General features: G+C 45.4%; 3 protein-coding genes across 3 annotated transcripts; all 3 read left to right on the top strand.

Annotated features, from left to right (window-relative positions):
• The first annotated feature begins 16,679 nt into the window (after positions 1 to 16,679).
• Positions 16,680 to 21,003, top strand: cav2 (caveolin 2). The gene is made up of 3 exons (XM_079223635.1): positions 16,680 to 16,842; positions 16,982 to 17,169; positions 20,797 to 21,003. Exons 1-3 carry the CDS (start codon positions 16,681 to 16,683, stop codon positions 20,945 to 20,947), a joined length of 501 nt encoding a protein of 166 aa, XP_079079761.1. The 5' UTR covers position 16,680; the 3' UTR covers positions 20,948 to 21,003.
• Positions 21,004 to 26,339: 5,336 nt separating this feature from the next.
• On the top strand, positions 26,340 to 36,665 carry cav1 (caveolin 1). Its single transcript, XM_079223634.1, has 3 exons — positions 26,340 to 26,565; positions 27,476 to 27,643; positions 34,375 to 36,665. Exons 1-3 carry the CDS (start codon positions 26,530 to 26,532, stop codon positions 34,714 to 34,716), a joined length of 546 nt encoding a protein of 181 aa, XP_079079760.1. The 5' UTR covers positions 26,340 to 26,529; the 3' UTR covers positions 34,717 to 36,665.
• A 17,883-nt stretch (positions 36,666 to 54,548) lies between these two features.
• met (MET proto-oncogene, receptor tyrosine kinase) lies at positions 54,549 to 121,157 on the top strand (the record flags this gene model as incomplete). The annotated part of the gene is made up of 20 exons (XM_079223432.1): positions 54,549 to 55,766; positions 76,363 to 76,566; positions 81,956 to 82,084; positions 82,313 to 82,489; positions 84,087 to 84,244; positions 84,714 to 84,828; positions 84,934 to 85,070; positions 85,959 to 86,123; positions 87,435 to 87,534; positions 96,827 to 97,036; positions 101,410 to 101,562; positions 105,105 to 105,258; positions 106,274 to 106,408; positions 107,946 to 108,206; positions 111,418 to 111,498; positions 114,667 to 114,848; positions 114,988 to 115,097; positions 115,899 to 116,064; positions 116,184 to 116,320; positions 120,857 to 121,157. 20 exons carry the CDS (start codon positions 54,549 to 54,551, stop codon positions 121,155 to 121,157), a joined length of 4,293 nt encoding a protein of 1,430 aa, XP_079079558.1.
• Positions 121,158 to 124,447: the final 3,290 nt, after the last annotated feature.

Consider the following 124,447-nt stretch of genomic DNA (forward strand, 5'->3'; position numbering starts at 1 on the left):
ATGACTCACCGGCCACGGAGTTGATGATTCAGGAGATGAAGGTTGTTCTACTGTCATGATCTGATAGTACCAGAACAATGCAATGCAGTATTCATAAACATTATGATAGTTGAGGTAAAGATTGGAAACTTACTAAAAATGGAGCAGATTGAGGTGTTCACTGTGTGAAGAGTCTGAAATGAGTCGGGAAAAATGCAAAGCGTCATCATTAAACCGGGACTTCTCATCTATGGACTTAAAAAAGAGCCAGAAATAATTTTTACTTTGTACTTTATTATGGAAAAAGATTGAAAAATATATGTGAAGTCAATTAGAAAAGTTAGATTATTTACTTCATGACATAATAATGAGTTAAATGTCTTAGAAAACTCAAAATGTTCGTCATTTTTTCCGAACATTTTAATTTGTTTTGTTCTTTTCCAGCCGTCAGCGGACCTCCATACTTTGGAGCAGCCTCCTCGTCTTTTGTCTTTGGTCTCTTATCTCCAGCTTCTGTCTCCAGACCCCTCTCCTCCTCCTCCTCTTCCTCCTCCTCCTCCTCATTTTCCTCGGGCGAAGGAGTTCCCGTCGGGTTGGGCCTTCGACCTCTGAGCCCGGCCCGTCCTCCCACTCGCAGCCTGCAGGTTCCCAAACAGAGGAAGCTTGTGGTCCGATATCTGCTCCCACTCACACTCCCATTAGTCCAAGAATGTTCCTCGTCCAATAACGTAACAATGAGAGCCGGGAGGCCAGAGCCACGCCTCCAACACAAAGGTGGGATGGTTTAACTGGTTTAGCCCTTGACCTTTCACCGGGGTTAACACACTACACACTGATCATCCGACTGACATGTAAAAGATGGCCATGAACCCATGGCAGAAGAACACAGTAGAGAAGAATACCTCAGGCCACAGTTTCATATTACACTCTTCATTTTGCTGATAATATTCATGCATATTTGCTTGAGTCAGGTTTGGAATGCAGGACTTTTTATGTAGAATCAAATATTTTTACATTATGGTATTGTTTCCTCAAATTGAATTCAGGATCTGAATACTTCTTCAGTCTTTGGGTCAAAGCCTTCAATCATTCAATGGGCTTCAATGGAGAAATGTCTCTTCCATCATGTCGTTGACTCTATGAACAGATATCTGCACATGAATGCACATATCTGCGGGGAACCGGACATGTTTTGGGGTTCCGGATGCGTTCTGGTTTCTATTGGTCGTCTGAGTTGTATCGACCAATCGTGTCTGAGCGGCCGTTAGTTGCATGCGAGGAAATGGTCCCTTCAGAGAACAGAATTTAGCTTTTTATGAATCTCTATGAACAGATATCTGCATATGAATGCAGATATACCATTTGGTGACCCGGAAATATTGGCTATTGCCCCCGAGGCTTAGCCAGGTTCCTAAATTGCTCCTCAGAAAGAGTACCACCCTAAAAGTAAAGCCCCTTTCATACAAAGCGGGGTGTGGCGGATTCTTTAGACGTAGTTCCACGATTCTCTGATCTGGACTTCCTGTTGCCAACGCTGGACGAAGAAGGCAAAACAAACAGCTGCACTTGGGTTGAGTCCTCCTCCTCCAGAAGGGGAGCGCTTGTTTGTGGAACAAGGTGGAAAGAAAATAACCCCCTAAAAATATCACCCAGGAGCCGCTTTGTCAAAGCCTGGAGGTGCGTGAGAGGAGGGAACAGGAAGAGGCAGAGAGAGGGCAACAGAGTGGGCAGTGTCTGGCCTCGGCTGAGAGAGAGAGAGAGAGGAAAGTAGAGGAGAGAGGAACTGAAAGTGAGCGAGTGAGAAATCAGACATAATTACAGACTAACGGCAAAGTCAGGGCGACTTCTTTTAGCGAGGGAACCCCTTGGACCGGTGGGAGGAGGGAGGTGGGGAGGCGGCCGTGACTCAGAAGGGGGATGTTTGTTTGACTGGCAACCGCCTGTTCGCAGCATAGCAACCACTCCTTCCACTTGTCGGACTGAGGGAGATTCCTCAGTTTCATTTTTGATTAAAAGGGAACCAGACTCTTGTCCTGTATCCTGATACCATAGGAACCGAATGTACAAGACGCTGCGCATGTACTGACAGACGACTGTAACCAAAGTACAAGCCGGACAGTCAAAGTTCAAACAACACAGTGTTTTTCCACTTGACGTAACGTGATGATGTCAGTATTAAAAACCCAGAGGAGAATCAATCCTGCTGCGTTTTAAGGCGCCTCATTCATTGTACGTTTTAAGAACTTACTAACTTATATTTTCCCCTCACATCCACCAACTGTAAGAACACGGACAGGTATGTAGAACTGTGTCCTGCACGTCTACATTCATACAGCAGCTTAGTTATCGGGTTACGCGTCAAACGCTATGTTGCAAAACAGAAGACGTAGCATAGCGATAAAGTCTATGTGGACTACGCTGATGCTACGTAGCATTGGCTACAGGGTAGACTACGTACACAACGTTGTTTTGTTAGTTCACCGCGTAAGAAACATACTTAGCGTAAAAGTCAGGTTACAAGCCGCTCCTACCTCCGGTGGGTGTCCCTGCTGTAGCAAGCTAGCAGCAGCGCTAGCTCCCCGCTGCTGCTAGCGCTGCTGCTAGCGCTGCTGCTAGCACTGCTGCTGCTAGCGCTGCTGCTAGCACTGCTGCTAGCACTGCTGCTAGCTCCCCGCTGCTGCTGCTACTGCCCGCGTCCCCTCTGTTGTTGGGGAGCTGGCGGAGAGGTAGCGTAGAGCTAGCGGAGAAATAGCGGAGAACTAGCGAAGCGCTAGCAGGAGCGCTAGCTGGCTACAGTGGGGAGTTAGCGCTCTGACCAGGGACACTGACCGAAGGTAGTAGCGGCTTGTAACCCGACTTTTACGGTAGTTTAGCCCACACAACGTTAACTGAAACAACGTTAACTAACGCCATGTCTGTAGGTTACGTAAAGCTATGACTTTCACCCAGGAGACCGCTGTTCGTGTCCTTTGTGAAACCAAAAGACTATGTTATTATTTACTTATTTTAATTGACGTAGTTAAGCAATTTCACCGTCATACTTTCAAGCGTGAGTGAGAACTTGTTTGCACATTACATTACTACGTACAACATATTTTACTTATAAAACCCCTGATGAATTTTTGTCGATTTATTTTTCAATTGATGCTGTATCAACTCAAACCTCCATCAGAGTGTTTATCTCAGGATGTGGAGTGTGTGTATTTGGTGAAGAGACATGAATCAAATGAAAGTAATCAAAAGTAATTAAACAGAGTCAAAAGGCCTTATCTTTTTACACTCTGATAATACCATCAATGCATTGAAGGTTCTGTGAAGACAAATTCTACACATGCTTTCCTGCACAAATCTCTCAGAATTGATGCAGCTGATGAAAAAGCAAAGCACAGAGTGAGCGCGTGGGACAATGCGGCGCTGTCTTTGTGGAAGTGGACCGGGCCGCATGCTCTGTCTCGAGGGGGGAAACCTGCCACTAAGTCGTTAAAACCGGAGAACTCCCAAACGGCGTTAAAAGAAGGCTCTGTGCCGTTTTGAAAGCCGTCCAGCGCGGTGGCCATTTTGTGTGAAAGCATCATTCACGTCCCAGGCTTGGCTTTCTGTGGAAAACTACAGAGGAGGCACTGAGCGTGTGTGTGTGTGTGTGTGTGTGTGTGTGTGTGTGTGCGTGTGTGTGTGTGTGTGTGTATGAGCAAGCCATCGTGTCTATTGGCTCGTGGCTCCTCAGTTCGCCACACCCTCCATGTGTGTGTCAGGTGTGGAGGTAGCTCAGGAATGAGAAGACCTCAGCACACTGAGAGCTGGTAACCTTTCACACACTCAATACAGAATGTGTGTTTAAAGGTTTATCAGCAGCATTATTGACCCGGTAACACGGTTTGATATCAGCATTGTGGGGTCACAGAAACGATCAATAAAATCCACATTTCCTTGATGTGTTCATATCTCCGTCAACACGATGGATGTTGCTCCCAGAGGTGACAGAGAGGACCGCACAGTCAGCGTTTGTAACGGTTTATCTTCAGGTTTATAAACCCAGTGCGGCGCTCTGTTCCCTTTATTATCACCATAGCAGCAATGTTTATCACAATGGCAACACAGGCAGTGAGTAACTCAACACATTTGTTATGCTTAAGGTGGTATTGCTCACAAAGGCTCTGCAGTCTTTAAAGTGTGTCTGCAGCTTTATCCTTTTAACTCGGGGATGTTGTGTTCTAGCTCACAAGAACTTTGTATGAACCCGCCTCTACGCGTTTACTATTCATTCTTAAATCTGGCCTTCAAGATTGAAATGTTACTTTGTAATGTTACTTTGTATCGTTACTACGTATCGTTACTTTGTAATGTTACTTTGTAATGTTACTTTGTATCGTTACTACGCATCGTTACTACGCATCGTTACTACGTATCGTTGCTACGCATCGTTACTACGTATCGTTACTACGTATCGTTACTACGTATCGTTAGTACATATCGTTACTACGTATCGTTACTACGTATCGTTACTACGTATCGTTACTTCGTATCGTTACTTCGTATCGTTACTACGCATCGTTGCTACGTATCGTTACTACGTATCGTTACTACGTATCGTTACTTCGTATCGTTACTTCGTATCGTTACTACGTATCGTTACTTCGCATCGTTACTTCGTATCGTTACTACGTATCGTTACTACGTATCGTTACTACGTATCGTTACTACGTATCGTTACTTTGTAATGTTGCTTTGTAATGTTCCTTTGTAATGTTACTACGTATCGTTACTACGCATCATTACTTCGTATCGTTACTTCGTATCGTTACTTCGTATCGTTACTTCGTATCGTTACTTCGTATCGTTACTTCGTATCGTTGCTACGTATCGTTGCTACGCATCGTTACTACGTATCGTTACTACGTATCGTTACTTCGTATCGTTACTTCGTATCGTTGCTTCGTATCGTTGCTTTGTACTGTTACTACGTATCGTTACTACGTATCGCTACTACGGATCGTTACTACGTATCGCTACTACGTATCGCTACTACGGATCGTTACTACGTATCGTTACTACGTATCGCTACTACGTATCGCTACTACGTATCGCTACTACGTATCGCTACTACGTATCGCTACTACGTATCGCTACTACGTATCGCTACTACGTACATAGTGTAGTTGGCATTCTCAGACATTGTAAAAGTCGTACAGGGGAGAATTTTAACAAAACGCTGGATTTGGTCGTGATGAAACAGAATTTAAGGTTTGGAAGAATTGTGTAATATGGATGCTGCCGTTATGGTTCGGCCGAGCTTCGCTTAACTATGCAACCTGTCAAAACAAACAATTTAGCTGTGATTTACACCGTGCAATTGGTGCAGAAGAAACCTGCATTACAGTACAGTAACCAGCAGAAACAAGGTCAATACAACCAAGACTACCTGCATGAAAAGATACCACGAGAAAGAAAGAAATATGGTGTGCAGCTTGACTGTTTTTTGTGTGCTAATTTATATCTGAAACATGCAGGATGTGGAAGATGAAAGGGAAACTCCAAATCGTGGATAGCTGTGGATCTGTGTTTGTGATCCAGGAGGTTACTTCAGGTCTCAGTCAGCATCCTCCAGCCTCCATGACCCTCAACAGTAGAACCAGTTCACCAACGGGGCGATGTTGTGTTCAGCTGTATTGAAAGCAGTTCTACTTTCTGCTCTCCTCGCCTGCCGCTCTCTTCTTTTCTGTCACGGCTATTTGCATTCTGAGTGAACCACCACGGGCCACGAGTAGATGAGCAGAATGACAACACATCTGTGAGGAGAACATTGCTATATCTGTTCAGTTGCATAGTTTCACAAATCTTGTTTTTGCCAAGTAAACGCCAAGCCCTCGCATTCCTGCTCCGCCTGATGGAGGGCGATGGAGCATTCAGGGCAACAACACAAAAAGTAGACATCTTTAAACAGCTATTCAGAGCTTCGAGTCAGAGAGAAGCTGTGGTTTGGGATGTGTGGGCTGGTGCAGTGTGTGTGTGTGTGTGTGTGTGTGTGTGTGTGTGTGTGTGTGTGTGTGTGTGTGTGTGTGTGTGTGTGTGTGTTGGTCTTGCAGAGGAGGTGCTGGGTGTGTCAAACCCAGCCCTTATTCGTGTCGGGGTTGGAAACATGAGTAAGGCCTCATGGTTAGAAGAAGCGGGAATCTCCTGAGCGACGGAGTTTATGTAATCCTTATTCCTGGAAAAAAAAAATCTACACTGTGACACATTTTCTATAAATGTTATGGATTAAAAGTTATGTGATCTACTTTTTCTTCTTTTCTTTTTATTTGTCTGTGCCCAGATGGTTCATGCAATTACATGGGATGGACACTTGTGTTTCCTAAAGTCACAACCTTCATCCTGAAGCCACGCTCACAAACTACTAGCATGACCCCTAGTTTAGCGCCCCTACTAGCATGACCCCTAGTTTAGCGCCCCTACTAGAATGACCCCTAGCTTAGCGCCCCTACTAGCATGACCCCTAGTTTAGCGCCCCTACTAGAATGACCCCTAGCTTAGCGCCCCTACTAGCATGACCCCTAGTTTAGCACCCCTACTAGCATGACCCCTAACTTTGCGCCCCTACTAGCATGACCCCTAGCTTAGCGCCCCTACTAGCATGACCCCTAGCTTAGCGCCCCTACTAGCATGACCCCTAGTTTAGCGCCCCTACTAGAATGACCCCTAGCTTAGCACCCCTACTAGCATGACCCCTAGCTTAGCGCCCCTACTAGCATGACCCCTAACTTAGCACCCCTACTAGCATGACCCCTAACTTAGCACCCCTACTAGCATGACCCCTAGCTTAGCGTCCCTACTAGCATGACCCCTAGCTTAGCGCCCCTACTAGCATGACCCCTAGCTTAGCGCCCCTACTAGCATGACCCCTAGCTTAACGCCCCTGATGAGCATCGTTTGCTTTAACGTGCGTTAGCGACCTTTAGTTTCAAGGCCACGCAGCAGATCACGTAGTTAAGTGGGTGATGAAAATATTTGACTTCATTACGGTATGAATTTATTGTGGCTTTGCTGTACCGCGTCCAACAACAACAGCTCTGCTGTACGTGGAGCTGCAGCGGAAATATCTTTATCTGGCATCATTAAACACCAAATAATTGAAGTGATGAAAGATATATGGACCGATTGTTGTTTTTAACTGTGATGTTTAAAAATGCTAAGTCTTAGAGCAGGGAGCAAAAAGTCCTTAGTGTTATTTTTGGGCCTCATACAACTTACTTATTTCCAGCCAAGAAGCTGTGTGCTGTCTTGAATAAGCATGCCAACTAAATAGTATAGCGTGTTATTATCCAGTGTCACACGGGACTAGTTTCACCTGCCGACCACTCGTAATTTGTATTATTTGCGAAGATCGTCTGCATCTTAATCCTGTGAGAATCCTGTGCGGATGTTATGCGCAGATTTGACATCATATCCGGGAGATAATGTCAGTAAATCTTTGTAAAATACCGACTTTGCTTATTGTAAATGCGTCACAGGAAACTCAGACTCTGGGGCTGATTTCTTGCTTGTCTTGTGTGATGGGGCTTAAGAAGGCATTTCATCCAACACAAGGACACACAGCAGTCAGGAGAGGTTGTGCATTGCATCTTTCAGCAACAGTGGAATAAATGAGTGATGTGGAACAAGTGTGAAGACACTTGGCACCATTTAAGTCCCCGGTATTGTGAAAATCTGCAGCTGTCCGTGAAGTGATTTCAGAAACACGTTCCCCTTTGGCCGTGTTTCCACGGAGGCTTGACTGCTGCTGTCTGGACACGAAGTTTGACATCAGCGAGCTTTGGCTTTTTGTATTAGAAAACAAGTTTGATCAGGTTTGGAGGCAAAATGAGATTATCTGATTGGACTCAATCTGATAAAGATGTGCAACACTTTGACATAACTTTAGCAGCAAAACACCTGAGTGGAAAGAGAAGAGAATAGAGTGCGTTTCACTGCTTATGAATTCAACGTTTCATTGGTCAACAGGATCATTGTGTTATTTAGTCTTTCAAAATGTACATAGTTGTGCTTTACATTTTGCTGGCAATACTTCTTTACCTTTTCCTATCAATGTTGAGTACAGTACATATATTTTAACTTTAAACAGAGTACTTTTAAATCGTTGGAGTTTAACTTTAAAGGAGCTTTCGTTTTGTGGTGACTTTGGCGGTCCCTGTGGTCGGAAGCGGTAGTGTTTTGCTGATCACGAATAACTGTAAGGAAATAGCCGATCTTCTCTCTGATGGTCTTGTTTACTTCAGTCAGGTCATATAGATTTCTAGAGTTCTGAATTTGAGAGTTAATATGGGGTTAGTTCAGTCTCATTCATGACAAAAGCACACAGAAGGGTTTACAAATACATTCCAATGATTTATATAAATATAAAAAATATATACTTCTGCATTTGTTTGTATGCAGCGTTACAGTTACGGACTTTGCGGAGGTGAAGTCAGAAGTCAAACATTTGTCATTAATGAGACTGAACTAACCCCATAGTTCCATAACCACACAAAGAGGCTGTTTTCATCACTATCTGACAACAACAAGCGGTCGACATCTCAGGTTTACTTGAATGAAAGTAGACTCTGTGACGTTTTTGTTTCCATGCCGAAATGCTTTTCTCCAAAACAATGTTTTGCCGGTTGCTCGTTGGGTCTGTCAGACCTGAGCTGACTCAACGTAGGAACACTGCACCAGTGTGGTACTGTCCATGACCCAACAGCTGCTCTGCATACCTTCCAGCGCTGACATCCTTTCCCGTGATCCCAAATCACTTTAGACGTGGAAGCAGAAGAAACACATCAGTGTCTCACACCTGGTTGGAGCCAACACTCCTCACTTAGAGCGATGCTTTGTCTGCCATCCGTGAGAGGGTTGGACATCCACTTGGCACAAGGCGTGAAGTCTCTATGAGTCCCGGGATGACAGGGTGTTGCCAAGAAGATTAGAGGGGCTGCAGCGCAAACTACGCTCCGATGATGTCATTGAGATGCGCGCTTGCATTAGCGACTTTGTATTTTCGGTAAATACGAGCAAAATAAACCGTACAACAAAGACACGGGTGAAGGAAAAGCAGTGGCAGGTGCACAGAGGCCTCCTGCTCAGCGTGAGGTCACATTTTCCTCTTTTTTTAATGTTATGAACACCGGCATGAGGACACGAGAGGCTTTATAAGAGGTGATCAAAACTGTTTTCCTGGCATCAACAGTGTGATCAAAGCTTTACAGAGAAGAACATCCTTAATCTACAACTGCAGAGGCAGATTGTCAAGAAACAACAACAACTTGTAAAAAGTAAAATGTCATGATGTTATACAGTCTGATTCTTTCTTCTCCACATTTCAAATTTTTCCAAATTCTGTGCCTGCCGCTTGATATTTGACGTATATCTCGGAGCGACACTGTTAACGACAGTTAGTCATATCAAGGAATGCTTTTAGCATGGTTTTAATGTTTTTACGTTCATACACGCTTCAGGCTATTAGTAATGTACACATTGGCGGATGGCAGAAATAAGACAAGTTCAACCAGTTGACTCCAGGAGACCAAACCTCACTGGAAGTAAAACCTCAAACTGGTGTTTTGTGTTGGACCTGAAGCTTTTTCTGGGCCGCATCCAAGTTCACCGACAGCTTCAACAAACACACCGAACTCTCAGAGACAATCTGTCCAGTCAGCCGACGAGGGAAAACGTCCAAAACCTCTCCGTCCCTGTCTGAGAAGAAAAGTTTCTTTCTCTGTAAACCACGACAACGGAAAGGCATCGAGGCCCGAGGGGCCGACTTGATTTGCTCTGGTGGAGTTGGGCTACACTACAACTGTTAACAAGCCCACGTGCCCTGAGGACGAGGGGATTTCTACCTGCTTCATGCTCACTTACTGTGGGACAGGCATGCAGGTTTGATGAAATGCAATGCAGCAGAAAACTGCTCCCGTCTGCCTTCATGTTTGTTTTTGGCTCCCTGCACCAAGCTGCCGATAGGAGGATGACTGAGACTCGACTGTTACAAGAATACCGTGTTAATATTTACTTGCACTTTGTCGAGAAAAGTCCAATCATTGTTTGTGAAAGAATTAAAGTCGTACTTTAAACTGGTTTTGAAACCGTCTCAATTTAAAACCCTAGGGGGAAGACTGAGTGATTGTTATATGAAACTGTAAATCATAGCTTGTTTTATGAAAAGAAAATGCCCAAAACTGCTGTATTTGGATGTATTGAACATTATAAGTAATATACAAGTGAAATATATGGTTTGGTACATGAACAAATTCAAATAGTGTTCAAATAACTCCAATGAGACCTCATAGACCTCAACCCGCTATGATTTGGGTTAGAGAATGTTCACATATTGTGTTATGATTTGGGTTAGAGAATGTTCACATATTGAGCTATGATTTGGGTTAGTGAATGTTCACATATTGTGCTATGATTTGGGTTAGAGAATGTTCACATATTGAGCTATGATTTGGGTTAGAGAATGTTCACATATTGTGCTATGATTTGGGTTAGAGAATGTTCACATATTGAGCTATGATTTGGGTTAGAGAATGTTCACATATTGTGTTATGATTTGGGTTAGTGAATGTTCACATATTGAGCTATGATTTGGGTTAGAGAATGTTCACATATTGTGCTATGATTTGGGTTAGAGAATGTTCACATATTGAGCTATGATTTGGGTTAGAGAATGTTCACATATTGAGCTATGATTTGGGTTAGAGTTTGACCTTACAGCTGCATCATTTCAAAGAAATAATCATCCTGAAAGTGATTTTTTTTATAGGCGGACCTGAAATCTTTTCATTGTTTTCTGTGTATCATCTTCATTTACTCTTAACCAGTAACATATAGACTGATATTTACACATCTGAACAAAATCTCACATGTGTACCTTTTATTATAACAGCAACATTATTCAAATAGCCCTAGTGGTTGCAGAGATACACCCTTTTTAGTTTGGGGATGACATTTTAGAGGAAAGGGCCTAAAAATAGGTGTTCTTTTAAAGTGTTATATTGATGCTTCTATGATCTAAACATCAGAGAGTATATTTCCACATCTTTATTTTAGGTTTTCTGCATTTTTCCGCATGTGACCACCCAGAGCCACCGTACACACAATCATCTGACGAACTGATTCACTTCATTCATTCGTCTTCTGGCACAAAACGCTTCATGACAAACACAGTGAAGTACACAGATAGATTTAAAAATAGATTGTATGCTAGGCAGCTACATGATAGCTTCTTGCTAACGTCAATCATTCATTAGCCCAGTGTGGGGCTATTCATTGCAACATACAGTGTACCACAGAAACATAGCATGAAGCGAGTGGCCTAACATGTGTTAACTCAAATATTTGGACGCCTCAGAAGCTAAACATGGCTTCATGGTGTGGCGATCTCTTCAGTATCAGGACTCGTCATCAGCGTCAAGTCACAATACATTTGTATTAGGTGTGTTTTGCATTTCAAATGTGGCAGCACACTTGAAGCCCACCTATCTTTGACGGAGCAGATCACCAGGTGACGCTTGCAACACGTTGCGAGACACATCTGGGCTCTTTTGGAAAATGGTTAGAGGGGCTTTTCGATCTCGTTGCTGCATTTTTTTTCCACTGCCTCGAACAAATGTGACAGTCAGTGCCTCAGTGTGTCGGGGCCTGTCAGGACATTCCTCCCTCCCAGAACCGACATCCTCCTTCTCCCCCTCTCATCCCTCCATCCATCCACCACCTGAAGGCTGAGCAGGAAGAGGGGAGCAGAGACAACGGTGTGAATACGACATGCACCTCTATGTATTCAGTCTGGGGAGCTCTGTGTATACTTTCACTGCTGAAGCATGTCACTTAACTTCTATTTAAGTGTGCTTCGACTAAGATATTACTTGAAGCATCAATTACGGGGCTCATTCTTAGTGTGTCAAGCAGGTAGACATTAATGTTGTGCATGATAGAGAGATTTAACACCAAGTGGCAACCTCCGGTTCTGACAAGTGAAGCTAATGCTGTAGTGCCGTGAAGCTGCATTCTCTCTCCTGACCACCAGGGGGCGACTCCTCTGGTTGTATAGAAGTCTATGCTTCATGTGTTAAAGCTGCATTCTCTCTCCTGACCACCAGGGGGCGACTCCTCTGGTTGTATAGAAGTATATGCTTCATGTGTTAAAGCTGCATTCTCTCTCCTGTCCACCAGGGGGTGACTCCTCTGGTTGTATAGAAGTATATGCTTCATGTGTTAAAGCTGCATTCTCTATCCTGACCACCAGGGGGCGACTCCTCTGGTTGTATAGAAGTCTATGCTTCATGTGTTAAAGCTGCATCCTCTCTCCTGACCACCAGGGGGCAACTCCTCTGGTTGTATAGAAGTCTATGCTTCATGTGTTGAAGCTGCATTCTCTCTCCTGACCACCAGGGGTCGACTCCTCTGGTTGTATAGAAGTATATGCTTCATGTGTTGAAGCTGCATTCTCTCTCCTGACCACCAGGGGGCGACTCCTCTGGTTGTATAGAAGTCTATGCTTCATGTGTTAAAGCTGCATCCTCTCTCCTGACCACCAGGGGGCAACTCCTCTGGTTGTATAGAAGTCTATGCTTCATGTGTTAAAGCTGCATTCTCTCTCCTGACCACCAGGGGGCGACTCATCTGGTTGTATAGAAGTCAACAACAAAAAACAGCACTTTGGCTACAATCAGCAGCTTCTTGCAGTAAACGTCATCTCCAGGTATGATTCTGTTGTGCTTTTATGAATTAAAAGTAAAACATGTTTAAAGGGCATGTTGGGATTATTTCACCCTCTCATAATTCTTCTCACCCTCAATGTTTCGGTGCTCGTCTGCTTCCTGACATACGAGCGTCCTCTTTCCTCGGGTTACCTGTCCCGGGGCGCTGAAGGGCGTCGCCCGCTAGAGACGCAACCTCAGGTTCCAGGTTTACGCATCGCTTGCCAGAAGCAAAGTGATACTGTGTGTTTGATTCCCTAACATGGAGAAAGTCATCACAGGCCTCTGCAAGTCCTCTGCATTCCTCTGCATCTTATCCACCACAACTCTATTGTTTCTTTTGTTTCTTTCTTTGCTGTTTAAATTAGATGCAAGTCACTTGATTCCATTCTGGAAGTTGCCCTCGCTCTGATTTAGCCATCGGGTCGTTTTCTTGGTTTAACAGAAACTAAATTCTTACCCCGGCGCCAGAAAGCAGTGTTCATTATTACTGGAAAGAATGTGAGTGAGTCACTCGCAGCACCGGAGAGAGAGAAAGAAAAATGTCCGCTGGGTATGCCAGACGCCAGGATGCTTCCCCGTCCTCTTCTGGTCCCAAAAACACCCAAAACACTCAGGTTTGCATCTTCAGGTGGGATCAGACCCGAGACCCTTCAGGGTTCAGGACCGACAGAAACAAACACACAGAACACACAATGTACATTCAACAGACGAGCTCGTAACACGGATAAAGATAAACATACCAGAACATATATATATATATATATATATATATATATATATACTGTGTGTGTGTGTGTGTGTGTGTGTGTGTGTGTGTGTGTGTGTGTGTGTGTGTGTGTGTATGACTCCCACACAAATACAGACATTCACACACATGTGTATTTATGTCACACAGGCTGTTTTTACATGTTTTTATCTGTATTTGCCACCTTCATCAAACCGCTTTGGACCGACACACGCGGCCGTCTGTCTGGCTTCAGTCTGCGTCGCATCAATCACGCGTGTAATCACACGTGTTTATGTTTCGGGTTCGAGCCAAATCCACGATTTATTGCCGACGGAGCGATCGCGGTGCGAAGGACTTATTGATTAAGTTGATTTTCTACAATAAACAGAAAGCTAGGCGTGATTCCTTCTTCATCGTCTGGGGAATAAACGCGTTAGATAGCATTACATGCTAATATGTTAGTAAATGATACATCTGATGAAGGTCACATTCCATTTAGTGTCACAATACCAAAGCCCTGGCCAACCTAAATGGAACAGGGCCTTAATGAAGGTTTCACTCACGCCTGCGTTGACCTGCAATAAATGCTGCTGTGAAAAGGACCTATACGTTTCCCTTTTTTTACCCCGAATTATGTGAGCTGAATATCATATTTCCCCTGATTGATGGGCGTGAGGAAAGGCTCCTCGTTAAGAACTAAGGCGCCGCTTGGTGAACTTCCTCATTCTGCATTAAAAAAACCTTCTTTATACTCATTTATATAATATCTAAGAGTAATGTGTTAGTTATCAAAGAAGAAAGAGGCATTCTTTCCTCTTTTAAGGAACTGCTTCATTGAGATTTGCTTCTCCAAGTAAATATTTTGACCCGATGTGGTTGGAAACTTGTTCTCAGGCTTTTCCTCCTGATAAGATCACATCAGTGGAATCAGTTGAACCACAATGGGATCTGTTGTTCCCCGTGAAGGATTTGCTTCTTTCACTGTTCCTTACCCTTCTTTTGTGTGTTTGTGTTCCTTGGAAACTGGAATTCTGAGATTCAGTTCACGCGTTTCACACATTGGAGAGTAAAACAAATGAGGTGGAGAGAGAAGGAAAGTCTGTTTTCCTTAAACTGGCTTCCACACATCTGATCCACACGCACACGCATGTGCAGTCTAACACGCTCACACACCCTGAAGGTGAAGTGCGCTCCGGGCCGAGGAGATCTCGGTCCTTTCGGGTGGAACAGGAAGTCGGCTGAGCTCATGTCATTGTTCCTGGATGGAAACTCCTGGACCACGTGTGCATCTGTTCCCCGTGAAGTCAGAGGAAACGTTTCCTCGGCCGGCCGGGACGTCCTGGAATGTGACCGCTTGGTGAATTCATTAAATGATTCACCTGCAGGACCGAGAGGTCAGAGGTGACGCCGCTAACAAATACAGATATCAAATAAAACAAATGATGTATATAATAATCAACAAGCAAAGCTAAATGATCAGGATATTTATTGTATCAATAATTTGTTTATGCTTTATACTTTTTGACATGTGAACCCTTGATGTTACAACATGAATGAAGCTGTGCGTGTACTTAATGTGGCACGAGAATACTGAGTTTTAAACATGATCTTTTCCGGTGAAAGTGGCTCCCAGTAGTCGCTCAAAAAGTCCCTAAATCATCCCGTCTGCTCAGGATTCCCTCCAAAGCCACGCCCCCAAAAACGATCCTGATGAAGGTAAACTATGAACATGGATGTTGTAAGAACTCAGAACTAGAGTTAAGTTTGGGTGGCAACATTTTTTCATTTGAAACACGTGAAATTCCCTTTGGAAAATGAAACAAAACATAAAATTGCTACAAACCTGCGGGTTTGGTTTAGTACAAAAAAAATCAAATAAATAAAGACCATAGTTTGGCTTAAAATGATTACAGAATGGAACAAAAGAAAGACGAAAAACAGTACCAGGGCCATCCAGCAGGTCTGGACGCTTGTCTGTCAGACTCTCTGTGTGTTAATCCAGGATGTTTTGTGTGTTTTGTGTGTTTTGTGTGTTTTGTGTTGTCGCCGCTCCCTGATCCCGGTGCTCTGAAAGCCCAGCATGCCTCTGTTCTCTGTCCTCTGTTCTCCGGTCTGTGTTTCTGCTCGCCTGTCGCTCAGCGTCCTGACCTACTTGTTTGTGTGTTGCATCCCGGCCCCGCTGGGTAAACAAGGCTGTTTACAGGATGCTGGAAGCTGCAACACATGAGATGCAGAGGTCAGAGGTCGCACGCCGCCTTTTATAGCGAAGACAAACTCTTTGCTCACAGAGCTCATGGAAGGAACATGAATACATACAAATGCAACCGCTCTTCATGTTGTGTTTTTGTGGTCGATCATGTGACCAGAACACCTGACAGGGAATCTCCTGCAATGTAGCACAAACACCCAGCATCATCTTACTGATGATGACAGTTAATATAAGTACGTAAAACGAGTCAAACATAAACATGAGGACAGAAAACACGTCACAAACCTCACAAATGTAACTTCAAGAGAACTCAACAACACGTTGGGACGTGAACTCTGGTTCCCTGAGTGAAAGTCCTGTGCTTGTTTGACCCATGCACCATAAACAGTCTTATTCTAGTCATATTCTAGCGTGTTCACTGGTGTGTGTTAACATCAACATCGCTGTGGTTGCACCCTAATTTAATCACAAGTTGTTGTGTCGTCTGTATTTGTTGCAGAGACCGAGCCGCATGAGGACAACGTCTTCCTGTTGTGGTTCCTGTTGTGTCTTCTGAGGCCGTGCAGTTATTCTAACAATGTGGGCTGAGTGTCCAGAGCCAGAGACCCAGAGCTGCACTCAGCAGGTCGCGTGTGCTCAGAGCCACCTGCACACGCTCAGGCTGTTGTGAACATGAACGTGTGGGGGTTTCTTTACAAAAACTAAATGCCTGAGGGTTGGGGTTGCATCATAATTCAAAAGTGCACATTGTTACATTGTTCTATGATAGAAACATAAATATTTTGTAAAGATTGGTGGTGAAACTGCAGGGTGTGGAGTGTAAGCTCGCTCCTGGGTGTCCGTGGCCCGTGACAGTGGAGCCAGTCACCCCGAGGCCCTTCACTAGTGACTTGGCGCTCTGTTGCGTGTCCTCGGCCCCACGCTGCGCTGCTTTCCACACGGGGGCGGGGTGGCGCGCAGCGCATGGAGCGCGCAGCCCCGCGCGCACTGCTCCGTCACCGCTGCTGCTGCTGTCCCGTCTGAGCGCACACAACATGGGGCTGGAGAGGGAGAAGTCGGACACCAGCATCATCATGGACGAGGACGAGTTCAACAGGTCGATAGAGCCGATGCTGAAGAAGAAGAGGAAGGAGGGGAGAAGCGCGTGCGCGGCGGAGCCGGACCGAGATCCTAACGACGTGAACGCGCACTTGAAGGTAAAGCGTGAGCTCCGGCTCTCCGTCTGAAAGTGAAACTACTCCCGGTAGTTGTTGTTGTCAAGTTGGAGCCGCAACGCGAGCGTAGAGTGTTTTTGAAGCGGTTGTTGATGATAAAACTCGCTGTGTCCCCAAACAGGTCGGCTTCGATGACGTCATCGCGGAGCCCGTGTCCGCGCGCAGCTTCGACACGGTGTGGGTCGCGAGCCACGCCGCGTTCGAGCTGGTCAAGTTCTTCCTGTACCGCGCGCTCACCGCGCTGCTGGCCGTGCCCGCGGCCTTCATCCTGGGGCTGCTGTTCGCGCTGCTCAGCTGCATCCACATCTGGTAGGGATGCGCACACATGCACGCGCACACACACACACGCACCGACCTGCAGGTTTCTGTTTCGGTGCCTGTGGCACAGTGCCAAATGTTGTCCATCACAATTAATAATGATGCAAACAGATTTCATATTAGAGGGATGCCATGACGTAAAATGCTCTTTTATGAGTAAAACTAAACACATTCAGTAGATTCAAAGCTCCAATAATCATCATATTGTTGTGATACAAAAGATGCGATGATCTCCAAACAATCACATTTTCCGATATAAAGACTATTTATGAATTATAGTGACTCAACAATCTATTTCAGGACGATAATGTCACTTAAACCCTGTTTTGTGCACGAAAAACACTTTTTTTAAAGTGTGGGAACAGTTTCCCCTCCTGTGCCAGCGCAGACTCGCTCTGGCCCTTTTAGGCAAACACTGAGAAGAAGTTATTTGTACAAGCATAAGTAGTATGACGTCAAAAAAATCTTGTTTTTAAACTTTGATTTGGCCAGCGATGTCATATATATATACATATATATATATCAAGTTAAGCCAGGTGCCTCGTTCCCACCACGACCCAGAGAGTCTGTGCATTAACACTTGATGAAACAACACTTTATGCCCAGAAGTCAGCGCTGTATGGAAAGTTGGGAGGAATGTTGAGCTCCGTGGTCCGGTTAGGGGCCGGGAGGAGCCGCCCTGTGCCGGGGCCGCCCTGCACCCTGTGCCGGGGCCGCCCTGCACCCTGTGCCGGGGCGCTGGCGCTAGCAGCAGCAGACCTGTTTGCAGAGCGGAGCAGGACATTCTTCAGATAGAGAAGTGACCTTTCACCTCTCGGTGAGGTCGCGAGCTCGGGACGGTTCCTTCAAGCCGCCGCAGGTATTCGTCAATAGAAGACGGAGCAGTGGTTAACACACACACACACACACACACACACACACACACACACACACACACACACACACACACACACACACAGCCCTCACACAGAGAGGGGCTGCTTCAAAGGAGGACACAGCTTTCACAACACACCCTTTTTTTATTTCATGTAATGCTTAGGAGGGAACGTCCCGAGCTGCAGGAATGTAACCACAGGATGCAGTTATGTATACGCAAGACATGCATTTAAAGATTAATGTGGAAATGCATACAAAACGTAAATAGCTCTGCTTATGGATCCAAACTGCATCCATCAGCGGCTTCCTTGAGATGAAGGCTGGGCCGGCAGGGCAACAGTTGCTAAGATATGAATCAGTAAATCCGTGAAACTGGATGGAAGTGAAGTCACGGGACGGCACCTCGAGTTCAAGAGGAAAGCTGCTGATGGAGAGGTTGTTGATTGAATTCTCAGGATAAGAGTTCCGCCAGTCTCCAGTCTTTTAGCATGGTATGTTACTGGAAACCCCGGATACGTTCAATGTGGCCCTTCTTAACCCCAACACGCTTAGCCAGTGACGTAGCATATCGAGCGACCGTTATGTTGAAGTCACGTGTTCTAATAACGAGTGTAACGAGCGGGAAAGTCCACTTAGTGTGAAGGTTGTTGGACGAGTCAAAAGACACAAGACTTTCACCCAGGAGACCGCTGTTTGTGTTGTTGTACGCCCAGTTGTTGTACGTTAAAGTTGTTGTACGTCACGTTGTTGTGCGTCACGTTGTTGTATGTCACGTTGTTGTATGTCACGTTGTTGTATGTCACGTTGTTGTGGTCACGTTGTTGTGGTCACGTTGTTGTACGTCACGTTGTTGTATGTCACGTTGTTGTATGTCACGTTGTTGTATGTCACGTTGTTGTATGTCACGTTGTTGTACGTCACGTTGTTGTACGTTAAAGTTGTTGTACGTCACGTTGTTGTGGTCACGTTGTTGTGGTCACGTTGTTGTACGTCACGTTGTTGTACGTCACGTTGTTGTACGTCACGTTGTTGTACGTCACGTTGTTGTACGTCACGTTGTTGTACGTCACGTTGTTGTACGTCACGTTGTTGTACGTTAAAGTTGTTGTACGTTAAAGTTGTTGTACGTCACGTTGTTGTACGTCACGTTGTTGTACGTTAAAGTTGTTGTACGTTAAAGTTGTTGTACGTCACGTTGTTGTGCGTCACGTTGTTGTATGTCACGTTGTTGTGCGTCACGTTGTTTTACGTCACGTTGTTGTGCGTCACGTTGTTGTGCGTCACGTTGTGTACGTCACGTTGTTGTGCGTCACGTTGTTGTGCGTCACGTTGTTGTACGTCACGTTGTTGTGCGTCACGTTGTTGTGCGTCACGTTGTTTTACGTCACGTTGTTGTGCGTCACGTTGTTGTGCGTCACGTTGTTGTGCGTCACGTTGTTGTACGTCACGTTGTTGTGCGTCACGTTGTTGTACATCACGTTGTTGTGCGTCACGTTGTTGTACGTCACGTTGTTGTACGTCACGTTGTTGTACGTCACGTTGTTGTGCGTCACTTTGTTGTGCGTCACGTTGTTTTACGTCACGTTGTTTTACGTCACGTTGTTTTACGTCACGTTGTTTTACGTCACGTTGTTGTACGTCACATTGTTGTACGTCACGTTGTTGTGCGTCACGTTTTATTGTACTTTAAAGTTGTTGTACGTCACGTTGTTGTACGTCACGTTGTTGTACGTCACGTTGTTGTACGTCACGTTGTTGTACGTCACGTTGTTGTACGTCACGTTGTTGTACGTCACGTTGTTGTACGTCCAGTTGTTGTATGCCACGTTGTTGTGTGTCACGTTGTTGTACGTCACGTTGTTGTACGTCACGTTGTTGTACGTCACGTTGTTGTACGTCACGTTGTTGTACGTCCAGTTGTTGTGTGCCACGTTGTTGTGCGTCACGTTGTTGTGGTCACGTTGTTGTACGTCACGTTGTTGTACGTCACGTTGTTGTACGTCACGTTGTTGTACGTCCAGTTGTTGTGCGTCACGTTGTTGTACTTTAAAGTTGTTTTACGTCACGTTGTTGTACGTCCAGTTGTTGTATGCCACGTTGTTGTGCGTCACGTTGTTGTGGTCACGTTGTTGTGGTCACGTTGTTGTACGTCACGTTGTTGTGGTCACGTTGTTGTACGTCACGTTGTCGTACGTCACGTTGTCGTACGTCACGTTGTCGTACGTCCAGTTGTCGTATGTCCAGTTGTCGTACGTCCAGTTGTTGTACGTCCAGTTGTTGTGCGTCACGTTGTTGTACTTTAAAGTTGTTGTATGTTAAAATTGCTGTACGTTAAAATTGTTGTACGTTTAATTTATTTTTCGTTAAAGTTGTTTTGTGTCACATTGTTTCACGTCACGTTTTTGTACATCTTGTTTTTGTACGTTAAAGTTGTTGTACGTTAAAGTTGTTTTACGTCAACTTGTTTTACGTCAAAGTTGCTTAAAAAAGTTCTGGCCACTAGATTATAAAATGTGGAACTTTCTTCACATCTCAATATCCAGAAAACTCAGTTGCATTTGAACCCCTGCAGATAAGAGCTCAGTAGATCAGGCAAAACAATACTGCTTGTATATAAACCTGCAAAGTCCATCTTCAAAAGGTGTAATTAGGAGTGAGGATTCAAAGAAGCAGAAAAGTCCAACTGAATGCATAATTTCTCGCCATCTGTTCTGAAGTGACCTTCCGACCTCGTCCCTCCAGGTTGGTGATGCCGTTGGTCCAGAGCTTCGTGATGCTCGTGCCGTCGGCCCGGGTGGTGTGGAGGAGCCTGACGGACATGTTGGTGACGCCGCTCTGCCTCAGCATGGGAAAGAGCCTGTCCTCCGTCCAGGTGGAGACCACCGAGGACTGAAGCCGACCTCTGCCAAGAAGAGCGGGACAAAGGGAGTGACTGACGCTGGAAGTGGGATACATGAGCTCTTCATAAAGTCAAACGGGAAACCCTGAAGGGTGCCGCACAAAAGTACTTAATAACAATAACTATACATTTATCAGCCCGTGTTGATTGTGGATGTGTTTGCGTTCGGTAAGTGACCTCATACAGCAGCAACCATTACTTAAGGTTACGTGGAATGACAGTTACAGTCCAATAAGGGTCAAACCAACACAAGACCTTCACCCAGGAGACCTGTGTGTCCCGCGTGAAACCAAAAGTAAACACAACTACGCAAGAAAATCCTGTAATCTTATTATTTCCTACAAAAACAAATGTTTTCTTCTCACCTTAACCAAGTAGTTTTGTGGCCAATCGCTTCACAGCGTTAGACACGATGTCATTGTGCATTTCTGCTGATATGAAACGTATTTAACAATGTTTTGGGTTCAGAAACGTATCCTGTTGTGTTGCAGAAACCCACAATATCAACATTTATTTCTGACGACTGGGTTCAAATTATTACAACGAGAAACATAAGAATTAGGCTCGATCAGCATTGAGTGTTAATTTGATCAAGACGTCTTCAAATATGTCAATGATTATGAGGACATTAAAACACAGCCATTAAACGCTGTTAAAACAACAGCTAGCAACCTAGAAATATTAAACGCTGACCTTCAGGGTTTACTAGTCACATCAATACAGGAAAGTAAATGTTCCTGAAACTATTTGTGACTTTATGAAAAGCTCATGCAAAATGGAGTCGTTGTTGTTTGTGACCAAAAGAAGAAAAAATAAATCTCGTGGCCGAGAGCCGTGGGATCAGAAAACATACCGCTGACGTGCTGAGAGATGTAATATTTCTGCTTTTTCATATATTGTATATATTGCAAGTGATTCGGCTCGAGTATTGAACCGAGTCTGAGAGTTCGTATGAATATTAAATGCTAATATGCAGCTTGCACATTTCCAGGCTTACTTTACTCTAATCTGCTGCGATGATGTCACAGATATTGGGCATTTAAACGCGATAAAGTTGTTTTAACGTGTTGGATATTTTTAGAGGGGGGTGGGGGGGGCTTTCTAATTTATTATTTATGCAACAAACAATTCTCACCATTTTCTGCTTTCTGAGGACTTCCACATTTCGTACTGTGCTTGCTTGAAGCTGAGACTCCGGTACATGCACGTTTTTAAATTAGAGGTTGTTGATCGCTACAGCGCCCTAGTCAGCACGCTAGGTTAGCATGCTAGGTTTGCACGCTAGGTTTAACATTTCTACAGCCACAGGGGATTTATTTGTTGTTGTTTTTGTGCAGTGGATTTGATAACAGTTGAGTTTGACATATATAGCCTGCACGGTTCACACTTGCCGTACAAGATGATTGATGATTATAAAGACAGGAAGTGTGATAACTTCGGAGCTGAGAGTTGCTAACGTACTTGTACTGATTTCTCTTTTATGAATGCAAACCCACCTCTGATGAACAAACACACACACAGGAGTGTTTCTGTCATCCTAAATTACTCCTGAGAAACATAAAATAAAGAAAAAGCTAATCGCTAACGTTGTGACACCAGTCGTCAAAAGTTATTTTTTTAAAGCTCCATAGAGCCATAAATGTCTGCTTCATCGCTGCAAAGACGCATTTTTCAGTACGGGGTGTGAACTCATGACTCGAGCCACCGTTGCATGAATGTTCATGACTCAACGCCTCGAGTCGGTTGATGTTATTCCAACGTAAGATTTCAGGAAGTACAAAGTGAAACTACAGACAGAATCTCAGATTGTCCCACAGTGGGCATGAAGCCTGGTACAGTTACAGGATGTAGTTATGCTTCTCATCCATACTTTACAGGCTAAAGGGAGCAAATCAAGCGGGACGATGGCTGTAAAGTAACGTCACACTCAGCCGACGCACGACGTGACGTTTTGGGTTTTTCCAGATGACAAAATGTCAAAAGGCAGCAGTTCGTGCTCGTGTTTGGTTGCGCAATAGTTGCTTTTCCTGCCCTCAGCAATACGACGGAGCTTTAATCAACCGCAGCGTATCCATTAAGGCCAACAAATCCCCATGTGACATGTATCTGTGTGTAAAATGCTTTTATTTGTCTGCATTTCATTTTTCAACTGTTTTGGCTTTGTGGAAGAAACACTTGTTTTGGAGCTTTCGCCTCAAATGTTTTTCCTCGTGACCAAAAATAAAGACGTTTCCCCTCGAGGTCCTTCCTCTGTGTGTGGTTTCTTGGTCCTCTGTCACATGCGGTCGGGATTCAGAATGAGGCCTCGGGAATCACGGTGCCCAGAGTGCAGAAGACACTTTCCTCCACAGAGATGAGCTGTGGGGTCGAGGCTCCAGCGTCTCCGCCTGTCACTCACCAGACTTTGTGTTTTACCACAGCTATCACCGCTGCAATGTCCTTCAGCACTAAATACCTGCTATTATCTGGTGTTCACTTCCGGAAAAGTCTTTTGTTCCCTGACTGGAGCTTCTCCAGCACACACCCTCTTTGTCCTTTTTTTGGCTTTTCTTATTTTAAGGCGAGAGACAACAGGCTAAAACATGCACTGGTACATCTTTATAAAGAAAGAAACACACATCTAAAATACACATTTAGGTGTTTATTTTGTTACGTCGGCTAGTTGCCACTGTAGATTTCTCCTAAATTCCCCAAATGTTACCGTTACATAGTGGAGAAGTTTCATGGTGATATCTATGAGGTCATGTTTTGACCCTATTCAGAATGTGTGTAATGTAACTAAACATCTCTTTAAAGAGGTTTGTTCACAACACATTCATAACCTAATTTATATAACTTCACTCTTTCATTCCTATATATATTCTGAGGGTTTATGCAGAGAGGTTTGTTCACACAACATTCATAAAGTATATACCGTAAAAGTCGGGTTACAAGCAGCTCCTACCTCCGGTCAGTGTCCCTGCTGTAGCAAGTTAGCGCTGCTGCTAGCGCTGCTGCTAGCGCTGCTGCTAGCGCTGCTGCTAGCTCCCCGCTGCTAGTGCTACTGGCCGCGTTCCTTCTGCCCAAGTCGTGTGTCGAGCCGGGGCTGGTCCTGCTTCCTTCGGTGGTGTCGGGGAACTAGCGGAGCGCTAGCAGAAGTTAGCGGGGAACTAGCAGAGCGCTAGCAGGAGCGCTATCTGGCTACAGCGGGGAGCTAACGGGGACACTGACTGAAGGTAGTAGCGGCGTGTAACCCGACTTTTACGGTGCATAGTTGAATCTTGTCTCCTCTACTATACTTGACTCGCTGTTGCCTTTGTTGTCACTATACTCTGATATTCAGGCGCTCCTCTGTCTCGTGTCCACTGAGCTAAACGTAGCACATGCGCTAGCGCCGTCATCTCCTGTGTGTTGGTCAATATGTGCATCTGACTAGAAATCACATGCTGCCTTATGAGCAACCGCCTGCTATCAGTTCCGACTTTGTTTCTGCTGAGTCAGTGAGTTAACTGTATTTACCTGCAGCTAACCACCGTCACAGTTCACCTGTAATGTAACGCATCCAGCCTGAAGCCTCCCACAGACTCTCTGTTATCCTGGACCCATCTGTATGTCAGTAACTCTCCACTTTTATTGCACGTCTCCAACGGTGAACGGAGAATCTGAATAAATGGAGGAAAGGTCTCGACGACGTAAACGGGGGCGGCGATTAAAAACTGCAGAAATGACGAACTCCCACACAGCGTGTGCAGTATGATTATAGAGTATAATACTACCCAGTCGTATGCTATTAATTCATTTGTTTAAGTAAAACACTTGAGTGTTTGACTTGGAGTTCGAGGCCTCGGGAGAAGTCACATGCTGGCGGACACGTCTGTGTCCTGGAGCCTGATATGACGACACGTGGTTCCTTCATCTTCTTGTTGAATCCTTCAGCTGCTTCATTTGGTGTTCCTCAAACAGAGCCTGTCCTCAAACTGCTGACGCGGCACAACATATTGGTTAGAAACAGGTTTTCCTTTTGGTTCTTTTGATCAGAGCCACACCTGAAGCAGAGAAGAGTAACGATGAATGAAGCACCAGGAGACGTCACAAACTGCTTCACTGTAGAGGAGTTATTCACTGCACCCTTTGCTATTTAAATGCTGCATTAAAACCAGCAGAAAGAGAGAGAGAGAGAGAGAGAGAGAGAGAGAGAGAGAGAGAGAGAGAGAGAGAGAGAGAGAGAGAGAGAGAGAGAGAGACTAATTAAGACAATTAGAGTCTTGAAGCCTTTCAGTTTCCTGTCTGGACTTGTAGGAGAAGACGAACACGCACACGTATGTTGGCCAGAGTCGTCCTGTGTGCATGTTCAGGTGACAGTTCAACCCTTGAACTGTCATGAGCAAAAGAGAGGGGAGGCATATTTCATTTTTAATTTATAATTTATTATATCATATTTATAATTTATCTAGAAGACATATCTTATTCTCGATTTATTTTTTATTTATTCATGTAAAAAACATTTTCTTTGACATTTTTTCATTTAATTAGCTTGATTTCTTATTTTTTTCTTATATATATAAATATGTATTATATATAAATATGTATTATATATATATTTATTATATATATATTATAAAATAATAATGTATATTATATATATATATATATATATATATATATAAATAATATAAACATGTATTGTATACGTATATAAATACATTTTATTATAATATATTGAACTGCATATTTGATGGTTTATTAAAGATTTTGAAATATGAGCAGTAATTAAATGACCTTACTGATACTGTGTATAAGGCATTAATAAAGTATTGATGGCCATGTGTCACGTGGTCCAGCTTCCACGTGACCACCAGAGTTGTCAACAAACCAAATAACCTCTGCACGTGCACGTTGCTCTCAAATAATACAAAGCACATTAAAACCCCCAAATCTGTTCCAGCTATGATTATGATGTTCTTCCTGTCCTGAAGAATCTCTCTCAACCAACCAGAACAGCTGAGTTCAAACAGCTGCTGTCATCAAGGTGAGTCCAGAGGAATGTAAACAAACCAGCGTGGTGTCAACAGCTGATCAGAGTCAATGCAGCGCATGGGTTCTCAGAGCTTTACATATTAATATAACTCTGTCAGAGAGTGGATGACAGGCTGGCTTTTATTGTCAGTTTCCTCCTCTGAGTTCCTCATGTGTTCATTCCTCTTCATGCTCCTTCCTCTATTGAATGCTGTCCCTCGGGCGGAGGCTCGGCTCACACACACCTTGTCGTTCCCAATCAACGCCCACATGAGGCTGAACAGAAAGGTGATTATGCTCCAAGCCTCGATCCCCAAATAAAGTCCCTCCACGCCAAGTGTACAGCTACAACTCCTCCAGTGTGCGCATTCCGGGTGTTCTCTCCCGGCTCGGCTCTCAGGTGACGCGCTGTGGGAGATCCGGACACTAAGAACCCGGAGGTTCCCCCTCCGTTAGCAGTCTGGTCACGTCCAGGGAGGCGGGCAGGAGTCTGATGAGCGCACAGGTCCCCCAGAAGAGCGCCGGTCCTCTCACTGCGCCTCCACGCCTCCTCTCGCGCTGATCCGCTCACACGTGAGAGCATGACCGGAGGACTGAAGGACGGAGACACCGAGGAGGTACAGTATGGCTCCCGGGCTCAGCCATGGCTTCAAAGGGAGGGTTCTTTTGGATCTCCATCGAGGAGCTCATGATTCTCCTTCATGAAGGACATTTGGATGTTTTCTGGGGGGTTTTTTCCAAACTCCAGCGGCTCTCCTGTCCTGTCGTGTCCTCTGGCACCTCCCCGTGAGCTCCTCTCCCGCTGCGGGGTGTGAAGGACCGTTGAGATGCTTTAGCACGCGGGTGTGAGATTTAACCTGCTAAAAACCTTCAATAACAACACGACCGAGAATGGCTTTTACGCACCAGCCATGGAGGCGCATGTGCTCGTGCGTAAAAGCGCCGTGGAGAGGAAACACACGACCTGTTTAGTAAGATTTTAGTGAAAAAAAATCATGACCATATTATTAACAGTAAATAATGACGCAATAGACTTAACATGAGAAAGTTAAAGCTGAAAGCTTCATGAGGACAGAGTAGTGTTGGGACAATCTTTTTACGTTTTAAAACAATGGACACGGAAACGTAACGTAGTGTCATGTATGCATAGCAAATATTATTGATATCCTAAACATATCTCCAAACATATTCATGAAATGCTTTTTTTAATGACGTATTTCATGTTTGCAGTATTGTTTTTTACGCATGTCTTATTAAACGTCGCCATGCCCTCAGGACGCGTTGAATGCCGGGACATGGGTTTCCTCTCCGGGTGGTGAGCTCCCCTTGCGGCGGGGTGGAGGGGTGTGGTGCTTCTCTCTTCATTTAAACCCATCCCTGTTTGTGGGACAGGCTGGTAACGCGCAGCTCCAGTCTCTCTCTCTCTCTCTCCCACTCTGAGCGCGCCGCACGCTAGCCTTCATCCTCCTCCTCCTCCTCCTCCTCACTCTCTCCCTTTTCTTTCTGTCTCCTCCGGATCCTTCACAGGAGTTTCTGCATTCGCCGTTCATCCGAAAACAAGGGAACATTTACAAACCCAACAACAAAGACATGGACAACGACAGTATGAACGAGAAGACGATGGAGGACGTCCACACCAAAGAGATCGACCTGGTGAACCGGGACCCGAAGCGCATCAACGACGACGTGGTCAAGGTGAGTGAACCGGAGCTGGGGACGCGTGGTGCGGGTTGACCTGCAGGCAGGGAACGACTCAGCTCCACCAGATTACCTGGTGCAGAGGTTGCGCCTGAAATAACTGAAATAAACTGAGATATATAGGGATCTGTCAGCCTGAAGTTATGTGCGGCTGCGCGCGGCAGATGCGCACGGCAGCGCCACTGCGCACTCCACTGGTTTCCAGCAACTTTCCCCTATTAGGACCAGACTTGGCTCGTGTGTTGTGTGTTAATGCCCGCCGAGGCTCTGGAACGTCCTCCACCAGCAGAGGGAACCTTATGTTTCCCCCACAGCCGCACGCGCCTTTCTGTTGGGGAAGTGGAGTTCTTTCCACAAGAGAGCAGCTTATGGCAGCGTCCAGTGTTTGTTTTGTTTAATGGAGTTTAGCAGAGAGAGAGAGGGAGGGAGAGAGAGGGAGAGAGAGAGAGAGAGAGAGAGAGAGAGAGAGAGAGAGAGAGAGAGAGAGGTGCGCTGGAAGCCACCTGACGCGCGGGGAGCAGCTGCTGCCTCTTTCTCTCTCTCTCTCTCTCTCTCTCTCTCTCTCTCTCTCTCTCTCTCTCTCTCTCTCTCTCTGCGTGGGACAGGACGGGTCATCTCTTTGAAACGCCTGAACTCGGCCTTGTTAAAACAGGGAAACACCCCAAGTAGTAGTCTGTCTGCGGGGGATATCCCTCACCGCTCCCCATCTCTCCTCCCTCCTTTCCTCCCCTCCTCCCTCCCTTCCTCCCTCCATGCCTCTGGCTGCCTCATACAGCAGACGCCATGTGTTGTGTTTTATTGGCTGCCCTCAGACTCCAGATCATCTCTGTCTGTCTGACATTATTCTATTGGTTGATTGGGAAAAGGCTGAGATTCTTATTGGATTAATGTTGGATTATTATAAAAAAAAAACTGTAATGACATTGATTTTCAAATCTCACACGTGAGCCTACAGGTGACGTCATCACGTGCGAAGCTGTTTCACATGAGATATGAAGTATCTCTTCTTATGATGTGAATGTGTCTCTTGTGAAATGTCCGAACACCCCGTGGGCCAACTTCAAAATTCTTTCCCAGGAGAGGAATATGTGGAAAATGTTATATGCATGTTTTTTTTTTAAAGGAAAAGAAGGTATTTAGTGGACTGGGAGTATGAAAAGCAGTGAAAATGCCCCAGAAATATCCTTCTTCCACTTCTGCCACATGAACAGTTTCACCAAAGAGACTCTGCTTCTTCCAGCCTCTCTCTCTCTCTCTCTCTCTCTCTCTCTCTCTCTCTCTCTCTCTCTCTCTCTCTCTCTCTCCCTGGTTCTCCTGCATTGTGACAGTGAGTCAGACTCTCCTTCAGTCTCAGAATAGAAGCAGCTTCAGATCGTCCCGCCTCTTTTAATCAACTCAAACCGCCGGTGAAATAATCCAAAATCACTGTGGAGAGTCTGAGGCTTCAGAGCTTTGACTTTCATGTAAGTTCATACATCTCCTGCAATACAAGGGTCCAGCTGCAGCTACAGAGTAAGAATGTTGATACCATGCATTCTTATAGTGTTGGTTAAGCCACCTGACGGGATGTTAAGCTCCATCTCTACTGTTCGCTCTGTGATCGACTTGTCGGTGTCGAGTATACCGAGCCCTTACAACACAATGCATCATGATGAGAACCCAATGTCATCAAAGGGTCCATCCTGTTCACTTAATGATCACTTTTCATGTTGACACTTTGAGAGCATCACAAAGGAGACTCATCTTAAAACATCACTTCCTGGATATCTGAGTCTCTCTGTGGCCTTTGTAAGGATTCACCACATTGTTCTCTCCAGACAAGTTTTAAATGTTGTATTCAAGCGTTAACAATCTTTTAGTGGAATCCCCAAATACAACCTGAACACGAGCGTCATATATAAAGGTCTACTGTGGCGGCATCTAGTGGTGGGGTTGCAGATTGCGACCACTTAAAAAAGCATGTCGAAATAAAAAACTAATTCTAAGTTTACAAAGACACAACAATTATTTTTCCCCAGGTGATTACACACTAAAGAAAACGTACTTAACCTCCCGTTGTCTTGGGGTCAAAATGACCCATCAACACACACGCATGTGCACTCGCACACGGGTCATTTTGACCCCAAGACAACGGGAGATGATATCACATTCCACTTCAACGAAGAGATGTTCCTTTAAGTAAAGGCTCTGGAAACTGCATCCTCAAGAAATAACCCAAAGGTCACTGAGTCCCTCTGGATCTCAGAGTTAACTGATGCTTGTACTGTGTGTTAGTGTGTGTTACTGTGTGTGTGTTACTGTGTGTTTCTGTGTGTGTGTTACTGTGCAGCCTCACTGAGGTGCTTTGAGGTCATTGAATCGTCTCTGCCAACTGGAAGCGTGTGTTCCGTGTGCCCAATGAAAAGCACACGCAGGGAATCCCTTCCAGCAAACACCCCCTACTCCACACATGCAAACATGCTGTATGTAGACACACACACACACACACACACACACACACACACACACACACACACACACACACACACTGCATTCCTGTAAGAAAAGGAACACAAGCTGCGCTCTTGTTGCCGCTGCAGCTGGCCTCAATCACCTGGCCACATCAAACCAGCTCCATTACTGACATGCATGTGGCACTTCTTCTTCTTCTTCTTCTTCTTCTTCTTCTTCTTCTTCTTCTTCTTCTTCTTCTTCTTCCGTGGAGTTGTGAGAAGTTTGATCAGAGGTCATTCAGGTCAAACGTGACAGGAATGAATCACTCCCCATGATAGTAGTGGTAGATTATGTTGTACTCGACCACCTCGTTCTAGATTGTTATGTACGTTTTGAAGAATTTACAAAAAATGCACTTCATTTGAATATGAATGATATAAAGGAACAGTCCGGTGTCTCCGCTGCCGATCCCCCTGATCTCTCCTGAACCAAACCAAACAGAAGAGTCCTTTAATGAGCTCCTCCTCCTCCTTTGTCTATTCAGGCTCAGGCGGCCTGAAGACAGAGATCTGGAAATAGCTCAGCGCCTTATTTGCTCCGTAATACGGCCGCCTCGCCGTCCGGTCACATGCTGACCCCGAGACTCCTCCGATGGAGGCGTTGACCCAGCGGTGAAAGTACACAGTGTTTGGTGTTTTTAAACTGCAGATGTCTAAATGATTGAATCTCTTGATTCAGAAACTGCACAATTTGGAGGAATAAAGCAGAAGTTGTGGACTTTTGTGGTGTTCTCCCTTTAAAAACACACCTGGGTCAAAGAGTATTGGACAGAAGTCTTCGTATAGCAATGAAAAAAGTCATTTCTGGGTGATACTCTTCACAAAATATAGCCTTTTGAGCGGGAAAAAAACTTAAGCTAACGGTACTTAGCACTTCTCCTTTAAATCCTTGCAAACAGAACCGTATTTAGAAAACTTTTTCTTTTTCAAAAGCATCAACAGCTTGACTTTGAAGGAGCAGAGCTGCGGTGCTGTTGCTGCCGCTCTGCAATCAAATGTCCTGGAAACTGCAGCAGAGTGGGTCCACTTTAAAATGTGTAGCTGTGGAAAAATGTAATGGCCGCCGCGTTGGTTTTGTGGCTGCAGTCAGGTTTATATTATGGGCTGCCGTGAGAGCTGCCAGTCGCTGTGAGAGAGGCTTTATGCTGCCGGGAGTCAAAGAGGTGGACGACTGGCTGAAGCATGTGTGAAGAGCTCCGTCACGAAATAGGAAATCCAGGGTTGAAAAAACAACATATTTACTCTTCCATAATAAACAACCGGATGAAAGAGACTTCATAGTCTGCACGCTTTGAATTCCAGACTTACATAAACCTTTTAGTGAACATTAATGCACTAGTTACCTCTTTTATTCTTCTTTCATTTCTTGAACATTCTTGAAACAATGCATTGTTTTTCCTGCCCTGTCAGATTTATTTGAGAAATGTGGTCAGAAGATCGATGTATAACCTTTAAAAACACACCTATTTTTAGGCCTCTGCTCGGAAATGTTCTACCCAAACTAAAAAGGGCGTATCTCTGTAACCACTAGGGCTATTTGAATAATGTTGGTGTTATAATAAAAGGTACACATGTGAGATGTTGTTCAGATGTGTAAATATCAGTCTATATGTTACTGGTTAAGAGTAAATGAAGATGACACACAGAAAACATGAAAAGGTTTCAGGTCCGCCTATAAAAAAAAATCACTTTCAGGATGATTATTTCTTTGAAATGATGCAGCTGTAAGGTCCAACTCTAACCCAAATCATAGCTCAATATGTGAACATTCTCTAACCCAAATCATACACAATATGTGAACATTCTCTAACCCAAATCATACACAATATGTGAACATTCTCTAACCCAAATCATAGCTTAATATGTGAACATTCTCTAACCCAAATCATAGCTCAATATGTGAACATTCTCTAACCCAAATCATAACTCAATATGTGAACATTCTCTAACCCAAATCATAGCTCAATATGTGAACATTCTCTAACCCAAATCATAACACAATATGTGAACATTCTCTAACCCAAATCATAGCTCAATATGTGAACATTCTCTAACCCAAATCATAACACAATATGTGAACATTCTCTAACCCAAATCATAACACAATATGTGAACATTCTCTAACCCAAATCATAGCTCAATATGTGAACATTCTCTAACCCAAATCATAACACAATATGTGAACATTCTCTAACCCAAATCATAGCTCAATATGTGAACATTCTCTAACCCAAATCATAACTCAATATGTGAACATTCACTAACCCAAACATTAATAGCGCCGATAGTTTTACAGCCTTTACCCATTTAAATGATGATAATTATCTCCATTAAAGCATGAATATATGTCAATAGAGATCTTAATGAACCGATATGGTTATTTTTCTTTGGGAAAAGAAAGTCCATCAGATGCGCTGGTCTGTGTAAGTGGAACGATGTCGTACAAACAGCGGCTCGCATCTCACTTCGGACTTTTTCATTTCACTGTCAAGGGCCCGCTGGATAATGTCGGCCCTCAGGGGCCCAACCAGCCTGTTAGACCAGACACAGGCTGCAAGAGGTCACGGACACTTGCAGGTGCTGTCACATTAACAGCCTGAGAGATGTTGTAAACGGAAAGAGAGGCTCGATGTTCCTGTTCGTCCTGATGGAGGAGAGAAGCTCCGTCATGTAGTTATCCTGCTGATGAACGCTGTTTACTTCACACATACACACACACACACACACACACACACACACACACACACACACACACACACACACACACACACAGACGTCCTGCACAGCGAGTGTTTCCAGCGGCTATAGCTTTGAGGAACTGGATCACGTGGAGCTTTACACCTGCAGACCTCGTGCACAGGTTCACTACTGACTGCCTGGTCCACGTGGCTGCAATTTACCTGGAGAACAACTGAGGGGCTGACCTTTAACCTCTACTTTAGTCTATCTATCTATCTATCTATCTATCTATCTATCTATCATATATATATATATATATATATATATATATATATATATATATATATATATATATCATATATCTATCCATCTATCTATTTGATGTTTTCAAGATGCTCTGTAGACAAAAATACTTTTGCAGAAAGAGAAGCAGATGCCAGAGATGTGTGTGTGTGTGTGTGTGTGTGTGTGTGTGTGTGTGTGTGTGTGTGTGTGTGTGTGTGTGTGTGTGTGTGCGTGTGTTGGTGGTTAGACTGTGTACCAGTCAGAGATGTGAATCCCACCCTCCATCTCAGAAGAGCTGACATGTTATGAGGGAGTGAAGCGGCTTGTTCTTGTGTAAATAACACAGACAGGACGGTAGCGTGTGTGTGTGTGTGTGTGTGTGTGTGTGTGTGTGTGTGTGTGTGTGTGTGTGTGTGTGTGTAACCTGCACCACATCAGGGAGAAAGTATTCAACGAGTCATAATGAAGAGTCTAATGTGAACGCAGTGGTGCTGACTGTCTCTGTATGCATACCTCCGGTTGCAAAAATAAAGATGGTTGTATAGAAGTCTATGCTTCATGTGTTAAAGCTGCATTCTCTCTCCTGACCACAGGGGGCGACTCCTCTGGTTGTATAGAAGTCTATGCTTCATGTGTTAAAGCTGCATTCTCTCTCCTGACCACCAGGGGGTGACTCCTCTGGTTGTATAGAAGTCTATGCTTCATGTGTTAAAGCTGCATTCTCTCTCCTGACCACCAGGGGGTGACTCCTCTGGTTGTATAGAAGTCTATGCTTCATGTGTTAAAGCTGCATTCTCTCTCCTGACCACCAGGGGGCGACTCCTCTGGTTGTATAGAAGTCTATATAAATGACTCTACTTCTCTTGATGTATTCCCTCAGTAAACATTGTAAACATGAGTTTATGTCTCAATCTCTAGTTTCAAGTCTTCTTCAATACAGCATGATGTTCATTTAGTAAATTATGGTCATTTAGAGTCAAACAGACCATAAAGCAGGGGACGCCTTAGGGGCGGGGCTACAAGGTGATTGACAGTTCGCTAAAACAGCATTGTAGCTTTAACCCATGTACAGTGGGTCACATTTTGGTCGCCTAAAAGTGTCTTATTCAGAATGTGGTTGTACTTATATCTCTTCTAGAAAAACAAGATGGCGACGGCCGAAATGCCAAACTCAAAGTTTCAAATTAGAAGTCAGACAGTCGACAGACTTGCTCCAGTTCTTTCTTTGCCAGCCTCTTCTTACTCTTCCTCCTCCTCTTCCTCCCTCCTCAGGTCGACTTCGAGGACGTGATCGCCGAGCCTGCAGGCACCTACAGCTTCGACGGCGTGTGGAAAGCCAGCTTCACCACCTTCACCGTCACCAAGTACTGGTGCTACCGGCTGCTGACGGCGCTGGTCGGCATCCCGCTGGCGCTCATCTGGGGCATCTTCTTCGCCATCCTGTCCTTCCTGCACATCTGGGCCGTGGTGCCGTGCGTGAAGAGCTACCTGATCGAGATCCACTGCGTGAGCCGCGTGTACTCCATCTGCGTGCACACCTTCTGCGACCCGCTGTTCGAGGCCATGGGCAAGTGCCTCAGCAGCATCCGCATCAGCACCTCCAAGGGGGTGTAGCGGCCGCCAAGAAGAAGAAGAGGATTAGCGGAACGAGGGGAGGGAAGAAGGGAGGGCCAGAGCAACACAGAACACGACAGAGAAGAAGAAGAAGAAGAAGAAGAAGAAGAAGAAGAAGAAGAAGAAGAAGAAGAAGAAGAAGAAGAAGAAGAAGAAGAAGAAGAAATAGAATACCGTCAAAGTCGGGTTACAAGCCGCTCCTACCTCCGGTCAGTGTCCCCTCTGTAGCAAGCTAGGAGCCGCGCTAGCTAGCGCTGCTAGCTGCTGCTACTGCCCGCGTCCCCTCTGCCCTAGTCGGGTGTCGAGCCTGGTCCCGCTACCTTAGGTGGTTTTCGGGGAGCTAGCGGAAGTTAACGGAGAGCTAGCGGAAGTTAGCGGGGAAGTGACGGAGCGCTAGCATGAGCCCCAGATGGCTACAGCGGGGAGCTAACGGGGACTCTGACCGAAGGTAGTAGCGGCTCGTAACCCGACTTTTGCGGTTGACCTCTGGGAAACGAGAGGTGAGACTTTTCCAGAGCCGGGCGTGGACACCTGACCCCGCCTTTTTCTCCACCAGGTGTTTTTTTCTTCCTCTCTCCGGTGTTTGCCGTTACCAAACGGGCGGCACAGGAAACCAAAGGGTCGTTCTCCTAGGGGGGTTGTTGTTGTTGTTGTTGTTTTGTTTGTGTTTTCTTTTTTCTCCCTGTTCATTTTTTCTCGAGCATCATTTCAGTTTTTGCCAAACGATGTTAAACTCCTTCCATTCTGTGTGTGGAGAGCTTCATGTGAAGAGGGGATGTCAGGGGGTATCACTGTCTTCTCTCGCGCTTATTCGTGTGTGTGTGTGTGTGTGTGTGTGTGTGTGTGTGTGTGTGTGTGTGTGTGTGTGTGTTTTTGGAGCTGTTTGGCGGGGCGAGGCTTAAGCGGGGGTCAATGAGAATGAGTGAGTGCTGCCAAATTCTATCTGACTCAGCGAAATCCAAACAAGCCAACAAGCCCAACCCCCCCGAGCCCGTGACCTCCAACCCCCCCCCCCCCTGCCCCCCCCGCCCCGCCCCGGCCTCCCAGCATTCGGACACACTGACCCCGCCCTCGTTCCTGCAGCACCTGCGTCGCCTCGCTCGCCGTCCGCCACCGCCTCACTCGCTCTGCTTCCTCCTCCTCCTCATCCTCCTCCTCCTCAAATCTCCCACCACCATCATCCTCGTGTGTGTGACTGAGAATGTTAGCGTTTTGCATTTTATTATTATTTTTTTACAAAAAAAAGTATTCTTTTTGAACTCCAGCGTGAGTTTTCTGACCAGCTTTTGCCTTTTACATTTTTCAGTGAAGCTCTTAAATGCACCATAGTCCCATAGTGAATGCTTTTTTTCATTTTTTATTGTTCCAACACTATGAATATGAAGAACTTTGTATGCCGTTGTTTTAATATCCCGTATGTGCTGTACGGGTGTCGACTCTACAGCCGTGGCCTCATTCCAGTGCACTAACCTCTGGGAAAGTATCGTGAGTCTAATGAAGATCTCCTGTCTGTGGCAGAGGAGACATACAGATAAATACTAGATAAAGATAAATACTACATACAGATATATACTTTGCTCTGCGGTGACGAGTCGTGTGGAGATGCTTCTGACGCGCTGTGGTACCTGCACAGGTTAATGCATTGGAATCAAGATTATGTGAGATGGAATGTGTGATTTTATTTGATTTTTCATGCATTTTATTTGTTGTTATCTGGTCATTATTTTGCATCCCATCCATCCTTTTTTTTTGTTGTTTTTTTTACCCAAAGTAAATTGTGCTGCCCGCTTCCTTGCCTGTGGACACGATGCTGAACGGCGTCACATTGAGTGCTTTTTAGCTCCAAAGGTGAATTTTTTTTATAAGAAAATGTGTTTTTTTGCCCCCTTCCTTGCTTTTACTGTACAATATCACGCTGTGCACATTAAAATTTAATATAATCCAGTGTGCATCTGTTTGTTTTTTTGATCAGCAGCCTCTCGTATGAACAGAGGGTCGTTTGTTCTTTTCTCTTTTTACTTGTGATATTGAGTCACATCTGATTGTGTAGTGACTCACTGCAGAGGCTGGTGACTGCGTTCATTCATCTGTTCTGCGGGGACCAGCCATGAAACTACTGGTGGAAAGAAAAAAAAGTGCTGGTATTTGAGTCTGAATGCCTTTAGTGCGGCTCACAGGCTCTTTTCCTTCCTCCCATGCTCCTGGTACAGCGTCTCCATGGTTACTCCATAAACACATAGACATGTTGGGCCGCCCTCGTGAGACTGGAGTCGAGTCTCTGGACTTCATTCAAGTTCTCTTCCTCATAAAAGCGAGCAGGCAGCCGGACTCTCTCCGTGGTTATAGAGAATCGCTCAACAGTAACATTTGTAACAGTGGACTCAACAGAGGTCCATTGTTTAAATCCCTCAAGGGCGATTTAAGGACACAGAGGCTACAATAGAAAAAAGCTGTTAACTCGTTGGCAACAGCCGAGTCCCGGTTGGCGAAATGGCCAAAAGTACGTGGACAGACAAACCGTCTCCACCAGATGGGATCGGTTTGAAAACGCATCGATCCGCTGCTACGACATCCTCCACGCCGCAGGGTTTCCTTCGCCAGGCTGCAGGGGTTTGCTCAGGTCCGGTCGGGTACCGGCGTCGGTCCGGATGAGTCCTGGATCGCAGTCGGCAGGCTGGAGGAACTTCTTCCTCCACAGACTGGCCTTCACACATTGTATTGTCTAGAATATCGTTGTTTAAGTATTGTGATTATCCTCACTGTTTCTGGAGGCTCCAAAGCATAAAAGTACACGAGTGTGTGTCCAAGACTCTTCTCTCAATATGGGTTTAAAAAAAAAAGAATAATAATCCATCTGCTGCACAATAAAAACAGATTTGTAGTCAACATACTGGGGAGCTGTGTGACGCATGAGAGGGTCAAACTGGTCCGTACTATATGTATATGCATATATATATATATATATATATATATATATATATATATATATATATATATATATATATATATATATATATATATATATATACATATATATATACACTACCGTTCAAAAGTTTGGGGCTCGCTAAAGGAAATGTCCTTATTTTTCAAAGAAAATCACTGTTTTGTTCAATGAAGATAACGTTAAATAATCAGAAATACATTGTTAATGTGGTAAATGACTATTCTAGGTGAAAACGTCTGGTTTTTAATGAAATATCTACATAGGTGCATAGAGGCCCATTTCCAGCAACTATCACTCAGTGTTCTAATGGTACATTGTGTTTGCTCATCGCATAGAAGACTAATGGAGGATTAGAAAACCTCACATTGTGGGTTCATTATACTCTCAAAATGACCAGAAAAAGAGAACTTTCATGTGAAACTCTCCAGTCTGTTCTTGTTCTTAGAGATGAAGGATATTCCATGAGAGAAATTGTGAAGAAACTGCGTCTGGGTGACCCCAAACGTTTGAACGGTAGTGTATATATACAGCAAACAATGTAGAGGTCAGCCGAGGTGAATTTAAATCACAATCAAGCCCTCTGGGCTGAAGGTAGATATGGTTGAAAATAATAGAACAAAAGGAAAAAGCGCTTGGCAAAACCAAAGGAGACATTTGACCTCGCCAGTCGGCGCAGTAACACGTCCCGAACAGAAAGAAAGCATCCTGCATGTTTCCAGCGCTCCACCAAAGCAGACAGGAGGAGGACGAGAGCGACGGCTCTGTTACCGCCTGCAGGACGTGAGCTCACGGTGACCCGGTACGACCGGGTGAGAAGTTACCGCCAGCAGGAGCCCAGAGGTGGTTTGGTTAGAGGAGCTTCATCTTTACTGCAAACCTACCTGTGAGGAGGAATGTTGGAGAATCAGAGGACGATTCAACCTGATGCTCATCTGCACAAAATGTTAAGCACAGTAAGATGCGTCTGTGTTAGTGAGGGACACTTCTTAAGCTTTAAAAACCAAGACTGAAAGATTGTTCTTTAAAGCTGTAAATCTTGAGCAAATATATTAAACCACATAACCAAAACTACTGTATTTGGATGTACTGAACACCATAAGTAATATACAAGTGAAATATATTGTTTGGTATATGAGAAAATGGTGCCACAATAATGTGCATAGATGCCCATTTTGGAGACCTCTCCTGAATGTTCTCTGTTCTAAACCCTCTCTAACTTTGTTCTGCTTCACTTTATCAAAGTCAACCTTTGCAGCGAGAATGTTCACATATTGAGTTATGATTTGGGTTAGAGAATGTTCACATATTGTGCTATGATTTGGGTTAGAGAATGTTCACATATTGAGTTATGATTTGGGTTAGAGAATGTTCACATATTGTGCTATGATTTGGGTTAGAGAATGTTCACATATTGAGTTATGATTTGGGTTAGAGAATGTTCACATATTGAGTTATGATTTGGGTTAGAGAATGTTCACATATTGAGTTATGATTTGGGTTAGAGAATGTTCACATATTGAGTTATGATTTGGGTTAGAGAATGTTCACATATTGTCTATGATTTGGGTTAGAGAATGTTCACATATTGTCTATGATTTGGGTTAGAGAATGTTCACATATTGAGTTATGATTTGGGTTAGAGTTGGACCTTACAGCTGCATCATTTCAAAGAAATAATCATAATGTTTTCTGTGTGTCATCTTCATTTACTCTTAACCAGTAACATATAGACTGATATTTACACATCTGAACAACATCTTACATGTGTATTATTATAACACCAACATTATTCAAATCGCCCTAGTGGTTGCAGAGATACACTCTTTTTAGTTCGGGGATGACATTTTAGAGCAGAGGCCTACAAATAGGTGTGTTACTCTTGTCCTACTTTTTCTATTTGAGTTTACTTATTTAACTAAACTTATCTCACTGTTATTGCTTTTCTATTTTTCACTGGCGTCAGCGTAACCTTTTGAACACCTCATATGTATTTCTCTATTGTTTATCCATGTTTATGTTCGTGCTCTCTCATGTTATTCTCATGCTGTAACGTCATCCTGTTCTCTGCAGCCAGTCCTCACAGCTCAGCTGGATCAGAGACCGTAAACTACCAATAAATAAGAATATCAGGGTCTGGATGTGTGTGCAGAGCCTGACAGGGCGGGGACATATCCTAGGTGTTGTTCTGCTGAGGTGCATGCTGGGAAAGGCTCCACCATCACGTGAATATGAATAGAACAAATAAAAGATCTTTTCTGAGGTCTCCTGACTCACTGATAGAGTCGCTCGCCTCAGCTTTGACACTGCAACAGCTCCCTCTGGTGGGCTGGACTGAGAAGAGCATGTAATATATGCTAAATAGACATATCGACCAATATTAAATGGTATATCATATTGTGCAGTGGCATTTAGATTCCCCTTCATTGAACATAATTGTCCAAACTATGGATAACCGCCGCTGAACCAAACGGCACCAAACTATAGTCTTTCCACTTTAATTAAATTCCTAATATTTTTTAAATGTATGTATGTTGAAATGTCACAGTCTTGTAAAACAATGTCCCACATCACTAAAAGTGCAAAGTCTTTTGAAAAAGTATTTCATATTAATACAACTATATTTTATATACATTTGAATTGAATCTTTTAGATATATTTATACAATTTTCTTTCATTTAAATTAAATGGTTTCAATCTATAATTATATATATTTTTTATATAAATATGTATTTATTTGTACTATTTGTATTGTTTAATACTTACAGGAGATGTGCCTTTTAAATATATTTTAATGTATATATATATATATATATATATATATATATATATATATATATATATATATATATATATATATATATATATATATATATATATATATTTATATATAAATAAAAAATACATATAAAAGGCACATGTCCTGTAAGGAGTAAACAATACAAATAGACCAGTATATATATATATATATATATATATATATATATATATATATATATATATATATATATATATATATATATATATATATATATATATATATTGTATTTATATATATATATATATATATATATATATATATATATATATTTTGTATTTATATATATATATATATATATATTATGTATATATATATATATATACAAAATATATATAAAAGGCACATGTAAGTAGTAAACAATACAAATAGTGCATCATGTATGTAGCGTGTTTGTGCTCGTGTCCTTGGAGATGACGGTGACTGTGATGTTGCATCACATGACTCTGACGGGTTTCTAGTATTCAACAGAGATAAATCACCTCCGACATGTTTGCAGCGTGCCCTCCCCTCCTCAGAGCGTTTACATGACATCTCTAAAGTGTGAACCGTTTGGTTGGAACCAGCGTCCCGAGACAAAAGAGTGAGAAGGTGAGGCAGACATCTGGGACGTCCGGCCTCGCCTGCCGGTGACTCAGCAGCCTGAACACCGTGGCTCTTAAACCAGCGGCAGATGTTTTTCCTCTGGCTGCAGACACGGCGATGAGAGGGAGACGTCTCCGTGTCAGGAGACGTCAGTCACCTTCCTCTTGAAGATGGCGGTCGGGGAGATGCCTTTGCATCTGCGTCACCTCGGCTCTGGGAGTGTTTAGCTGAAGCCTTTTAAGGCCTGACCTCCGACCCCACTGTTGCTGTTTAGCTCTGCAGTGAACAAATGGACGGCCGGGCGGCTCAACATGTTGCTCTCAGCTGAAATAATCTTGTTTGGGGGAAAATGAGGAGACAGAAAAGGTTTTGCAAAAGAAGCTTCCTCCTCTGGGTCACACAGAGGCCTCTATAGCACCGCTGCTCTATAAAACGCTCTCCAAGCGACTCCGGATCGTTTACAACAACTGTTCCCCGTCTGTTCCTTCTTCATCTTTTATATTCATGTGTTTTTGATGATGATGATTCTCGTACCTGCTCTCCTGTGAAGGGATCTCAATTGCCGATGTGTGTGAACGGTGGCGGCTCACTGACTCACTGACTCACTGACTCACTGACTCACTGACTCACTGACTGACTCACTGACTCACTGACTCACTGACTGACTCACTGACTGACTCACTGACTCACTGACTGACTGACTCACTCACTGACTCACTCACTGACTCACTGACTGACTGACTCACTCACTGACTCACTGACTGACTCACTGACTCACTGACTCACTGACTGACTCACTGACAGACTCACTCACTGACTCACTCACTGACTCACTCACTGACTCACTGACTGACTCACTCACTGACTGACTCACTCACTCACTGACTGACTCACTCACTCACTGACTCACTGACTGACTCACTCACTGACTGACTCACTCACTGACTCACTCACTCACTGACTCACTGAATCACTCACTGACTCACTGACTGACTCACTGACTCACTGACTCACTGACTGACTCACTGACTGACTCACTGACTCACTGACTGACTGACTCACTCACTGACTCACTCACTGACTCACTGACTGACTGACTCACTCACTGACTCACTGACTGACTCACTGACTCACTGACTCACTGACAGACTCACTCACTGACTCACTCACTGACTCACTGACTGACTCACTGACTGACTCACTCACTCACTGACTCACTGACTCACTGACTGACTCACTGACTCACTGACTGACTCACTGACTGACTCACTGACTCACTGACTCACTGACTGACTCACTGACTGACTCACTGACTCACTGACTGACTCACTGACTCACTGACTGACTCACTGACTCACTGACTGACTCACTGACTGACTGACTCACTGACTGACTGACTCACTCACTCACTCACTGACTCACTGACTGACTCACTCACTGACTCACTGACTCACTGACTCACTGACTCACTGACTGACTCACTGACTGACTCACTGACTGACCCACTGACTCACTGACTGACTCACTGACTGACTGACTCACTGACTGACTCACTGACTGACTCACTCACTGATTCACTGACTCACTGACTCACTCACTCACTGACTCACTGACTGACTCACTGACTGACCCACTGACTCACTGACTGACTCACTGACTGACTCACTGACTGACTCACTGACTCACTGACTGACTGACTCACTGACTGACTCACTGACTCACTGACTGACTCACTGATTGACTCACTCACTGATTCACTGACTCACTGACTGACTCACTCACTGACTCACTGACTCACTGACTGACTCACTGACTGACCCACTGACTCACTGACTGACTCACTGACTGACTCACTCACTGATTCACTGACTCACTGACTGACTCACTCACTGACTCACTGACTCACTGACTCACTGACTGACCCACTGACTCACTGACTGACTCACTGACTGACTGACTCACTGACTGACTCACTGACTCACTGACTGACTCACTGACTCACTGACTCACTGACTGACTCACTGACTGACTGACTCACTGACTGACTCACTCACTGATTCACTGACTCACTGACTCACTGACTGACTCACTGACTCACTGACTGACTCACTGACTGACCCACTGACTCACTGACTGACTCACTCACTGACTCACTCACTGACTCACTGACTGACTCACTGACTGACTCACTCACTGACTGACTCACTGACTGACTCACTGACTGACTCACTGACTCACTGACTGACTCACTGACTGACCCACTGACTCACTGACTGACTCACTGACTGACTCACTGACTCACTGACTGACCCACTGACTCTTTAACAGACCTTTAACAGACATTTGCAGCTGAAACAAATTTCTGACTTTTTTTTCTCGCAAACTCAATTTCTCTGGTCAAATCCCCCCCAACACACACACACACACACACACACACACACACACACACACACACACACACACACACACACACACACACACACAGACACACGGCCCTCTGTGTTCTCCAGCATGTCCTCTTTATTTGGTTTCAACAAACACACCCTCAGAGAAGCTGCTGCTGTCCTGGTTCGGCCCCACACACACACACACACACACACACACACACACACACACACACACACACACACACACACACACACACACACACACACACACACACACACACACACACACACAGGGCTGTTTGCCTGCAGGGCATCGTGTCTGACTTCACACAGAAATCAATAGAATGCATAATCCTTATCTTATCTTGTGTTTATTGTACCTGGTACCTGGTATTTGTGTTACTTAAAGGGCCAGTGCGCAGCATTCCGGGGATCTGTTATGAGTTTAGTGTTTATCACCTGAAACTAAGTGTTGTGTTTTCATGAGATTGAGAGGACCCCTTTAAATGTGATTCTTTCTTTATTATACGAAAGGCAACTACACCGGAATTTCTCAACATAATAGGAACACGCGTGAATACAGGAGACACCGCGAAAAAGAAAAACAGGACTCATATGACCCGACACATCTTTAATGATTCCTGAAGCCTCACATTGAGCAGAAAGAGGCAACAATTGCTTTTGTGTGCATGGAAATCCCACATGCAACGCTCTCAACAGTGTGTGTCCTCTTTGTCTCCCCGCTGCCAGCTGTGTGGTGACACGGTGAGAAGTTACGGCATCGAGCGCTCAGATCCGGCAGATGTTCCTCCTGCAACACCTGGTTCTCCGTCCGTCGGCCCGCTCCCTGACAGGATGGGTCACGCTCAGCACGTCTGCTGGAGACCACGAGCGATGCAGCACGCAGCACAGTGTGGGCACATCTTCCCTTGGTTGGTCCGGCCTCCAGGTTTGTTGCTGGGCGGTTTCTCAGAGACCACCCATGAATCAACCCACCCATCAATCAACCCACCCATCAATCAACCCACCCATGAATCAACCCACCCATGAATCAACCCACCCATGAATCAACCCACCCATTAATCAACCCACCCATGAATCAACCCACCCATGAATCAACCTACCCATGAATCAACCCACCCATCAATCAACCCACCCATCAATCAACCCACCCATGAATCAACCCACCCATGAATCAACCCACCCATCAATCAACCCACCCATTAATCAACCCACCCATCAATCAACCCACCCATTAATCAACCCACCCATCAATCAACCCACCCATCAATCAACCAACCAATCAACCAATCAACCAATCAATCAATCAATCAATCAATCAATCAATCAACCCACGACGTGCTTCCTCTGGATGCTGCTCTGCTTATTCAAAACAAACGGTCTTGTGTGCGTCCGTGAGTGTGCACCTCTGTGTCTGTCCACGACTTCTTCTGCAGCAGAGTCTTGGTGGGATGACTCACACTTCACACGTCACACTTCACACTTCACACGTCACACGTCACACTTCACACGTCACACGTCACACGTCACACGTCACACGTCACACGTCACACTTCACACGTCACACGTCACACTTCACACGTCACACGTCACACGTCACACGTCACACGTCACACTTCACACGTCACACGTCACACTTCACACGTCACACGTCACACTTCACATCAAGCAGTTTATTATGCAATTACAACAGGTTGACGGCAAAGTGCAACACCTCCTATCTGCAAAGGATCCAGGAAGAGTGGGGAAAACCCTCCTATCTGTTTATTATTTTCATTTTATTATTTTTTTTATTTCTTTATTGTTATTTACATTTTACTTTAAATTTTTAATTTCTTTAATTTTTTAATTTCTTTAATTTCTATATATTTTTTATTTTTATAATAATTAATTGTTGCATCATTATTTATAATGTATTCTTTTTGTTATTTTTTAGTGTATATATATTTATTTATTTTTATAATATTTGTTTTGTTTATTGTTCATTTGTTTTTAAATATATATATACATTTTTTAATAAAAAACAATTATTATATATATATTTTTTGTGTTATTTGTATTTTTTGTATTATGTATTGTGTATCCTTAAAAAATAGCATTCTGCAAAAAAACAACAATTTCTTTTCTTTATTCACAAAAAAGTGCATTGTTTGCTCTTCATACATCGATATCTTTTTAACTGTAGTTTAAGTGTTTTCTTTCTTCACCCATAATAATAAACGGGTTGTTCTGCTGCTGCCGGCTGACTCAGAGACAACTCGTCTCCTCCGTCTGTCATTCTGCTTCTAACTGATTAACTTCACATTAAGATATTAAGAATCTTTATTCTGGGAAACGAGTGACGGAGTATTTGCGCTGCCAGAACACGCTGCTCAGCACTTTCCTCCTCATGTTTCATCTTCAGAGTGAAGATATCGGCCTCATCTTCTGCTCAGTTCCTCCTGGTGCAACGTGTGTTATTACTAACAGCTGAGCTCTGTTGTGCATCCCTGTGTTGCATAATGACATCAGTTATACTTGAATCCTTGAATTAAGATTGGTGGGTTCATTTTTTTATTATATTTTTTTTGGCAAGCTTGTGAGATTCTTCTTCTTCTATGACTTTGAGCCGATTGCCTGGTTTGTGGTCGTGTTCATTCACTCACACAACACTGTGGTCACTGAATTCACCGTCTAGTTTCTATTTGTACTCTACTCTTATTTTATGTATTTTTAATTATTTCTTTCTTTCTTTTTTACCTTTCATGTATCTGGACTCATTTCTGCCCTCGTGCTCCTGCAACACATTCTTCTGCCCGTGGAGATCAATAAAGGCACATTTCACCTAATCTTATCCTGTTCTATCTTATCTTATCTGATCTGATCTGATCTTATCTGATCTGATCTGATCTTATCTGATCTGATCTGATCTGATCTGATCTTATCTGATCTGATCTGATCTGATCTGATCTTATCCGATCTGATCTGATCTTAAACACAAAGAGCTTCCAGGAACCAGAAGGGATTTATTGACTGTCGTGTCAGAGGAGAGAAAAACAACGTTTAACTTGTGAGAATGACACGTTGAGTTATCACTGGAAGACGTGAAAGTAGACTTTTAGAAAGGTGACGTCGTCTGTGTTGTTTCAACATCGACTGCTGATTGTTGTCTCTCCACACATCTGAAGTTGACTTTTATATATCTTTTATTTTCTTATGTGTCTTTTATTTTCTTATGTGTCTTTTATTTTCTTATGTGTCTTATATTTTCTTATGTATCTTTTATTTTCTTATGTATCTTTTATTTTGATTCACAGACTTCAGAACAAAGACAAGCAGGAAGTAAGATGACGCACAGCTGCAGATAAAATCAACAAGTTATGAAGATCTACATGAATATGGTTTAATTTCATGTAATTTTATCACAAAAGTGTGAATATTTAAATTCAAACCAAAGATAACTAGAACACTATTTGTTCACAACAACTATCGTTAAATTATTAAGGTTGCAATCTCAAAGATTTCTGTTTAACTATGTGCTCTGAGAAGATAATGTCTACCTGAGCACTGCTAGCTCTGTTAGCACTGTTAGCACTGTTGCTGTAGAACTGTTAGCGCTGTTAGAACGGTTGGCACTGTTAGCACTGTTAGAACTGTTAGTACTGTTAGAACTGTTAGCACTCTTAGCACTGTTAGCACTGTTAGAACTGTTAATGCTGTTAGCACTGTTAGCACTGTTAGAACTTTTAGCGCTGTTAGTACTGTTTGAACTGTTAGCGCTGTTCGAACTGTTTGCATTGTTAGAGCAGTTAGCGCTGTTAGAACTGTTAGCGCTGTTAGAACAGTTAGCGCTGTTAGAACTGTTAGCTCTGTTAGACCTGTTAGAGCTGTTAGAACTGCTAGCGCTGTTAGAACTGTTAGAACAGTTAGCGCTGTTATCACTGTAAGAAATTGTTAGCGCCGTTAGAACTCTTAGCGCTGTTAGCACTGTTAGAACTGTTAGAGCTGTTAGAACTGTTCGCGCTGTTAGCACTATTATGAAATGTTAGCGCTGTTAGTACTGTTAGCACCGTTAGCGCTGTTAGACTTGTTAGCGCTGTTAGCACTGTTATTACTGTTAGCGCTGTTAGCACTGTTAGAGCTGTTAGGTCCATTAGCTCCATTAGCTCTGTAAGCTAGCTGGCTGCTCAGCCATATTGAGAGCCATGTGGAGACAATCCCTCAATAATAGATGTGCTCATAATTTCAAATGTAGCCCCTTAAACAGATATTTATTTTAATGAAAATCTTTTTAATTAGTAGAAATTGATTATTAATCTAATACCATTACTTTTTGCATTGAAATAAGCAGAGTGAGATAGAAGTGGAGAATACGCACACAGTTTATAGAGTCTACACAAAAAGACACTTGACTGGTTTATTTGAGTGGAAGCTTCAGGGGTAAACCAGCAGAGTGAGAGTCCAAGAGCCCTGAAGGATTAATAAACAGATGAAGACGAGGACGACACAGCAAAGGAAACGAGGCGGAGCCAAGACTTCTTTATTTGAGCAAAGAATAACATGTGATTACATCATAGACACAGAGGCCAGAAGGCCAGAGACAAAGAGCGTAAACCTATCGGCGAGTTGTTCCACAGCGAGAGGAAGACGTCAGATGATATCTGCTTTGTATCAAATATGACACCATGTTTTTAAGTGTCAGAATTCCTCATTCCAATATTAATCACACGTCTAATAGACTGAAACTTAAGCACATTAAATCTTCTGCTGTATCTATAGCCATCACAGGGATATGAATGCACTGTGGGATCGTGTGTGTGTGTGTGTGTGTGTGTGTGTGTGTGTGTGTGTGTGTGTGTGTGTGTGCGTGTGTGTGTGTGTGTGTGTGTGTGTGTGTGTGTGTGTGGATAAGAGCTGCTGTGGACAGATTGACGGACAACACACACAGAAACTTATTGACTGACAGCTTTCTCGCCGTCTGCTGCGAGAAACCATTTCCTGTGAAGCATGAGATTTTAATCTTTTGATTTCCTCTTTCATTATGGAAAGACTTTATTTCATAATGGAAAGACTTTATCCGACACGCGGGCAAAAGGAAGATGGCAGCGCGGATCTGTCTGAGAGGCTGAGACCGCCGGAGACCCAACAGGTGACAAAAGGCAGAAACAATATGGGCAAAAAACATATTTTGATTCTAATAAAGAATCTACTCATTTCAAGAATGTCCGTAAAAATAAGTTTTTCACCGATTCAACAAACCTCCTGAGGCAACACACGCTGTGAGCTTCTCCTGGTGGAGTTAAAGGTGCAGGATGTGGAATGCAGAGCGTCAACCATTCCTTACGTAGAGAGAGAGGAGTAAAGTCTCCTCAGGAGTGTTTATTATAAGGCGTTTTACAGTATTTGACACTATAGTATGATGCACATGTTGGAGAAGAAACGTGGCATTGTAGAAGGGTTGCGTGACCTCGAGGATTTAAAGGTCAGATGTATCTACTCTTCAAGTTCAAAGAGCGAAGGGTCGAGCTTGATTAAAGGAGATGATGCACCTGGTGCTGTTCCTGCAGCACAGAGAGGAATGAAGCGCTTTGCTTTCATCTGACGGCTTCAGTTACTTTGCAGATTCAGATCAATAACACCAAAACACAATTAATTAATACATGACGATGCTTTTTCACAAATGTAGGAACCCAACAGAAGTTAAAATGAGCTCCATGGTTACCGGCTCCAACATTAGATGGATGAACGCATTAATTCATCACTAATTCTCCACCTGTTTTCAGTGATGAATGCCCTGACCAGTGAAAACAAACATGTAATACACAGCGCTGTGCCATCAGTGTCTGATTTAATATAGAAAATATGCAATTCAGTTTATGAACTTACACTTATATTTGATTTAATATTGATTAAATAAATATTTTTAAAGGATTTTTTAATGGATGCTCATTTTAAATATACATATATATTGTAATCTCACGTACCCCCATTTGAGAACCACTGCATTAATGCCTAATATTCTGAAATGGACCATTCTGCAAAATAAGCACTTTTACTTTTGGTTCTTTTTGATGCCAACAAGTAGGATTCTGAATGCAGGACTTCTACTTTTACTTAGATAGAAGATCAAAGTACGTTCTTCAACCCTGCAGTAGTTAAATGAGTCTGACCTGAAGCCGCCCTCCTGTCTGCAGACTGAAGGGGCCGGTTCCCCTCCTGCACCACTAGATGGCGCCACACGGGGTCAGGTTCCTGCTGTTGTCTGTCTCAGGTCACACAAAAGAAAAGAGCCTGGCTCACAGTCAGAGTTCACTTCATCCATTCAGAATGACTCAACTCAACATTCATATCCTATAACGGTCCCTGTTGTTTCATGCTTGAGGTCATCGGACCTTATATATATATATATATATATATATATATATATATATATATATATATATATATATATATATATATATATATATATATATATATATATATATATATACAACGTGCACAGAACATAAAGGTGGTTGTAGAGCTCCCGGTGTTGTGGCTACAGGATGCAGATCATTCCTGCAGCGCATGTCATACTCTGGGGTGAGGTTCACCACCCGACTTCTTCTTCTTCTACTACTCCTCCTCTTCCTCCTCCTCCTCCTCCTCCTCCTCCTCCTCCTCCTCCTCCTCCTCCTCCTCCCACCAGGACAAGAGGCCCAGAGCCAAAATGTAGTTTACCACCACAGGAGCCACACAGACACACCCTACGGGTTTACAGTCAGACACGCACAAACACACACACACACACACAAACACACACACACACACACACACACACAACCCCTTGGCATCTGCGTCATGAGTGCCCAGAGGTAAGGCAAAAAGTGAAGGAGTGAATGTGCAACACGTTGCTCACAGTGAGAAGTTTAAGTCTTTTATGAACGTTCCTTTAGTGATGCTCTCAGGCCGATGTGGGTCCATGAGTGAGCGGGTGAAGGAGAGGGGCAGCAGGACGGGTCGTTACGAGGCAACGGGCCACCACCTGTCCTGCAGGGGCACTCTTTGTGTACTTATTGTTGTGTGTCTCTTGGTGGTTGTTTTGTATCATTTTTAAGTTGTTTTGTTTCTATTAGAAGTTGCTTTGTGTCTCTTTGTAGTTACTTTGTTTCTTTTAGAAGTTGCTTTGTGTCTCTTTGTAGTTATTTTAGGTCACTTTGTAGTTATTTTAGGTCTCTTTGTAGTTATTTTAGGTCTCTTTGTAGTTATTTTAGGTCTCTTTGTAATGGTTTTCTGTTTCTTTGTGCTCACTTTGAGTCTCTTCCTGGTTGGAACGTGTCTCTTTGAGTGACATCTCGGAGCTGAAGGTCATGGTGGCCCCGACCCTTTGGGCCCCTGTAGACCCGTTCAGTCATCAGCTGGATAACAAGTAACAGTTTGATTTCTGAGCTTAAACTTGATCATGATTTTGCTTACACTTTGCGAACATGAACATTTGAGGAAAAGTGTTTATTGCTGAGTTTCACCAACAGACTCAGAGAAGGCACAGCATCCTGTAAATCCACTCATTTGAGTTTTGATGATGTCCGGCAGCTTGAAGGCTCTCTGCTGTGACGTCAGAGGTCACAGTGGAAACACACTGATGCATTTCAGGAGAACGTCCAGATACAGAGTGAGAGAGGACCGGTCTCACTGATGAATGAGTGAGGCGGACGTGTAAAACCAGCTGAGCCTTCCCATCGTTTAAGACAGGAAACATGTCTAGTTTTACACAGAAGATGTCACAGAGCCGTCCTCGTGCCGTCTGTCTCGTTAACCCTCACACAGAGAGGGAGCTCTAACCGCCGGTTAAAGCTGAGCCGTACGGCCACTTCCACTCTGCTATCAGCGGTTAGTCCTCACTCCTTCAGGAAGTGGGACAAAAGAAATGTTTTGGTGATGGCCACTGTGATTCATGGCTGAGGCACACACACACACACACACACACACACACACACACACACGCACGCACGCACACACGCACGCACGCACACACACACACACACACACACACACACACACACACACACACACACACAGTTGGTTTAGCCGTTAAAAGCTGATTACTTACGGCTGAGTGAGCGGTTTTAACCTGACCACAGCGGAGGAGTCAGGTGAGAGACAAACTTTCCTTTGAGACCTTTTCCTTTCATTTCTAACCTTTATGGAGTTGTGATGGTTAAAATATGCGTTATTAATGCTTTAGGCCGGTGGTGTAATGTTATTACGACGCCCTGCAGTTACTCACTGGCGCTTTAATTATTATTTATTTATATATAAATATTATATGTTATTATTTAAATATTTGTATTTATTATTTAATATTTATTATATTATTATTATTATATTATTATTTATATTTTTGTGCAGTACTGTTATATCTTTTATATTTTGTGCCTCATTTTTATGTATTTTTTACCTTCAGTTTATTCTCATTCTGTGTGTTAGGAGGACTTAGCAAAATAAGCTTTTCATTGTATATAATAACTCTGTTATCTGTGCATATATAACAGTCATACTCTCATACTCTATGTAGAATAAGCATATCAATTTATTATAGATTACTACTGACTATTTTGCCTAACATATTTACAATAGTTTATATAGGAAACCTCTGTCTCTCTCTCTCTCTTTATATATATATATATATATATATATATATATATATATATATATATATATATATATATATATATATATATATATATATATATATATATATATATTTATATATATTTATATATATATATATACCACCAACAATTCATATATATATATATATATATATATATATATTTATTTATATATATATCGCCAACATTGTATATATATATATATTTATTTATTTATATATATATACCGCCAACATTGTATATATATATATATATATATATATATATATATATATATATATATATATATATATATATATATATATATATATATATAAACATATTTCCTATAATCTATTGCCAACATGTTCTAGATTTAATGTGAGGTCTCTCTCATCTGTATCACCATTATCTTTCTACTCTTTGGCACATATTAGTAATATGATAATATGATCTGCTCTTAACTTCTCTAACATGTTTTCCTTTCAGCGCCTGTCTTCCTCCAAACCAAGGAGCTGTCAGGTGACTAGGAATGTGCAAGTAATATATTCATTTACATAAAAGGGGATATCATTGCGCAAAACAAGAAAAACAAACTAGTTATTTAAGTTCTATGAGCTCATTATGAATTGAAGCGTTACATGATGATGATACATAAAACAATAAAAGGTGGAACAGCGTGTGAGTTGTAATTGCAGCCTCTGAGCTTCATCATCACGGATCACCTGCAGCACCTGGACGCGTCACAGGGTCTGGGGAGGAGAAGGGGGCGGGGCTTATACGCGCCACGAGAGAGAGAGAGAGAGAGAGAGAGAGAGAGAGAGAGGGAGAGGGAGAGGGATGTCACAGAGCGTGTTTCTGCTGCATGAAGTCAGTCCGCCTTGAGCCTCTCAGAGAAACACACGAGCCGGAGTTTAACCGCTGATAGACAGATTGAGGGAAACTAAGCGGAATATCTTTTCTTTCTTTCTGGGACTTACTTTGAGTTTCTCTCTCTCTCTCGGAGAGGAAACCCAGAACCAGAGACCCGTCCGGACTTGATGAGAAAGTCCATCCGTCCCGCTCCCGGAGAGCAGCGGGACGTGATCTGACTGGAGGAGACGAACACAGAGAACAGGTGAGCTTTAATACTTCTGCTTTCACAACTCTTCTCTCTTCAACCAAACCCTGTTCCCGTGCGTAAAAACGCACAGACCTGAAGCGCAGACCCTCCTCTTCCTCTCCTCTTCCTCTTCCTCCTGCTGCAGTTTTGAAATGTGTGTTTTTCTTCTTTCTGGCCCCTGAACACAGTTTCACCATCGTTGTGTTTTCTGAGTCCTTTCTCCATGAGTCACTTTCCTCTCATACACTGTTCCCCACCCGCCTTTTGTCCCGGTGAGCCGCGGTGCATTGTGGTGTCTGCAGGTGCAATAATGTGTTATTACTCCAGAACAAGTCCACACACTCACGTTACCATCCTCCATAGAACAGAACGCTCTAATAATGTGTAACATTCACCTTTTACACAATCTTGGGTGTTTTAGGTTCCAAATTTAGACTTTTTAAAATCTCTACTTTCCACTGTATCACCATTATCTCCACAAAGTGTTGCTTTACTTTCTTATGTTATGTCTCTGGCACATATTCATAATGTATGTTTGCCTTTAAGCACCTGTCTTCCTTGAACATGGGTAAGATGAAACACAACTAGAACACACACAGTCAAGATGTGCCCACAGTGACTTCATGCATGTGGAAACAACCCCACTGGATGCTTTGTGCTTGTTTTGGTTTGAGGGCCGCGGTGAAGCCGCGTGCAGATAGGGAAACGTGCACATGCACATTTAGTCAATTCTCCGGTTGCTCTCCTCCCATCCCCCACCCCCTCTCCACTAAAAGCATCTCCCAGTGGATTACCATTTAGCTTGCTGGTGTTATTCATCATCAGGACGGTCCCGCCTCGCCTCCTCCCTCAAGCCTCGTTTGTTTTAATTGACTTTATCTGCTCCCTCGGGGCCCTTTTCGCTGTCTAAACTTAGGCCTGCGGCGGCGAGCTGCTCTCTGGGTGATTCACCGCTCCGCCCCCCGCTGTGGTGAGCCCGCAGAAGCGCTCACCAGGTCCGGCTGCGAGGCTCGTCTTGGGTCAGCGGAGTCAGAAGTTGCAGCGCTGATGATTAGGAGGCTGCTGTTAGAGCTTTGTGTGACCACACAGCCTGCAGTCACGTCAGTATGAATGGCTTTCACTGCGTGTGGTGGAGTGAGTAGAAAGCCGGGTTTCCAACCCTGACACAGATCCATTTATGAGTCTAAAAAGGGAATTCGCTGTCCCTCTACTTTCTCCTCAGCGGCTCCTATTCAGCAGCCTGCGCCTTTCCTCCCACACATTCCCACTCCAGACAATCGAGGCCACCTATTCAAAGATATTCTCTGTGTTCCCTCGTGAATGTTTCACCAACTAACTCCTCGCGTCTCTCGTTTCCCGGCACAGGATGACTCTCCGCTCGCTCCAAGCCGCCGTGCTGCTGTGGGCTCTGTGCCGCGGCGCGCAGGGCCAGTGCGACAGGTCGTCCGAGGCCGTCGGGCCCGACCTCTCGGTCTCCTACGAGCTCCCGACGTTCACCGCGGACTTCCCGATCCAGAACATGGTGGTGCTGGATGGGGTCATCTACGTCGGGGCTGTGAACCGAATCTACGCCCTCGCCCCGAACCTCACCAAGCTGTCGGAGTACCGCACGGGGCCGCTGCTTGCCAACGAGACCTGCGGCCAGAAGCTGCCCGGCGCGGTTGGCGGCATCGGTGGCGGCAGGGTGGACAACCACAACATCGCTTTGGCGGTGGAGAAAAAGTACGACAAGGGGCTGTTCAGCTGCGGCTCGGCAGACAACGGCGTTTGCCGCCGCCACGTCCTGGACGACGACATCAGCGCGAAGACCGTAGACGAACAAGTGTACTGCTTCGGCGACAGTGTGCGGCAGCGCAGGGCTCAGGCCGGCGACTCGGACGTCGTGGTCAGCCCCTCTGGCTCGCAGGTGCTCCCCGTGGAAAGCAACATCATCACGTTTTTCGTCGGGAACTCCGAGATCCCGGGCGAAGGAAACGCGTCCGCGTCGGGTGCCGCGGCGCATTCCCACACCTTCGCTGTGCATCGGATGAAGTCGAGCCAGAACGGCTTCACTTTCTTCTCCGCCCGCTCGTACATGGACCTGATCCCGTCTCTCCGTGGAAGCTACTACCTGCGCTACGTCCACTCCTTCCACAGCGGACCGTTCACCTACTTCCTCACCGTGCAGCAGGTGAGCAGCGGATCCCAGGCCTACCACACCCGCATCGTCCGCATGTGCTCCGCGGACCAGGTGATCCGCCGCTACGTGGAGATGCCCCTCGAGTGCATCAGCACCGATAAGAGGCGCCGGCGGCGCTCCGCCGAAGACGTGAACGTGTTCAACATCCTCCAGGCGGCCCACGTCACCAAGGTGGGCAACGACGTGGAGCTGCAGAAGCAGCTGAAGGTGGAGAAGGACGACGACGTGCTGGTCGCCGCCTTCGCCCGGGGAAAGCCCAACTCCCCGGAGCCGACCGCCAACTCGGCCGTCTGCATCATATCCCTGAATCACATCAACTACATGTTCAAGAGCTACATGAACAAGTGCAGCACCATCGACCCGTATCACTTCACCGGGTCGGACAAGAGGTCCTGCTACAATGTGGTAAGAGCCGGCGGGTTGGGGTCATTGTTCACAGGTGAGGCTCTCTGGATATTTAAACCAGAAGACTGTGTTCAAGAAAGATGGTCAATGCCAGTATGTTAAAGGTCTGCGTATGGACACGTTACGCACCGCGATACACGTGACCATACAATATATCGCCATGTATTGCGATACTTTAACCTTATGGCATCAAGGCCTATTTTTTTCAAAAATCCGAATGGTGAATATTCTCATACTAAATTCCGATTATCTCCTCAACCACAAGGCCTATTTGAATACTTTAAAAAGGTATAATATACAGAAAACCCTTGGGGACATAGAAAATACATTCATATATGTGTTACTGGTATATTGGTTTATGATAGTGCACAGAAAAGGCAAAAGACATATATGTATTTTCTTATCGTAACCATATTTGATATATTTGAATGTAATATATAACATAGCTCTATATGTTAAGAGTATATGTGTGAACTTTGGCTTTGATTGAGTGAAGTTAAGTATTTTTAATAATTAAGCATTGCAGTTTTTTCAAATTTTAGTAGCAATTCACATGCATTAATACTATAATGCATTTAACCTACAACATCATAGCACTACTGACACTGAGAGGATGCATAGCTTTGCGATTTAAATAAAGAATATCGACTGGGTTAATCTCAGCATGTAAACTATGACAGTAATACAAAACATAATATTCAACACTCCATATTTCTAATATGAGGGATGCTGACCGAGTCCCAGAGCGTCGTCACGATGTGGTTTCACGACGTCTTGCAGACACATAAAATGAGCCCCTGACAGTCAGCTGTTGTGTATGCATGGCTTGGTTCTTTATCATCATTAAAGTTACAGTCCTTGGATGTTTATTCAGCGCGGGCAGGCCGGCTCGTTGGCTGGAGAGTCTCCGGGTTCAGGCTTTCTACTGGACTCCTTTGTGTCCTTGAGCCATTGTGTTCAAGTGTCCTTGAGCGAGACACTGGAGCGTGACCTGCTCCTGACCTCTGACCCCTCAGAGCATTCATACAAGTCTGTATCACAGGAACCAAATTCCTGATTATAGTGGGATTAACATTTTTTTTCAGGTGCTTTTAAAAGATCCTTACATGCCTGTGTTGCCTTCTCGTGGTTGTGGAGTTAAGCGGCACCTTTACACAGCCTCGTCTCGGCACATCGGACATGAAATGGACCAGCGCCTTGGAGGTTGCAGAGCAGACTTTCAGCTTCAGTTTGAGGCCGTTTTACATCCATATTTGGATATCTGGACAAAGATCCTAAACCTACACACAAGACCAGTGGGAGGGTCCTGACTGGTTGAGTCGGTCACCTGACCTCAATGCAGCTGATCATTCTGGGTTTTAACATGCTGAAGGTTGAGATGATCTGAGTATCAGCCTTGCAGAAGATTGCAAGCGTCTGCTGTTGGATTTGTGTTGAATATCATAAGCATTTCCCTGACGTAACCTTCACCCCTCCCCCTGCTGCCGCGAGCCAGTCGTTACCTCGCCTGTAGTCACTCACCTCCAATCCATCAACATTGACTCAATCAATCGGTTGAATCACCTGATCAATAATGACACGCAGAGGGTCCGTCAATGTGAGCAACCCCTCCCCTCTGACGTCCTCTTGACTTAACCTCTGCATCAGTCAGGCAGCGGATTAGCTTTGTCTCCTGGATTTTCTTTTTAATACACTAAATATGCTTTCAAAGGGCAAGCACGTACAGGAGCAACGCCAGCGCACGCCTGGCGAAGACGTCTGTCGAAACATAGTGTGTGTGTGTGTGTGTCTTATTATGCAAGATATGTTTTTGTATTAGAAACTAGTTTGAACACTACTGCATGTGCCTTCATTGTAGGAACATTTATTTGCTGTTGTTGCTTGGAAGCGAGTAGAAAGCGTCACGGTTTTCAAACCAGGTGAGGAAGAGTTCAGCTGCAGCGTTTCAAATCTTTATTGATATTGAACGCGTTGCATGTCCAAATTGCACCAAATTTGACACGGCACTCCTTTACCTACCCGGCCACACACCCACCCAGCGGGAAGTCGGTGGGATGAACGGTTCTCAAGATATGCGAAGGAGACGGACTAGAGATTCCTAGTTTTATAGTGAGCTGTATGTATATCGGCCAGATCTCTTCTTCTTCCCTGCTTTTTCTTCTTTGTTGTTGAGGTACCGCCACGAAATGAGTGGAAAGGCGTGACCCATGTGTCCTCGTTTGGGCACTTGTGTATCTTCCTGGACGTAATAGTGGAACAGAAGAGAAAGAATTAACTGGGATCTGGATGGACGAGCACAACTCAAGCGAATGTACTTTCATACTAGACAGACATAATGGAAACCATTGTCGGCTTTGAAAGATCATCGTCGAAAACTGTATGGCATGCATTGCAAATTGGTTGACAAAAGCGTAAAAGTTTGCAAAAGAAGGTTCGGTGCCGTTTGCGGTGAAGAGATCCGACGGACGGACATGAAGAGTGACGGGTGGTTTTCAAACACACGCACATACATGGTGGGTGGGTGGATGTTTGGGTCCGACGGCACAGCCCTGACAGCTATCAGCGGCCGGAGATCCACAGGGGAAAGTGAGGAATGCTGGGAGCTTGAGATGGGTTGGGTGGGGGTTTGGGGGCAGCGCATATCTGACTCTCAGCGAGCCGTGATGAATGGCTCGGGGATAACAGGGCATCGGCAGCTGGGCGGAAGATGATCCCCCCCGACCCGCTGTGGCAGCCGGCCACGCTGGCGAGGGCCTCATCGTCCCGGCGCCCCGCGACCCCCACCTGTTACCGGCACCTGTGGGAAACGTGGAAGTCTCGAAAAACAAAGAGCCAAAGAGTGTATTCACGGGTGATCAAATAGTTTGATCTTCTATTCATGTCATTGAGGCATCGGCAACGCAAGTTTTTGCAAAATTCTTTGGTACAAATTAGATCCGATGCACAACTTTTTGTGGAAATCAGTTTGAGAACCGACGACCTTCAGGCGGATCTTCTGGCTCAAAGCGTGTGAGATGAGCAGATGCTAAACCTCTTTGTTTTTCGTGTTGTTCCTAACAGGACACACATGTTGAGCTAACGGGGAGTGTGAGAGAGTCAGGAGTCCTCAGCTGTAAACTGATTACTCACAGAGCCTGTTGAGCTACCGGATCAAAGTGTCAAATCATCCCACTGCAAATCAGACAACTGACGCCTCATTCTCCGGCTTCAATCTGTCATAACACTTTATGTTTTCGTAAAATCCAAAACCCAGTAGTGAATGAGTGGCTTATTAGCTTACGCTCGGTGAAAAGGGTTACGTATGATGAGCTTCTGCCTCGACCTTTTGGGACAATATTTATGTTCAATTCAATTTATTTTGTATAGCCCAAAATCACAAACTCTCCTCAGAGGGCTTTACAATCTGTACACGTACGACATCCTCTGACCTTTGACCCTCACATCGGATCAGGGAAAAAAGACAAGAAACCTTCAGAGGAGGATCTCTCTATCAGGATGGACAGAAGTACAATAGTGTCATGTGACCAGAATGAACAACAGTTACAACACATTCACTGCATATGACAGAAATGATTCATATCATGAGAGGAGTAGGCATGATGGAAAAGTTACAACTAACAAAAATAACAGTGCAGAAAGTATAATAATAATGATAATGCAAAGTTTTTGGGGTTGTACGTCTCTTTATTTTGGCCTTTTTTTAATTTTTTTTTGCCCAAATGTCCAACTGGACTAAAGGATGAACTCCTTATATTTCGATTACCAAAGGTCAAGGTCACTGTTCCCTCAAGTCAACTTTAAGCCCCACCCCTCAAAAGCAGACCGGCCAATCGTAGCGCGGCGTCGGTCAGCTCCGACGTCTCCGCAGACTCTCTCGTTCAATTGCTTCAGATTTTCTTCATGTTCAGGCCGGTCCTGTGGACTCGGAGCTCGTCCTGGCTAACCGTTGTGTAACAGTGTCGTTACCCTGGAGGCGTTGGAAGGAGATGCACGTTTATCAAACATTACGTTTTATGCCAGCTAACGTTAGCAGAGAGTTTTCTTGGCTGAATGACTTTTGACATCCAAGGATATTTGTCCTTCCACCACTTACTGTAGACCCTTCTGAGTGCAGTTAGTGGCAGTGTGGGCTCCATGGTCGGTGTAGCAGCTCGGGGGCGGGGCTTAGCAAAGGGTAAATTACGACAACTAAACGCAATTTTCAGATAGGATTTGTCAGTGCGGTTTGTCTCTTAATGTAATGTCATGTTATTATTTCTTCTTTATTATGTGTTTTTTCTTAAAAAAAGAAAAAGACTGCTAAGCATACCATAGAAATATATACGAATGCTGGGAAACCGTTCTTTCCTGAAACCCCCAACGGTGATGGCCTGTTCCTCTTGACAGTGACTGCTGGTATGAAAACTATTGTTTTGATCACTCTGAGTGCGCTTGTGCGTTTCCATTATTAGACATTCTTTCCTCCTGACTCACTTGATTACTGGGTCGGCGTGAGGCATGACGTCATGCATCTTGCAGGAGGTGCAGGAGCATCTCCCTGCTGTATAATTACCAAACAGACCTTCTGTTCCTAACTCTGCACAGTAACTCTGAGCCGCTTTGATGTGTCTGCAAACGTTACGATTTAAAAGTTGAGTTTAAATAATGCTGACTTCATTCTTCCATGCTGTCCTGCCTCACTCAACGATCTCTTTCTTAGTTCCTAAAAACCAAAACAGACCTCTGACTTGTTTTCCCCCTCTTCTCTGCAGGACGCAGCAGAGACAAATGGCAAAAAAAACCTTCTGTTTCAAATTTTGTTTGAGTTTGAAACCGTCAAACACGCAGCAGGTCAAGTGCTGACTGGCCGCAGCCAAAAGAGCTTTTATCCGTTTCTTTTATTGCTGACGTGTTTCCTCTTGTCCTCAGCTGCCGGCTTGAGAAACGAGCTCTAGCGACTAAAGACCGTTGAACAAGTGTCCGTCTGATGAGAGTTGAACGATGTAATCATAGCCGCTCCTAATAGATTTATGACTTGTATTCAGTGGCATATGGCAGGTTAGACTCTTAGTCGTGAGCTTTGCGAGAGATAAACGTGGCCATAAATTCTTCAAAGGTGAAAAAAGGCACGCCGAAGCACACAGGAGGTTATTTTGGTCGAGACTCGTGTGTTCCTGGTGGAACGCCAGGGAGCTGGAAGAGGTTGAAAGCTCAGCTTAAGAGCCCGTTTGAAGTTTGACATTTTTTTAAGTGGTGGTTGTCAGCTCGGCTCAGACGGGCCGCTTAGCTCCAGTTTAGGCAGCGAGATATGATAAATGATGTAAAGACGAGTGACTCTTTCTCGGCTGTCTCGTGATGGATCAGATCTGCCGTCCTGATGGGTTTCTGTGGTCTGAGGAGCACGGAGCTGAAGACATAATCGTCAGGAACGTTTTGAGACTAAAAAAATAAAGATCAGCCACGGTTCAAAATTATCATTGGATTACCATCGATTCCAGCAAAACCACCAAACGCTGATTGCTTTTAAATTGAATCTTCGACCTGATTGATTGCAGCGTGTGTAACATAATTCCAGCCGGGAGGCGCTTTTTGACCGACGGCCATTTTAATTAGCCCGCTAGTTTTAATGAACGCGCTTTTCAAACAAGCAGCCATAGATGCACATTGATTTTATGTTATTGTGTTCAGGAATTCCTTCTAGTTTCTGATTATGAAAGATAATAAAAGATAAAGTGACTTCAAAGATATGTATTGCCTCATTTGTTTGGTCGATAGATAAGATATGATTTCCTTTTATCTGCACAGAAGAAGTTTCACAGGATGCATTGAAAGGACTTGGTTGCAGCTTTTGTTTTTGTAAACCCTACTAACACAGATGCTTTGTCCGTGTAATGGTCAGTTAAAAAAGACAAAGCGCCCCTAAAAGCGTCAAAAGATCTTCTGTGTGTCGGTGCATTTATTTAGAATTATTTACTCGCCGTACACTTTTCAAAACGGCGGTTAGGAAGTAGCTTTGTGATGAAAACATGCATAAAGTTATCATGTCACGGACAGCTAACGCTGCTGCTAGCGCTGCTGCTAGCACTGCTGCTAGCGCTGCTGCTACCGGCCGCTGCTGCTGCTACTGTCCGCGTCCCCTCTGCCCAAGTCGGGTGTCGAGCCTGGTCCCGCTACCTTCGGTGGTTTTCGGGGAGCTAGCGGAAGTTAACGGAGAGCTAGCGGAAGTTAACGGAGAGCTACTGGAAGTTAACAGAGAGCTAGCGGAAGTTAGCGGGGAAGTAACAGAGCGCTAGCAGGAGCCCCAGCTGGCTACAGCGGGGAGCTAACGGGGACACTGACCGAAGGTAGTAGCGGCTCGTAACCCGACTTTTACGGTATAGTGTTTTCATATATTTTTTTTGTCTCTCTTTCTTATGATAGTATTTTTCAAATCTCACTCAGAGAGCCCTAAACAAAAAAATCCAAAGTGTCTTGACTGTTGGTCTTGTGGCACAAATGGCAAAAATTACAAAAAATAAAAACCTTGAAATCCCACGCGGGAAATCTGTAGTAGCTCTCATCACACGTCAGGCTGCTTCCAATCTATATTTCACTGGGAGCCGTCACATGAAGCGTATTATTTACTTTTTTTCAGACATGTAGGAGTTTGCATAAGTTTCCTTTACAGCAACAAAGACCCCCCGCTGCTCTTAACGCCGATTAGCAGTAATAACACCAATAACAGATCAGTCCATCGCCACTGTTCAGGCATCTGTGGTAGTTTTCCAGCCGGTGACAGTGGGAGGGCTCGGCGCTGTGAGCGTCTCGGTAATGCTGCTGATTCAGCGGGTTCCGCTGTGGATGTCATGTCTTTCATCCCCGCATGCCCGAGCCTGCTCATGCCATCACTGAGCTGGTATGCGTTCGCTTCCACTCTCCAACATTACCGACACCTCGGAATATTTATATGCCCTCTTTTGTTTTCTGCTGCAAAGCAAATATTAGCTTTGTAGGCTGTAATTTATGATATAACACAGTATAGAAACATGTACCACTCTTGGCAGACACTGGAAATCTACTGTTTGTATAACTCCGGTCGATCAAACTGTTTTTCTATTTCCCTTCCAGGGGAGACAGACAGATGTGCAGTAGCAGGAGCATGTAGAAGTAGCAGGAGGAACATGATTATGATCAAAGAACAGGACATGGAGTGTAAACGGGTTTGCACGCTGGACCAGAAAAAAAAAAGAAAGGATTTTGTATAAATATTTGTCACATATGAACTATTTACTTTTCCAAAACATTGAAAAATGGAAAAATGAAATCCGATATGTACGTCTGTTTTTCAGCTGTATAAAAAGAGTCCTTGATTTCCTGATTTATATATGTATCTGTGAAATCATCAGTCAGATGTGATGTCCTAGAAGTTATCCTACCTCAGATGATATAAATAATGAGCATTAGCAGCACAGAGGCGCCGGGTTCTTTCCACCACAGATGTCACAGATTGCGCCCCACATGCCCGGGCCTGCTCCTGCCGTCTGAGCCGGGCAACGAACCCGCAGAACTCCAACACCACGTTCCCGTCCCGTCTTTCCTTTCTTTAACATTCGTTTCACTCCGTTTGTGTGTGTGTGTGTGTGTGTGTGTGTGTGTGTGTGTGTGTGTGTGTGTGTTAGGAGATCAGATCTGCTGGGTTTTGTGAACCTGCATCCATCTCATCCATAACACACACTTTCACCTCACGGGTCTTCACATGCACACGTGCACGCGCACACACACACACACACACACACACACACACACAGCAGAGCTGAACGCATTGTGGACGATCAAGCTGCTTTATGGAACTTTTCTCTGTTTTTTCAGATGACAGATCAGCCAACATTACATTTGTAAAAAGCTAATTTAATGCACTTCATTTGCATGTGTGAGATATTCTAGAGCTGAAACAATTAGTTGATTCAATTAATGTGTCTATCAACTGAAAATGAACATGATATTTGAATGATCAATTAATCGAAACATTTACATTTGAAATTGTAATCTGACAATTCATTGACTGGACTATTATTCTGTTCGTTTAGAAAATAATCCGCAGATTATTGATCAATGCAACACGTGTCATGATGATAACTTTATCGATTTATCCGGACGTGACCTCGATCATTTTTGCTGACCTCGTCGTGTTGTTGATGCCAGAATAAACACCGTTATCAGACTCCGTTAACGGAGCCAGAGGGTCCATCTCTACTTATTATTTTACTTGTGTGGTCTTATTTTATTTATGTTTTTATTTATTTACAATTTTTAAAATGTTCAATTCACATTCCAATGAATTAAAGGTGAAATTGCTCTCTTAAAGGGTCACACTATTTTACTATTATGTTATCATAATAGTAACTCTGAGTTTCTTCTGAAAGAAAAGTGTGTTTTAAAAATGAAATTTATTATTATTATTGTATCAGTGGCATAAAATGGTCTTAAAATGACAATAATATCGCAATTATTTATGCCATTAAATATGGTTTTCATTGTCAAATCTGGAGTTCAGAGAATAATTTGATTATTTGGGGAAAAAAAGCCTTAAAAAAAGAAAGTCAAGTAAGTCAAGTAAATAAGTAAAAATAAGAGAACAAAACAACCACCAACACTTCAACAACGTTGTCAGTCAATCGTGTCGACCACAACATTTTTATTTTTCTCTTCTTGGCCAGATGCATGGCTCATTTATTTTAGTCTTTCTTACTTTTGAAGGCATTTCTTGTTAAACTGTAAAAAATACCTAAATAAAATATCAAGCCACGAACATAAGTGATGCAATTGGCAGCTTCGGTGAAACTCCCGGCCTTATCAGTGGTGCGAGTGCTGTTTGCACGTTGCAGCATCCTGGAGCGCTGCGACCACATGCTGATGAGTTCTCGCCCCCCAGGTGTGCGGCGGCGTCACCTTGGCCGTGTCCGGGCAGGTCGCTCTGCGTGAGGTCAGCTCTCATCCAGCTGCACGGCACATCGGGAGCACAGCATCTGCTTTGCCCGGCGTCATGGCGCGTGGGAGGTGATGCTGCACATCATTCATCTCACGAGTGAACGAAACACAGGTCATAATTCTGCAGAAGATAAAACCGTCACGTTTCTGAGGCTTCATTTCGACGTCCCTCTCCAGCCTTTAGCGGCGGGTCGGCGGGAGCCAGCTCGCGGCTGCAGGCATTTCCTGGACGGTTTCCTACATGATTTCACATTCGCTCGATATCGGGTTAATGATCAGCCCGGGAGTTCGTTTTTTCTTGTTGTTTAGGTTGAAAGTGTGTGTAAACCCTCCTGCTCAGGCTTTTGTGTGCACATCTTATCTGTGTTCCCTAGATAAAGAGCAGAGCAGTAAACATGCAAACCGCCAGCGCCTGCAAGATGTCTTCCAACGAGCAGCGGGGTGGGAAACTACCAGCAGCCGAATGCTGTTATTCCCTTTACACCACTCTGATCAACGCCCATCACGGCTGCTTTCCCTCTTCCATGTCAGTTATTCAACATCTTTGGGGCGTTTCTGAGTGCTAATGGGACAAAACAACGTCAACTAAGCCTCTGGGAAGTTGCAATTTTACTGCAAACATCCAAACTTCTGCAGTGGAATTTCTAAATCTATCCTTCCCCGTGGTTGGCTGATGAATAAATAAACTTTGGCCCAATCACCAAAGTTCCCCCGAAGGCCTTAGGACCCTGAACCCTCATGGATTTAACTGACGTCACCTGGACAACGGCTGCAAAATGTGTGGGAGGGAGAGAGAGAGGGAGAGCCTTCAGCCCTCGTTTTCCAGGCGTTTATCAGGGCGAGGTCGACAGACTCGTCTCTGATTGGATTTCCTAAACGCTCCCCTTCGTCGGCACGGAGGCGTTTGCCAGCAGAGCCAGGAGCCATTGGCGGTGCACTTGTTTTGGTGTTGAATATAAAGGAGCTCTGCTCCGCTGAGCTCATGAGTCAAACCCCCCCGAGCTACTTCCCAATCAGCGGCGTGCCTCCTCCTCCTCCGCTTCACCACGCGGTGATATCCGGCTACTGGAACGAGGCGTGCGGATGCTTATCTGTCGGCCGCCGCGCTCCGAATGGAGGAGGAAAAGCAATCTCCTTCCCTCCCGCCGCCGTCCCTCACCTCGACCCCGAGATCGCTCTCATTTCCTCGGCTCCGGGTCCTTCCAGCTCGGTCATAAGGTCCCAGTCTGGCCCTTTGAAAAAAGAAAACGCTCATAATCACAAAGCTCACCGGAGCGGCAAATCGTCCCGCGAGCCTCCGGCTGCAGACGGCAATGAAAGCTTAGCTCATCTCCATATCTCTCCACTTCTAGGAGCACATGAAGAGCGGCAGCGCAGGTTGTTGGTAGTCTGGTTGATGAGCCGGATGACGGCGTTAAGAAATGGGGACCTGAACCCACCGAGTCCCACCGGCGTTTGAAGCTCGGGGGAAGATCATCACGCTGTCCCATGGAAACTAGACGGCCTAATGGAGCCGTACCAATCATGTCCAGGAAAACTGACACAGCCGCATTCACAGGGTCCATTGAGCTCGCTTCAGGATATCTGAAGGAAAATATATAAATATGTCTCCGCTTTACAAACATGCACACTTTATGATGCAGTTTGGGGCAAAAAGCGTGCAGATTTTAGCATGCAGTATAAATGTGATATTTTTTCGCCTTTTCTGAAATTTGAATATTTCTAAACAAAACAGTCTTGACTGGAAAGCTGAGATCCAATGAGCCCAATGGTATTCATGTGTGATGTTAGAGGCCATTTCTTTATGTTTTGTAGAACTCACTGTAAAAAAAAGACCAGCTAGAGACGTGTGGCATTCAGGGGATGTTGGCTTTTCTACATATATAGACAATAAGAGGGTTTCTGAGCAGTTTCAACCATCCAATTGCAGAATTTAATCCATTTTCAGGTGGACGTTTTGTATTAATATTTAGCACCAAATCTATGGAACAAATGGTATCAACCCAGAAAAAAACTTATGAAGCCCTTGCTCTTATTTCAAGTAATTATTTTTCTTCTATCACAGATTTCTGACGAGAAAAAGTTGACCCACAGGGCTGAAACGCATCGCAAATTAATCTTCACATCCTTTTCTATTTGGCATATCCTGTTGACCTGCAAAACAAAAACAAAACAAGTCTCTACGGGTTGATTTAAGTTTTTATAAAGTTGGTCAAATGAAACCAAAACCATCTGCATGTCTATTTACCATCTAAAGTGTAATTTGTCCGTCACATTTCCATCTCTATCAACCATTTCAACACACAGACGACCTACATTTTCTTAACCAAATGGAAGTGGACAAAGCGTCATTCCTGGGCAAGGTCTCACCTTAGATGAGGTCTAATCCCCCCACACACCCCACCGCCCACCCGCCTCCATTCAACCAGTAATCCCCACACAATGCCGGCAAAGGATTGCTCCTGACTGTGTACTCAAGTAATGGCAAAGAGAGAAGAAACCCGTCTCCCCGTCCTCAAACAATGCCCCACAAACACAGAGGCTATCAAGTCAATCCCCGGGACACGGCAGATATTGTCTCTGCGGGCTTTGATCTCACCCTCCTGGTCGGGGATCATCCTGCGGGAGGAAGGCCGGCTCCCACCTGAGAGGGACGGGGAGCTTTTCTGGGAAGTGAGCGCCGCGTTTTACGGTTAAAACCCTTCTTTTGTCTGCAGCTGGGCTCCGCCAAGGTCGCTTAAAAATACACTACCGTTCAAAGGTTCGGGGTCACCCAGACACATGTCCTGCATGGAATATCCTTCATCTCTAAGAACAAGAACAGACCGGAGAGTTTCTCATGAAAGTTCTCTTTTTCTGGTCATTTTGAGAGTATAATGAACCCACAATGTGATGCTCCAGATCCTCAACTAGCTCAAAGGAAGGCCAGTTTATAGCTTCTCACCAGCAGAACTGTTTTCAGCTGTGCTAACATAATTGCACAAGGGTTTTCTAATCCTCCATTAGTCTTCTATGCGATGAGCAAACACAATGTACCATTAGAACACTGAGTGATAGTTGCTGGAAATGTCCCTCTATGCACCTCTGTAGATATTTCACTAAAAACCAGACGTTTCCACCTAGAATAGTCATTTACCACATTAACAAAGTATAGTGTATTTCTGATTAATTTAATGTTATCTTCATTGAACAAAACTGTGCTTTTCTTTGAAAAATAAGGACATTTCTACGTGACCCCAAACTTTCGAACGGTAGTGTAACTGTTTTAGTTTAATTTGAATGCAGAATCAGACATACATTGTGTATTATTTTGGTGGGAAAAGGATCACCGGTTTGCTTTGGGGTCAAGGAGCCGTTCTTATAGAGCGGTTGCATCGTACACCTTCCAGCCTGAACACTTTCCAAAGCCCCAAAACGGCATGAAGTCGGTATTCTGAGCTCCTCCAGTCCCGAGCATTACATATTCTGGCTCCGGGCCCGCCCCGCTCAGCAGATGCAGCAAAATTATTCAGAGCCCCGATCCCCTGAAGAGCTTTTGATAAATGTGCACATGTGAGTGAGAAGGAGGTCGAGTAACGCGGCGGACGCCAGGAGCCAACAGGAGTTTTACTTGTTGGCTCCTGGAGGAAAGAGGCTGATCTGTTTGCTCCGCCACCTGCAAGCTGTCACGACACGCGGTGGCATGTTTTATGGTGACTTCATAAAGATCTGCGTCTATAAAAAACAACAACCAGTCCGTGTTTTGAAGAGGTTTCGGTGAGGTTTGGGCACAGCGTGTCCGCGGTAGCCCACTGGTATATTTAGCTCCGTTGGTTTCCATGCAAAGCTGCAGGAATATTACATTTGCTTTTCCGTGTCACACAAACAAAAGGAACAAATATGAAAGGCAATAACAAACACATTCCCTGTAGGGGGGATTTCTGCTTTGTTTTCCTCATCTGGCTCTGATCTGAGATGTACGAGGACGGGGGACCTCCTCTCATCCGGGATCCGAGCCGAGACGAAGGAGTCTTTATCGGCCCTCGAGTCTTTATCGGCCCTCGCGTTCGGCCCCCAGGTTGATAAGCCGGCGTTTACAACCTGAGGTTATCTGTCTGTTCCTCAACGGCTGCTGTTGGGCTGCGTCTCTCCAGCTGCTGGCGGACCCTTCCTCCTCCTGGCAAGGCCTCAGTCTGTTTTCAAGAAGGATCCAATCGCTCCTCAGATCTGCACAAAAAAAAGAGCGAAGAAGACGCTTCTAGTCGTGAAGGCAGATGCTCGGAATTGGTAGCAAGATTCTGCAAAGGGTCACATGCAATACGTCACTTTGAATACTTGTGTGCATGTTGTGTGAGCTTCAAATCGAATGCAGTCCTCCGCAATTATTTTGATGTTTTCAATAAAGAGAACAGCTGTACTTTTAACCCCGTCCCGACACTGTAGGGCTACGCTAATGCTAACAAAGTCACGCAATAGATGATTGGTGCTAAGCAGCCTCAACGCTAAACGTGTGTGTGTTTCTGTGATTAAGAGCACATGTATGAAGGGCAGCTGCTTCAGCGAGGAAGGAAGGACGGGTCGCTCCGCTTTTGGAGATGGATCTGACCTCAGGAAGACATTACCGCTCCACAATAACGTCCTGAGTGAGTAACACTCGGCTGAGGAAGCAGAGGAAGACGTGCCGCTCGTCTGCAGCCTGAGAGTCACAACTCATTTACCCCCGGAGTGGGGAAGGTATTAAGTTATGGTGTCTGAGGATGTTTACGTCCATATTCATCATATTTACCCCTCGGGAACTATACATTTAAAAAGCACCGCTCTATCGAGTGTGAATGTAAACATTCTCAAATGGAAGGTTTCACTCAAGTGGATAAAAACTTTCTCTGGTGCATGTGGGTGTATCTATGCAGGTAGTTGGAGCTGGAGATACAATCTGAGGCTCATACTGTCAAGAAAATACTTTTATTTTGAAATAGATTGGCGTGTTCGGTACTACTCACCAGGAATGCTCTCACAGTGAGGACAGAGGGTGACATTGTGGTGAAAACTGAAATATCTCTGACAGATTTCTCACAACCATGACACATGAAAGCAGTGGTTCTCCAACTGTGGGGCGCGACCCTCTAGTGGGGCGCGGAGGTAGTACAGGTGGGGCGCGGAGGGGGGGATTTATTTTCTTCTTTATGGGGAAATTATTCTCTGCATTTGACCCATCCTCACACACATCTGCACTCAGGACAGGAGTCACAAAAAGTTATTTCAATAAAAATTCAGCATGGACTATTTTGTTAGAATATTGTTGCCCCAACAAAATTATAACAAAATGGCCTGAATTTTGAACTAAACCAATGGTTCTCAAACTTTTTCTGTGACGCCCCACTTTGGAGGAAGAAAAGTGTTCATGCCGTGGGGCATGAACACTTTTCTTCCTCCAAAGTGGGGCGTCACAGAAAAAGTTTGAGAACCATTGCATGAAAGCAATCTGAATTTAATTTCTTTCAATGGAATCTCATCCTGATGCAATCACACATCGTGACGCATAATTCCGTTTCTGAAATGGGTCAAAACAAACACGTCCGAGCTCACGTTGCTCAGAGAGCGACCGACGTGACGTCATAGAATCGCGGCGGTTGAAGAGACTTCACAAGCCGCCGCCTGTTGGACGCATCACGAGGGTCACGACTATCAACGCGACCTCAGCGCTTCCACGCATAAAAGCCGGGGCGTCCCGTGAGGACGCCTCGCTGCACGCTTCATGCGGAAAGACGCAAGCGGAGCCTGACGAGCTTCACGGGGCGTAACGCATCTCACATGTCAGGAGCTCCTATGAAACACCTCGGGCAAGAGCTGCAGGATGGAACCCCCATATCCATCAATGGGGGAAAAGGACCCATCTGTTAAGTGAATACTGCAGAAATTGGCCAGAAAAAACCCCATGAAGAATTAGTTTCTCCTCATACCTCATCTCCTTGTGTGCATAAGAATGTATTAAGGAGTCCACCTCTCTAATTCCCTTTGATCTGCAGGCCGTGACTTCAGCTTCTGTGTCAGTCTGACCCAAATGTGGATCTGGACTCTGGAAAGCTCATCTTCTGCTGTCCATCATTTTTCCCCTTGTTTTGAATCGCATGGATCCAGATCGCCGGTGCAGAATGAGGGCGGTTCTGTCGATACGCTTTCATGCAACATGAGCGATGATGTTTGAGTCTCTGGTTGGAGGCTGCAGGACCGTCCTTCACACAGTCTGCTCGGGTGATTTAGGGGCGCTGAGAGACTGGAAGCTGCATTGTTCCTGTGTGGGCGGAGCCTGGAGGACACACACACACACACACACACACACACAGATTAGTTAAGTGTTAGGATGGAGTGTGTGCAGGGGGGTAAAGGAAAGGAGAGGAAGGTTCTTCAAGAGAAGGATGGGAGGAGAGCAGGTGCAGAAGGAACCTTTAACTCAGGGAAAGGGAGGAGAGGCAGAAACTCTTTCAACAACATCTCATGAACTTATTATACGTTTCTGTGCTGGAGAAGAGAATATCTCTCTGTCAGTGATGCGTGACTCCAGTCTGCGTTCTACGTTTGGATGGTTGTAGTTTTGGGCCACTGCATCTCTGTAGGCAACACATGCAACCAAATCAGCTGATGCAGTTTGAGATTTTGGTTTATTTTGCTTTTATAACACGTCTTGATACCTATTAGTTATTTAGATTTACTATAAATGTTTACTTATTCACATGGAGTGTCTTTTCTCAAAGTTAGTTTATTCTCAGATTCACTCTGATCCAGAAATCTCCACTTCAGCAGCTCTCAAACTTTAAACTTTCTCTCTATATTCTGAAGGGGTTTGTTCATATATCATCCATATAATATCATCCATAGCCTGATTTACTCAACAGTTAAATACTTAACAGTATTTTCTGATTCAAAGAGAAAACCTTTGACTCAAATGCGTCCACTAACTATAAAGACTTTTAAATCTGCTTCATCCAATGTTCAGATCGCTGTGAGGGGAATGCATGCAAACTAGCATCCAGAAGATAATACCTCATTTGCATATTCAAACTTAACATCATAGGAAACCGTAAATGAACTAATTGATCCATCAACCTGTGCATGACACCAGGGTTGTGTTGTTTCGCGTGGAAGTTCCCACTGTCTCCTCTGCAGCCTTTAGCTTTTATACTGAACTGCACAGTCAGCGTTATTTATGGACGTTGTCGGCACTACATCACCACAGGGTCGTTAAACGCTGACGGCCAGATGTCATGGAATCAGACTATTTCCCCGCAGTCCCTCTTTTCACTCATTTTTTATGTCGCTTCACGTTTCTGAAAGTGTATTTTCCCTGTAATCGTACACGCGTTATATCAGTGGGAGCTGTTTATGTGTCACTGCCTGCACTGTCCCTAACACCCTGACAGCCCCTGCAGCAACACACACACACACACACACACATTAACACATGGCTGCATGCACTTGGTGCGACCAGACACCTGCGTACTCGAACAGACACACACACACACACACACACACACACACACACACACACACATGTCACGGTCATTACAACAACTGAGAGTCAGGTTGCAGAGGTACGTGCACCCTGAGTCCAGGTGGAGTGCTCTTATTGTGTGTCCTGCAACACACACACACACACACACACACACACACACACACAGACCTATTTCTGCACCCCGCATTCCTTTGCATTTCACTTTCTCTCCCCTCTGAAACTGCATTTCCACACACCCCGACGACAACCGCACCCGGCCGCTGTCCGGAGCGCGCCATCGCACAAGCGGCCCCGGGGTCAAAGGTCGGTTATTCCAGTGGGTGGAGCCAGCTGAGCGCTCGGCGTGTGCCCGCTAACTCGGGCTAAGCCTCCGGGTGTATTTTCGGACGTTAGCGGTAGCGCCTTCGCCCCTATTTTTTGACGGTGTTTGTATCCAAAGCGCTCTGTCGCTAGCCACCCAGCCCGCGGTTTGCAATTCAGGCATTAGTGTGTCTACTCACACACACACACACACACGGGACCCCAGGGGCCACAGGGAGAGTATGAAGACGACATTAGACCCCGCAGATCGCCTTTCACGCCCCCCTCCTTCTCGACTGGTCGGAGCCGCGCCGCGAGGGGTTTGAGGAGCCGCGCGACACCGAAACCCTATCGCCACGCCGTTGCTTTTGGGGACAATGGCTGCTGGTTAAGTACGGGGAAAAAGGTGTGCCATGTTTCACGTGTCTGCCCCACGGTGCCTGTTCTACGGCTCAAAGGCGCGCTCACAAAAAGAAACGGCCTGAAAGATGTCGAACATCAGGGGCGCTTGCCGACGCCGTCCATCTTCCAGGAGGCGAATGAAAGGCAAAGAAATGGAATCGGTATTAACTCTTTGAAAAATGGGGGCCCTTTTATATCACAAGGTACAAATCAAGAAATAAATATGGGTTAAATAAATAAAAAACATGTTAGGTATCAAATTAAACATAGAAATCTGGGCTACAATAGTATATAATCCGCATGTACAACGTCTAAACACAACTCAAACAATAAATAGGATTAGGGGCTAGGGTTATGGTTAGAGTGAGGGCCTAAGGGCCACATGGGATTTGTTTAGTTTTTTTATACTGTGGATTCGAGTTGGGTTCCATTATTTTTAATTTCCTTTTCATACATGTCACATATTCTTTTTCCAAAGTAAAGAAGTGGAAGTGAGGCATGAATCTCATTGGTGGATCACTGACATCCCAAAGCCTGTGTATCGGTATCCGGTCTGAAAAAGTCTCTGTTATTGTGTCATCGAAAAGAGAATACGGTACTTATTTTTGCTCTTTCCTGTAAACGTGTGTTTGTTGTGTCGATGGAGGTCGTCATTGCTTTCTGAAAAAGTTAGTTTTTCCTCCGTGTCGGTGCGACGGAGCTCGTTTCCATCGGCCCGATTCCGTTGCCTTGATCCTCAGGCAAACCTCAGCCGAAGCGGAGGGAAAGAAGCCTCCCAGGCCTTTCCAGTCCCGCCTCCCGTCGTCCCGCTTCGACCCAGCAACCCCCCCAAAGTCCTGTTTGTTTGCTCTGACAATAATCGGCCTGTTTATCGAGCCGCGTGGCAGAATCTCCACCGCCATGACGCCGCTATCTGTTTTGGCAGATTCTCAGGGGGGTTTATTCTGCACTGAAAAGTGCAAAGCTACACCGGATCGTATTTTAAACTGGACGTAGGCATTTTAAAAGGTGTACTTCACACATCAAAGGGGCTTCCTGTCCAGCATGTGTGAAGAAGGGGAGACGTCTCAGACTCCATCAGACCCTTACCTCGTCCTACGTGTCCTTGTCTTTATCCAACTTCAGTCACAGGCTGTCTCTTCCCATCCGGTTTGCACTCTCTTTGACCCCAGAGGAGCTCAGTGCAGATCAGCTGGCTGCTCCAGCTCGCTAGGAACATCCAACCTTGAAAGCCAGCTTTCAATTTCCTCCACGTTTCCTTGGACTGCACCGCTGTGTCCCCAACGGCTGCCAGCGGCCACGAGGACGTGGGGTTTAGCCGAGGTGTGCTCCTCCGTTAGCTGGATGGCTTCTGAGTTTCTCCTCCCCGCTGTGTGAAGAAACTTCCCTGATTTATGGCTCCATTGTTCTCTAAGCTCGCCTTTTGAGATCTACGCAGAACAAATGAAGCAGCACAACAAGATCGGTCTTTACCCTTAAAGGGACAGTTCACCACAACATTAAAAGTACGTGTTTATACTCTTAACTCTGGGGTTTCTTCACAATGAGATTGTTTTTCGTGTGTGCAGAGATGTCTGCTTTCTATCCCATATCTTCAGACTCTATTTCATCACTCGCCAAGCGGTGCTAAATGCAAAGAATCAGCAGCATTGTCTCTTCACAGCAATCATGACATCATCCACAGACCTGCTTGTGAGCCGTTTACCGTAGAAACTCTTAGTTTAAGAGCTTTTCGCACCACAAGCCTTGTAGTCCCGTTATACCAGAGGAAAGGAAGACACGTCTACGGACGATGATCATAAAACTCCCGTTGAAGCAAGCAACACTAAATGTATGAGGTGAAATATGTATCTTTGATTTCAGGGGTTGAACTGTCCCTTTAAGGCCCTTTACGGCGTGGCGGTGATTCTTTTGTGCGGTTTCTTTGCACGTCAATGTATTTTTTCGGACTATACTTTCACACAGAATGCAAATAATACAAGGCGATATAGCGGTGTACTTTTTTCCCATGAAAGAGGTTGATTCTTCTAGAATAAAGGCAGATTGTTGTTTGGTGCGTCAGTATTCATGAAACCACATTCAGGGAGGTTCTGTTGGCTGAAACTAGAGGGCAAACTATGTGACTCCTTTCAACCTTGACGCAGGCCAGATCCTCTCCTTCTGTTCACACCTTTCACAATAAAAGCCCTAGACTTGAATAATTCCTTTTCTCCCCGCATTCTGGGGTTGTTTGTCTGCGTGTCGCGGCCCTTAAGTCTCAACAAAAGGTCAAAACTAAGGTCACTAACGTATTTTCCTGCTCAACCTTCATGCAATAAAGTCCCTTTGAAAGAAGCCGTCCACAGGTCTTCATAACTCTACCTGTACCTCCCTCCTCCTCCTCCTCCTCCTCCTCCTCCTCCTCTTCTTCCTCCCACCACCACTCTGTGACTCCAGTGAAGAGGTCATCATCCACTGAAGCTGAGAAAACAACAGAAAGCTCAGGACTGGTCAGGCGGCCGGGTCAAGGACCTTAAGAGCCACAAGAGGCCCGGCACCCTCTGGGTCATTAATAATTAATGAAACCTGAGGCCGGGACAGGAGGCCATGACTAAACACAGAAAGAGCCGGAGCAGGGCAGCGAGGGGAGGGTGAGCAAAGGCCCTGAATGCAGCTCCAGCTCCAGTCTGTGCTTTCACTGTATGCTCCAAAGGCTCCAGACACAACACTCTGCACAACCCAGCGACGTTTGAGAACCAAAGAGGTTCTAAACTGAAGTGAGAACCAAAGAGGTTCTAAACTGAAGTGAGAACCAAAGAGGTTCTAAACTGAAGTGAGAACCAAAGAGGTTCTAAACTCAAGTGAGAACCAAAGAGGTTCTAAACTCAAGTGAGAACCAAAGAGGTTCTAAACTCAAGTGAGAACCAAAGAGGTTCTAAACTCAAGTGAGAACCAAAGAGGTGTGCGTTTTTTTTTCCTCCCATGAAAGTCTCCTCGCTGTTTCCCATGAAATCCTGCCGTCCCCTTAAACTTCCAGTCAACAAAGCGTGTACTTGCCCCGGAGGTGCTATCACGCCGAGAGACCTCCATTACGAGCACGGCCCGATGAAAGAGGAGCTCAGGGGAGGAGGAGGGGTTTGGTTCTTAACCCTCCCCTCCAGCTGGGGCCAGATATGAAAGAAGATAGCTCAACATGATATTATATAACGAGTGTTTTTAGGAGAGCGACGTGTTTGGAGAAGGAGATCTGGATCTCGCTGGCGATTCCCAGTACAACATAAATGTCCCGACTTTAAAGTGGATGTTCTTCGGTGTAAAACATTGACACTGACATTTCTTGGCTGCGCCTTAAATCATATCCATATCGCGCCCGCAGCCGCAATAGCAAGCTCTCTCCGCTGTGCTTCTGGCTGTCGATGTTGTTCTTCTTGTTGCACACTTCTTTCTAACGCAGAGCCTTTCTTCTTCTTCTCTTTGCAGAGTTCATCGGACGACTGCGGCCCGCACGAGGGGACCCACGAGGGGAAGGAGGGCGAGTACCGCCTGCAGGTGACCCAGTTCGTCCAGAGGCTGGAGTACTGGCACAAGGAGCTGACGGACACCTTGGTCACGTCCATCGCCGTGGCCAAGGTGCACGGCCGCGCAGTGGCGTACCTGGGCACCGCCGACGGACGCCACATACAGGTAGAGGAGCCGCAAGCATGGGCAAAGTGGGCGTGTGCTCAGGGCCCTCAACCAATGGGGGGGAGGGGCCTTATCTTCTTTTTTTTTAGGTAAAATATTGGCGCAAATTGGCTATTTCCATTCAAAGAAGGCCAGAGGAAAGTGTTTCCTACGTAGCCGTGGCTCCGTGTACTTTGTGTGGAGTTCATTTATATATTATTTCTTCTCCAGGTTGTTGTTGTTTTGTATGAATATAGGTGTGGAGTTTCCCGCCTAAACCCGTGGGCTTCATGCTGTGCTGTACTTGCCATGTTTACAATGAAACAACCGCAAAAGTAATTTAATACGTCCGAATAACAAATATAATTGAATATATACCGTAAAAGTTGGGTTACAAGCCGCTCCTACCTCCAGTCAGTGTTCCCGCTGTAGCAAGCTAGCAGCAGCGCAAGCTAGCTTGCGCTGCTGCTAACTTGCGCTGCTGCTAGCTTGCGCAGCTGCTAGCTTGCACTGCTGCTAGCCTGCTACAGCGGGGACAGCCTAGCTCCCCGCTGCCACTGCCCGCGTTCCCTCTGCCCGAGTCGGGTGTCGAGGCTGCTACCTTTGGTGGTTGTCGGGGAGCTAGCGGGGAGCTAGCGGAGAGCTAGCAGGAGCACTTGCAGGAGCACTTGCTGGCTACAGCGGGGAGCTAACGGGGACACTGACCGAAGGTAGGAGTGACTTGTAACCCGACTTTTACGGTGGGTATAGTTATACAGTATTAGAGCATCTAATAAAGTAACATACATGTGCCTGTGTGGGGGCTGCACTGAATGTAATTTGTTTTCAACATTCAACTGAAGTTCATTATCAGCCTAAAAAAGAATGGGGGAAAACAGGATTTAGTGTTATTGTGGTTGTATAAATAAGACTCACTGGTGCCGTTAGTTAGCTGCTAGATCGCCTCATTGATGATTATTCAAATGTCAATGTTAAGAACGGTTGTGGGTTGCTTGTACTATACGTATTTAGGTAATGGGTCCATGCAGGAGCCAACATTTGCATGGGAGCCCCTCGGCGTAAAGGGAGGGCCGCAGGCGTCCCCTCGCTCATTGCTCATGTAAATTCGGCAGGATGTCGGCGTGCGAGCAGCGAGAGCCGCTGCCGGCTGCACACAGGTGCCCTCCGCTAGCAGGCGGGTTGTGGGAAACTGTGATCTCTGTGTTTGCACACTTTGCTTCCCTTTGACCTGTGCTCAGGTCCCGCGCTCCAGTCTGCCATCTGAGCAAACAGTCCATTCGGCCCGTCGCCGCACAAACCAACAGCGGATTACGAGCTCCTGATCGCCTGTCAGCTGCTTTCAGCGTCTCACACATGACCTGTCAATGCCGCCTCGAAGCCAATTCATCCTCCCTAAAGAATGACTTGTGAAAACAGAATGAATGGATGAAATATGGCCAAATATTCCAAGATAAACTAACAGGAAGGAATCAACTTTTTACACAGGAATAAAAAAGGTACAATCTTCCTTTTCAGCTCAGTCAAGAAATTCCATTTTTTTGCTCAATCCATATAATAAAAGGCAGTAATATTAAAAGGTAAACCTCCTCAAATATATATATATAGTTATGAACTTAACTTCCAAGTTGAAAAAACACACCTGCAATTACCACTTATCGCCACAGGTGTCGCCAAAGAGAACAAAACAGAGATCAGTTTGAGGAAAATACATAAAATACTCAGTGGAACTTTTCATAGTTTACTTTGTGAGACTGAACTAGACTCAGACTCCCTCCTCCATCATCAGCATGCAGGCATTTGGACAAAATAAAGGAAACACCTCCAAAGCTTTGGATGTCAAATACCACAGAGAAGTGCCCGCTTCGTAGCCATCTTACTTTTCCTCCACTCTCCCTTCCTCTAAAGTCATATGTGCGTTTCCCTCCCAGATATGAGTCCTTGGTGCAGCTGGCCTTGATTGCAAGATATCTTTTAATTGCAGCGCTGACATTAAAATCCGCTTTCTGGAGCTTTTGGCCGGCAGTCAAGACTTTTTTTGCAGGTATTTGACCTCCGAGTAAACACGGATTTCATAACTTTTAGGTCAAAAGATATCAAAATGAGGCTGAAATGTTTCTTAAACTTTTTATACAATGATCTTTAATATATATTTGTTATTGAAATACTTTTCAAACAGTGGCTGCTGCTTGTTACTGTTTTTTTCCTGCAAAAAAGTGAAACGTGTGCAGCTTTTGGTGCCGGTGCACCTGCAGTGGAGGTCCAGTAGTTGCATTGAAGTTGTTTTGAAGTCGTGCCGACCATCAGGCTGAGCGTTAGCCTGTTGGCGTCGCGCTGGATTACCTCAGGATGACCAGGCTGCGTGTCAGCAGTGACTCGCTCTCCCTCCCGTTTCATGTGCAGTTTTTTTGCAGTTTTTTGCAGTTTTTACTGCACAGCGCTGCAGAATGAAGCGAGTCCCGCCGTGTCGGCACATCGCCCTCCAAAAAATATACACAACGACGAAAAGGAACCAAACGCGTAAAGCGAAAGCTGAGTGACCTCATGTGTTTTTGAAACACAAGAACGAAAAGACACACATGGAAAAAAAACTAAAAGAAAAAGGCGACAGAGACGTGGAAAAAAGAAAGACGGGCCAACAGCTGCAGGGGGCTTACAAGAGGAACGCTAATGGTGGACGCCGGGCTCCGCTGACACGTTCACTCGCACGGCATTTTCTACTCGCCGAGCGTCCCGTGCAGCTGTTGCTGTGTGTTTCTCTACCATCACCCCCTCCACACACACACACACACACACACACACACACACGCACACACACACACACACACACACACACACACAAACCCCTTTTTTTTTGTTTCTTCAGTTTTTATAGTTGGCTGAAGTGGCCGAGGCTCATTGTTTTAGCAGCTGCTCTGCAGAACTCTGCATTTTATCAAATACGTTCTGCCTATCGTCTGACCGAGGAGCACAAGAGACAAAGATGTGATAGAAACACGCACAGCTGACATTTATTAACTTGTATTAGCGATTAGTTATTAGCAAAACGTCGTCATGCCTGCGGCGGTGTTGAGGATTTTCCGATACACGGGGTTCTGTCTGATCGTGCAGGTTAAACTGGTAGAAAGGGAATTGATCAGATTTGACTTGATTGATAGAAAAGAGAGAAAGACCACAGAAAGAGGGCGGAGCCAGAGGAAGACATGTGAGGGAGGTGATAGATCCCAGAAGAGAGTTTAGTTTTTGATCTTCAGTCTCATTTTCAGTGGCATCCTTCTTATTCATGGAGCTTTATGTGTTTCCCAGTACAATTATTATACATCATTTCTAGCGGCAATAATCATATGGTATTGCTGCATTGCGCTCTACCCTCTCGTGTCTGTCTTGGTTTTACCTCCAACCAAGGTGGTGTAACCAATCACCACGCAACAAATGAGATGACATTTCAAGTTATTTTGTAATTTTTTTTCATGCATTTTCCCTCAAATGTGCAGTCAGTTCCCCTGCTGTGTTTAAACAACACAACTACTCTGTTGGATTTAGGACATTATCGTGTTTTGGGGTTAACATACGTACATAAGTGTGGAAGCCAACCTTGACTTCCAGAGGGACACGAACAACGGTCTCCTGGGGGAAAGTCTGGTGTTTTTGGACCCGCCTCTTGGCGCTGCATTACTTTTGTTGGGTAACATTTTCGTTAAAACGGATATAAATGACTCCAAAAGACCCAAGTTGTGATGGAATAACCCACCGAACAGTTTCAGTCACTTTCTCTGCTCCCATTTTTCTATTTTTCTTCAAGCCCTGTGAGCTTGAGCTGCCGGCCGTCCGGCCACCTGCTCTCCCCCAAAGATAAGCCCCGATAACGAGGTGAGCTGTTGGTCTCGTTTCATTGTTAGCGCGCGAAAAAAATAATATAAAGAACCTGTCAACTCTCCATGTGCTCGCGTTTCCTGGACGCTCCCAGCGGGACGAGACAAGCGGGACGTGGAGTCCAGGCGGCGAAAATAAATGGTTTTCTGGCTCAGGAAGTGTTTCCCTCGGCTTCAGTTTGGGCCACTGTGGGAATAACACAGTGGCTGTGTTCGGAGGCCAACCCCCCCCACCGGCCTGCTTAATACAATAAGCTGTAATTTACACCGCTATTACCTCCAGAGAGATGCCTGTTGTGCGGCCTCGTCCCAGCGGAAAGCCGCCCATTATGCTCGCTGTGACAAAGCCAACGCTGGTCGTGACGCCTCAAACTGTGGAGGAACGACGCCGAAGGAAAGCAAGGCCTGGAGTGTCTGGATGTGTGTGTGCGTGTGTGTGTGTGTGTGTGTGTGTGTGTGTGTGTGTGTGTGTGTGTGCGTGCGACAGGGAGAACGGTATAATTTCGAGGGCTCGGTGTAACTGGAGCAACCTCACGCCCCGTCAGAGACCCTGTTCTGCTCTGTTTGCTCCCAGGCTTCTAATTGCAGCGTAACCGCAAATGATGAATGCTCTTCCAGGTGTGAGCTGCATGCGTGTGTGTGTGTGTGTGTGTGTGTGTGTGTGTGTGTGTGTGTGTCTGAAACACCTACCAACATGTCAGAGGACAATGTTTCTGGCCAAACCAGTCGCTCATCTCTGTGGCGAGGTGAGAGCTTTATTTCAAATGAAAAGCAATTAACTCAAGATGTGTGTGCTTTGTGTCTGCAGGCAGTTGAAGACTTGTTCAATTCAAACTGCATGACATCCACTGAATAGATCCTTGTTGATGGAGGCTGATCATTGCAGACATGACATGTACTTTATTTATTTTGTTAGCACTTTCCAGATCAGGATCGGTGCGTTCAAAAAGGGTTTGCACTTAATTAATGAAACCATTCTGGTTCATTTTGAAGATGTTTCTTCACCACCATCTGAAGGGACAGTTCGCTACATTGTAGCTGCAGTGAAAGAAGAGACGATGACGCATCCTGGATCGTGTTCCTTCAACCAAACACAGTCACGGTGTGCTGGCGGCAAAACAAAAAGGGTTCCAGTGGTTCCTCCTGGAGGATCTTTTGTTGTGCATCCCAGACTGTTGTAATATTTCCTTCTTCAATTCATGCGATGGAAACAAGTAGAACAACATCCCACCTTTCAGCCAGGTGGCCTCAGCTGACTGCAGCAGGTCAAACCACTTTCATTGTGTCATTTACTAACATTCAGAACAGATGACATTTGACTGCATGGATACAGGCTGCTCACATTTCTTAGTGTGAGTTTCTTCGTCTTCCCTGGAGATGTTTTGGAGACTCGATCATTCAAGTTTCACAGTTCATAAGAGATCAAAGGTTGTAGATCAGCGGCAGCAACTCAATACTCGAGTTACCCTGAAGTCTGGCGTGAAGCGCTCATTTTGCATATTACCTTCTAGACTCCGTCTGAAGTCTCCTCCTTCTTTCAGGTGCTGGTCTCCCGCTTCGCCTCCCCGCACGTCAACGTCCGCCTGGACTCCAGACCCGTCTCCGCCGGCGTGGCGCTGCTGGACGCCGACGGCTCGGGCGGAGCTCTGCTGATGGCGACGGGAAACAAGGTGGGCGGTTTGGAGGGAAACTAGAGAACAGATTCAGGAGGTTGAGACATCCTGTGTTCAGGTTCGTCTCTGAACCACAGCGGGAGACAAATGTCTCTCATTAGTGAGACGATGGCAAAAACAGCGAAGCCGGATCAGAGCCAACGGATGAAAGAGAATCGTGTTCCTGGAGGTTCTGCTGCCAAACGCTTCCCTCTTCATTTCCTCACGTCTTCCCCTTCCCCGCAGATCACCAAGGTCCCTCTGATTGGCCCCGGCTGTGGTCAGCTGACCACCTGCACTTCCTGTTTGCTGTCGTCGCGGGTGACCGAATGCGGCTGGTGTGACGGACGCTGCAGCAGAGCCGGCCAGTGTCCCGCCTCCTCCCTCTGGACCCAGGACTTCTGCACGCCTGTCATCACCAAGGTAACCGGCCGGCGGGGTTCACCGTTTATTCTTTCATTGTTTTCTTTTGTTCCGTTTTCTGTATTACTGAAATATATTCTTGCGAAACAAAACATGATGGCAGCATTCTCTCTCCTGACCACCAGGGGGCGACTCCTCTGGTTGTATAGAAGTCTATCCTTCATGTGTTAAAGCTGCATTCTCTCTCCTGACCACCAGGGGGCGACTCCTCTGGTTGTATAGAAGTCTATCCTTCATCTGTTAAAGCTGCATTCTCTCTCCTGACCACCAGGGGGCAACTCCTCTGGTTGTATAGAAGTCTATGCTTCACATGTTAAAGCTGCATTCTCTCTCCTGACCACCAGGGGGTGACTCCTCTGGTTGTATAGAAGTCTATGCTTCACGTGTTAAAGCTGCATTCTCTCTCCTGACCACCAGGGGGTGACTCCTCTGGTTGTATAGAAGTATATGCTTCATGTGTTAAAGCTGCATTCTCTCTCCTGACCACCAGGGGGCGACTCCTCTGGTTGTATAGAAGTCTATATAAATGACTCTACTTCTCTTGATGTATTCCCTCAGTAAACATTGTAAACATGAGTTTATGTCTCAATCTCTAGTTTCAAGTCTTCTTCAATACAGCATGATGTTCATTTAGTACATTATGGTCATGTAGAGTCAAACAGACCATAAAGCAGGGGACGCTTTAGGGGCGGGGCTACAGGGTGATTGACAGGTCTCTACGTCACTCCTCCCATCCCAGATATGGTCGACTACGTTCACTGGTTGCAAAAAACAAGATGGCGGTGGCGAAAATGCAGAAATAGAGGCTTCAAAACCGATGACAATGCATACGGTTTACGATGTGGATCAATTGAAGTTTGGGCAACAAAACTTATTTTTTAGTTTAGTCGACATTGTCCGCGTTAAAGTAAGTAACGTGGACTCTGTCGACCTCCAGAGTCTAAAGACTCTCTGCGGTCTCACACAGACAGAGTCTGGGGTTCATTCCTTCTCACTTTAATGTTGCACCCCATGCCGTCAGACTGTCTCCATATACATCCAATAAAAAAGCACCGGGCTCCCTCCACTGCCCGACATTCAACAAAGTAGGTTAATGCAACGAGAAAAGAAACCCACCTTTTCCTCTGGGAAACAGGAGGGACTCTGCAGAAAGTCAGCTCGGATGTTTCTTAAACTCTTACCTGCTAGATGTGACCTTCTGTGAGACATAGCTTACTTTTCTTTATTCTCACTGACGCTTGAATGAAGCAGAAAAACGTCATAATTCAAGTAAATATGTGAAATAGATCAAATCAGAGTGGTTATCGACACCACTTTACTGGAGGATAAATGCCTCTACAGATCATTCAGAGCCTGATTCATACATCATTGTATTCCTAAAAAGCATTAAGAAAATACTTAGAGATATCCTAAATTCCCTCTGTCAAAACCTCTGACTCAAATAAAAGGAAACCTGTTAGTTTCCCCTTTACAAATCAAAGATCCAGACGGAACAGCTCTTAATCAAGCGGTGGCAGTTGAGTGAAAACCTCAGTGAAGACACCAGAGAGGTGCATTGTGGGGCTTCTTTAAAGCGCTGCGCCCCTGCGTGCTGCAGGTGTTCCCGACCTCCGGGCCGATCCGCGGCTCCACGGCCGTGACGCTGTGCGGCAGCTTCTTCGGCTTCGACAAGACGGAGAGCTTCAAGGCCTCTCTGGTGACGGTGGAGGTGGCGGGAGCTCCCTGCAGGCTGAGCCGGCAGGACCACGCCAACAGGTGTGTGTGTGTGTGTGTGTGTGGGGGGGGGGGGGGCCTCTTCTCGTGTGTTTTCTGGACGTCTGACATTTAGAAAACGAGTCCCACGCCGTCTTGCAGAGAGAGACAGAGCGAGTGTTTACGAGATAAAGGGACCCGCATGCTGGCGTCTTCTGGGTTTAATAGGGGGGTATTGTGTTGGAGGAAGAATGTTAAGAAGCCCTCCTCCTCCTCCTCCTCCTCCTCCCCTCCACTCTCTCTTTCTCCACACATGACTTCCCTAACTCAAAAATTGCTGGGAAAAAACCCGCTGCATCCAAACTTTCCACTCACCCAAATCCACTGGAGCTAATGTCCCATTCAAAAGCCTCTTTTCCTACAAACAAGCTCATTACAAATTGGGGAAGATTGCCTCTTTGTGCAGTGGATCATCATTGCATTAGGATAAGTGCTCAGAGGATAATGTGTGTGTGTGTGTGTGTGTGTTTAGGTGGACTGAGCTGCAGTGTTCCCCAGTGTTCAGTGGGAACTTCACCCCGTCGGGACACGCGGTGAAGGTCACAAGCGGCCACAAGGTCGCCACGATGGAGGGCTTCACCCTCGTGGTAAGAATGCCGCCCTGTTTCCTGTTTCCTTCCCTTTGGGTCCCGCTTTGTGCGGAGACATGCCACAGAGCCGTGCTGTTTCTAAACGCCGGTCTCTGCCTCCAGGAACCCGTCATCCACGACATCTTCCCCACGTTCGGGCCGAAGTCCGGCAACACCATGCTGACCATCAGGGGAGCCTTCCTGGACGCCGGGAACAAGCGGGAGGTGACGATAGGGGACGCAGCCTGCAAGATCCAGAGGTCAGTCCTTCTTCTTTCTCTTTTGCTGCATCACAGAAAATAACGCGTATCAAAAGGTAGTTTTCTCTACCTTTTTATTTCTTTCTTTCCGAGACGTTGATTGCGGAGGTTGAACAGGACGCATACTTTCCCGGTTTCCTCCCCGAGTCACAATGTTCCTGTATTTCTCCTGATTTCAGACAAATCTTCACACCTTTTCGGTGTCACGTGGTTCTGTGCGTCGTTACGACGATGCAGCTTCAATAGATCGGGATAGAAGTCGTGATCGCGACGTTGAGCCGCTCGCGATCAAATTATCACGTCGAGCTTTTGAAAACGCTCGCTCGCTGCATAGCAAATCAAGCGCTCCCCTAAAGTCACAGCCAGCCACCAGGGGGCGATGCAGACGTTTTGGCTTCAGTAGAGCTGCCACTGAATTCTGGTCGGAGTTGGAAAAGCGCAGCGTTAAACTCGCGCACGGCATTTGTAATGATGGGTCAAAGGTCGCGGCGGTGCCATTGTTTTTGAGACTTCCATTCTTTAAAAGTCAGAATGCAGGAAGCAAAGTCTAACAAAGGACCCCTGAACCACGCTTTGGGTTTCCAGATCCGTCCTATTTCTTTAGGATCCTCAAGGTTGGCGAGTTTGACAATAAGTCCTGCGGAGGGATTGTGTTTGTGAACCCGACTTAAAATAAGTCTTGACATTAAATCTTCATTTCACTGGAACATTTCTTCCTGTGAGCTGGAGGTCAAAGTCGGTCAAAGGTCTTTCTCCATTCTCGCTGTTTTTCCCTCATTCTGTCTTCCGCTCAAACTGGAATTATCTGCGTGACTAATGCGCTGAATGAATGCAGGACAATGGCTGCCACTGTACACGCTAACACAACAACATATCCTGTGTGTTCAGCCTGTCGCCCACCAAGCTGACCTGCAAGACGCCTCCGCACGCCGATCCCTCCCAGCAGCCCGTGAGGCTCACGGTGGACTCGGTGGAGCGCCTCGCGCCCATGCCCTTCACCTTCAACCAGGACCCCATCATCATCAGCATCCAGCCCTCGCGCTCCTTCGTCAGGTTGGTTAGAGCCCCTCAATGTGGGGTTCTTCATCAGCCCTAGGGCTTTATTTTCTGCATAAATATGATCAAAAGTCAAGAGTCTGATCAAAAAGTGACTTCTCGGTCGCTCCCCGAGTTTTTTGAATTGTATTTTTGATGCAATAATAATCACAATAAACACAAGCAATGACATGTTTTCAAGCCTTTCCAGTCCAAAAATCATGTTTTTCGGTTCAGAAAAAAAGAAATGAGCAATTTTGACAAATTCAAGAAAAAGCAGCCGCTGCTTTCTCGCAGCTCGCGACGCCAATACTTTACAAACAGTAAAGTCCTGCTACTGCAAGATTCCTACAGTCTCTCCAGACTTTACGAATCTTTACAGACGTGGTACTTTGAGCGAGATCCGCCGTTGTTAGAGGTACTAAATTAGTTAAATAGTGAAACGTTATAATCGCTCAGTCATGTTGAGGAGCTTACGTAATTATAAAAATATAATGATCTTTTTTTGTATGTAGTCCATCGTATCTCTTCTCACAGGGTTTACAGTACTTTAGCCGCTTACATTTATTAAAGCTGTTTCTGCTAAAACACAGTGCAGGAAAATCTGTATATACTGTTGATCTGTCCAGACGGAAAACGTCTCAGCGGCTAACGTTAACTACACAACACGTAAACTCATCCAACCCCAAATGGGATGCTAACGCTAGCCGCTGTGGGCGGGAACAACGCATCACGTTAGCATATTAGCATCATTGCCGTCTTCATCGCATCCCGTCTGCTGGGCGATTTCAAGCCACACGTCGTCCTTTCTGTGGTCGTTTCTCTTAAAATATTCAGGTGTTGAGAAACCAGATTGATAAGACATTCCTCCATTCTGGCAGCAACTTACCTGGAGGTATGAAGAAGAAGAATATAATAATAAAATATATATATATTTTAGAGGTTGACCGACAGAAGATATATTCGCAAATCCCATTGGTCAAACATGTACCTACGGCAGCAAAGATCCACTAAAGTCGAGGTCTGCAAATGTTCTACAGATAATCCCAAGAAAGAAAATGTTCCCACACTATTTTTTGTATGTTTATTGAAGAGTTTCATCGTTGTATCCTCCACATCTGTGAGCAATGAGCTGCTCACACGTTTGGATATTCGTCAATGTCAACTTAGGGAGGCAGATTCCTGCGTTAGTTTTACAGCAGGAGGAAGCGAGTGGGAGGTGACGAGCGGCTAAACTGCTAACGCTAACAGCGGGTGCCTCCCAGTGGGGATCTCCTGTGTCTGATGCTAACGCTAGCACCCGCTCTCACCCCTCCTTCCTCACCGTAGCGGAGGATGCACGGTGACGGCTCACGGCTTCTTCCTCCAGTCCGGCCTGCAGCCCCAGATGGTCCTCACCACGGGTCAGGATGCCGAGGTCTTCCATGTGGTGAGTACGAGCAGGGGGTCACATCCCCAAATATGACATGTCAGTCATGTGGAGCCCAGTTGAGGTTGAAGCTTTGCTGAAGCAAAGAAAGAGCGTTTGCGTCTCTGTCCGTCTCCTCACATTGACATGGACTGATCTTGGGAGGTCGGACCTTCTGAAAGTACAGGAACTCTGAGGGTGTTTGCTGAGACGACCGTCACTGATTGGTCCAACGCACACAGCGCCGCTTCAATCATCAAACAAGGAAGTCCTCTAGCGTTGGTTTAGGGCGAGGGGAGAGTATTCATCTCTGTTTCCCGAAGAGCCGATGCCAGAGGCGTTTGTCTTTGGGTTGCCCGTCCGGTCCAATGTCTCCGGGTCACATGGAGGGAGTTTCATAATTATTTGGTTGCATCGTTGCCAATTTTGCCTTTTGAACAACGAAAATGAAAGCAATAAAATACAAAAAAATGTAGACAAACCAAAGTCCACCTGGACTCAAAGACGAACCGATTGGATTTTCTCGTTTGTTGGCCATGAATCAACAATGAATATGACAGATTCACACAAATGCCAAACAGTATGAAATGATGACATTTGACTGGTCGCCTTGACTCGGCCATCTTCTAAATAAATTACCTCAAACAGTCGGACGCTCTTCGTTTAATTTCCCTCCTCATAAGTCATTCCTCACGTTGTGCAGCAGTAAAAATGAACCCGTCTCACCTCCTGTTGCTTTGTTCATACGACGGCGTACTAATTTGCCAAATCTTCGCAGGTCTTTAAATCGTAGACTACGATGGGCTGACGGGAACCGATAAGATCTCACATTACCAGGAACGTCTTCTGGAGGGAACTGAGTTTAGTTTCCTGTGTCTCCTTTTCCGTTTGTTGAAGAAAAGAACAGCATTAGGTATTAAGCATGTGTTGAACAGCAGGCGAATACCTCGCTGTCACATGCATGGTATTGTCATTAAACACACTAACCCTCGCTTCCAGGAGAAAAAGAGTTCAGAAAAGTGTGGAAGTGTCGGACAAACTGGAGAGCAAAAGGAAGTGTAAACGCCCAGCTGTCCCTCGGTAGCGCCGCTCAGACTTTATTCCGCTTACGAAGCGATCCTGATGCTGGGAGCTCGGCATCGCTGGAGGTGTTTTAAATTACCAGACCTCTCAGCGCGCTGTCTGCGGGTCATCAAACATGGCAGCAGTTTCATTATGAGGGCCTCAGAATGATGTTGAACGTGTGAACTGTCGTCCAGGTCGTAAGTCAGAGAGCTCGCTGTTAGTGATGAAGGTTTTTAAAGCCTTCGTCAGAGCTGCCGGCTCATATGTTGTAATATAGGACCGTATGGATGAGAGGGAAAACATCTTTCAGACTAAAGGTGCTCACGTTAGTCCCACTGCAAAAATATCACTCATATTTGGGCTTTTTAAGACAAAATTGGACGATTTTCAAGTGTTTTTTAGTCGTTTTTTCTTGATTCTAAGCTTAACTTTTTGTCAGCTATTTTATTCATTTATTGTTGTTTTTATCCCTGTGTGAAGTGTTTCTGTCATATTTAGTCGACTTCTTTCTGTTTTCTTTCAGTCAAGTCAAGAGTCCGGGTGTTTCAGTCTCATCTTAGTCAGAGATAAGTCGAGCTTTAGTCAATGAAAACCGCCGAGGTCGTCGGATTATATTGAACATTTCACTCATTCTAGAAAACATTGTGTGTTTCTTGTTTGTCACTGTTAACTTTAACTCAATGAAACTCTTTGTGGGAAACTGCTGCATTGAAGAAAGAAGAAAGAAGCTTATGTTATTTCTTCTTTTCCAATAAAAGGTTGGCATAGGTTGATGCATCCAGAGTAAAAGCTAGCAGGATGTTATTGACCCGGAGACAGTCGTCTGACTGTAGGCGAAGCTATAAGATATTTTATTGACTTTCCTTTGGTAAACATTGACTCTGTCGATAGGTCCAGGGCTTTTATTGTGAAGGGTAAGAACAGAAGGAGTGGATCTGGTCTGAAAGGAGAAACACGGTCTGTCGTCTTGGTTCGGACTCTGAATTTGAATTAAACGTGATCAAGCTCAGGAAAATGTATTTTTCTATGAAAAAACAAACAGACGACGCCACTTTTTAACCACGAAATAATTGCGTTGTGTAAAGTTATTGACAAAAGCTTTTGCACATCAGCTGAAGGGAAACGTCCATCCGCCTCATGAATACTGTCAGTGACGCGTCTCCAGTGAAGGATCGTTGTTGTTTGCCTCCGGCAGCAGTTTGAGGACAAGCAGTGCTTTTGTAATGATGTTATCTGTCCTTGTGAGTCACACGCCGCTGCAGGTTCAGTCAGGAGCTCATAACACGCTCGGTAAACACACACACACACACACACACACACGAGCTGATACAGATCACGTATGACTTCCATCTCAAATCTTCACTACATCGCTTTATCTTCAATCCGCCTTTCCTCCCCTTGTTTGTTTCTCCCTCTCTGTTTTGCACACACACACGCACACACACACACACACACACACACACACACACACACACACACACACACACACTCCCAGCGGTGTCTCGTCTTTCAGGTTCCCTTCCCCTGGTCATTGACCTGTGTTCAGGTCAGCGGTCGATGGGCCTCTGGAGAGCTCGGGGCTTCGTTACGCCACAAACGAGCCGAGCGCTCAGCGATCGGGTTTACGGGCCAGACGTTGCCGCTCCGCAGGATCCCCGATCCACCCGACACCCAGGACCTGCACCGAGGGTTTACCTGCTCTGGGGGTCCACGTGCACCGAGGGTTAGCGGTTTGCTGCTACGTGGAGAAGTTGCCTCTCTCCGGGGGAAAAGAAGGCAAACTGGACATTTTAAGGCTGTAAATATCTGTTGCACTGCCGTAAAAGTCGCTACTACCTTCGATCAGTGTCCCCTTTTGCTCCTCGCTGTAGCCAGCTGCCGCTCATGCTAGTTCTCCGCTAACTTCCGCTAGCTCCCCGCTAGCTCCCCGACAACCACCGAAGGTAGCGGGACCAGCCCCGGCTCAACACCCGATTTGGGCAGAGGAGACGCGGACAGCAGCAGCAGCAGCGGGGAGCTAGCAGCAGCGCTCAGCTCGTTTGTGGCGCTAGCAGCAGTGCTAGCTAGCGCTGCTGCTAGCTTGCTACAGCGGGACACTGACCACAGGTAGGAGCGGCTTGTAACCCGACTTTAACGGTACATTAAATACCCTCTAAGTGATCACGTACCACAAAGTTTCCTGATATATACGAACATACGAGCCTGTGGCGGCTGCAGTCCAGAGGAGTAATGCACTGTGAAACTGCACGGGATTCAGGGGAAGAAGATCCTGACAGTAAGTCCTACGTACATTAGCAGGATTGTAACGTAAACAAGTTGAATCAGTGCTTTCTTGATCCACTTTGGGGAATAAACACGTTTTAATTAGCTGCTCCAATGAGATGCTGTCATCTTATGGTGAAGCAAAGATTCGTATGTTAGCAGGTTTCAGGGTTCATACACATTCTGACCAATGGATTTATTTTCATGACTTTTCCATGACTTTAACCCAAATGTCCATGACAAATATTTAGTGAAATCTGGGTGTAAACAGTAAAAAGTGAGTAAATGTAGTATTTAAACTAACAATGAGAACACAAAGCATACAGTAAACCTTAAATGACACAAATGAATGAGACAATAGTTTGACTAAAAGAATAAACATTTATATAGATGCCTGTATGTATGCCTGCTTATATTTTGAGTCTTTCTTTGAATGAATATAACACATTTACATGACTTTTACTACACTTTTAGGGATTTAATTTTTTTCAAGGACTTTTCCAGGCCTGGAAATAACCATTTTAAACCTCCATGACTCTTCCAGGTTCTCCACGACCGTATGAACCCAGAGTTTGTAGGAATGTGAAAGTGCTTAAAAAAAACAAATATATATACATATTTTATCCCGAAAAACAATGGATAATCGTGATAAATAATCCTTTGTTTAATCAGTTTAACTCGGTTACGTCGTTTCATGAAACCAAAAACTGTTTTATTTAGGATGGACCAAAAAAAGGACCAAAAACATGTTTTCCAGTTCTGCCGGGTTCCCTGGGTTAGAGTCACCTGTGATCCGAGAGCAGCGGGTCACGCGTGCAGCGTCGGCACCAGCAGTCCGGCTCCGGCTCGCTTTCAAGTTTCACAACCGCCTTTAAAAACCCTGCAAACTGCTGAAACCTTCCTTTTTTGTGGGTGTGGGAGTTTCTCCTCTCCGTTACTGGAGACGTTTTATTGTTGCTGAAGCTGGAATAACAGAAACAGAGAGGAACAACAGGGTAGACGTCCAGCTTCCTAAAGAGAGCCCTGTATAAAAGCGGCGATCGCTCCTAATGATTTAGGGCGGGATCAGGACCCGCTGGGCCTCAGCTGTCGCCTGTTACATTCCTTCCAGTAAACGGGATGAGTTGAGGCTCGGCCTGTGAGAGTCTTGTTGTCTTAACCCCTTCCGAACAGAGGGAAGGCTCTCTCACGACCCAACGCTTCCAACCGGCCTCGTCACCCCTAAAAATACGGGCCGCGCCACCGGTTCTCCAGTCGGGGGAACGGAGTCTGCGGGATCTGGACCGGAGACGGAGGAAGAACCCAAGACGTTCAGGGGTCCGGAGCACCCGGTGTTGACTTGATATCTGCCTCTCAGATCTCCAGTAAAGCCGGGTCTCAGCCAATCTCAGCTTTCCCACACACATGAAAGAGCTTCTTTTTTACGATCTGTCGTGAAAAGCTGGCGTGGCCACGGAGCCGGGGGGGAGGGGCGGGTGGGTGGGGGGGCGGGGGGGGCACATGCATGAAGAAAGTGAACGTTCACAGATCATTCGCAAACCAGATGGAGTGGAGTTCTCGCTCCGCCGCATCCACACCCCTGTCACCTGCGTCCTCCAATCGGATCGCTTCGCCTCGGTCTTTCCCGTCTCACCCCTGACACCTGAAGGCCTCACGGAGCCTCTTTTCAGTTTTCTGGAAAACGAGTGACGTTTTGTGTCTGTGAGCATCGCCATTGCCTCCACACGGCTCTCAACATGGCTGACAGAGCACCTGTCCTCATGCATGACGTCTTACGAAAAGTAGCTCCTCGTCTTTTCAAAATAAACTTCCGTCTTCACAGGAAACTACTCTGTAAGGTTTAAGAAAATATTGTGGCATGAGTTCAAATAAACGTGACTGAAGCACACAAGTTACTTGACGAATAAATCGACGTTAGCTTGCGCGGTCACATGCACGTGCACGGTCACATGCACGTGCACGGTCATATGCACGTGCACGGTCACATGCACGCTCAGGTAGACATCACTGAGTCTTCACAGAGCAGGTAGTAGAATGCTCTGATTGTTGCGTAGTGAACCTTTAATGTTCAAAGGTTTTGAAAAAAGAAAAGAAGCCGTTGCATAGTTTCTACGTGCCGTCGGTCCAGCTTACTTAATTATTTACTTAAATGGGAGTTTAAAAAAAGGCCGAGGGGATTAGCACTTGGAGGTTTTGTATTAACAGATGTCAATCTGTAACTGGGGAAGCGTCGCTACACGATTAATGATTAATGATTGATGATTGATGATTGATGATTGCAGTTTGGCGCTGGTGGATTCCAGGATGGTAAAACAAACAAAGAGGGAAGAGGCAAAAGAAACACACATTCTTGTGCAGTTGCAAAAGAAGAAGAAAGAGCAAAATGTACTCCTCTAAACCCGGATAATAAGCAAAGACGCAGCTGAGCTGGAGGCCTGAGGGCCAACGTCAACAACAACACGACACAGCGGTAGGAAACGCTGGAGAGAGAGAGGAAGAAGAGGAAGAGGAGGGAAAAAGAATCGCTGCTGGTATAAATCACTCTGGATGTGACAGGCCCTTGAGGACGTGGGAGCCCCGTTATGACTTGGCCCTTTTCGCAGGCCGTTACACTAATGATCCTTCAGGGACGGCGGAGGGTTTTTTTGGGTGAACGCTGGTTCTCTCATCACACACACACACACACACACACACACACACACACACACACACCCGAGCGATTGTATTTACAGCTGCTTTGCCGACCTGCAGCCCTTCACCTCCTCTGCCTTTAAACAAGAGGAGACGGCCGCTGAACAATGAAACTGACTGATTCTTCCACTAATTCACAGGATATTTTTCCTACCGCCGCACCCGTGGGAGACTGGGTGGAGGGTTGTGGGGGTTGTGGGGTGTGTGTGTGTGGGGGTGAGGGGGGTCACCCTACAGTCCCGCTCTACTCGCTCCATACTGGTGTGTGGAGGTTAATTGGATTGCTTTTGTTGCGCCACCCTCACACACACACACACACTCACACACACTCACTCACCGTGCATGTGGGTATTTTTAAATGCGTCCATGTCTTTGAGTGTGTGAGTGTGTGAGTGTGTGAGTGTGTGAGTGTGTGTCCATCTGGGCCGCTGAAGCCCACTGGGAGGCGGATTAGGAAGTGTAGGAGGAAGTGTCGGCGACAGCGCTGCTGCTACTGCAGAGTTCCATTTCAACCCCGTTTGAGCTTCTGGTTTTTTTTTTGGGAGTTGTAAACTTTCCTGGCTGGTTCAACTTCAGAGGACAGTTTGTTTTTTGTGGGTTTACATCTGTTTTATTTCACAAAAGTAAAAATATAGATTTAGTTTGGTTTATTTTGGTCGTTTTCAACTCAAATACTCTTGTAAGAATAATAAAAACAAGAATGAAGGCCTTCACAAGCGCGTGAGTCGATGTATAACTCAGAGAAATAGCAGCGGATACATAAAGGCCTCGACCGATCAAGATGACTAACTTTATTCCTCCTTTACCTTGACAAATGCAGCGCAGACCACTTCTTCCATTCTTACCTTTCACAATAAAAGCCCTGGTCAAACAAAACCGTGTAACTCTTAACCCAGAGGGGTTCAGATTCTCTCACAGCATTTCACTAAAGGGAAACTATCAAATATCTTCCAGTAGTAGTAGTCTAAGATATTAGAACATGTCTAATATCTTAGACATTTTCATTTCCTTTTCAAAACTATTCCACAAATCTTTTGACCGTTATGAATCTTTGTTTTTGTAAACGTGCAAATTCCTCTCAGTTCATTCTGACCTGAACCTTTTCTTTGCGTGGGGTTCTGTTAGCTCCGCGCGGGGAACCTTTGCTCCGCATGGGGAACCTTTGCTCCACGTGGGTAACCGTTAGCTGTTAGCTCCACGTGGGGATCCGTTTGCTCCACGTGGGGAACCGTTAGCTCCGCATGGGGAACCGTTAGCTTCGCGTGGGGAACCTTTGCTCCACGTGGGGAACTGACCACAAGCTCCGTGATGAAGGAAGCGCATCCTCCTTGTCATTGTCCGCTCGGCTGGATCTCAGAGACGTGGAGCGAGTCGTGGGCGAGACGGGACTGTGACAGGCAGAAAGAGAGGATGACGAGATAATTTCATGAGCACTATTGTCCTCTGAGCGCTCCCATTACTGCTGCACGCACAGTCGTGTCAACAGCAGATAATTGGACCCATTGCTCTTCCTTTCCCCAAAGGTTCTGGCCGTAATGTGTTTGTAGGGCGGCTCAGTAACTTTGCTGTTTGTTTACGTTCTTTGTACTTAAAGCTTTCATCTTACCGGTTATATTTACTGGTGAACCAGAAAAGAAAAGAAAAAGAATGCACATCATTTAAAAGCTCAATCGCACCAGAGTCAACTGTATATGTTTTCATAATAAATCATAAACAGGCTAAACGTATCAATAAAACCACTCAGCTTAATCAAATTTGTATTTTCCACCAAGTACCAACGATTATGAAAAACAGCTAATCGAGATGAATCCATTGTTTTGGTTCCACATTGATGTTGTCGTTGTTTCTATGAATCCAGCGCCCAAATGTTGAATATGATCACATTTATATTGGTCTAATTCATTTTGATATTATTTTATATATGTAATATGTATGTTATGTGGCAGTGCACTAATGTTGCAACATAGTTTATCCTATTTATTTATTTTGATATTATTTAGATGTATACATTTATAGTATTATAGATTATTTATTGTTATTTTCTCATTATTTTCAGTTTTTTTTTTTAAATCTTTTTTTTTGTTGAATTCTATTTAAAGTCTAAGATAATCCACAGTTAAAAAGACATTAAAAAAATGTAATGAATGCATCATGTTTCAAAACTCAATGCATAATCGTGTTAAATAATCAGTCTTGACAAAAAATAATCGTGACTATAACTTTTGCCACAATGGAGCCGCTTCACTGTGAGCTGCTGGCTGGCATCGGGCTGCTCAGCACACACACACACACACACACACACACACACACACACACACACACACACACACACACACACACACACACACACACACACACACACACACACACACTCACGTAACAGGAGAAGTCAGCCTCCACATAATGAAAATAAAACTTATCGGTCTGGTTGTTGGGTCTATATTTCTGTTGCCAGTGAAGACTTCCTTTTCCGTGCGCCGCTCGTTGTTTGAAGTCCGATTATCAACTGGAGGTACGAGACGAGTCCGAGCTGAGCGACGTCAGAAGTAGTCGGTTTACACGCTCATTGAAAACCAACCGAAAGCTAGATCATCTTCAGACAACAGTGGACTCCCAGGTTGCATTTCCAATGTTTTCCGCCTCTTTTGCTCGGCAACACGGTCTGTTTACCTGCTTTCAGCCAAGGCCTGCTGGAAGGTGATTGGTCGATGCCACTTGGACCGCAAACTGAAACGAGAACGCTTTTTTTCGATGCCAACAATCTTGACCGGTTGACAGATTCCACATGTGAAAGCAGAACGTGTTTATTGAGATTGATTTGAGATCTGAAATCTTTCAGTTATGGGTTAGAGGTGATGCTGGAAGGTGCAGGAGCAGTGGTTGTTCCATCTAAAGGGTTGTTGGTCGAAGCCCCTGGGCGACTTCTAGATAAAGCCCTTGGAATATAAATGGGGTCTTGTGAGTTCCAGATAAAACCCTTGGAATATAAATGGGGTCTTGGTCAAATCCTAATTGGTGGGTTCTTGTCTTGTCGGCACCCTTCGAAAATGGAAATTTCTGGACAGAACCCTTTAGGGCGGATTCTAGGTGGAACTTGGGTCCGGCTCGAAAAGGCATTTTTGGGAAATCTTGCTCATATTATGCTGGATGTTCATAGTTATGATCAAAATATGGTATAAAATCTACATTTTGTTAGAGTGCTAGAACTCATTTGTGGTTCATACGAGGCCTCTAGAAGGGCGTCGGGCTCAAAAGGTTTTAATACGCTGTTAACAGTTTTTCTTCCTCGCTCTAGAGCTGCGTGTACGGCGAGAACCGGACGTCCATCCAGTGCACCACGCCGTCTCTGGCCAAGCTGGCCCTGCAGCCGCCCGTGGTCACCAAGGTGGCCTTTGTCCTGGACGGCTACTCCACGGATCAGTGGGATCTGATCTACGTGGAGGACCCCCAGTTCCAGGGACCCAAGCTCACCTCCAAGGACAACAAGAGCATCGTGGAGCTCAAGGTAACAGAAAAAGGCTCGGTTCTCGGTTCTCCATGGACGCTTCGCTAAGTTCCCTTTGCCTCCCGGTGCACGCATTCACATGCACGGCGACTTCCAAGGTCCGGGTCAAATCGGGGAGGAAACAATACTGAAAGAAAAACAGGAAGTGGAGTCTGTTTCCCATCGTTTACACCCCGCCCCTACACCTCTCCATGTATTCTCTCCGTTGACTTGCATTGTTCTGCCGGCCCGAGGTCAAAGCTTTTGACATATTAATGCCGCTTTTCAAACAAGCCACCACGACCCCCCCGAGGATGTTTTGAGCAACACAATGAAAAACATATTTCTATCCTTCTCTTTCTTTCTTTTTGTTGACTGCAGCTCGGCGGCTTGTGGCAGCTGTGCTGAACCTCGAGCAGGGAATCTCTTTTCCCAGACATGACCTTGGCCGCGCGGCTAAATCCAACCTCTATCCGCCTTCATCCCAGACAAACCCGTCTAGCTTTCTAACCGGAGGAGGAAGGGGTATTACCGGGCATCGCCCCGAAACAGGCCACATTTAACACCATTGGTAACCTTCTGCCCGGTAAAGGGCGAGCGCTGAGCTCCTCTTAGCGCCTTCTGATGACTCAACCCCCCAAAAAACGTCTGCTAATAAAAGACAAATGAAGGAATATTCGTCTCTGACTGACAGCTCGGCACCGGGCAGCGCGTTAAGAGAACCAGACTCCATATCACAGGGCCCGCCTCCCGCTTCCATATCACAGGGCCCGCCTCCCACTTCCATATCACAGGGCCCGCCTCCCGCTTCCACATCACAGGGCCCGCCTCTAGCTTCCACATCACAGGGCCCGCCTCCCACTTCCACATCACAGGTCCCGCCTCCCGCTTCCATATCACAGGGCCCGCCTCCTGCTTCCATATCACAGGTCCCGCCTCCCGCTTCCACATCACAGGGCCCGCCTCTAGCTTCCACATCACAGGGCCCGCCTCTAGCTTCCATATCACAGGGCCCGCCTCTAGCTTCCACATCACAGGTCCCGCCTCCCGCTTCCACATCACAGGTCCCGCCTCCCGCTTCCATATCACAGGGCCCGCCTCTAGCTTCCACATCACAGGGCCCGCCTCTAGCTTCCATATCACAGGGCCCGCCTCCCGCTTCCATATCACAGGGCCCGCCTCTAGCTTCCATATCACAGGGCACGCCCTTTAGCTTCCATATCACAGGGCCCGCCTCTAGCTTCCACATCACAGGGCCCGCCTCTAGCTTCCATATCACAGGGCCCGCCTCCCGCTTCCATATCACAGGCCCGCCTCTAGCTTCCATATCACAGGGCCCGCCTCCCGCTTCCATATCACAGGCCCGCCTCTAGCTTCCACATCACAGGTCCCGCCTCTAGCTTCCACATCACAGGTCCCGCCTCCCGCTTCCACATCACAGGTCCCGCCTCCTGCTTCCATATCACAGGGCCCGCCTCTAGCTTCCATATCACAGGGCCCGCCTCTAGCTTCCATTGCTGACGAAGATCTGCATGAAGGATGGTCTTGTTACGCAGTGTGTGTCTGTGTGTGTCTCAGTGTGTGTCTCAGTGTGTCTCAGTGTGTGTCTCAGTGTGTGTCTGTGTGTGTCTCAGTGTGTGTCTCAGTGTGTGTCTCAGTGTGTCTCAGTGTGTGTCTCAGTGTGTGTCTCAGTGTGTCTCAGTGTGTGTCTCAGTGTGTGTCTGTGTGTGTCTCAGTGTGTGTCTCAGTGTGTCTCAGTGTGTGTCTCAGTGTGTGTATGTGTGTGTCTGTGTGTGTCTGTGTGTGTCTCAGTGTGTGTCTCAGTGTGTGTCTGTGTGTGTCTCAGTGTGTCTCAGTGTGTGTCTGTGTGTGTCTGTGTGTGTCTCAGTGTGTGTCTGTGTGTGTCTCAGTGTGTGTCTCAGTGTGTGTCTGTGTGTGTCTGTGTGTGTGTCTCAGTGTGTGTCTGTGTGTGTCTCAGTGTGTGTCTCAGTGTGTGTCTGTGTGTGTCTCAGTGTGTGTCTGTGTGTGTCTCAGTGTGTGTCTCAGTGTGTGTCTGTGTGTGTCTCAGTGTGTGTCTCAGTGTGTGTCTGTGTGTGTCTCAGTGTGTGTCTGTGTGTGTCTGTGTGTGTGTCTCAGTGTGTGTATGTGTGTGTGTCTCAGTGTGTGTCTCATTGTGTGTCAGTGTGTGTCTCATTGTGTGTCAGTGTGTGTAATTGCAAGCAAGTTAATTAGTGGTCTGTGTTGCGCTGCAGCGTGTGTGTGTGTGTGTGTGTGTGTGTGTTTGAGAGAGAGAGAGGGGGCAATGGGGGAGAGAGATGGGGGGAGAAAGAGAGTGAAAAGGAAAGGGGGAGAAAGAGAGAGCAGGAACAGGTGCGAGCCTCCACTCTGTGTCAAATTGGAAAATCCCAAGCTGTCACGCAAGGAATGTGATCATTCTCTTTATTGCCTTCTACTGCACTCAAACAAGTGTGTTTATACGAGAGAGAGAGAGAGAGAGAGAGAGAGAGAGAGAGAGAGAGAGAGACATGGCATCAGAGGAATGATAAAAACGTGAGCGGGAACGTAAAAACAAGGGAGTCAGTAAAAGACTCGGCTCAGGCCGCGTTGTTCTCACGTGAGGTGTTCGCTGTCAGCGTCCAGTGTCGGACATCAGAGGTTTGTTGTCGCCTTCACCGAGCCGCTGAGTCTCCTGCTTTCACCACCAACTCTCCCCTGAACTCAGAGGAGCCGGCACCCGGTTCCCAAACCTCTAATACGTTACGACGTCGCTACTAAAGCGTGGCTTCGCGCCATAAAACTCATATTATTTTGTCAACCCTCTTTTTAAAGAGCCCTATAAATAGTTTTAAAAGCTGCACCAGGAACCTTTTGAAGAGTGTGAATGTTTTGGGACTCCGGTGATGGAGGTCTGTAAATTGCAGCGAACACACTGCAGTGGCCTGTGATTGATTTACACCAGAGTCAACGTTTTGACATCTTTTATTTTAACTTGACTGCAGCAGGTGTCTGACAGTCCTGGTTCTGGTTAGAAATAGCCAGACTTCTCTCTTGCTTATGTAGGTCATATAGAGGCCTCGGTATCACATTGAGTGTTCTACAAAGAGTTATACATAGAGTTCTACATAAGCTGGCCAATAACAGAGAGCTTCCCCTCCAGCTGCTCTCATTCTGTTCCCATTGTGTGTCCCAGTATTCCCTGATTGACGGCTCGTTTCTACCCAGTACTCTACATGGGGGAGTTGTCTGGGCGCTCCTTGCTCCTGATTGTTCCTGCAGGCAGTGAACACACCTTTACCTGCCAGCAGAAGAAAGATGTTCACTGTGGTGTATCTCAGTGATGCCAACTTATTTTGAAATGAAATATTTAGTTTGTTCCATCTGCGGACAACGTCCGGGTCTGAGAAGTGAAACCAATGCTGAAGTTCCTTAAAGCTGCATTCTCTCTACTGACCTTCAGGGGGCAACTCCTCTGGTTGTATAGAAGTATATGCTTCATGTGTTAAAGCTGCATTCTGTCTACTGACCACCAGAGGTGACTCCTCTGGTTGTATAGAAGTCTATGCTTCATGTGGTAAAGCTGCATTCTCTCTACTGACCATCAGGGGGTGACTCCTCTGGTTGTATAGAAGTCTATGCTTCATGTGTTAAAGCTGCATTCTGTCTACTGACCACCAGAGGTGACTCCTCTGGTTGTATAGAAGTCTATGCTTCATGTGGTAAAGCTGCATTCTCTCTACTGACCACCAGGGGGCAACTCCTCTGGTTGTATAGAAGTATATGCTTCATGTGTTAAAGCTGCATTCTGTCTACTGACCACCAGAGGTGACTCCTCTGGTTGTATAGAAGTCTATGCTTCATGTGGTAAAGCTGCATTCTCTTTACTGACCATCAGGGGGTGACTCCTCTGGTTGTATAGAAGTCTATGCTTCATGTGTTAAAGCTGCATTCTCTCTCTACTGACCACCAGGGGCAACTCCTCTGGTTGAATAGAAGTCTATGCTTCATGTGGTAAAGCTGCATTCTCTCTGCTGACCATCAGGGGGTGACTCCTCTGGTTGTATAGAAGTCTATGCTTCATGTGGTAAAGCTGCATTCTCTCTGCTGACCATCAGGGGGCGACTCCTCTGGTTGTATAGAAGTCTATGCTTCATGTGTTAAAGCTGCATTCTCTCTCCTGACCACCAGGGGCGACTCCTCTGGTTGTATAGAAGTCTATATAAAGTCTCTAAAACAAGGAAGATGGCGTCGGCCAAACTCAAGACTTCAAAACTGTAGTCCGTGAACCAATGGGAGACGTCATGGTGACTACGTTCACTACGTCCACCAGCCGACCTTTGACCTTGACAACAGTGGCTTGACCTCTCTCTCTATCCCCCCCCCTTCCCCCCCTGCAGGGTCACCACATGGACAGGGTGGCGATGATGAAGTGTCAGGTCCTGACGGTCTCCAACCACAGCTGTGAGAGTCTGACTCTGATCGGAAACACTCTGGAGTGCACCGTCCCCACCGAGCTGCAGGCCGCCACCGCCAAGGAGCTGCAGGTGGAGGTGAGACAACGCCGAGACACGAGAAGCTTTTTGAACTTTGCATCGGTCTGTTTTATTAAATTGATTTTTTATTGTTTTTATTGTTTTTTTCTCTTCAGATTAACTTTTACACTTTGTCACAAATCTCCAAACAGATATGTAGACACATTAACATACTCAAACATACGCATTAAAAGCTGTTCTAGATTCACACACCTGCACACACACACACACACACACACATACACACACACACATACACACATACACACACACACATGCATTTACACACACTCTTTGCTCATATCAATATCAATAGACATGTGTCAGGGTGTGTTCTTTGTTGATGCTCAGATTAATTTAATTAGACGTCAGTGTTAGCTCATTATCTCGTTGAAGCACAACAGGTTTCTCTTCCAGCGGCAGAACGAGCCGTAAAAAAAGTGAATTAATGAATCGCCGTTTGAACTTTTTCCCGCCGTGAGTCTGCATCACTCCAACTGAGTTCTCCTTTAAAACCTCTCGGAAGAAACACCAACATGTTGAGATCATTCTGATGTTTCTCATTTGCACGTTTCAGTCGTTTCATGGACAGCGTTCACTTCTTCACGGCAGCACACCGGTTTTAGAAAAAAATCCTGAAAACAAACGGCAACGGCGCTGAAAACTAGTGGAATTAATTTATAGCATTTATAGCTTTTATAAGTGAGACACTACATGCAAAAACATTTTATGCAGTGTGATTTTAGTTTTTATGGCTTTTGATAACATATCCCAAATTCCCTCAGTGAAAACTTTTACCTTATATCTATCAACAAAATGAAACAATAACTTCAAACCTGACTTCATCCAAACGTTCAGATTTCCGTTCTGGAAAAGTATCAAAATTAGCACAAATTTAAAAAAGAGAATGCCTCATTTGCATATTTAAACATACATATTAAGAAAACTTGTAATACAAAAAAGGAATTGCCTTAGTGTTAGTTATAAACTGTGAAAGCTTCAATGTAATATCTACCGTAAAAGTCGGGTTACAAGCTGCTCCTACCTGCGGTCAGTGTCCCCGCTGTAGCAAGCTAGGAGCAGCGCTAGCTAGCGTTGCTGCTAGTGCTGCTGCTAGCTCCCCGCTGCTGCTGCTACTACTGGCCGCGTCCCCTCTGCTCGAGTCAGGTGTCGGGGAGCTAGCGGAAGTTAGCGGGGAAGAAGCGGAGCACTAGCAGGAGCCCCAGCTGGCTACAGCGGGGAGCTAACGGGGATACTGACCGAAGGTAGGGGCTCGTAACCCGACTTTTACGGTATATATATATTTTTTTGTTTTACCCTAAACCCTCGTTCTACGAGCGCTAATATTCCTGTGAGCCGATAAAGATTTGCGAACCTTTGATGTCCAAACGAAATGCTGTGTGTCCAACATCTGCTCCGAGACGAGAGATCCATAAAGCCTTCATAATGCTTTCATATGAAACCCACTGTTTGCATTAGCAGGCTCACAGGAGGAATTCTAGCAATAAAAGGTATGGCGTCGAATCCCAGCCTCGTATTCTGAGGAGGAAGAGCAAACACACAGTATGGATGTGCAAGTATATATATAATTTAACTTATGAATGAATAACCGCTTCAGGTCTTATTGTAAGTGTTGGACAATAATAAAACAGGAAGTACAGACAGACGTTACTGTTCGTTCTGCGTTCTGGGAAACGTGTTTTTATTGAAAACAGCACATTCCTCCAGCGCTCCGGATCGTTTACAGCAAACCTCAATAACCCTGGAGTCCTGACGTCCCGTATGAAGGGAAGGAACCAGCTCAGGAGGATTTATTACTCGCTGTGTTGAGTGAAAGGAGCTCAGCAACCAGCTGTCTTGTCACTTGACTATAATTCACGAGGCGTACAGTACAGAAATGTCGCCCGACCCCCACCGCTCGGCCGGCCCTTTATTAACGAGGGTTTAGACGGGACAGACGTTTAGCACCTGGGACTCTCTCTGGGAAACGTGTCCGTCATCTCGAAGGCGGGGTTGTACGAGCAAGAGACCACTGGATTTATACAAGATGAACCACTCTTGACAACCTTTTTAGCTTAGCCAGTCCCTTCAGGACTACATTTGGGGGCGTGGCTTTGTGCCTAAAGCCACGCCCCCAAATGTGTCACCGTGACCGTAAAAAACAAGCACGGATGTTTGGAAGTGGACGCAGACATCTTGAATTATGGCCGTTGTCTGACGTAGAGACGTAGTATACGTCTCTGGTGTCGACCTGTCAATCACCTTGTAGCCCCGCCCTAAAGCGTCCCCTGCTTTATGGTCTGTTTGACTCTAAATGACCATAATTTACTAAATGAACATCATGCTATATTGAAGAAGACTTGAAACTAGAGATTGAGACATAAACTCATGTTTACAATGTTTACTGAGGGAATACATCAAGAGAGAAGTAGAGTCATTTATATAGACTTCTATACAACCAAAGGAGTCACCCCCTGGTGGTCAGGAGAGAGAATGCAGCTTTAACACATGAAGCATAGACTTCTATACAACCAGAGGAGTTGCCCCTGGTGGTCAGGAGAGAGAATGCAGCTTTAAGACATGAAGCATAGACTTCTATACAACCAGAGGAGTCGCCCCCTGGTGGTCAGGAGAGAGAATGCAGCTTTAAGACATAAAGCATAGACTTCTATACAACCAGAGGAGTTGCCCCCTGGTGGCCAGGAGAGAGAATGCAGCTTTAACACATGAAGCATAGACTTCTATACAACCAGAGGAGTTGCCCCCTGGTGGCCAGGAGAGAGAATGCAGCTTTAACACATGAAGCATCGACTTCTATACAACCAGAAGAGTCGCCCCTTTATGGGCATTAGAGAGAATGCAGGTTTTAAGACGCTTCCGCATCGCCGATTCCCAAATGCAACTTGCAGTTTTAGCGTCCTTGTTTGCAACAAACAGCCTCTAAACATCCCGGTGGGTTTTAGGAGTTTCACGTCCAACTTTTCTGATCAAACTAATTTGAGATGCTGCGATCCCTCAAAGATATCGTCCAGCGGTCACCGCTCTCCAGACCCGGACGCTATCAGCCTCATCGCTGCTGACTTGTGAACCGCCCTTCAGAGGAAAAGCCTGTATCTCAGGGGATGGTCAGCCAATATCCCTTAGCTCCAGACACACACACACACACACACACACACACACACACACACACACACACACCATCCCATCTGCAGCAGCAGGCAGCAGTAGAAACCTCATTTCCACTAAACCTAATAATAGCAGAAGCAATATCACTGATGTAATCTGCCTCCAGACTGTGGCACCAGACTGTGTGTGTGTGTGTGTGTGTGTGTGTGTGTGTGTGTGTGTGCATGTGTGTGTGTGTGTGTGTGTGTACCATATATCTAAATGCCTTTTAAATGACTGTGTATGTGTTACTGTACATACTGAGCTGGGATTCAAACTTGCTCACTGAATCTTTACCCAGATCTTCAGTCGCTGACCGTTGACCTCCGTATGGACCGGAGGGTTGATCAATAATAATGATCAGTGTGGTTAAAATCCTCTTCCCCTCCTCTCAGTGGCGCCAGGCGGACTCCATCCGGCACCTGGGCAAGGTGACGCTGGCCCAGGAGCCGGACTACACCGGCCTCATCGTGGGCTGCGTGTGCGTCAGCCTGCTGCTGCTGCTGCTGGGAACGCTGCTCATGTGGAGGAGGAACAAGCACATCGACGGTAGGAGCGCGGAGAGGTTCTGGCTTTCATCTGAGGCGCCCAGTTCACAGCCCTTTGGTACCGTCATATGCTTTGGAAATATTGTGTTGGTGAGACTCTCCAGTCAGGTCGAGGCCGGTGAGGTCGAGGACGCAAAAAAGGAACGATTTTAAAGTCCCAGTGGAATGAAAGTTACGTTTTCAAAAATGTCTCAATTATCCCAACGATGTCCTCCAAAAGTTACTTTATTTGCGCCTTTTTGGGCAACAATGTGTCAATTTATGCTCGTCCAAAATCCCGTCTTCACAGGAAACTCAGTATGGTTTTAACTTTAAAACACGACACAGTGAGGTTCAGGGCTGAAATGAACGCTATCGGAGTTCACAGGTTACGTGAGAACAGGAAAACCCTTTCTGGATGACTCACTCAGCACAGAAAAATCATTGTATATAACATAAGATATAAAACCACACATTTGTGGATTGTTTTATATGATATGGAGAGATTTGTTTTCACTTTGTAGCGGCCCAATGAAATGCAAGGGATTTGCTTTTGAGCCAAAGTCGTTGTGACTTTAAATCTATATTAACACAAGTCATGAAATCACTCATTTGGAAGTCAGTGGGTATTTGATTGGATACTTGAAATAAAAGGTGTGAAAAGGTTAAGAGATTTTAACAAAATCCCATTGTTGTTTTTCGTTGCTAATTTCCTGGTTGGCCTCCAAAACGACATCGCCCTACGGAAGCCTGCGTGTTCAAATGTTTTCATTCATGGAGTCAGTGTGCATGCATATCCGCTGGGTGTGTGTGTGTGTGTGTGTGTGTGTGTGTGTGTGTGTGTGTGTGTGTGTGTGTGTGTGTGGCGCCCTGGTGGAACTTTCTGAGTAATTATCTTATCTCTCCCTTCTATCTTCTATCTCATCCTCTCTTCTCTCTCACCTCTCCTTCTCCTTGCTTGCTTCCTCTCCCCTCTTTCTCTCCTTCCTTCCTTCCTTCCTTCCTTCTCTCTCCCTCTCTTCCTCCCTCTCCTCTAGATCTGTCCGAGGTGTGGTACGATGGCCGCGGTCACATCCAGCATCTGGACCGGCTGGCGAACGCGAGGAGCGTCAGCCCGACCACCGAGATGGTCTCCCACGAGTCGGTGGACTACAGAACCACCCTGATGGAGGGTACGCCAGATAAGCCCCTCCCCCTTCACACCTGACTTCTTCTTGCCCCGCCCCCTCACCTACCTGCTTACCTCCTGCGGCGCTGAGCGCTATGCTAGCAGCACATGCTCTGAGCTAACAACCGCAGGCTTGAGGACGTTACTTGTGTTATCCACGTGTAGCATAGAGCCCACACTCACAATGAGCTTTAATTAAGTTATACTTTTTATTTTAAGTTATTCAAGTTTTTAAAGTTATTTCAGTTTTAAGTTTAAGTTTAATTTTTTAATTTTATGTTTTTAAATTATATTTTTTTGGTTTAAGGTTCTTTTAAGTTTTAAAGTTTTATTTATTTATTTTAGTTTTAAAAAAAATGTAAATTTTTTTAGTTCAGGTTGATTTAAAAATAATAATATATATATATTTTTTTTAATCATAAAACCTTTTGGAGCTTTTTTACGTTTCAGGGTTTTGTTAAGTTTTTTAAGTTGACATGTTATTTTTATTTTATTTTAATATTTTTTTAAATTTTAAACAATTTTTGGTTTAAGGTTCTTTGAAGTTTTGAAGTTTTATTTATTTATTTATTTTAGTTTTTAAACTTTTAAACAATTTTTAGTTTACGGTTCTTTTAAGTTGATTTAAAGATAATATATATTTTTTTAAATCATAAAACTTTTTTTTAAGTTTACATTTTATATGAATATCTAAAAAACAATAATAACTAAGTTGGAGGTGTCATATTTGAGGCTCCATACTAACTAAAGTTTAACTGTTTGTGTGACACAGATAAGTTATGAACTCTTTTCTTGACATCTCTAAAATGTTCAGAACAAAAAACATCCTCAAAGTTGCTTTATTGTTAAATAAAAAAGGACTTAATCCCTTTCATTAGAGAGAGACGACATGCAGCGTCGGGTCGTGGTGGGATTTGAACCCCGGGTCGCCGCGGTAACGACTCATTAATCATACTAACGTTTCGGTCTAAAACTCCAGCAGCACGATCACAAGTAACCTTTTGGTAATAAACCGTAAACCGACCAACGGGCCGGTCTTCCCAAACTTTGATGTGATCTTAGGAGTCACCTGTGGTTTGGGTTTCTGAAGCTGAGTCCTGCGGGCGTGAGGAGGAGGAGGAGGAGGAGGAGGAGGAGGAGGAGGAGGAGGAGGAGGAGGGGCTCCATGTATTATGATCCTGAGGATGATGGGGAAAGCAATTTTCTAGTGTTTAAAAAAAGTGCCTTGAAAGGCTTAAAATCTGAGTAGATAGACTTACTGATGAACTAATGCTTGTCCCCGGGGAGCGTCGGTTGTAAATGTATGACGTTGTACCTGAGATCTCTATTATGTCCGCCTGCCCTTCTTTGGAAAAGGTGTTTGATATTTTGAGCTTCCTTGCCTTTGCTTTCGTCCACTAACGGCAGCAGAGGAGAGGAACCTGAGACTTTGGTGTTCTTTCCGTCTCGACTTCCCTCTGCCGTTTGTCGCCGTGCTTCTCCCGATCCTGTAGCACACCGTTGATACCGGCGCTGACCTTTGACCCCGTTGCTTCCACCAGATCAGGGCACCGACAGGCCCGAGACGTGCCGGGGCGCCCCTCCCATCTACGGGGGCAACGGGGAGCTGCTGTCCCCCAGGCTGCGGCGGCTGGGCGGCGGGCTGAGTCTGGGGCCGGAGGGCGAGCTGGTGTCGCCCCTGCTCACGGTGCCGGTCCACATCGACCCGGCCTGCCTGCACCCGGACCTGCTGCTGGAGGTGCAGCACGTGGTGATCGCCCGGGAGCAGCTGCTGCTGCACCTCAACCAGGTCATCGGCAGAGGTCGGCACACAAATACTTACTGCACTGCTAAAATATTTAAGTGCTACATATCACTGGGTCTCTCTCTTATGTTTTCAGTTATTTTTGGTAGCATATTTCAGGTAAATAGAGCTCAACAGGGGGAAATTCCCATTCCTTAATTATTAGCCACAGTGTGGTGAACAGTTCATGGTGGGTTTAGCTAGAGGGGCTATAAGCCCCGCCTCTTTCTGGTGCAAAACCATGGGAGCTTATTTTGGAAAGAATATGGACAAGAACAAGAATAAGTCAACAGTCGAGAGACAAATGAGTTTGATTCTGTTTTGAGTTGTCATGAGTTACTCACATGACGTCTGTCAATTTGTCCTCATTTACGATCCACAATAGTTCGTTTAAAAGTTATTTCAGATTTTCCTAAAGGGAGCGTTCTTTGTATTTTGGCGTTTTTTCCCGTTTTTAAATTAGTTTTTAGCTCCGAATCAAATGTTTTATGGACACCATTCATATCGTTTTCGCTTCCATTCTTAAAACTCTTTGAACGAGTTTTTTTGAGACGAATGAGATTTTAAGAACTGTTTCTAGTAGTGTGTCTATATTGTCTTTTAAAAAAGGAAGATGTAAAATGCATAAGAGCTACTGGCTGCTAACGTGCAAAAATAAAACAGCGAGGCCGACGTGTATTGAGTTGAAAAGGTCGATAAGAACCGCTGAGTCAAAGACTTTAAATGGAGTCAGAACCGATCATTACTCACATCACTCAGGGCGAGCTTTAAAGCTTTGGATGAGCATCATCATGAAGAATAACGGACAGTAAAAGTGATCAACAGTGCGTGCCTGAAAACAATAATACTAGTAATATAAACACAGATATACACGCGCTGCATGTAGCAGCTCATAATCAATCAAAGCTCTTATGGCCACCATGTTTGTTCCTAAATCTGTTATGAAAGAAAGGTGTTTTTTTGAAAATTACACAGTGGGACTAAGTGTCCTGAACTGCTTAGAAATAATTATTACTCCAATCAGCGAGTAAACTTTACATATTTGTCACTTTAATAAAATTCTAAATTGCATCCATATGTAATGTAAATGTTTATCAACCCACGACTTTAGACTCTTATCTTCATTTCCACCCCTCCTAGGTAAAAGTGCATTTAGCATCCAGCGCCTTGCATGGGCACTTTAGTGCAAAAAGGAGAAATAATAACCAAAACCATAATTCCTCTGCAAACCTCTCCTGTGGAGGGACGGCGACATCCAGCGAGATTAAAAGCGAGCCGTATGTGAAGCTGCAAAGAGAGCGTCGCCCACATGCAGCTTAATTGACTGCTTCATGGAAACCACGAGCTTGGAGCGCTAGACACAGAAATCAGCTCGCACTTAAGTCGGCGAGTCAGAGCCACGGATCGAATTCAACATCAAGAGGTGAAAGACCCTCCAAGGCCCCCCCGGCCCCCGGAGGGCCGAATTATCCCCCGAAGAAAAGAGCCTGGCTTTCGGGGCCACGGTGTAGGATGATTTGTTCACAGCTAGTATTCCCAGCCTCCATTGTTGGGAGTCGTAATCCGACCCCTTCAGACTTTTAACGGGGACGTGATGGGAGAACGCCGCGCTCATTTTATTCCCAGTCTGGGGTGAAACCTCACGTCTTAAGAGATATAATTCAATAAAATGCCCCAAAAGTCCGGGGGGTTGGGCACCGGCTCGCCTGCGTGGGGCATTAATGGATGCAGCTCCATACTGGGTTACTGAGGGGGCGGCGGCAACTTAAGAGAACCGGAATGAGCTGTTTGGAAAAATATATGTTTCCTTGCATAAAAGAAAAGCTGCAAGCACAACATGACGTCACTTTGATGCCTCTAGAGATGGATTATCATCTGATTTCTGGAAAATAATTCTGTGATCACGGAGTCAACTGGCTCTATCGTAGAGGCTTTGTCATGAAATGCATCTGTTCAGGGTTCTTACGCTCATGGAGAACCTGGAAGAGTCATGGAGGTTTAAAATGGTTATTTCAGGCCTGGAAAAGTCCTTGAAAAAAATGAAATCCCCCAAGTTTAGTAAAAGTCATGTAAATGTGTTATATTCATGTGTTCATGTCGTTCATTTACGCTGAGTTTGAAATAATGAATATGCTTTTAAAAGAGACTCAAAATATAAGCAGGCATCTATATAAATGTTTATTCTTTTAATCAAACTATTGTCTCATTCATTTGAGTCATTTAAGGTTTACTGTATGCTTTGTGTTCTCATTGTTAGTTTAAATACTACATTTACTCACTTTTTACTGTTTACACCCAGATTTTACAACATGGAAAATTTGGTTTAAAGTCATGGAAATCCATTGGTCAAAGTGTGTATGAACGCTGTTTTTATGTGTTTTTTTAAAAGGGCTCCAACAAGCCAAGATGGAATTAAAGTCTTGCGCAACATCCCAGCGAAAAACGGTCGTGAAGGCGTTCTCTTGTTGGGATGTTGTCACGCAGCTGTTACCGCTTCACAGTCTTCCTCGCTCATCCATCACGACGAGCACATTAAGCAACGGGCCGCGATCACAATCTCATTTTAGTTTATTCAGACGAGTGCGTTCGCTTGTACAAGGAGCGCGTAGGGAGGTGTTTCTGCTCGAGCCTCGGGGTTCTTTGGGGTGTAAATCGCAAGTTATATCAAAGTCACAATACCAGAAATGGTTTTAACTAACATTTTGTCCAAGGAAAAAGTATTTTTCAACATTATTTCTGACTTTGATGAAACATGTGGGGGAAAACTAAGCTTTGTCATAACTCATGCAATCCGGAGCTCCCGGGGCCGGCCAACAATATCAGAGAATTAATTTGCCTAATTTAAAATACAGTTTTATTACTGGGCGCAGTAGGAGGGAGACTGTGCCAGGGGAATTTCAAAATAAAGGCGTATCTTAAATATGACGATGTGTATCGATGATATTGGATCATTGATCATCATTTATATCCAGATTGATGTCATGTGACACCCCGAGGAAGAAATTCCTAGCAATGGCTCCCCCGCGTTAATAACAAGAAATCGTTGGTTCACATCAAAAGTACAAACTGAGCCCGGCGGCCATTGTTCACCTGAATGACCTCATGGGTCAGGGAGGCTTCATTATCCGTGTGGGTTGATTCATAAGGAAGGCCTGTGCAGGCCTGAACACACGGGCTGCTGAGTTCACAGCTGACTGATTGAGATTGACTCGTCGTGTTGTAACCTGCAGGTCACTTCGGCTGCGTCTTCCACGGAACGCTGCTGGAGCCGGACGGGGAGAAGCAGCACTGTGCCGTCAAGTCCCTGAACCGTAAGTACGAGCCCCGCCTCAGAAATAAGCAAAGTTACACGTTTTCCCTCAACTGGCACAAGAAGAGTTTACCCCTTTTTTACCCCCATTTATCACTTTGTGCATCTTTTTACCAAGCAAAGAGCGTTGCAGCTTTCATTTACGGTTGGAAGTGGAAAATGCCGATAAAGTTGCATTGTTTCTGATGTCATGAATACCTGCAGTTACGTTGTTTTGGGTGTGGCGGGGTTCTTTTTGCCTAAGAGTACCAGAAACATTGAATTACACGTTTGAATTTAAAGGTAAGTGCGTACAATATGGTGGCGACCAACTGAATACCCCTCCTCCATCCATCCCATAATAACACTACTTTAGGAACAACCAGATTTGCACGCTGCAGCTCACGTTACACAAGTTTCACAAGCGTGCCGGAGGACTACGGCGGCCCTCGGGTAACGTAAGAAGGCGCTAAAGGCTTCGCTTTAGAGCCGGTGTTCAGTTTGTCCTCTCTGGGCTACTGTAGAAACATGGCAGCGCAACATGGCAGCGCAACATGGAGGCGCAACATGGCGGCGCAACGTCAGCGCAACATGGAGGCGCAACATGGCAGCGCAACATGGAGGCGCAACATGGCGGCGCAACATGGAGGCGCAACATGGCGGCGCAACGTCAGCGCAACATGGCGGCGCAACATGGCAGCGCAACATGGAGGCGCAACATGGCAGCGCAACATGGAGGCGCAACATGGCAGCGCAACATGGAGGCGCAACATGGCGGCGCAACATGGCGGCGCAACGTCAGCGCAACATGGAGGCGCAACATGGCAGCGCAACATGGAGGCGCAACATGGCAGCGCAACATGGAGGCGCAACATGGCAGCGCAACATGGAGGCGCAACATGGCAGCGCAACATGGAGGCGCAACATGGCAGCGCAACATGGAGGCGCAACATGGCGGCGCAACATGGAGGCGCAACAAAGCGACGCAACAAAGCGACGCAACATAGCGGCGCAACAAAGCAACGCAACATAGCGGCGCAACAAAGCGACGCAACATAGCGGCGCAACAAAGCGACGCAACATGGCGGCGCAACAAAGCGACGCAACATAGCGGTGCAACATAGCGGCGCAACAAAGCGACGCAACATAGCGGTGCAACATAGCGGCGCAACATAGCGGTGCAACATAGCGGCGCAACATAGTGGTGCAACATAGCGGTGCAACATAGCGGTGCAACATAGCGGCGCAACATAGCGGCGCAACATGGCGGTGCAACATGGCGGTGCAACATAGCGGTGCAACATGGCGGTGCAACATAGCGGTGCAACATAGCGGCGCAACATGGCGGTGCAACATAGCGGCGCAACATAGCGGTGCAACATAGCGGTGCACCATGGCGGTGCAACATAGCGGTGCAACATAGCGGTGCACCATGGCGGTGCAACATAGCGGTGCAACATAGCGGCGCAACATGGCGGTGCAACAAAGCGACGCAACATAGCGGTGCAACATAGCGGTGCAACATAGCGGCGCAACATGGCGGTGCAACATAGCGGTGCAACATAGCGGTGCAACATAGCGGTGCAACATAGCGGCGCAACATAGCGGTGCAACATAGCGGCGCAACATGCCGGCCAAACGGCATTACTTCAGTATGGAAGTTACGTTAACGAATAAGTCCATGTTAAATTACGAAACTTCCATAGTTATGTTTAGAACTATGGAAGTTTCGTAATTTAAGTACATGATAATTAGTCAACGTTGACTTCTGGTTTCAGAACACAGACGTCCGTCTCCTGGGTGGAGGTCTTCTCTTTTTTCCAGCAGACCTCCACCCGATGGGGACTCTTTCTACGTCACCTCACAATTCCGTGGATCACATACACACAGCGTGGGTTATGAATGAATTATAGCGCGTCACTTTTTGTCGGTATTAGCTCCTCAGTGTGTGAACAAAACGCTCCTGACGTCCCTTTTATAGTGACATTTTATCCTTCGTTTCTTATATGGGGACCTGAGAGCACACACACACACACACACACACACACACACACACACACACACACACAGTCCACACACACACACACACACACTTGTCCAAACATATTCACATCCAGCCGTAATTATTCTCCATCCTCCATCTGCTTATAATGCGTATTTATTGTATGATATCACGGCGCTCCAATAGCATTAAGGATCTCATCTCGTCCCTTTTCGGCGGAGATGAACGAGCGTCCCGCGGTGAGGACGGCATTAGGGTCGCCCTTAATCGTGTAACCTGTCAGTCGCAGCGGGGGAGATTGATGCCGGAGTAATGTGGAGGAAAGCTCAGAGGGATGGGATGAGCTCGGCCTGCCGGGGTTTCGTCCTCTGGGATTTGGACCTTTTTTATTAAGTTTAGTGATTTCTCAGGGCGGCTTTTTGCATTCTTTTGTCATATTTGAGACCTTGAGTTTGATTCTTTTACCCTGATACATATTGCGAAGGCGATTTGTTGAAAGTAAAAGAGCCAAAGACGCATTTCCAGGAGGATTAGTCGATGATATGACGTCATGTTTTTACTTTCAAATGGAGGCTGTGAAATCAAACGTCCTCTCTTTGGGGGTTGAAGGCCACACAGCTGGTTTCTCCAGGCAGAAAGAGCTTCCATCTCTAACCAGGTTACAGAGTCAGTGGGGCTAAAGTGCGGGACATCAGGGGCAGGGATGCAATTGGCAAATGGGAGTTTGGCGTGGGTCAGGTCCGGGTGAGGGTATTTTTCTTTTTTTGCTTGATTTCCATCATCAGCATCCTTTTCCCCCAGAAGGTAAATAAGGAATGACCTTCATGCAGCAGAGTTGCTCCATGTCTTGACATGTATACTCCATAATATAGTATCCCACATCGCCAACTCTTCTGTCCTTTACTTCCTGTTTATTTGGGACATTGTAGGTACATTTTATATTATTATTACAGTGTTGAAGGGGTGTCAAATTCCAAGATTTCTTTTTCATTTTCTCTAAGATAAAATGTACGAGAAAGAAAGCCACATTGCTTGAATTATGAGATTTATTTCTCTGAATATTACCCCTCTCCCCGGGCTCCGTAGTATAAAATAAATGTCCCCACCAATGACCCTAATACGCCATCGTCGTGTCTTCGTCTACAAATTATTCATGTTTTCTTTTTTTTTAACATTTTCTCATGAAAGGCATCACAGATCTGGAAGAGGTGTCCCAGTTCCTGAAGGAGGGGATCATCATGAAGGACTTCAGCCACCCGAACGTGCTCTCTCTTCTGGGAATCTGCCTGCCGCCAGAAGGCTCGCCGCTGGTGGTTCTGCCCTACATGAAGCACGGCGACCTGCGCAACTTCATCCGCGATGAAGGACACGTATGTACAGAAGACGGACGCGTGCATGTTGTGGTTTATTCACAGGCTCTTGCAATGCATATTGAGACATGGATACAGGTGTATGTGTGCCGTGGAGAACATTGTACAGCTTGTCTCTGATGGTAGTTTTTACCAACAGAACCCAACGGTGAAGGACCTGATGGGCTTCGGGCTGCAGGTGGCCAGAGGGATGGAGTATCTGGCCAGCAAGAAGTTCGTCCACCGAGACCTCGCTGCCAGGAACTGCATGTGAGTTCACATCTATCTGTGTATATATAGTATGAATACAATAGAACAGGCGGAAGTGTCTTAACACCTGTATTATCTCTACTGTCCACCAGGGGGCGACTCCTCTGGTTGTATAGGAGTATATGATTCATGTGTTAAAGCTGCATTCTCTCTACTGACCCCCAGGGAGTGACTCCTCTGGTTGTATAGAAGTCTATGCTTCATGTGTTAAAGCTGCATTCTCTCTACTGACCACCAGGGGGTGACTCCTCTGGTTGTATAGAAGTCTATGCTTCATGTGTTAAAGCTGCATTCTCTCTACTGACCACCAGGGGGTGACTCCTCTGGTTGTATAGAAGTCTATGCTTCATGTGTTAAAGCTGCATTCTCTCTACTGACCACCAGGGAGCGACTCCTCTGGTTGTATAGAAGTCTATGCTTCATGTGTTAAAGCTGCATTCTCTCTCCTGACCACCAGGGGGTGACTCCTCTGGTTGTATAGAAGTCTATATAAGTGACTCTACTTCTCTTGATGTATTCCCTCAGTAAACATTGTAAACATGAGTTTATGTCTCAATCTCTAGTTTCAAGTCTTCTTCAATACAGCATGATGTTCATTTAGTAAATTATGGTCATTTAGAGTCAAATAAACCATAAAGCGAAAAGAAAAAGCATCCACAACTAAGCTTAAAATTGAGATATTTCATCAAAAAAGCTCGGAAGAGAAGAGGGCAGAAAAAACCCATAGTGCTGCAGAGGAGATGCGAACGAAACAATAAAACCCAGTATGATAAAAAGAGATGTCTTCCCTTCCCCCGACAGGCTGGATGAGAGCTACACGGTGAAGGTGGCAGACTTCGGCCTCGCTCGAGACGTTTACGACAAAGAATATTACAGCGTCCACAACAAGAGTGGAGTCAAGCTGCCCGTCAAGTGGATGGCTCTGGAGAGTCTGCAGACGCACAAGTTCACCAGCAAGTCAGACGTGGTGAGGGCTCTTGGCAATAACAAGAAGCACCGTGATGTAAATAACTATGTAGAAGTGTGCTTGAAGGACGATAGCAGAAGGATAACAGGGGGGTTAAATGTTCTTGTTCTTCCCGGTAGTGGTCTTTTGGCGTGTTGCTGTGGGAACTGATGACCCGCGGAGCTCCACCGTACTCGGATGTGAACTCCTTCGACATCACCGTGTTCCTGCTGCAGGGGAGGAGGCTGCTGCAGCCCGAGTTCTGCCCCGACGCCCTGTAAGTGCACACACACACACACACACACACACTCATGTGTGTTCCAGGGGGCTCCAACGAGTAGCTACCCGTTTCTAAGTGGCTCTGCAAAAGATCCAAAAAATACACACAAAGTCACTTTGTTTAAAACTTCCATCAAGTGAAATTTACAGATGCCCCAACAACTTATGACACACAATAATTATATACATAAAATATTATCAGCTGTCAATTAACGACTTATACGGCTTTCAAGTCCGTGTTACATCCAGACGGCAACCTCCGGTTCTGCCGAGTGAAACCAAGTGAAACCAAGGCTGAAGCGTCTTTAAGCATTCTCTCTCCTGACCACCAGGGGGTGACTCCTCTGGTTGTATAGAAGTCTATGCTTCATGTGTTAAATCTGCATTCTCTCTCCTGGTCACCAGGGGGCGACTCCTCTGGTTGTATAGAAGTCTATGCTTCATGTGTTAAATCTGCATTCTCTCTCCTGGTCACCAGGGGGCGACTCCTCTGGTTGTATAGAAGTCTATGCTTCATGTGTTAAAGCTGCATTCTCTCTCCTGGTCACCAGGGGGCGACTCCTCTGGTTGTATAGAAGTATATGCTTCATGTGTTAAAGCTGCATTCTCCCTTCTGACCACCAGGGGGCGACTCCTCTGGTTGTATAGAAGTCTATGCTTCATGTGTTAAAGCTGCATTCTCTCTCCTGGTCACCAGGGGGCGACTCCTCTGGTTGTATAGAAGTCTATGCTTCATGTGTTAAAGCTGCATTCTCTCTCCTGACCACCAGGGGGAGACTCCTCTGGTTGTATAGAAGTTTATGCTTCATGTGTTAAAGCTGCATTCTCTCTCCTGACCACCAGGGGGAGACTCCTCTGGTTGTATAGAAGTCTAGGCTTCATGTGTTAAAGCTGCATTCTCTCTCCTGACCACCAGGGGGTGACTCCTCTGGTTGTATAGAAGTCTATATAAATGACTCTACTTCTCTTGATGTATTCCCTCAGTAAACATTGTAAACATGAGTTTATGTCTCAATCTCTAGTTTCAGGTCTTCTTCAATACAGCATGATGTTCATTTAGTAAATTATGGTCATTTAGAGTCAAACAGACCATAAAGCAGGGGACGCTTTAGGGGCGGGGCTACAAGGTGATTGACAGGTCTCTGCTGTTACCAGAGACGTATATACAACGTTTCTACGTCACTTCTTCACATTCCAAATTTGGTATCGTCGGTTGAATTTTTTTTACTTCAAATTCAAATAATTAAAGATGGCGACGACAAAATGGAGCCCAATAAAAGGCCAACAAATATAACATTGTCATGAGGAATGGGAAGCTTTGTTTTTTTTGTTTTTTGCGTAACATCGAGCGCCACTTCACGAACGTCCACAGCAGCTTTTCATGGGACTTTCCGGCAGGTATTTGTCTACGAACAGAGTTGGTTGAGAGGTTTAGCACAACCGATAAAGAACCTTTGCCGATGGTGTGATGTGTAATAGATGCGATGACCGCGGCAGCTGAACACGTTATTAAAGCGCCATGACAGCAAGACAAAGTACAACTCGCTGCTATGAGCAGCTCTCGTCACTTTTATTTCGTCAAATTAGCTCTCAGATGGCAAAAAAAAAGGTTGGCGACCCCTGATATATACATACTGGTCCTCACCTGCCATCCGCCTCCTCTAGCAGAGTGCCACGGCTCGTTTAGTGTGAGTGATTTACTCTGTGGAGCTGCACTTAAACACATCAGGAGCAAAGAGCTACAGTCTGAAGTCGGGAAAGGGCAGCCGGGGAACCGGTGGAGGTGAAAGAAAGAGCAGAATAAGCAATTGGAGTCATAAATAAAAAGCACTGGGGTTGAGATCATCCATCAGCAGCAGCGGTCTGAAACACTGCCGGTCGGGCGTCACGTCTCGTCACAGCTTTGGGTCAAACAGAAGTCACAGCAGTTACTTTATTTTGCCTCTTTTCGTTGCTGCGGTGGTTCAGCCGTCACACAGAACAATGCTGGCGGCACAGAGATAAAACAGGAGGAGAAGGGACATTCCTTTAAATCAATGTCGCTGGATGGTTAGAGCGGCGGCCATCTTTATGCGTAACGTTGTCATTTGCAACCGATTTATGGCTCATTGAGTAACGACTAAATCGTAGTAACAGTAGTGAGCAGAGGAAATCAATACAATATAAAAACGTAACGCTTCATCCACTCTCTCACATTGCTATCGCCAGATTTTTCTGTCACCAGTGTAGCATTAGAGCATGGTGGAATTAGCAAGCTAGCTCGCTAACTAGGGGACGGATGGCTAGTTAGATAGCTAGCTTGCTAGCCATCCGCTCACTTTCTTGCGACCCCCCTCAGGTAACAACAATCGCCATTTTCTTTTAGACGAGTCGATTTTATATATACTTATATATATATATATCTTTATTTAAAAGGGACCACGTACAGTTAAAAGATAAATGACACCATTTGATGCTCTGTACCAGATGCTAGCTACAGCTAATTCACATGTAGTCCCTAGACAGACCATACAAACATAAAACAAGAGCAAACATTACAGGATCAAATACATAATACAACATTATATTTGAGGAGAAGGGCACACAATACAACGCTACAGTACAGCACATTAAAAATAAGTAAAAAAAAACGTTAAAAGTTTATTTATAAAAGTTATTTATTGGATTTCCCTTTTTTTCTTGATATCTATATCAACAGAGTTGGTTTTGTTTTTTATTTTCTTTGGATCTGTTCACATCAGGCAAGATCTCTCCTGAACTGAACTTCAGTCACAACCTTTTGTAGAAAATTGCATCTTTTCTTTTCCGCCGATAAAATGCCCCCCTGCCTGACGCCTGTTATCACAGCCGAGTCTACGCTTCCTTTTGCTGACTCCATACTCACACACACACCTCATAACACTTTCATTATCATCAGACAGCTGGCTACAGCGGGGCGCAAACGGGAACACTGACCGAAGGTAGTAGCGGCGTGTAACCCGACTTTTACGGTATTAATAATGATTATCAACGTGGCTGAAACAAGTGCAACCGTCAATCAGTAATACCTGTCCATTAAACTCTGACCCCCGCTCCAAGGAAGCCAACGCCAAGTGTGATCTCATGGCGTGCCGATAACATCACGAGGGCCACTGCCTGCCTGTAGTGTAGAGCGAGGGCGAATTGGAGGGGGAGGTTCAGGTGAGGGAGGCAGAGGCCCAACGTTCCCGAGCTGTAAGTTAAACAAGACTTCGGGGGGGCAAACATTCCCGCAATCCTTCACTCCCGATCCTTCACGGGGCGTCTTGGCGATAGCGGCCGCTGGCAGATGCCTCCGACGTGTGGTAATGGGGCCATTCTTCTTCCTCTTTAACAATGGAGACGGTGGCTCTGCCAAGTCGAGGGGGAGGAAGAAAAGCAAAATACTAACGGCAATATCAGAGACGGCAGAAAGAGTTGTGTTGATCGATTGTCTGCGTGAAAGTTATCTTAGAAACACGTTGAAATAATAAAGAGCTTTTCACTTGAGAGGGAGGAATAACTGACAGCATGTTTGTGGACTACTGAGTGGTGAAATTAACTATTAATACCTATTGCAGCGTTTCAGAAGGAAGCCCCTCCGCTACAGTTAAAAACATTATGTTTTTTTTTCCCGGGGTTCAAATGGTGATTTATTGTTGCATGGAAAATCTCTACAAGAGGAGAAACAGAACTTTCTGCTGCCACAAAAACACTCTTAAGAAATGAAAAGAGAAACGTCAAAACACATCACAAGTGAAATAGTATAAATAGAAAAGACGCAGATGTGGAATACTGGAAAAATGTGGACCAATCAGAGCAGACTTATTCTGGCTTTTTCCAAAGAGGGGTTCTTACTTTTTTTTTTTACGTTTCCTTACTTATTTCCAGAACCACATCGTTGTTTAACCTGTTTTTATATCAGGAAAATCAAAGAAAAAATCATGGTATAAATCCCCCCCCCCCAAAAAACAAACATGTTAGGTATCAAATTAAACATAAAAATCCGGGCTACAATAATATATAATCCCGATGTACAACCTCTAAACACAACTCAAACAATCAATAGGATTATGGGCTAGGGTTAGGGTTAGGGCTTAAAGGGCTACCTTCATTTAAATTCCTACAATACCACAACCCTTGTTAGAAGAGACATGGGTTGTAAAAATAATTGAAGTAACCGTTAAGTTTAAGTACTTATGTAAACTCCGTCAGCTCCGTCAACTTCTACGGCGGACCGTAAGGTTTTACTAAATCCTAAAAAAGGAGCCCTTATAAAGTCGGATTTCACTAACAAACACATCTCTGTAACCCTACGGGCTTGTGGGAGTCTAACTGTAAAATATAAACTTTACAGACCACGTATTAGTACATGAAAAACCACAAACAGACAGGTACATTCAGACAGAAAGTATGTGAATATATGTACCCTTTCATTTCTAGCTTATCTGTGGACCTGTTTCCATTTTTTATGAAGTTACTAATTGTCTAGTCTAGAAGCTGATATTAAATCACGACTCCTTTCGCCTCCCTCCAGCTACACCGTGATGATCGAGTGCTGGCATCCGAAGCCGGAGCGGCGGCCCTCCTTCTCCGAGCTGGAGACGTGCATCTCCGCCATCTTCTCCAGCTTCAGCGGGGAGCACTACGTCCTGCTCAACACCACCTACGTCAACATCGAGAAGATGAGCCCGTACCCCTCCCTCCTCGCCTCCACCGGCCGCACCAACCGCACCGCCTCCTCCTCCTCGTCTTCCTCATCCGTCCCCTCCACCTCCCCCTCCCCGCCGACCCACTCCCCCTTCTTCTGCCGCGCGGAGCTGGACTGCTGCACCTGAGAGTGCAGAGCGGAGGTGGGGAAAAGACTCATGGGCCAAGAAGGACTGCTGTGTGTACTCGCCAAAACACTGGACACCGTATGCTGAGGGAATACACGCTTTGTCGGAGCTTCGACTGTTCGCCCAATGTACATAGATCGTCTGACCTTTGACCCGCTCGAGCGGCGCTGAAACGACTCGGGTCCGCCGTGAACAATAGGGCCGACCTTATCGACTCTCCTGACCTTTCCTCGACCCCGCCCTCCTCCCCGGGGAGCGTGAGGTCAGCCGTCTCGCGATTTCAAGAGGATTACGCGACGCACGAAAAACGAGAGGATCCGTGTTCTGGGGGGCTTCGACACGCGGATGTGGGCTCGGACCTCTTTCTTTCCTTCCTTCCTCCGCCGTCTGCGTCTTGCAGAATGTTTGACAAATGGCCGCCGCGCTTTGTGCTGTGATGCCCTCGGGCGCCGTGGAGGCGGATGGTTGGTGCTGGTGACAGGAGGGAGGGCAGCGTAGGTGTGAGGTGGGATGTGAGCCAAAAACCTGCTGCCTGTGTGCAGTTCACTGGATGTTTGTGTAATTACCTTTTGATGTGCTTGTGGGGCCAAAACATATAAACCCACATCTGGCAGCATCGCCGTGAGCGAGAAAGCTCAGAAGCAACTTTTATTTGTCCTTTTTTTTAATTTTTAATTTTTTATCTGAAACGTCCCAATCATGTCAACATGCACACACGGATGTTTTTGGAGGTTTGGAGCAAATTACTTGCATTTTATTGACAGAGAACATGCAGGCGGAGGGTTTTTAACCGGACGCCCACGAGTTCACCTTCAACATTTCATTACTTACATAACTTTTTGTTAAAATTCCAAAGAGCTCGTCGTCCCGTAAAGTTTTCACTGATGGCTTCGTGTTTAGACTTTTACCTCAAAGGGTCCCTGTGTTCATCCTCAGTGTTGTCATGTGACTCTGCTGTGTATCACTGTATGTTTATGACGACGAAATAGTTTTCATGTGCCAGTGTGTGTGTGTTAGCTTATTAAGCCAAAACTTGTGTAAAAAGTTGCACTTTTGCTGACCATATTATTTTTTTAAAGCATGCTGTACAGTTTTGTTTCTCCGGTCCAGGCGGCCGCTGACTTCCATTCATTTCTGTGCGATATGAAAATCTGCTACTTCATCTGAAATCATCATATGTAAACATAAAAAACCCAAACACGTACACACACAATAAAAACACTTAATTCTATAAAACTATATCAACTCTTCTAAAAGTGACATTTTCAGCATCACAACTTCACTCCGATTAGCAAACAACTGTAAAAGTGCCAATTGATGATTATGTCAACCATTGATTGATGATTGAGTAAACAATTTATCATTTATTATTAACATGTGTTTATAAATTGTATAAGAAGTCTGTAGTAATCTAGTACTAATTTCCTAGACATGAGTTTTACGGCAGAACTACAGATATCATATTATTAATTCCACGGTTGAGGTGTTGACAATAACCGCGATTATATTAATGAAATGTTGATTTCATATTAATAATGCACGTATGATGACATCATGCCAACAATCTGCACCTCCCTACACTCGTATTGAGAGTGTAATTATTTTGCCCAAAAAGTGACAAAACGCGCACTTAACAAAATCAAATATGAATTGGACGACTAACAATACATATACTATATATACATATAGTATATGCAGTATATGTAATGTACAATATATGTATATATATGATTTTTTTCTGCACATATCGCAATCATATTGTTATTGAGAATTCTTTTTTTTTTTTTTGCAAAAGTCTACGTTACCCAGAATGCAACTTAACCGTCGACAGGTGTATTGTGCACCAGTGACATTGCTTTGATCAGATTTGATTTCTGGCTGAAATATAAAACAACATAAATATAAAACAACGGAAATGAATGGAAGCTAACGGCTGCTTTGAACACAAACACATGTAAACCCTGATTTAATTTGATGGTTCGCTGCGATGCAAATTAAACGTCGCAAAATGTGCTAAAACTTGCAAATCTCTGCTGAGGTCGAAGCCCCTCTTTGATGTCTGCTTTGTGCAGCGGATTATGTTTTTGTTTCATCTGAATGGCTGCTGATGTGACCGGGCCATTGACGGACAGGTATGAATGTTTGCTATGACAAGAAAAAATTGCTGTACTATATATTTTTGTATCGATGATGAGCCTCTTCTTGAGATCGGGTCGGATCTGAAGACCAGCAGTGAGTGAAAGACGAACAAAGCCACATAATCAATCTTTTGTTTCCCGGACGAACCGCTGCCATCTTTGTAAATACAGCGACGGGATCGGCCACTTTGATCATGTGACTCTCCGCCACTTTGTCCGTTCGTGACACTGTCTGTTCTGTGTGTGATGTTGTTGTACATATATAAGACATCCTGAAGGTACATGTTCCTGTGTAGTGTCAAATCAACTTGGTCAGCGTAATAAAGCTATCAGAGAGCCTTCTCGTCCATTTCCTTCTTTTATTTCTCTAAGACGAGCCGCTCGGACCTGCATCACACTTTCCATACCGTAAAAGTCGAGTAACAAGCCGCTACTACCTTCGGTCAGTGTCCCCGTTAGCTCCCTGCTGTAGCCAGCTAGCGCTCCTGCTAGCGCTACGCTAGCTCCCCGACAACCACCAAAGATAGCGGGACCAACCCCGTCTCAACACCCGACTTGGGCAGAGGGGACGCGGGCAGTAGCAGCAGCAGCGGGGAGCGAGCAGTAGCGCTAGCTAGCGCTGCTGCTAGCTTGCTACAGCGGGACACTGACCGGAGGTAGGAGCGGCTTGTAACCCGACTTTTACGGAACATGTGCAGCAGCCACTTTGTCCAAAACGCGTCAATGTGGCAGAACAAGAAGATTCCAGTCGCTGCAGACGCCTCCATGCTCCACTTGTGCAACGTGTTGAGCACACAGTCCTCACAGGCCTTTGTGTCTGGCTTTTTGTTCCCCCACACTGGTTGCTGGTGACCTCTGACCCCTGCACCTCTCGCTGTAAGATCCGTGGTCTAGACTTCCCTCCCTCCCTCTCGTCCAACTGAAACTCTCGTTCTGGAAACTTTTTGCACTTGTTTTTCCCGAAAAACACCCGTCGAGCCGGGCGACAGAGAAACGCACAGGTGAGAAGACCGCGGGGGAATTTTCAGGCACGACATCAGACCTCCGCGCTAATGCGAGCATGAGCGGCCTCCCCTGATCGCTACGTTTAAGATTGTGTGACATCAGTAAAGCCTCATGCACAGCGGCCATTACTTAAAAACACACCTATTT

The sequence above is a fragment of the Taurulus bubalis genome (assembly GCF_910589615.1).
Source record: "Taurulus bubalis genome assembly, chromosome: 9".
NCBI lineage: Eukaryota > Metazoa > Chordata > Actinopteri > Perciformes > Cottidae > Taurulus > Taurulus bubalis.

Bases quoted from the DNA above. Each gene is read 5' to 3' on its own strand.
- cav2 (XM_079223635.1), top strand. From the start codon at position 16,681: ATGGGGCTGGAGAGGGAGAAGTCGGACACCAGCATCATCATGGACGAG. The intron at 16,843-16,981 runs GTAAAGCGTGAG...GTCCCCAAACAG, and splicing joins ACGTGAACGCGCACTTGAAG to GTCGGCTTCGATGACGTCAT. The intron at 17,170-20,796 runs GTAGGGATGCGC...TCGTCCCTCCAG, and splicing joins CTCAGCTGCATCCACATCTG to GTTGGTGATGCCGTTGGTCC.
- cav1 (XM_079223634.1), top strand. From the start codon at position 26,530: ATGACCGGAGGACTGAAGGACGGAGACACCGAGGAG. The intron at 26,566-27,475 runs GTACAGTATGGC...GATCCTTCACAG, and splicing joins AGGACGGAGACACCGAGGAG to GAGTTTCTGCATTCGCCGTT. The intron at 27,644-34,374 runs GTGAGTGAACCG...CTCCCTCCTCAG, and splicing joins TCAACGACGACGTGGTCAAG to GTCGACTTCGAGGACGTGAT.